The sequence below is a fragment of the Pinus tabuliformis genome, chromosome 6 (genome assembly GCF_031772625.1).
Source record: "Pinus tabuliformis cultivar Carrire ecotype Pingquan chromosome 6, CPIR1, whole genome shotgun sequence".
Taxonomy (NCBI): domain Eukaryota; kingdom Viridiplantae; phylum Streptophyta; class Pinopsida; order Pinales; family Pinaceae; genus Pinus; species Pinus tabuliformis.
This window is the reverse complement of record NC_142292.1, coordinates 807,169,236-807,313,414: the sequence shown is the minus strand read 5'-3', so window position 1 is coordinate 807,313,414 and position 144,179 is coordinate 807,169,236. Positions and strand designations below refer to the sequence as shown.

General features: G+C 38.2%; 1 pseudogene; it reads right to left on the bottom strand.

Moving 5' to 3' along the window:
• Positions 1–43,904: 43,904 nt before the first annotated feature.
• Positions 43,905–118,158, bottom strand: LOC149261262 (uncharacterized; annotated as a pseudogene).
• Positions 118,159–144,179: the final 26,021 nt, after the last annotated feature.

Below are 144,179 nucleotides of genomic sequence, written 5' to 3'. Positions count from 1 at the left end.
TTGTTTAGAATTGGTTGAAACAGCTCCTAGGATGATGAGCTCGACCCTTAGGGGCAAGGGAATGTGTTAGCTTGCCTATATTATGTATTTTCTTAGTCATTTTCAGGGTTGGACTCTTTGGGAAGAGGCTTTGAGACTTTATTGTACATTTTACTTCAGCATTTTGGCAAAGGGAAGACCAGGGATTTGCAGCACTATTTGGAATTCTTGTGGCTTTATGTCTTGATGGTGTGCTTCTTTCAGTACTTGTAAGTTTGTTATGTGTATCATTTTTCCATCTCTCATCTTCCGCAATTGAACAAATGAAGTGTTAAGGTAGAATCCATAAATTTGCTGTGCTCTGCCTTTAAATTTGTTTAATTTTCCATGTTTTCTCCAGTTTAAGGAGAACCCTTGCTCTTGCTTGCTCTCCTTAGCTCCTCACCTGTCTGATCTATTCACCACATCACTTTAAAAGCATCAAAACAATTGCCTACCTTGCTCCAAGCAGACCTCTGCAGAAACTGTGTCTCATCCCCGCACCCAAAATTGCTTTTTCCTTTGATTCAACAAAAATCCCAAAAAATCACCTTTAAACCTCTGCACTTAATATCTAGCCTAAGATCAGTATTCCTTATTGGTCATCTCAGCCCCTTTGAAAACCTTTTGCCGAGATAGACCCGGAGAGAGCCCTCTCCTGTCCTCGTAGGGCTAGCTACGAGGCTGAGCATGGTTTGATGTTGCCTCGAGTTTTGCCTTCGTCAGCCTGAGGCAGATTTGAGCGCTAACAGTTCCGATGTGCAAAGTAGCTTTGTTGAGATTCTTGGTTTGGTAGCATCAGAGATTTAAGATTCTATCCTAGACACCAGGGTCATGGAAATTCAACATGGTATAAGAGCATGTTTGAGCTACTTTGAGAGACAATGAATCAAAAGTGAATAATGAAGTATAACTTAAGAGGGAGTTGGTTACATTGTAGGGCTCACTATAATATCGAAGTTGTAGGTTGGTCTCCGGTATGAGGATAGGTTGGAAGGGTTGTCCAATTACAGTCCTTGGAAGGAAAGGATCAATTTGGTATTATAGGTCAACATGATTTGGGAGTTCGTCAAGAAAGAGATGAAGAAGTGAACCGACCCTAAGGAGATGGAAGTGTACAAGGAATTTGATACGAGGGTAAGATTGATCATCCTAGATGGTGTGAAAGATCCCCTAATACCTCATTTTTTTGGGAAGAACACTACACATGAGATGTGGATGGCTCTTCAGAATGTGTTCCACATGAGAACAATAACTGGGTACTGGTATTAGAGGACAAGTTGAAGTCCACCAAGATGTTGTAGGGTGAAGGAGTGATTCTGTATCTGATGAGGTTGCCTTAGGTCAATGATGAACTTGTTGCTGCTAGTGTAACTATTTCAGATTCTGATATGGTGAGGATTACTTTGAAAGGGTTCACCTAGGAATGGAAGCCCTTCATCAAGGGGATCGTTTCCAGAGAGAACTTTCGAGACTAGAATAGGCTATGGGATGACTTCAGTCAGGAAGATTTGTGAGACAGGGATGTTCTTCCAAATAAGAAGGCTTCAGATGATAACATGACACCTGCAACATGAATGAAGGGTAAGCAAAAGAAGGACTTGAGTAAAGTCAAGTGTTTTAATTGTGGCAATATGGGTCATTTTTCATCGAGATATATGTTTAAGAAGAAGATGAGAGATGATAAAAAGAAGAAAGGAAAGCAGGTCACCCATGTTGCCACTTCTGCTGAGAAAGATGCTCTCACTAGGAGGTTGGAGGAGGAGGACTTTGCTATGATATGTCATTTCTTGCGGGGTACCATCAATGATGATGCTTGGTACATGGACAATGGTGTTTCAAAACATATGACAGGGTCACAGAAGGTATTTGAGACTCTAGCTGAGTGGGACTGAAAATTGCACATGGTGTTGGGTGACAAGAGTCAGAAGGAGATCCAAGGATTGAGAGTTGTGCCATTCAGGATGGATTTAGGATGTGTGATGCGGGTTTAGGATGTACTAATTGTACTAGGACTCAGATAGAGTGTGATATCTATCTCAGTGATCAAGAGGGGGTTTGAGGTCTTATTCCATGATGGGAAGGAACGACTCAGGCCCAGAGGCTCTAGCTTTACGGGTATTGTAATTGGATTTTGAGAGCACAGTCTATACAGGCTAACGGGCAAGCCTATGGATCATGAAAAGAAGAAACATGAGGACCATGTGCAGGTTCCAGAGAAGAAGGTGTAGGTGTAGGCTTCAGAGGGGAAGATACAGGTTCCATAGAAGAAGTTCTAGGTTCCGTTGAAGGCTCCAAAATCTCTGCCTACAACATTACAAGGGAGACCACTTGGTCGGGAACTTAGAGCAGCTCCTTTTCTGTTGAAATGGTGGTTTTGACTGGTTAAACTAGGTCCAGTTACCTTCTTTCTATCTCCATTGGCTTAAGATATAACTTTCACCTATCAATAGAGAAGAGACATCAAATCAGTCCTCTTGCTGCTCAGGCAAGAAAGTGATCCTTAAGTTGATTTGGGGTTCAGCCAAGCCACAACTAAAGTTTGCCTCTTTGATAAGATGACTTATAGGAATGTAGAATTAAATCTAAATGCTAATTAATCCTAGAATGTAAGCAAAAGAAAAGAAATCCTAAGCCTATCTTGATTAGAAAGATGTAGATCTAACCCAACCGAGAGAAAGATAACTAATTGAATTGAAATTTAAATATGTCTCGCTTATAGTAAATATCAAGTTAACGAAGTAGTTCAATTAGTTGATATTATGATTACCAAACACATCCTATTCAAAGATCCTTTAACCAAAATTATTAATAAAAAATATTTAGGAAGTAGTTCACAAAAATGATGATGAGTAGTAATCCAACAACTCAACTGATTAAACAATAATACAAGGAAATAGTTCATATAATATTACTGTTTGTTAAGACAAAATTAAAAGGTTGATCTCTGAGTAAGTAGTTACTCAGAAATCAGAGTTCAACACATAAGAGAAGAGATAAGCAACATATAATTACAATAAATCACCCACGGAGACAATAATGTAAAAATATGATTGAAAATCACAAGTCTCTGCTATTATAAAATGAAACTAGTATTAAAACAATAATATCTTGAATACCAATTCATTAAGTCCAATTCCCTTGTTCCGATCTCCAACAATCCTCTACAACTCATAAACATTGCTAATGAAACATGAACTGCAATAATGCAAGCTCTGCTCATCATACACAATTCAAATATGTAAAAGATAAATCTATCTATTCCTTAGATATGAGATTAAAATCTCCTCTCCTCTACAACCCTAAATCCCTATTATAATAGTGCTTTTATAATATTGAATTGTAGAGTAGAGAAGGCCTTTTTTCGTGATTCCAATCTATATTACAGAGCCCATAGATGGTATTTACACATGCCGGGAATACTAACAGTCTCCCTTGATTTTCTTAATAGACGGAGCAAATACAGGTAAAATAGAGCTGAATTATTCCTTTAGACCAAATTCTGGTTGAATATGAATGGCTACTGCTTGAGGAGATGCCTAATTTAGCTCATGCTCAGAAAAGACCACATTCAATTGTTTCAACATCGATAGCAATTTCCTGCCCATTTTAGATCCGCTTTTCCACTTGGAGGATTTCTTTTAGAGGTTAGTTGTTGGATTTGTTAGTATATTTTATCCTGGAAGCTTCTCTATAGGGCCAAAATTAGTTGAAATCTGGGAGAAAAACAAGCCAAAGTATAAGTAAATTATAAAATAAAAATTATGAGTTGTGAGACCAAATTAAAACAAATTAAATGGATTTTTTTATTTTTTTTATTTATTTTTTTAAACATTACAGCCGTACCAAATAGTGACACGTGGCAACATTTGAGCGAAATCGGAGGTAAGTTCATCATAACTTTTTATAATGTGCGCAAGCAAAAAAATATCGATATTGGGACGCTCCGATATGGAGCGGATGCAATTTCACATTTAATTGTTTGTTAAAAACTCTATTGGGTCAAAATATCAAAGGTGAATGGATTATCGGGGGTCCAAAGTTCTGATATACAGGAATATGCAATATTTCGATTAGACCATCGTTAATATGCATATCGGGTCCAGATATCAGAGCCTGGACGATATCAGAAGTCGAAGGGGGAGGCACATTGGAATATCGACGATGGAGAGATTATCAGAGATCAGAGCATGAGGTTATATCACTATCATAGATTAGAGGGAGTGTTGTATCAGAGATCAAAGACCAAATGGATATGTTGTATCGGCATATCAACGGGATTGGCATATCAGAATATCGCCGATCAGAGTTTTTTTAAAGTGTTCCTTAAGGAAATATCTAATATGCACTACCTCTGATATGCGGGAGAGAAAACAATGACGTGGAATGTGGGTCCTTCGACAACCGCTTTATATAGTTCTGGAAGTTATATGGCCACTTAATATAGTTCATTTGATTATTGAAAAGAGCCACTTTATGGATTGGACTTTGAATATCCGAGATTTCAAATGAATTCCTCCGATATCAAAGCTCCGATATTATATTTGATATATGCATTCTTTTCAATAGGTCATTCTCTGCTTTTATCAATAGGCCAATTCATAATATAAAAGCCACTTTGTAATATAAGACTTGGTCTTGGTCTCGGGGGCTATGAAATGCATGATATAAAATAAATAAAAAATTATTTGCAAATATAAACATTTCCAAAAAGCTAATTATTTACGAAGAGGCAAATTTATAAAATAATAGGTAAAATGCATTATATAAGGCCAAAGTAGTAAAAAAACAACCAATCTTCAATTAGACACTATTTGCAAACCAAATGTCCAAATGAGACCAAACGAGTTATGATAGGGAGATGGGAATAGATTGAACTCATTGAAGCCATCTAAATACTCAAAATCAAATAGTAATATAATAATTAAATCAAATGGTCTCCATAACGAGAATTAAGTGAATAATGGGGGGGAGGGTTGTGTTTTTACCAAAACAATGGCGACACACTAGGAAGGAACAATTATCTCTGGTTAAAGATAATGAACTTTAATTTACCTAAAGGTTAAAAATAATGGATTTCAAAAAACCATATAACAGTAAAGCATTTCCATGGGTCCCACATAAATATATTAAGCAATACGAGTTCGAAAAGACAAGTATTCAAAAACAGACTTGAGTAAAAATCATAGATCCAAATTTTTGGAAAAAAATTGTTTTAAAATTAGCTCTTATGAGAAATAGAAGAAGGTAGAATTATGAATGGTCTCTGACATCGCTTCATTGCCAACAAGCCTAAACAGTACCCCAACGAAGTTGTCTATTATGCCATACAAGCCTAGCCCCACTGCGATCGAGTGTTCATAGCCCCGACGGGTTTACTTGTATTTCCCATGCTTCCTATTTTAATCACCCTTTTGATAAGCACATTTGAAAGATTTAGTTTATGATGTATCTGAGTGAAAGAGGTGGGATGGTAATAGAGACTTATGTTAATGGATACAATACTTTCATAATGTTGACTCCAAATTCTTTTCCCGCAACTATCAATCAGAGGTTTTATAAAGTGGAGGGGTGGGAGGGATCCATTGAGTTAAACTCAAGTCAGTTCTTTCCTTGAAAAGGTAAATCCTATCACTTAGAAAGGATGTGTGTTCCTCAATGAAAAAGATGTAAAGCGAGAGGGATTTATGGTTCCATAAAGATATACTTTTAATGATAAATGAAATTCACTGAGATAGACAGACTAAAGATTTTCCATGTATGCCAAATATTGGTGGGTGAGGAAAATGCCTTCCACATGAATCATGATAGAGTCACCAAAATCAAACGATAAGCAATGACAAAAATAAAAAGAAATCTAGATTGAAATGAAAGAAGAAAACAAAAACTCCAATCATGTCCAAAATGAGGAAAGGAGAAACTGAAAGACAAACCCAAATTAAATTAAAAAAACAAATGCAACAAGACTAATTATAAAAAAGTCTCAACATAAGAGTAAAAGAAGGTTGCATGTGAGCATTCATTCTATATCAAGATCTTAACAAATTTTATCTTGCAGAGTTATAAGAAATGAGGCTCTTAAAATGTAAAGGGTGAATAACAATGTTGAAAGATAATAAGCTAATGACAAGTCTTTGTTTGCTACAAATTTTCTTGTTCCAAATCAAAATCTTGCATAAAACAATCTTAACCATTTTCTAATTAAAGCAATGTTTTAAGAAAATATATTAAAGGTTCTGGAACCCCCCAGTCTAGCTGATTCGATGAGGATCATTATTGCTTCTCCCAAAAACCTCAAGTCTCCAAAATCAAGCTAATGAAGACGTGCAAAAAGAAACAAAACAAAATTATGAAATAAACGTTATGAAAAAGAGAAAATCAAACAACAGATGAAGATAAACTTATTAATGCATACCTGGAAGAATTTTGACTGTATATTTAACTCATGAATCTTCAAGTTCTCCGATGCATTTCTCAAAATTTTCATATGTTCAAAATCATCTACTTATTCAGTAAAAAATGCTAAGTAATGAACCTTCAAATTGCATCCTCTTCAAATTTATGTCGTAGGACAAGAGTGGTGAAAATGAGTCTTTGAGAAATACTAGTGAATCTAAGATTGCGAAGCTGTAGCAATTCCTTGGAATTTCTTCATACACGATTTTATCACATTTTTTTTTAATAATGTGATGAAGTTTTGCAAAAGAAATGCAATCAAGTGCATCACAAGTGTATATAATCTGACTATATAAGAACATTGATATGTGCTACGCCACTTAGCCAAAAAATGAAAGGGGAAGCAAAAAACTCAGATTCGTTACTTGCTTATTAAAAATCTGCAATAATTAAATAAATGGAAACAAAAAAAAGAATTTAATATAAATTAATCTATCCCTAATTGCGAACTCAATGGAAGGAAACACAATGGAAGGAAACATGGCTAGGTATAGCCATAATTCCAATGTGACCATTCTCTCATTCTAACCCTTGCATGTATGTACACGTCAAACATTAGTAACAAGAATATAGTTAAATGAAAAAAAATAAATTTGAATATAGTATGTACACTAATTGCTAATATATTTACAAGAAGCAACTTTTTTATAATCACCTTCTCTTAAAATGTCATTTCTAGTTGAATTTCAATTGGATCATAGGATTCTGGATAGATTTCCATTAATAATTAGAAGAGGTTCAAAAGAGGGGATAACAAGCCAGATTGTGGATATGCATTTTTAGATACAATGGCCTGCATGAAATTGTCAATCTTATGTACATACATTAAATTATTAATAATCTTATGTAAAGGAAAATATTCCAAGTGTCTTTCAAATGGGTCAATGAAAAATGGATGGAAATCTGATAGATTCAAAGGATGATCATTAATTGGATTAGATTGCTGGTTATATTGCGAAGACATACTCTCTTGTTGGCATTGCTTTTAAGGGGAAAAGAACAAGTGACAAGAAATGAACATCAATTAAATTGGAAGAGTAATAGCTATTGATGTTCATGATTATGATTTGAAACTTCATTTTCTCATTCAGGCAATGCATTAATTGAGTGTTCAATATTGAACTGCTCAATATGCCAACATAAGATATCTAAACACTGAAAAATGAAAATAGAAAATAAATTTGCAATTAAACAAAATAATTGAAGGAACAATAATAGAATTAAATCATAATTCACACTATTGTTACAACTAGTGTTACAACACAATTGAGACTGGTTTGAAGCAATTTTCTTGTCACAAGAATTGGCCAAAATAATGGAATTAGAATGATTGTCAACACCAACTTGTGAATTAAAGAGAGGGAAAGGACTATGAATATGAGTGATAATTCGATCATCATAAAAATCATAGATTGGAATGGGTTCTTGAATGCTGAAATCATGAGTATGATTAATTGTTTGAAAATGAGAACTAGTTGAAACAATTTATGAGGTGAGTTTCTCTTCATTTTCAAGTATCATTTGACTTAGATTGTGAGGATTTAATGTATAAGAAGATAAATCAACATCCTCAATGTTAGAGTAATTATCATAAATGACTTCAGAACATTCATTAAACTCTTTTTCACTCCCATTCGATGTATCAAAACAAGAAGGAATATGGAACACATGTTCATTTATGTCAGAAGAATGATGAATAATTGTCTCTCTATCTTGATAAAACTAATGGGAAATTCATTTATATCAGCCTCTCTATTTTTTGGAATAACGTTAAAGCAAAGATGGAATAGATTGCTATTAGCAAAAATATCACAATAGAGGCGAAAATGAGAATCAGAAGCAATGGATTTAAAAATATCTCTATTTGTGAATTATCGTGCATTTTCTTCATTGCAAATTTCAGATTCCATATCATTTACTTGGCTAATTGTGATTTCTTCAAGAATTTTCTTTGGCTGCCCTGAATTTTGTATTTTATCAACATGATCAAATTTATAAATTTGTACAATATGTCACATATTATTGGAAATTTCAATTTCTGCTTGTACTTGCTGATTTATAATCTGATTTTTTGAATTTAATTCATAGTGATTTTCAGATTTTGTGGCAGATGGTCCTTCAAGTTTATTTGTGATTTATTCTTGTAGTTGTTTATCAAATTCTTGCAAGCTTTGTGATAATGGTTCATCAACATGATTATCATTAACATTGTAAGAGGTGTGTACTAAATTTAGGAATTTAACATACATGGCAAAGACGACTTCATCATGATTAATATGCACCTCTATATCAGAGTTTTTGATAATATTACTAGAAGTTGAAGGAGAGTCATCAAAGCTTGCAATTGTTACATATGGATTTGAAATGGGAGGAAGAGAACAAATATACTCAAACCAATCGATTAGTTCAATTTTTGAAGGTTTATCTTTAGCTTTGAATCTCAAGCAAATTAATTGAAATATAACAGTAAAATCTAAGAGAGATTCATTTTCAAATCTTTGTAAATCTTTGAATTCATCACATACATGTTCATAATCATAACCATCAAATTTATAAAGGAACATTGTGATAAATTGATCCCAACTGTGAATAGAGGCAACTAGAAGAGATTGACACCAGTTTCTGGCTTTTCCTGAGAACGTAAGTGTAAAAATCCTGCATAAAATACCTTCCAATACCATGATAAGTAGAATTTGAATTTTTTTGAATGAATTGTAAAGCATGATTAAATGCAGAAGTATTCCTCTTATCGTTAAACTTTACCTTTGACAAGTGTCTTACTATTTCTTATGGAGTATTGGCAAATGCACGTCCAGAGACACAACTCTAAATGGTAAGTTTAAGAGGAGCCATTGTGATTAAATAAAACTTTAAATTACAAAAACTCCAAAACACAACAAGTTGTAAATCCCTCCTAGTGCCAAAAATGTTGAAGGCTTGAAAATCTATGCCTATAACATTATAAGGGAGACCACTTAGTCGAGAACTTAGAGCAACTCCTTTTCTGTTGAAATGGTGGTTCTGACTGGTTAAAATAGGTCCAGTTACCTTCTCTCTATCTCCACTGCCTTAAAATATGACTTTCACCTACTAATAAGGAAGAGACATTAGATTAGTCCTCTTATTGATCAGGCAAGAAAGTGATCCTTACGCTGATCTGGGGATCAACCAAACCACAACTAAAGTTTTCCTCTTTGATAAGAGGACTTCTAGGTATGTAGAATTAAATCTAAATGCTAATTAATCCTAAAATGTAAGCAAAAGAAAAGAAATCCTAAGCCTCTCTCGATTAAGAAGATGTATATCTAACCCAACCGAGAGCAAGATAACTAATTGAATTGAGATTTAAATATGGTTGGCTTATAGTAAATATCAAATTAGCGAAGTAGTTCAATTAGTTGATATTATGAATACCAAACATATCCTGTTCAAAGATCCTTTAACCAAAATTATTAATCAACAACATTTAGGAAGTAGTTCACAAAAATGATGATGATTAGTAATTCAACAACTCGACTGATTAAACAATTATACAAGGAAATGGTTCATATAATATTAATGTTTGTTAAGACATAATTAAAAGGTTGATCTCTAAGTAAGTAGTTACTCAGAAATCATAGTTCAACACATAAGAGGAGAAATAAACAATAAATAATTGCAATAAATCACTCACATAGACAATAGTGCACAAATATGACTGAAAATCACAAGCCTCTGCTATTATAAAATAAAACTAGTATTAAAACAATAGTATATTGAATACCAATTTATTAAGTCCAATTCCCTTGCTTTGATCTCCAATAGTCCTCTACAACTCATAAACTCTGCTAATGAAACATGAGCTGCAATAGTGCAAGCTTTGCTCATCATACACAGTTTAGATATGTAAAAGATAAATCTCTCTATTCCTCAGATATGAGATTAAACTCTCCTCTCCTCTACAACCCTAAATCCATATTACAGTAGTGCTTTTAGAATCCTGAATTGTAGAGTAGAGAAGGCCTTTTTCCATGATTCAAATCTTTATTACAGAGCCCAGAGATGGTATTTATACATGCTGGGAATACTAACAGTCTCCCTTGATTTTCTCAACAGATGGAGCAAATAAAGGTAAAATAGAGCTGAATTATTCCTTTAGATCAAATTATGGTTGAATATGAATGGTTACTGCTTGAGGAGATGCCCAATTTAGCTCATGCTCGGATAAGACCACATTCAATTGCTTCAACAACGATAGCAATTTCTTGCCCATTTTAGATCCACTTTGCCACCTGGAGGAGTTCTTTTAGAGATCAGTTGTTGGATCTATTAGTATATTTCATCCTGGAAGCTTCTCTGCCAATACAGGGCCAAAATTAGTCGAAATCGGGGAGAAAAACAAGCCAAAGTATAAGCAAACTATAAAATAAAAAATATGAGCCATGAGACCGAATTAAAACAAATTATATATATATATATATATATATATATATATATATATATATATATATATATATATATATATATATATATATATATATATATATATATATCTATTTATTTATTTATTTATTTTATTTTTTTTAAAAAGTCGCACCAAATAGTGACACGTGGCAGCATTTGAGTGGAATTAGAGGTAATTCCATCGAAACTTTTTATAATGTGCGTAAACAAAAAAAAACACCGATATTAGGAGGCTCTGATATGGAGCGGATGCGATTTCACATTTAATTGTTTTTTAAAAACTGTAACGGGTCCAAATATCAGAGGTGAATTGATTATCGGGGGTTTTACAAATATTGCCAGTTAAAAGTTCCGATATATAGGCAGATGCAATATTCCGATTAGGCCATCGTTAATATGCATATCATGTTCGAATATCAAAACTTGACAAATATGAGAATTCGGAGGGGGAGGCGCATTGGAATATCGAAGTTGGAGAGATTATCAGAGATTAGAGCGAGAGGTTATATCGCTGTCGGAGATCAGAGCGAGTGTTGTATCAGAGATCAGAGGGATATGTTGTATCAACATATTGGCGAGATTGGCATATCGGAATATCGATGATCAAAGTTTTTTAAATGTGCCTTGAAAGGAAATGTACGATATTCTCTACTTCCGATTTGCAGGAGCGGAAACAATGACGTGGAATGTGGGTCCTCGGACAACAACTTTATTATGTGGTTCCGGAAGTTATATTGCCACTTAATATAGTTCACTTCATTATTAAAAAGAGCCACTTTATGGATTGGACTTTGAATATCGGGGATTTCAAATGAATTTCTCCGATATCAAAGCTCTAATATTATATTTGATATATGCAATCTTTTCAATAGGTCTTTCTATGTGTAACACCCCTAGTGAAAATTACATGTAAAAAAGTTAAAAACAATAACGACCGTCAATGGGAAGCTTATTCCAAGCAAAATGTTGGGAAAATCATCCTTGGGGGTGTTCATTTGGTTGTTTATGGCTAAGGAAATTGGCAAAGGCAATGGCTAAGTGATTAAAAGGCAAAAATGTATTTTTGACATATTTATTTATGAAAATAAAGGAAATTAGGAGAAAACGAATGTAAAAGGTCACAGGTTGCATGTGAGGAGGAAAATGAAGAAAATAGAGGCCTCATCCATAGATATGGTTCTGAAGATTAGTTGGTAACCTTTTGTGAGTTCAACGTTGGGGATGTTGACCCTGCCGCCTACACCTACCTACAAGTCAGTGAGAAAAGCCTTCAACCCCATAAGGTGTGGTTGGTGGCAGGGAACTCAGAGAAGGGGCTGTCACACTAATCCCGACTCTCTCCATTTGAGCTATCTCTTAGGTTAGCTAAGGGGGGTGGTCCCTAATGAAAAGTTAAGTTAAAATATGTGAGTTTCTAAGAGAGTTATAGTGAAAATGGATTACTTTGAAGGATTTATGGGCAAATATCAAGCGAGCAACTTGAAATAACAATGCCAATCATTAATATGATTAGAAACCATAAAATCAATGCCTTATAATGAATTTGTTCAACAATTTAAAGATATATTTGCTCAAAGTAAAATGCATTGCTCTCAAAAGAAAAAACAAAGTAACCTTGAAATGTAAATAAGAATTGTTAGCACAAGATATGTAAGATACAAAATGCTTGTGAGATAATCAACTTTATAAATCAAAACATGTGAAACATATCTTGTCAAAACCCAAAAATTAGTAATTAACTTGGAAATGTAAAAGAAAGGAAATGCTAAACCAAGACATCAATATGCAATCAGACTTGAAACATGAAAAGAAAACGCTTGTTTGAAATGATTACAATACTTGCTTTTGGAATAGACTTTGCATATGAAAACTCAAACCATCAAGAGACAAGTAAAGTAAATGTAATGGAAAGTGCTCTTAGTTAATTTTATTAATTAGCTCTACAACAAGATTACAATTTAATTATTCAATTCTCATACCTCACATTCGCCCAATGATATGGATCTCACAGTAAGGAGCCAATAGAGGAGTAGAGGATCCCTAAGATGTCTACTTCAACCAACTTACGTTGGAGGGAAAATTTTAATGAGGCCCGGGGCATTCCTACACTAAAATGCCTAGATGAAATGCAAATTGTGTTAATTTCCCAAATTAAAATAATGATACATGCAAATGCTTCAAAGAGATTGATTTGCAATGTTTGAAAATGAAATAGCGTTCAACATAAGTTGCAATTATAACTTCAATTGGAGGAATAAAATTAGCTTACAAGTGTTGAAAGTAAAATTTGTTTCAAATAGACAATGACAATAAATTGCTCCAATATTCAAGATAACAATGTAGCATACAATTGAAGCATGTATTCAAGTGCTCATGAAACAATTTACCAAGGTAAATGGAAACGAATCAAAGTTTGTTAAGAATATAAAATGATTGCATGTAAATGATGAATTGGCCAAATTAAAGTGTAAGCTTGTAGTTCCAAGAAACAATGAAAAAGAAAATGCAAAGCTCAAATGAAATTGTAACAAACTTTAACTTAATGAAATGTGATAGTGAGGTTGTGTTAATTCTCAATTAAAGCATGCATGTAAGTGAATGAAGTATGAAATCTTAAACCATGCAAATGTCAATCCACCTAAATGGGGAGATAGGATACCATGGGAGAAATCCTAAGCTCCTACAAGCAAGTTAGATCTTTTATTAATATTACAATGAGAAGAGGGCCCTTCAAAGTTCTCAACTATATTTCAAGGAGATTCTTCACAATAATTGCTTGAAACTTGGACACTAGACCTCTTTTCTTGAGAAAATAGTGACACGATCTCACAAAACTTATGCAAGGGAAACAAGGTGTGAGTTTCCTCTAAATGCCCACGGCTTAGAGAGGAAAATGGGCAGCCCTCTAGTGAACTTGACTTGGCCAAAATAAACCTCAAAAGGGCTCACGACATACTTCGAAATTGAACCCCAACACTTGCCAAAGGTCCCGCAAACACTTGTTAGATGTTACGGGAAGTTGCTCTTCAAAATATACCATACAAGAGTTAGCAAACAATCAAACAATAGCTGCAAAATAAGTTGAGTATTAATGAAAAAATCAGCAAAATAAAATGTATATGTACAATTATAATTTACAAAAGGCTAAGCTAAGGAGTGAGAGTAAACTATCGCCTTTGCTTAGCCATCTTCAAGCTCTTAGATAGCAAATGAAAGAAATGAAGTACAATGTTTTTATTAAAAGAGATCTAAATTTAGAAGTTCTCGGCTTGTGTACAAGCTATGTGCTGAAATCCCTGCGCAACCACTTTGTAAGATAAGACTATGAAGGCTCAAAGAACAAATGAGAGCTCCTTTAAGAATGTATCAAGAGTGGGTTGGTCTCTCCAAATACTTCCCCTCACACTTGATTTTGTAATCCAAACAAGATGTTCTCTCTACAAAACTTCAATCAAGAATTAGTTCCATATATATTTAGCAATAAACAATGATAAGAAACTCTACAGATTTATTTAAAACCAGCTAGAGCATTCTATACCTAGAGCATACTTCTAAATCAAATGTCAATGCAAGATAGCTCTACATTAACAAATCTACAAGAGCATATGGAAGAAAATTAGATCAAAGCATGAGTAAAAGGAATTATAACAATGCTCAACAATTCATCACACTCGAAAAGGAGGAACACCTCATGAATGAAACCCTAAAGTCTTTATTAATATTTCTGAAAGTGTACAAGGCAGCAACGCTTCCGCAAGCACAATAGCTAGTAACAATATTATACAATGTGAGAGCCCATGGCTTTATTATATAGAGAGTTGGGAGCAAATGCCAATGAAGAATGACAATGACAAATGACATTGTGGCCAATCCCAATGTAAAAGTGATTAAACAAGTGGCATGATGCGACAATCCCAAAGAGAAATTCGAATTTGCTGAATGGAACTCCAATGCCAAGTGTAAAAATCGAATTCTGGCAAGTGGACATCATTTTCTTCTTCCCTCATGTGCCAAATTCGAATTTTATGGTGGAATGACAAGTGTATATGTGTGGTAACCCATGTGGGGACAATTTCCCACAAAAATCTCTACCAAATATTCTCCTAAATGTGCATTAACTCCACAAATTCGAATTTACAAGCAGCTTTTTCATTTAATGCCAGAAATTCGATTTTATTTGGGCACATGTCCTTTCCTTGATTTTAGGAGTCCACATCACCTTGAGACTTCACTTTAACTCCCCCATAATTTTCCACCTCATTTCCACAACATTTAGCATGTGTGGATATTTATTTTTCTCCATTTATTTAATTTCTGGCTTAATTAATTGTCAGATTTCCAACTAAACTTAGGAAAAGTGGGGTTTGAGGGTCCAAAACACATTATTAACCCCTCAAAGTGTTTTATAGTAGAAAGTTGAGGGTGAGAGGTGTAATTTTGATTACTCATACCCTATACAACTTCTGTAGACTACACTTATTACAATTTAAATACATTGTATTTGCAATTTTTGACCTGCGGGAAATCTAAAAAAATAAAAAATACCTAGACCTAACCAAATTCCACGAAATTTTTTGTGTGATCTAATATGGTAATATACATCGACTCTAGACACTAAGATGTGTCAGGAACTCAACCTTCAAACCGTCACCCCGGCTTTGGGGTAAAATGTGAGTGAAAAAACCCAGAAAATTATCCGCCTCTGAAAAAAGGGATAATTAACCAGATAAAAAAAACACTCCAAGGTGTACTCATTTGCTGATTGAGTCCCAACATCCTAGGCCTGTTATAGACTCAAAATTAATCATTACTAGTATCACTTATTACAATTCCCCGTAGGGTGTGGAATCTGGGTACAAGAAAGATGATGAGAAGATAGAAGTAGAGTTAAAAAACTCTGTTGACTGATGATATCTGATGGTACAAGTGTCCTCTTGATCATCCTTGGGCATGGAGTCTTCATATAATCATCAAGTGCCACTCCAGTGGTCAACATTTGGCTCCATATGGTGATGCATGCTAGATACAAAGTGATAGTGTGCAAGAACCTGAATTTGCATCAACCGACAAGAGACAAATATCAACAGTATCCATTCAAAATATCATCAAATGAAATAAAGTACAAAAATGAAGAAATGGAAATTTATTCTAAGAGCATAAATGACAATTTATTCATGAAATAAAACTACTTAAACAAAAATGACACGAGATAAGATTATAAATATGATACAAAAAGGTGCCCAATGGCATTAGATGTCTTCGGTGAAATCCATCTTGAGAACCTGTCTACTCACAGGCAAGTCCATAGGTTCTTTCTTTGATGTGCCTTGCCCAATTCTGACTATCTTGGGACTATGACTTGCCCCAATATTAACATGTTTGTGGCCATCAGATATACCAAACCTCTTCTTTTTCCTTTTCTGACTATTGATGAGTTGAGGCTTGATCCTGCTCAAAACTGGTGGTTCATTTTATATATATATATATATATATTTTATTTTTTTTATTTTCTTCTTGGTTAGTTGCGATGGTGATGATGATGCATTTATTTCCAATCCTACTGCTTTGTCTTGAAAATGCTCTGATGGAAGATTTGAAGTACCCAAGCTTTTAGAGCTATGCCTAATCTCTTGTTTTGAATTTGTTCTGTTAAGGGGGGAAGGAAATTTGTCAACACTACATCACTCCTTGTGTGGCATGATATATAGATAATCTCATTGTTGGGTTTCCTTAGATCTTCAACATGATATATTTTCTCTAACTCTCGATCAAGTCTGACAAAGGTATTATCAGGCATGGGGATGGTGGCATATGATAAGTCCATTTAAAGGCTACCACCTAGATCTAATGCCCATTTTCTTGATAGGATCATTCCCCATGAATCTGTAACATCTATCACAACAATATCCATAGTCATTATTCTATATGTGTATGCAGCTAGGAAACCCTGTAAATATTTAATTATCCCACACACTTCAATTCTTTTAGAATCCATTGAACATATGTTGTGATAGGGTCTAGATACCCTAAAATTCAGTTGCTCCATGACTTTCTTGGTCATGAAATTTGATGAAGCCCCTGAATCAAGCGTACAATTGTGTAAAAGACGATCATTCACTATTAAAGAAACATAAAACGATAGATGATCTTCATTCCCCACATAACAATTCATACTTTTCAATACAATTTCCTCATCTTCTGGTTCGTCACTAGGCTTTTCTTCCCTTTAAGTAACTTCAATGGAGCTTAGTAACTTGGCCCTTTGAGATGGTATCTTTAAAATTTCTGTCACTGTAATAGAAAATTTTACATTATTCAACCAATTTCCTAAGTCAAAATTCAATTCTGAAGTGGGAGGAGAAAAATTTATGTGATTATTCCTGTCTTGGATATCTTTTCTCTGATAAGTCATCCCTTTGTGTTTTTCCATAGCAAGAATCTGTCCAAATGTAGGTTTTTCCCCAAAATCTTAGTGACCTCATCAAAATATGCAATCATATTGTAAACCCCAAGATTATTAGGCCTATGGTCTATCTCTTGATTTCTCTCAAAGGTGTATATCTGATCTTCCATGGAAAACATATTGATTTGACCACTTGAACCTTCTAACATGCCACTTTCCATGATTCTCTTCACATATGGGCATGTGGCTTCTTCATGGAACTCATTACATGGCCTACAAAAAGGGGGAATCTGATCTACCATGTTGGTGGATTTTAATGGATTTGGAGGCCTATGCTCTTGTTGAGGGCCTTTATTATTTTGCCATCTATCATTTGGCCTAGTTTGGAATCTTTGCACTTGATTTCTTTCCATGGCCACTAATCGATTTTGGATAGCATTCATTTGACTGGTGTGATTTGCCTCCATACTCTTGATGAGTTGGGTTAACTCCTTAATGGGATCATGTGTAGTCTCTTCTTTGGCCTTGCCTTTGGAATCATTCGGTTTCGATGGCCCTCTATTGAAACTAGAAATTTCAGATTTTCTTGATTGCTTTCTAGCCCTTCCTATTTTCAAGGCTTCATATTGAGCTACACTCAGATTCGTAGGCTCCTTCCTCCTCAAGTCATAGGCAGTGTCAACCCTAAAAGCATTTAGATATGAGCATAAAAGAAGTTCAATAGGAGGTTTAACAGTAGCAGGCATGCCTTTTATTAATTCATTGAATCTTTTGTTAAACTCCATGGTTTCATTCTCATTTTTCTTCATGTTGCTAATGGCGTTGATAAAATGCCTATTTTCCTTCTTCTCTCCAAACTGATCTAAAAAGGCAGTTAGAATGGCTTGTAAAGAGTTATATGAGTTAGCAGGTTGCTTAGTGAGCCAATCAAGAGCATCCTCTTCTAAAGATAAAACAAAAAGTCTCATCTTCACATCCTCATAATTAGCAGTGTTACACCATTTAAAGATACAAACATTAAAGTTTTTCACATGTGATGTAGCACTAATGGCATTTTTACCTTGAAAGGAAGGCAACATTTCAATAGCCTTGTCAGGGATATTGTGAGGATAGCCATTTATGTTAGTGAATTCACAAGGAGCAAAAAGATCATTCATGATGTTGGTTTCTACTTGTTCTTGAAAAAGCAAATGAATATCAGAAATAGCCTCTTGCCCAAGACTAGCAAGAGCTCTACTACGAGAAATTCTATTCAACCTCTCTCTAAAAACCCTTTCAGGATCAAGAGAGGGGCTAACTAGACCACTTTAATTTCTCCTAGTAGAGACTCTTGCAAAATTTGGATTGAGTGGAGTCACCACTTGAGCAAGAATCTAAATAGAAAGTTCAAAAATGCTAAAACCAAAAGGTTAGTCGATTTCCTAGGTACAAGAAAGCTTGTCCCCGACAACGGTGCCAAAGATTTTGACCCTGCCGCCTACACCTACCTACAAGTCAGTGAGAAAAACCTTCAACCCCACAAGGTGTGGTTGGTGGCAAGGAACTTAGAGAAGGGGCTGTCACACTAATCCCGACTCTCTCCGTTTGAGCTATCTCCTAGGTTAGCTAAGGGGGGTGGTCCCTAATGAAAAGTTAAGTTAAAAAATGTGAGTTTCTAGGAGAGTGTTATAGTGAAAATGGATTACTTTTAAGGATTTATGGGCAAATATGAAGTGAACAACTTGAAATAACAATGCCAATCATTAATATGATTAAAAACCATAAAACCAGTGCCTTATAAGGAATTTTCTCAACAATTTAAAGATATATTTGCTCAAAGTAAAATGCAATGCTCTCAAAAGAGAAAACAAAGTAACCCTGAAATGTAAATAATAATTGTTAGCACAAGATATGTAAGATACAAAATGCTTTTGAGATAATCAACTTTATAAATCAAAACATGTGAAACATATCTTGCCAAAACCCAAAAATTAGTAATTAACTTGGAAATGTAAAAGAAAGGAAGTGTTAAACCAAGACATCAATATGCAATTAGACTTGAAACATGAAAAGAAAACACTTGTTTGAAATGATTACAATACTTGCTTTTGGAATAAACTTTGCATATGAAAACTCAAACCATCAAGAGACAAGTAAAGTAAATGTAATGGAAAGTGCTCTTGGTTAATTTTATTAATTAGCTCTACAACAAGATTACAATTTAACTCTTCAATCCTCAGACCTCATCCTCGCCTAATGATATGGATCTCACAGTGAGGAGTCAATAGAGGAGTAGAGGATCCCTAAGATGTCTACTTCAACCAACTTATGTTGAAGGTAAAATTTTAATGAGGTTTGGGGCCTTCCTACGCTAAAATGCCTAGATGAAATACAAATTGTGTTAATTCCCCAAATTAAAATAATGATACATGCAAATGCTTCAAAGAGATTGATTTGCAGTGCTTGAAAATGAAATAGTGTTCAACATAAGTTACAATTATAACTTCAACTGGAGGAATAAAATTAGCTTACAAGTGTTGCATGTGTTTCATCAATGAATTAAAATGATACAAGTAATTTGTTTGAAAGTAAAATTTGTTTCAAATAGACAATGAAAATAAATTGCTCCAATATTCAAGATAACAATGTAGCATACAATTGAAGCATGTATTCAAGTGCTCATAAAAAAATTTACCAAGGTAAATGGAAACGAATCAACATTTGTTAAGAATATAAAATGCTTGCATGTAAAAGATGAATTGCCCAAAGTAAAGTGTAAGCTTGTAGCTCCAAGCAACAATGAAAAAGAAAATGCAAAGCTCAAATGAAATTGTAACAAACTTTAACTTAATGAAATGTGATAGTGAGGTTGTGTTAATTCTCAATTAAAGCATGCATGTAAGTGAATGAAGTATGAAAGCTTAAACCATGCAAATGTCAATGCACCTAAGAGAAGCCTCCCTCTAATGGGAGAAATCCCAAGCTCCCACAAGCAAGTTAGATATTTTATTAATATTACAATGAGAAGAGGGCCCTTCAAAGTTCTCAACTATACTTCAAGGAGAGTCCTCACAATAATTGCTTGAAACTTGGACGCTAGACCTCTTTTCTTAAGAAAGTAGTGACAAGATCTCACAAAAATTATGCAAGGGAAACAAGGTGTGAGTTTCCTCCAAATGCCCATGGCTTAGAGAGGAAAATGGGCAACCCTCTAGTGAACTCGACTTGGCCAAAATAAGCCTCAAAAGGGCTCACGACATCCTTGGAAATCGAAACCCCAACACTTGCCAAAGGTCCTGCAAACACTTGTTAGATGTTGCGGGAAGTTGCTTTTCAAAATATGTCACACAAGAGTTAGCAAACAATCCAAAAAATGACTGCAAAATAAGTTAAGTATTAATGGAAAAATCAACAAGATAAAATGATTATGTACAATTATAATTTACAAAAGGCTAAGCTAAAGAGTGAGAGTAAAATGTCGTCTTGGTTATTTAAATTTAGAAGTTCTCGACTTGTGTACCAGCTATGTGTTGAAATCCCCGCAAAACCACTTTGTAAGATAAGACTACGAAGGTTCAAAGAACAAATAAGAGCTTCTTTAAGAATGTATCAAAAGTGGGTTGGTCTCTCCAAAGACTTCCCCTCACGCTTATTCTATAATCTCAACAAGATGTTCCCTCTACAAAACTTCAATCAAGAATTAGTTCCACATAAATCTAGCAATAACCAATGATAAGAAACTCTAGAGATTTATTTAAAACCAACTAGAGCATTCTATACCTAAAGCATACTTCTAAATCAAATGTCAATGCAAGATATCTCTACATTAACAAATCTACAAGAGCATATGGAAGCAAATTAGATCAAAGCATGAGTAAAATGAATTATACCAATGCTAAAAAATTCATCACACTCGAAAAAGAGAAACACCTCATGAATGAAACCCCAAGTCTTTATTTATATTTCTAAAAGTCTACAAGGCAGCAACGCTTCCGCAAGCACAATAGCTAGTAACAATGTTATACAATGTGAGAGCCCATGGCTCTATTATATAGAGAGTTGGGAGCAAATCCCAATGAAGAATGACAATGACAATGGCGTTGGAGCCAATCCCAATGTAGAAGTGATTAAACTAGTGGCATGGGATGACAATCTCAAAGAGATTCGAATTTGTTGAATGGAACTCCAATGCCAAGTGTAAAAATCTAATTCTGGCAAATGGACATCATTTTCTTCTTCCCTCATGTGCTAAATTCGAATTTTATGGTGGAATGACAAGTGTATATGGGTGGTAACCCATATGGGAACAATTTCCCACAAAAATCTCTACCAAATAGTCTCCCAAATCCTCCCAAATGTGCGTTAACTCCACAAATTCGAATTTACATGCAAATTTTTCATTTAATGCGAGAAATTCAATTTTATTTGAGCACATGTCATTTCCTTGATTTTAGGAGTCCACATCACCTTGGGACTTCACTTTAACTCCCCCATAATTTTCCACCTCATTTCCACAATATTTAGCATGTGTGGATATTTATTTTTCTCCATTTATTTAATTTTTGGCTTAATTTATTGCTAGATTTCCCACTAAACTTAGGAAAAGGGGTTTTGAAGGTCCAAAACACATTATTAACCCCTCAAAGTGTATTATAGTAGAAAGTTTAGGGTGAGAGATGTAATTTTGATTACTCATACCCCATACAACTTATCTAGACTACACTGATTACAATTTAAATACAATTTTATTTGCAATTTTTGACCTGCGGGAAATCTAAAAAATTAAAAAATAACTACCTAGGCCTAACCAAATTCCACGAATTTTTTTGTGAGATCTAGTATGGTAATATACATTGACTCTAGACACTAAGATGTGTCAGGGGCTCAACTTTCAAACCGTCACCCCGGCTTTGGGGTAAAACGTGAATGAAAAAACCTAGAAAATTATCCGCCTCCGAAAAAGAAGGGATAATTAACTAGATAAAAAAACACTCCAAGGTGTGCTCATTTGTTGATTGAGTCCTAACATCCTAGGCCTGTTACAGACTCAAAAATCATCATTACTAGTATCACTTATTACAATTCTTCGTAGGGTGTAGAATCTGGGTACTAGAAAGATGATGAGAAGATAGAAGTAGAGTTAAAAAACTCTGTTGACTGACGATATTTGATGGTACAAGTGTCCACTGGATCATCGTTGGGCATGGAGTCTTCATATAATCATTAGGTTCCACTCCAGTGGTCAACAAGGGCTCTCTTATTATTCTCTCTCTCTCTCTCTCTCTCACACACACACATACTCTTGGATACTTAGAGTTTTCTTGGAGCACTCTTAGAGGGTGTGGCATACTTGGATTCTTGGAGAAAGAAGGAAAAGGAAGCACAGGAAAGTGCAAGAAGGTATCGAAATCAATAACTACATCAAATTTTCTTGCAGTTACCGAGTTGCATGTATGATTTCTTCACTAGGTTTGGCATTCATGGGATATGCATGTGGTTTCTTGGTTGTGATCTATCATTGGCATGAAGGATTTCCTGGATCAAAAATGGATTGCCTAGCCTTGACATTTCCTGGATAGCCATGGTGATTGTGGGTTTACTTTCATTGTTGTTTTTGTTGTTGGTTCTCATGTTTCCCTAGCTTGGGTTGCGTTATTAGTCCTGGAATTCCTGGTTGAATAAACACTCTGGAAGCCCTGTAACAACTTGGGTTGAGTTACTAGTCCTGGAAGCGTTGGTTGGAAAAACGATCTGGAAGTCCTTGGTGGGTTGAGTTACTAGTCCTGGAAGCCTTGGTTGGACAAACGCTCTGGAATCCATGTATAAGTTGTGGGTTGAGTTACTAGTTCTGGAAGCCTTGGTTGGACAAACGCTCTGGAATCCCTGTATAAGTTGTGGGTCAAGTTACTAGTTCTGGAAGCCTTGGTTGGACATGATGGTTTTGTGATGTCTAACCGTGGGGTGGAATCATTGTTTGATGTGTTAAGGTGGATGGCCTTTGGAAGCCCTGGATGAGTTTTGATTGATGTGTTCTATGAGATCCCACATTCATGCTCGGAATATGGCACGGGGGTGAATGGATGAAGAGAGATTTGGCTCAGCCATTCTATGGTCAGGTGGAATGTGGTAGTCCTATATCCAGTCGGTTATTGCATGCAGTAATGAGAAATTCATCCCCTTTATTTTCATGTGAAAATGTACTAATGTATATATGGATTTTGATGGTTGATATGTTTATGGTATTTATGTTCCTATTATGTTGTTTATATGTACATTTTGTGACAACAACTATATATGGCTCTCAACATGTTTTACTTGTACATGAATGGATAATGTATCTATGACCTAATAGATGATAATGCAATAAATGGCATGAGAGAACAATGGTTTACAATGATTCTCATATAAATATGAAATCCCTACACTTAATTATGTTGTTTACATCGGTAGGTTACATGTTTGTGATATGTTTGATGAAATGCTTGTCATGGCTAGTTGGGGTTTGGTTAAGGTCTTGATCAAATTATTACTTTTGCATCATTGTTTCCATGTACATCTCCCGATTGTAAGTTATCATTCCATTATGGGGAGTGGCCTAGCTCTGGACTTGAAAAGTGGCTTAAATCCTAGGGTCGCTGGCACAGAACTGGTAATTCTGGTCCAAATTCGCTGGCAGGCAGGCCTATGAGAGTGACTTTGGGTTTATGGTCATTCCCTTGCCCATAGCATGAGAGCAACTATGGCTTAAGAGGTCAGAACAACAATGGCACCCAGGGACAAACTATTTGAGTGGTTGACTTGTCTCCTGAGGGTTCTGTTGATAATGTTGGATGACTGTGTGTGATGTTCCATCGATTCCACTTCCTTGACGTCACATAGGAGGTCGAATATGATCATAGTAGCCTCTCCTATTGTTTACCCTGGTTGACATGGTTACTTGGGTGGATGTGGGAGGAGGGTGTTACAGAGTGGTTTCAGAGTATGGTTCAACTCTCGGACTGGATGGGTTGAAGGTGTTGGTCATGCATGAAGGTCAGTTGCATGTGTGTCTCTTATACTTACATACCATGTACATGTTGCATTGCTTGATGCTTGATTGTAGTATGTTTATCATGGAGAATTTGATATTGATTTCGTGAAATGCATTGTCATAAGTATGTCACTGACTATGTATGGCTTATATGTCACTTACATGTTGATTTTATGATGCCTACTTACATCCTTGTATGTTAGGTTACATTATTGAATTTTTGGATTACATGTATCAGTATTGTAGGTTGATTACAACATTTGATCACTTATGTTGGACTACATGCAGTTATGCATAGGTGTAGTTGATTTGACATTGCTTATGCATACTGTTGGTTGCATGTAGAAATGTGTACAATGGAGTGATGGTTGTTGTCATGCATGAGGTCATAGCATGCATTGTTGATATAACCTTGCATTGATGGCTGGACCCTAGTTAGAATGATGTTTATGAGTTGATACATTTACTTGCATATGTCGATATGCTATTATGATTATGTTATACATGTATCACACTATTTGGTGATCTTGCAGACAAGGTATCGTCCCCGAGCTATACTAAGGTACGTTGATTTATTGTGATTTGGTTTATCTGACATATTATGCCTTGCTCAAATGGATAGCAAGATGATTGACTTCAAAGACTCTCCCTACGAATCCGAAGAGCAGTATGGTGTTGGGAACTCTTCTGATTTGGCAGTAACACTGAGAAGTTTAATGGAAGAGATAAGGAGTTGTAAGGCAGATAATGACAGAATCATACAGACACAAGAAAAGGTAGCAGAGGTAAATGCAACGATACTCCATAGCTTGTCAAATTTGCAGCGGCAAGGACCACTTCAGATCAGTCATGAGCAGGAGGACAAAACTAATGGGGCATATGGCAGTATATTGCATGGCGATCACCGATCAGATAGAAATGACAAAATCTGAGATGGCAGATTGTTAGGCACTCCAGAGAGGAGAAGGGAAAGACATAGGTGTGATTCTATTTTTGATTCAGATAGGAACTATGATCGTCACCGTTATCATCCTTACATGATGAATGATAGGGGATACTTGCCGGATGAGTTTAAGAAAGCAAATCCACCTACTTTTGATGGAGAGGTAAAGAGATCACAAGATGTAGAGGCTTGATTAATCTGTATGAAAAAGTTCTTCAGGTTGCATGACTACTCAAAGAACATGAAAGCCAGAGTGGCTACATTCAGTCTTAAAGGTAAAGAAAACATCTAGTGGGAAGATGTGAAGAATGTCAAGGAAATAAATGAGGAAGATATGACTTTGAGTGAATTTGAGCGGCTAGTCAAGAAAAAGTATCTGTCGGAGAGATACTTTGATGACAGGGCAAAATAATTCTATGAACTAAAGATGGGATCCATTACATATGATGAGCACACTAGTAAGTTCTTAGAACTCTTGAGATATGTGACTTACCTCAAGGAGGAGAAGGCTAAGATTCAGAGATTCATTAGTGGACTACTAGTTAGATTCAAAGATAGGATTGAATTCGATGAGCCTAGATCATTAGAGGAGGCCATTCGAAAGCTAAAGCATTGCTATGAACAATCAAAGCGCAACATTGAAACTAAGTTAAGCTGGAGAGATAATCTGAAGAACAAAGGAAAATGGGATAAAAAGCAAACAAGGCCATAGGGTACATATAACATGGAGAATGTTGCACCACCTAAGAGGTTCAATGCATTAGATAGAGGACATGGACATCGATCTGAAGAAAATAATAAGGACAGAGGCGGGAAGCCTATAGAATGTTGGACTTGTGGCAAATATCATCACAGGAGAGATTGTCTGCAGAATCAGGGTGGTAGACCTTAGATATACAGTGCACAGGAGGCGCAGAATGTTGGAGATGTAGGCCAGAGTATTCCTCGTATCTATGCAGTCGTGGACAATAGGCAGGTAGAACACCAGGCATCTATCATTGAGATGGATGGCAAGCTTTATGATCAAGTTATTTCTATTTTGATTGACCCTGGATCTAATTATAGCTATGTTAGTCCTGACTTGGTGGATAAGTGTGGTTTGAATAAGGAGTTGCATGCAGAGTCTTGGTTAGTGCAGTTGGCTACAGGTACTAGGAAGCGAGTGCATCACTTGGTTAGAGCTTGTGCATTTGAATTAAATGGTATTCCTACAACAACACATTTAAATGTATTACCGTTGGGTTCATACCATATGTTATTGGGCATGGATTTGATATATCTACATTGAATCAAGGTAGATTGCTATGATAAAGCTATTGAGTGTGTTGATGACATGGAGAACCAAGAGTCTTACAAGGTAAGAAGAAAGCCACAAAAGTTAGGATGGTGATAACTATGCAAGCAAAGCGTAGCCACAGTAAGGGGTGAAAGTTATTTGTAGTACACATTTCTAGTGATAAGGGTGAGGAGGTTAAGGATGCAGATGTGTTGAAGAAGTACCCAATTTTGCAGCAGTTTCAAGATGTATTTCCTGAGTACATTACAGAGTTGCCACCTCATAGGGTGGTAGACTTTTCTATTGAGTTAGTGCCAAGGGCAACTCCAACATCTAAAGCACCTTACAGGATGAGCACACCTAAGTTAGTTGAATTAAAATCGCAGTTAAAGGAAATGTTGGACAAGGGATGCATTAGGCCAAGTGTATCACCATGGGGTGCACCGACATTGTTTGTGAAGAAGTAAGATGGTACTCTTAGATTATGCATCGATTACAAGAAATTGAACAAAGTGACTATCAAGAACAAGTACCCTTTGCTAAGGATTGATGACTTGTTCGATCAGCTGAAGGGAGCACCAGTGTTCTTGAAGATTGACTTGAGATCTAGATATCATCAGGTATGGATCAAAGATGAGGACATTTATAAGACTGCGTTCAAGACCAGGTATGGGCATTATGAGTTTGTTTTTGTTCCACTTGGCTTAACTAATGCTCCAGCTACATTCATGTGTTTGATGAATAGTATGTTGCATCCATATTTAGATAAGTTTGCTGTTGTGTTCATTGATGATATACTGGTATATTCTAAAAATGAGGAAGAGCATGCTGAGCATTTAGCAACAATGTTGAGGTTGTTGAGGGAGCATTAGTTGTATGCTAAGCTCAACAAGTGTAGTTTCTTTCAGACTGAGGTGCACTACTTGGGACATGTTGTCTCCAAGGAAGGCATTGCAGTAGATCCAGAGAAGATAAGGGCCATCATGGAGTGGGTAGCTCCTAAGAGTGTGGACGAGGTGAGATATTTCATGGGTCTGGTAGGATATTACAGGAGGTTCATCAAGAACTTCTCGCAGATTGCTTATCCCATTACATCCTTGCAGAGGAAAGGTAAGAAGTTCGAATGGACTAAGGAGTGTGAGGCTAGCTTTAAGCAACTTAAGCAGTTGTTGAAATATGCACCAGTACTATAGATTGCAGATATGGGCAAGGAGTTTGTGGTATGCACATATTCTTGGAAGAGAGGGCTTGGAGGATTCCTTATGCAGGATGGACAGGTAGTATGCTGTGAGTCCCAAAAACTAAACGAGCACGAGCAGAACTACCCGATACATGACCTTGAGTTAGCAGTGATCATACATGCATTGAATATGTGGAGACACTATCTTGATTCTTCTTGGTGGGAGGTTAATACTTATGAGTGATCATATTGGGTTGAGGTATTTTTTAAATCAACCCAATCTGAATGGCAGACGGGCTTGATGGTTGGCCACGATCAACGAGTTTGATTTTGAGATCAGGTACATCAAAGGTAAAGAGAACAAGGTGGCAAATGCTCTAGGAAGATGGGTACAGGTACATCACTTGGAAATTGTGAGCTCCTATGGGACGGACTTACAGGGTAGGATATTGTAGGCAGGACAACATGATGTCAGGCATATGGAGAATGTGTGCAAGTTGCAGCAGGATGTTGGTACATGTATGGGTACAGATGGCAGTACAAGTGCAGGTGCAGGTGCATAGGTTATGGATTATTGTCTTACAATAGATGGATTGGTCAGGGTTGCTGAGGACAGTGAAGCAACAAGATTCCATAATGGTCATTGTGGACAGGTTAACAAAGGTTTCACACTTCATTCCAGTGAAGTCTACATTCTTAGCTAGTGATGTAGCACAGGTATTCATTTGAGATGTGGTTAGACTGCATGGTGTTCCAAAGAAGATTGTATCAGACAGGGATGTGAAGTTCACTTCCAAGTTTTGGAAGGAGTTGTTTGCAGGTTTGGGCACAAAGTTAGCCTTCAACGCAACTTATCATCCACAGACAGATGGAAAGAAAGACAGAGAGGGTCAACAGGATATTAGAGGACATGTTGAGGATATATGTGATGCATTAACAATAGAAGTGGGAAGAGTATCTCCCTTTGGTAGAGTTCACATACAACAACAGTTATCGGGAGTCACTGAGGATGAGTCCTTTTGAGGTATTGTTTGGGTGGAGTTGTAACACTCTTATCAGTTGGAGTGATCTGGTTAGAAGGGTATTGATTAGACTAGATATGTTGACAGACATGGAACACAAAATGCAGGTGATCAAGAAGAATCTAAGGCAACACAAGATAGGCATAAGAGTTATGTAGATAGGAACAAGTTGTTCAAGGAGTTCCAGGTTGGGGAACAAGTGTACTTGTGCATCAAAACAAAGAAGAGCTCCTTGCAGATTGACTTGTGTGACAAGTTGGCACCACGGTTTTGTGGACCCTTCAACATCATTGAGAGGATTGGGCCAGTAGCCTATCGACTTGCACTGCCTCTGATAGTGAAAGTCCATGATGTTTTCCATGTATCTTTACTTAAGAAGTATGTTAAGGATGCTAATCATATGATTGACTGGTCTATATTGCATGTTGAACTAGATGGAGAATTCCAATCGGAGCCTCATTGTATATTGTAGAAAAAGGTTCTCATGCTTCGGAACTGAGCAATCGAGCAAGTTAAAGTGCAATGGAAGCACTTTGGGCCCGATGAAGCTACATGGGAGATGGCAGATCATATGCGGGCCATGTATCCTTCCTTGTTGCCGATTGAGGCAAAGCAACTTGATATGGTGGTGTGGTATATGCTTTATGGTGGTTTGGTATATGCTTTATGATGGTTTGGTATTTGCTTTATGGTGGTTTGGTATATGCTTTATGATGGTTTGGTATTTGCTTCATGGTGGTTGATATATGCTTTATGATGGTTCGATATATGCTATATGATGTTTTGATGTATGCTTAAACATGTTGTTGAGTACATGTTTTGATATATGTCTTGGTATATGATTTGGCATATGTTTTGGGTATATATATATATATATATATATTTATGATGTTGTTATATGTACACCCGTGTATGGATGTAAATATCGTAACAAGCTATGTTATAAAGCTCCAGTATGCGGTATGGGTGTCATGTTATTATGCTATCATGCAGTTATGTTATCATGATGTTATGATGACATATGAGTTGGCACTCAACAGGATGATCATTGTAAAAACTGTAATGCGCTGTGTTATAAAGCTCCACTATGTGGTATGTTGTCATGTTGTCATGATGTTTTTCTCATGAATAGATCTTTCATTGTAAATATTGCATCGAGCTGTGTTATAAAGATCCATGAGTAGTCTGTCTTCTTTCAACAGGTTGTTAAGGTATATGTGTGATTGAACACCAAGGACGGTGACCTCCTGGGGGGAGGGTTCTCTAACAGCCCTGGTGAAAATTCGATGTAACAAAAGTTAAAAATAATAACCACGGTCGATGGGACACTTATTCCAAGCTGAATGTTGGGCAAGACATCCTAGGGGGTGTTCATTTGGTTGTTTATGGCTAAGGAAATTGGCAAAGGCATTAAAAGGCAAAAAAACATTTTTGGCACATCTATTTATTAAAATAATGGAAATTAGGAGAAAAAGGAGGTGAAAGGTCACAAGTTGCATGTGAGGAGGAAAATGAAGGAAAATAATGGAAAATGAAGAAAATAGAGGCCTCATCCATAAAAAGGCTTCTGAGGATCAATTGGTAACCTTTTGTCAATTCAGTGTTGGGGCTCTCTCATTATTCTATCTCTCTCTCTCTCTCATACTCTTGGGTACTTAGAATTTTCTTGGAGAACTCTTGGAGGTTGTGGCATACTTGGATTCATGGTGCAAGAAGGCAAAGGAAGAGCACGAAAGTGCAAGAAGGCATCGACATCAATAACTACATCACTTTTGATTGCAGGTACTGAGTTGCATGTATGATTTATTCAATAGTTTTGGCATGCATGGCATATGCATGTGGTTTCTTGGTTGTGATCTGTCATTGGCATGGAGGATTGCTTGGATCGAGAGTGGATTTCCTAGCCTTTCCATTTCCTGGATAGCAATGGTGATTGTGGGTTTACTTTCATTGTTTTTTTTGGTTGGTTCTCATGTTCCCTTACTTTAGGTTGAGTTATTAGTCCTGGAATCTCTGTAACAACTTGGGTTGAGTTACTAGTCTTGGAAGCCTTGGTTGGACAAATGCTCTAGAAGCCCTTGGTGGGTTGAGTTACTAGTCCTGGAAGCCTAGGTTGGATAAATGCTCTCGAAGCCCTGTATAAGTTGTGGGTTGAGTTACTAGTTCTTGAAGCCTTGGTTGGACAAATGCTCTGGAAGCCCTAGAAGGCTTGGATGGAGACCAATCTGATGATGGTTTTGTGATGTCTGACCGTGAGGTGGAATCACTGTTTGATGGGTTGAGGTGCATGGCCTTTGGAAGTGAGTTTTAATTGATTTGTTCTATGATATCCCACATTCATGCTTGGAATATGGCACAGGGGTGAATGGATGAAGAGAGATTTGGCTCAACCATTCTATGGTCGGGTGGAACGTGGTAGTCCCATCTCCAGTTGGTTATTGAATTCATTAATGAGAAATTCATTCCCTTGATTTTTAAGTGAAAATCTATTGATGTAACATGGATTTTGATGGATGATATGTTTATGGTATTTCTGTTCCTATTATGCTGGTTATATGTACATTTTGTGACAACAACTATGTATGGCTCTTAGCATATTTTTACTTGTACATGAATGGATAATGTGTTTATGACCTAATAGATGATAATGCAACAAATGTCATGAGCGAACAATGGTTCATAGCGTTTCTCATAAAAGTATGAGATCCCTACACTTAATTTTGTTGTTTACACCTGTAGGTTACATGTTCGCGATATGTTTGATGAAATGTCTGTCATGGCTAGTAGGGGTCTGGTTAAGGTCTTGATCAACTTATTTCTTTTGCATCATTGTTTCCATGTACATTTCTCGATTCTAAGCTATCATTCCATTATGGGCAGTGGCCTGGCCTCTGGGCCTGAAAAAGTGGCTTAAATCCCAGGGTCGTTGGCACAAAACGGGCAATTCTGGTCCACAGTTGCTGGTAGGTAGGCCTATGAGAGCGAATTTGGGTTTCTGGTCGCTCCATTGCCCATAGTATGAGAACGACTATGGCCTAAGAGGTCTAGAACAATATTGGGACCTAGGGACAGGCTATCTGTGTGGATGACTTGTCTCCTTACGATTTTGTTGATGATGTTGGATGACTGTGTGTGATGTTCCGTCGATTCCACTTCCTTGAGGTCACATAGGAGGTTGAATCTGATCATAGTAGCCTCTCGTCTAATGTTTACCCTAGTTGGCATGGTTACTTGGGTGGATGTGGAAAGAGGGTGTTACACTCTTCTTTTATCAATAAGCCAATTCATAATGTAAAGGCCACTTTGTAATTAAGACTTGGTCTTGGTCTCGGGGTCTATGAAATGCATGGTATAATATATATATACTTGAAAATATAAACATTTCCAAAAAGATAATTATTTACAAAAAACAAATTTATAAAATAAAAGGTAAAATACATTATATAAGGCCAAAGCAGTAAAAAAAATAAATCCAATATTCAATTAGGCCTTATTTGCAAACCAAATGTCCAAATGAGATCAAACGAATTATGATAGGGAGATAGGAACAAATTGAACTTATTGAAGCCATCTAAATACTCAAAATCAAATAGTAATATAACCAATCATTCAATCAAAGGGTCCCCATAGTGAGAATTAAGTGAATAATGGGGGGGGGTTGTGTTTTTATCACAACAGGTTCCAGAGGCTCAAAGGGAGTTGAGTTCTAGAGGGAGTTTGCAGGTTCATAGGGAGATTGTGTAGCCCAAGAAGAGTGCCTGGTCAGTGGGAAGCAATGGTGCCCCTACAACTGCCAAGAAGGATTCATGGAGAGAATGGAATATTCTCCAGGAGAAGAAGAAGAAGCAAGATGCTTCTAGTGATAACGAAACTTCCGAGAGAGGCGTAGTTCACGCTACGGGGATAACTGCAATTGTTAGCATTAAGAGTTGAGCGAGTGTTGCGAGTAGTGATTGTGATGATGAGATATTTCCTAGCATTGGAAGTACCTCCCTAGTTATGAGGGGGTGTTGATTTTTGATATCTTGGGAGGTACTCCAAGCCCTAGGGTTTGTGGTTTGGTGGTTGGAGCGCCACAATAGGGTAATGTGGGTTTGGAACCCAAGGTTGTGGTCTTATACCCAAAGGAGTTGGGCCAAAACCATGAGGCATTTTAGACGTGTGATGGATGGAGATGATAAAGGATGTTGAGGAGAATCCAACACAACAAAAATAATCAAATTTTGAGTTTCCTACTATGAGTTATGAATTTTTGAAGTTTAAGGATGGGTTTTTGGCACATAAGTCATGTAGGCTTGAGAGTGAATGTGCCAAAAAACATGTCATTTATGATCCCTTATGTTTGGTATAAATATAAGGTGTTGGAGTTCATTTTTACTAATCCAAATGTGAATCTTCTCATAGAAAATCATCCCTGAGGAAGTTGCAACTCTAGAATAGGAAGTCAAACTTGATTGGAGATTGTTTTGTGGATCCTTTATTGACTTGGCATGTCTGTTGAAGAGTCGGAAGGAAAGGATCAAGTTGGTATTGCAGGTCAACATGATTTGAAAGTTTGTCGAGAAAGAGATCAAGAAGCCAACCGACCCTAAGGAGCTATAAGTGTATGAGGAATTGGATATGAGGGAAGGATTTATCATCCTAGATGGTGCGAAGGATCCCCTAATACCTCATTTTTCTGTGAAGAACACTACACATGAGACGTGGATGGCTCCTCAGAATTGTTCCATAATAAGTATGAGAACCGAGTACTGGTATTAGAGGACAAGTTGAAGTCCACCAAGTTTTCGTAGGGTGAAGGAGTGACTTCACATCTGACGAAGTTGTCTCGGGTCAAAGTTGAGCTTATAGTTGTCGATGTGACTATTTTAGATTCTGATATGGTGAGGATTGCTTTGAAATGGTTCACCGAGGAATGGAAGCTCTTCATCAAGGGGATCATTGCCAGAGAGAAGTTACCAGATTGGAATAGGTTGTGGGACGAATTCATTTAGGAAGAGTTGCGAGGCGAGGATCTTCATCCAAAGAAGAAGGCTTCAGATGATGATGTGGAACTTGCAGCACAAATGAAGGGTAATCAAAGGAAGGACTTGAGTAAAGTCAAGTGTTTCAACTGTGGTGAGATGGGTCATTTTTCGCCGAGATTTCTGATGAAGAAGAAGATGGGAGATGATGAGAAGAATAAAGGAAAGCAGGTCACCGATGTTGCCACTTCTGCTGAGATATATGTTCTCACTAGGAGGTTGGAGGAGGAGGACTTTGCTATGATCTCTCATTTATCATAGGGTACCATCAATGATGATGCATTGTATATGGACAATGGTGCATTGAAATATATGACAGGGTCACCAGAGGTATTCAAGACTCTAGCTCAGTGGGATTGAAAGTTTCACATGCTGTTGGGAGACAAGAGTTAGAAGGATATTTGAGGATCAGGAGTTGTTGGCATTCAAGATGGAGTTAGTACAAATGATGCGGGTCCAGGATGTATTGTTTGTACCAGGACTCATATATAGCGTCATATCTATCTTAGTGATCAAGAAGGGGTTTGAGGTCTTATTCTAGGATGGGAAGGCAAGACTCAGGCCCGGAGGCTCTAGCTCAGCGGGTATTGTAATTGGAGTTAGAGAGCATGATCTATATATGCTGACAAGTAAGCCTATGGATCGTGAAAAGAAGAAACAAGAGCACTAGGTGCATGTTCAAGAGAAGCAAGTGCATGCGTAGGCTTCAGAGGGGGTGGTACATGTTCTAGAGAAGAAGGTCCAGGTTCTAGAGGCTCAGAGGAAGTCGATTTCTAGAGGGAGTTTGCAGGTTCAGAGGGAGACTATTTAGTCCAAGAAGAGCACGTGGTCATTGGGGAGAAAGGGTGCTCTTATAGCTTCCAAGAAGGAATAATGGATATAATGGGAGACATTTTAGAAGAAGAAGAAGCATGATGTTTTTAGTGACAACGACACTTCCGAGAGAGGTGTAGTTCACGCTACATGGATAATTGCAGTTGTGAGAGTCAGGAGTTTGGCGAGTGTTGCGAGTACTGATGATGATGATGAGATACTTCTTAATATTGGAAGTACCTCCCTCACTAAGAGGGAGTGTTTATTTTTGATAGCTTGGGAGGTATTCCAAGCCATAGGGTTCAGTTTTTGGAGGTTGGAGCACCACAATAGGGAATTATGGGCTTGGAACCCAAGGTTGGGGTTTTGTACCCAAAGAAGTTAGGACAAAACCATGAGGCATTTTAGATGTGTGATGGATGGAGATGATAGAGGACGTTGAGGAGAATCCAACACAATAAAAATCATCAAAATATGAGTTTTCTACGATGAGTTATGAATTTTTGAAGTTTAAGGATGGGTTTTTGGCACATAAGTCATGTAGGCTTGAAGGTCTTGGAGTTCATTTTTACTCATCAAAATGTGAATATTCTCATACAAAATCATCCTTGAGGAATCCATAGCTTTGGAAGAGGAAGCTAAGCTTGATTGGAGACTGTTTTATGGATCCTTTGTTGACTTGGCAAGTCTGTTGAAGAGAAGGAAGGGAGTCGCATACCTTAAGGTGACTTGGGTAGATGTTTGGAGGTATTTTTTGTGGGTTTTTTCTCTCTTGATCAGGCTGTAGTGTTTGGAGACACCTATAGCTAGGTCACAGGCCTTATCTTGCTTGTGACAAGGGGCCGAAAGGGTATTGAAGTGCCTAGGTAAGCCACACGTCTGAACAGGGAAGCAAAGAGGCATGTTTGGGGTTGATTTATAACCCAGAATAGCAGGTAAGGTGTGCAGATTTGGTTGGAGAGGAACCACAACTGAGATAGAGGTCTAGACATGAGGTAGAAGAGTTGTAGCAGTGTTATTGTAGCCCTAACCATAGGTACATACCTACAAGAGCAGATATCAGCCCATAAGAGAACATGGTACGTGTGTTGGTGATAGTTTTATGTTGAGATATATTGCTAGTTGGATGGTATACATTGGGAGCTTGTGGAAGCCAAGTGGTTGGGCTTGACTTGGTGGTTAGAATCCCTAACCTAGGAGCAGATTCTACAGTGAACTATTGGGCACCTTTGGACTGAAGGAGGGTAGCATGCAGATGTCAAAAGTAGCCCTTGAACATGTGGACAATAAGGACATTGACAACTGTGTGTTAGGTGAAGAATTGGAGCCTAATGTGCAACACTTTGATGGACAAATGTGATTGCTAAGAAGGAAAATTGGTGGTCAGGGATTGGCTAACCTAGAGGATCAGATTGATGAGCCAAATTTCATTGTAGTAGAAGTGACTTGCAACAGTGATAGTAAGCAACCCCCCTGGAGTCTCTATGTGTTGTTTCTTGATGGACTAAGTGACATCTAGAGAGAAGATCGGAAGTGAAGGACCGACATGATGACATACGACATAGATGTTGTGATTGTAGTGAGATTGTCATTGTATCTTGTATTCTTGTACTTGTGAATATTTGAGGACCATTATCCCTTGTACGAGAGCCCTAAAATTTTGTATTATATATTCATAATATAGCAAAGTTGGGTTACATATATTATTGTTATTGTTCTTGCTGTGCACGTGATTGGTTTACTACATTATATTGTTCTGCTGTGCAAAGTATTTTTGTTGAGATTCTTGGTTTGTTAGTGTCAGAGATTTAATATTTTATCCTGAACACCAGGGTTGTGGAAATTCAACATATATTATAATTCTAGTTAAGAGTTGAAGGAATCAAACTTAATCACTAGTAGGCTATTGATATGTGTTATAATCAAGCCACAAGGAGAAAAATGGATTCCATTCTATTTAAGTGCATTTTGTTCCATAGATGACCGAAGTAGCTGAGAGTGGATAAAGAGAAAGAGTAAACAAAGATGGTTTTTGCATTGTAGCAGCCCGCAGGGCATAGATATCACTTCTTTGTACCTGCATCAATTTCCATTGAGAGAAAGAGGAAACAGATCAACCTCACCTTCTAGCTAGGTTTTCTCTCTAAAAGGTTTGATAAGTCATATCTCATGCTATTATGATTGTGAGTGTTTATATTTTTTTTTGTTCTTTATTTTTTGAATTTTCTATATACATGAATAAAAGAAATAACTTAATAAATCCATGAGTATAAGGGAAATAACCCTCAAAGTACAGATTTCATATTTTCAGTATAAATTTATCATTTTGACGAATTGTCCAGTGGAATATCCACAACAATTTAAGGATCATATTGGTATTAGAGTAGGTTTCTTTGGGTATATTGTGGGGAGTTGTAGGGGATTCAAATCGGCTAAAACGAAAGTCAGAAAGTCCCAACCATGGACAAAGAATATGTTAATAATCCTCAAGATCCCCCAAAGGAGAGGTTTGTGCGGCTAGAAACACAAGTTGGAGATATAAATATTAATGTGAGCCTCGTCAAGGAAGCTCTAGCCAATAATATTAGGCTATTTAGAGGAGGTGGAGGTTCTAACATGGAAATAAAATAGAAGGGAAAATCTATAGATCGAGAAGAACTAGAGAGGAAATCTAAGAAATAACCTAAAAAGGAACAACCCATATCAAGTATCGTGAATCATTCACAATCCTTATTCAAAATGGAAGTAAAGGTTACATCAAGCCATATCAAGGTGAGATTGACACTTCGAAGTTAAATCATTTGTTTCAATAGTTAGAACTTTGTTTTAGTGTTCATCATATAAAGGAAGAACAAAACATTTTTTATGTTTAGCCAAAATTAGAGGGTCATGCCCTGACATGGTGGGAAAGCCACACAAAAACCCTAAACTTGGAGGGAGATCATTTAGTGACCAAGTGGGAGGATTTCAAAATTATCATAAAGTAATGGTTTTACCTTATTGGGTATGTAGAGGTCCAATGTATTTGGTGGCATTACTTCACGCAGAGACAAAGGAAAAGTGTACAAGAGTACACCACATAATTTTGAAGGATGACCATAATGTTGTGTATCACCCCAAAGAACCTATACATACTCCTTAAGTATTTGGGGGGTCTACACAACCATATGTGGAAGCAAGTGATGTTGTAAACCCATAATTGTGGACAAAGCTTGTGTACATGCATAGTACCTGGAGAACATAGGCCCAAAGAAAGGGAAATAAAGTGGGTCAAAGTAGAAGGAGCATTAGGAAGCTTCCAAGGAGGGGAGAAAAAGTTTAAAAGGAGAAATAAAAAAATATTTTAGCCATAACACACCAATGAAAATATCCCAGCAACAACTACAACCACTGTAGCATTGATAGTCATATAGGGGAGAAGCATTGGGAGTTGTGTCCAAAGTTCAACCTAAAAAATAGAAAGTAAGATCCTAAGAAGAAAAATCTCATGACCACTGATTCAAGCAACTAGATGGAAAGCTACTTGAATGTCGATGAGAAGATTATGTGTGCGTCAATTTAGAAGGGGGCGAATCTAAGTAGCTTTCATCATCAGGAAGAGAAGGAAATGACCAAACTTTTCCATAGAAAGATATAGGTCATGAATATGAAAATCGATGCTCTATTTGACTCAAGATCACATGCGAATTTCATAGTAGCAGATATGGTAAAGAAACTAGGACTAGAGATTCATGACCATTCTAGCCCATATCCATTAGGATAGGTCAACAAGGAGGCGAAGATAAATGCAACCAAACAATGCAGAATCAAATTTGCTATCAATGTTGAATTTATTGATGAAGTAGAATTTCTTGTAGTTCAATTACATGTATGCAGTGTTATGTTTGGGAGTCTTGATGTGTACATGTGGGATGTGATATTCATGTAGAGACCCAACTAGTATTGCCTCATCAAGGGCGAGAAATCCTTCATCATTAATGCACACAAGGGTGAGTCAAAGATCTCACTAGTAAAGTACCAACTGTCTAGTCAATTTAACGTCTTAAATTGCTCCACATAAATTATCAATCTGGGTATCGTAAACTGATGAAGTGTGGTGCACCATATGTGCTTAGTTAACCCTTTTTCTTACTTCGTTGTTTTACAGTTTATGTTGTTTTGGGGTTTTGTTTTTGTTGGTCTCCTAAAGTATTCTAATGCAATGGCAATCATAGTTTAAAGTTTTAAGAATACTTTTAAAGATCAAGTGTGGATGTATAGTTGAAGACAAGGTTTATGCTTCTTATGATAATTTCCAAACTTAGCACTTCAAAGATCTCAAAACATGCTATCTATAAAATCAGAACTTGAACAAAAGTGTAAACATGCAGCTACATAAATAAAGCTAAAGATGAAATACTGAAAATGAGGTTACTGTCTCTGCTGTCCATCTAATTACAAAAATAAAATTTAAACTACTGCATTCAAAACTAAAAATAAAGAAGCTGGAAACTAGTCACTGATTTCATCCATAATTCCGATATTTCGTCAATTAACTTCTAAAATGGGGTTAAGCTAAAGACACCAGAAATAACGTCATATGGCATTAAAGAATGACATTTAAACTATCTATTTGCAGACTAATGAAAGCAAAATCAAATTACTTCACTTATAATCCGATAGCTTGCCAATTAACTTTTCGGATTAAGCCATGGCACCGGAGGTAACGTCAAATAACATGAAGAACTGATATCTAAATTATCTACTTGTAGATTAATGAAAGCAAAATCAAATTACTTAACTTATAATCCGATAGCTCGCCAATTAACTTCTCGGGTTAAGCCATGGCACCAGAGATAACGTCAAATAACATGAAGAACTTGATATCTAAATTAGCTAATAGCAGCAAACAAATCTCACTGAAATCAAAGCATAACAACTGAAATTTAAAAGATAAAGTTCAACAGAGAAGCAAATCTCAGATCACTACTTGATGCAAAGATCATATTAAAAATCTCGAGAAAAAACTAATAAGCAAATACAAGAACATGTAAAGAAAAACTAATCTACAATCAACCGGTTGAACACACTTGCATGAATTAAAATTGCATGAATGGAAACTCTAAACTATCAAACTTGAAAGCAATAAAATGACATACATAAATGAAATCAAAACAAAATTACAAAATAAAATCTACTCTACCTTACATTCTAATATGCTCCATGACATCTACTTCACATCTCCTTCCATGTTGAGAACATCAAAGCTTTATTCAAATTCTTCAAAATTACAAAGTACAACAAATCTCTCCAAAGCTTTCCAAAGCCATCAAGTAAGAACTACAAACTCCAAGTTAAAGAACTAAAAAGCCAAGCTAAGCTAACAAATGAAGGAGAGAGATCTCCTATTTATACAAAAAGATGAGAATCCATCTCATTAATGAGAGTCCATGAATCTCTCCCTCTACCTCTAGAGTCCTAATCAAAATAGGAACTGATAAGACACATGTCTTCTTAGAGTTTCAATACAATTAGGAGATGTGACACATATCCTCATGATCTCATGATTCTCTCCACTCAAATTCGAATTTGGCCTTAGGGTACCACCTAAAGGTCTTCCAGAAACCTCCTTTTGACCTACACATGTCAACAATCTCAATCCACTTGTTAGGTATAAGCATATGCACATTATTTTCTAGTTTTTAACCACAAATTCACTTAAAAAGGCTAAGAATTAATAAAGTTTGGAAAAACATAAATGTGGCCCAATGATAATGAAAGTGGGATGAATGTAGTGACATAGTAGTGAAATGGAGGTGATATAATGGACATAATAGTGAAAGTGTAATGGAAATGAATGACATTTTCAAGACCCAACATACCCCCCAACTGAAGAAATTGCATGTCCTCATGCAATATATATTACATTAATTCTTTTGACCCTTGTGCTTTGGCTTAACTTTGCATGATATCATTTGATAACTTCATACTTTTGCAAAGTGTTTTTCTTGTATTACAACATGGTTGGTTCTTGTGTAACAACCATATTTTGTTGTTGCATTCTATTTTGATCTTTGAACTTTGCATAATGATATTTTGATTATTGTTGCAAAGTATATCTTTATTGGATTGCATGATGCTTGGTTCTTGTGTGATAACCATGATTTTGTTTGTATCCAATTTAAGCACTTTTTGAAAAGCCATTGTATGCTCATAATAACAATGTAATAGTTAATATATGTTGAAAGTATGTGGGCTCTTGAATATGATATAGACATGGCAAGATATGAATATGAATGTATTCCCCCCCCCAACTGATGGTATTGGCAATTTTATGAAATGAGGAAGAGAAATGTTTTTCCAACAATTATCATTCTAGCTTTTTATGGAATTCTATGGTCAAAAGTTAGAAAATGACGTACCTTCACTTACCCTTTCGATGGATGAGTTGTATGTGTGGTGGCTGCAAAATTTTGATCATATTCTTCTTAAAGTGGCTGAACAAGAAGAGTCATGGATAAAGAGTTAAGATGATTTTTTATTGCTTCTACTAAAACTTGCTGAATCTACTCCAAAATGCTGAAAATAATAGTCTTCATGTCTTCAAAACTCATTGGCACAATTCCTACTATGTGAAAAGATGTTCTGATGTCGAACATAGTAGGAAATTTTTGACTTAGTGGCCATTAATGGATGCCACTTGTCAACACGAGAACTCTCACCATTGATGACAATGAGAGTCAAGATGCCCAAACACATCTTGCTAGGTACGAATGAATTTGCTGATGTCGAGTCACCTAGAAGATCTGATGAACAAGGGATATTAATGTATTCCCATTATTTGTCAGCATGAGGACTTGTCATTAAGGCATGCAAGCCTCAAGGTGTTTTTACAAAGAACTTAGACTCAAAGGACTATGGACTCAATAATTTGCATTGAAGCAGGGCTTATTTGTGAAATGAAAATGACAGGAAATGAAAGATGAAAATGGAAGATGGCAATGGAGAGAAAAAATAGCAATGGGCAATAAGCATGTGAATAAGCCTCTTTATTTTATTTGTGGGTTATGAATGGAGAAAAAGTAATGGAAAGTGGGTGTGAATGTAAATGCAAAATATGGAGGGAAATGAGGTGAATGGTTTATTATGAAGTATGGATGTGATGGAGACAATGGTATCTGAAATTTTTCCAGTATTTGGATCTGATTTTGCATTAGAATATTTCCTCTTTGTTGCTGGTCATCCTTTTATGAAACAAATTGGTCTCTTAGAGAGACACCATTCACCTGTAGTCATTTGTCCTTCCTCCTGGAACTTGCAAAAAAGCTAATACTTATTCTGCAATGGAATGTAAGATTATCAAAGTAGAGAGATGGCCAATCTCTCTAGTTATGATATTTACACACAAAACTAAGAATTTGTATTAATAAAACAAGTTCTCAAAGGAAAAATCAAAAGAATTTATACCTGCTTTGGAATTAGTGCCTCAAGTTGAATGTTGCTTCTTTTCAGCAATTTATTTCATTATTTACCATTTCAAACTCTAATGATGGATTTCTCATTGTGTAGATATTGTTGAGATCTTTCCAATGATACTTGAATCATCAAAATCTGATTTCATATGAGAAAGTTAGGTTGATTTGAACAATGAGGTTTTTAAGCTGCAGAATGGCTTTAGCTGCGAAACGCGTGCAATTTCTGTAGCTAAAAATCTTGAACAAAAAGTTATCCATTCATTTTCATCATCAATCCAAAATTAATCAATACCTTCAGAAAAGTGAGTAAATAACTTATTCATTTCATTGATTCAAAATTGTTTTTTTTTTCTTGACATGCGGCGACTTAGTGATAACACACACCTTGAATTCCCTTTGATCGGGGTCTTTTTCATCGATTTGGATCAAATGAATAGGACACCATCCATGTATTGACATTTTCCCAGCTACCCATGTGGTTCGTTTCGTCTCTTGACACCTATAACCTATAGAAATATGAAAATGGCTGTGAAATTGCCAGTTAGCTGTGGAATCAGGCTGCATTCCACAGCTAAAAGACAGCCAACCATCAGTTCTCTGATTTAAGTTATTGGAAAAGAGATTTTATGCAGCCAAGTACTAGGGAGAGAGAGCCTAAGATCATAGCTGGTGCATAAGACCAATTATTCATGATCTGATATATATATATAATTTTCTTCATTGTTTGCCTGAAAAATAAAAAAAACTTTGTAATGGTATATGAAGCAAACAATTTTAGTGATGAAAATATATCAGAGTAATGGAAATGTATGATCTTTTCAACAGCTTTGATGACTCCTTCGGGCTTTGTCCTCACAATGAGACCCATTCTGCCTTTTTTACTGCGTAAACACCAATGTAGAAGACAGATATATGAAAACAGAGTGGTTATGTGGAAGCAAAACGGTTGTATGAACAGGAAATGAAGAATACCGTGGAGAAAACTGATGGGTATGGAACTGGAAAAATATTGAGTACGAAATGAAGATGGATTTTTGAAGCAAGAAGACTCGTATGGACAAAATATGTGAAAACAGAGTAACTATATGCATAGACTGTGTGAAAACAGGGTGACTGTTATACGCAGGTAGTATGAAAACGGAGTGACTGTGTATGCAAAGAGGCTGCGAAGATATGAAAAGGGGAAAAAAACTCGGTGTACAGATAGTTTACGCAGAGGCAGAGTATTACTCGTAAACAGAACTTGCAAGACTGAGTAAAACCCGAGAAGTTTGAGTTTATAAGAAAAATGTTGCGGGAGTAGAAGTCGAGAGTTTCGGTGAGGGAAAGCCACGTCTATCAGTTCATTAATAATCTCTGAATTTAATTGTCTAAGAGTCCTTCCTTCCGAATCTGAAACACTCACGTCATTTAAGTAACCGTTCAAACAGTGTCGTATTCAACCATCTTGCTGTTTAAACGGGAAGTGGCAGAGCAGGTGTTAATGAGTTATAGACGGGTGGCAAGAGGCAGAAGATGTATAACCAACAAACGGTTAATTATCAGCACGCCGTTGATTTCAAATCGGAAGCAGCCGAATTAAATTAGATTGCCAGTCAATTAATTCAAATTCCGTTTTTTCTCTCGCGACCTGCAAAAATGGGCTTCAAAGAACCGAAGAGATCTCCCAAACCGCTTCAAATTCCTTAAAACGATTTCTGAGTCATCTAATTGACTCTATTGTTGAAAAAACCCATGTTTTATTTTTTCCAAATTCGTCTCCGTTTGACCAGATTGTGCAGTTAAAGTTTGACATTTTTTCTTGTTTTGTGTTTTTCCTAAATTGTTGTGGTTGAATTTCATTTACAGGTCTGCTGTTTATGCTTATTGATTCCTGATGGCCGTGGTTTTGAAATTGTTTGTAGTAAATGAAATCTACTTTACAGGCAGTGTAGTACTCATGTGCATGATCAGTTGACAAACCAAGGCACCAACTTCCTTTATCTGATCAAAATTGCTTTCCCACTCAATATTCTTCAGGTTAGTATCAGACTCATGGTCTCTTATAGCCAATTTTGCACCAGTTGAATGACATATTTACTTAGAGTTTACACCACCTTTCCAAATGAAAACACCAGCAAGTGCAACATCGATATTTATTATTTTTCTTGCAGTTGCTGAAGCACCAAATGTAGCTACAGCTGCTATACTAGGAGGAGTAACCTTACAATAGCTAGGACGACCTCCAGGCTTTCCATCTAAGCCACCAACTGGGAACCTACTGCCAAAAGGTCCTATTGCCATATCATCTTTGAGATTGTGTGTTACTACATTTACTATCCCAAGCTCCTTTTCACCATGGGCAAAATGACACTTGTACCCAAATCGACATCTAATATCAGTACCAAAATTACTACAAAGAATGCAGATTTTCTATTGAGGCCATAGTGGAAGCTAGGATTGAAGATAGCCATAGGTTGTTTTCCTTTTTTTCTTCTCTGAAATTGTGAAATTTTATAAAAATGATTAATGATTTTCAATTTCAGGCAGCAAAGACTTCAAGGTAAATATGCTGAAAACATGACTTTAACTGAGGCCTTAAGCTGATTTTTTTATCAATCTGAGCTGGGTGACCAAGATAGGATCCATGTCGGGACAATTTCGGAGATGCCCATGTGGTCGGTTTCTTCATTGGATGTATGTAACCTGCTAAACATTGGAATTAGCTGTGGATTTCACAATTAGCTGCAGAATCAGGCTGCATTCCGCAGCTAATTTGCAGAATCTTATTAAAACAGGACACAATGTTTTAAGGACCACTACAAACCATAACCAGTCAATCTTAGACAGTTGAACCTATCAAAGCAGTTGGGTTTCATTTTTTTTTTTATGGAATCAATGAAATGATGAAGTTTATTTTGTCTCCCTTTTTTTTTACATAACAATTCTTTTTCTGATCCTCCAGATCACACAAAGTGCAGGAGGAAAGCATACTCAAGAAATCATTAATTTTTTTTTAGATCCAAGAAATAAGGTCTCCTAATTACACTTCCCCTACAACAGTGCCAAAATGTCTAGTGAATTTAACGTCTTAAATTTCTCTACATAAATTATCAATCCGGGTATCGTAAACTGATGAAGTGTGGTGCACCATATGTGCTCAGTTAACCCTTTTTCTTACTTCGTTGTTTTATAGTTTATGTTGTTTTGGGGTTTTGTTTTTGCTGGTTTCCTAAAGTATTCTAATGCAATGGAAATCCTAGTTTAAGGTTTTAAGAATACTTTTAAAGATCATATGTGGATGTATAGTTGAAGACAAGGTTTATGCTTCTTATGATAATTTCCAAACTTAACACTTCAAAGATCTCAAAACATGCTATCTATTAAATCAGAACTTGAACAAAGTGTAAACATGTAGCTACATAAATCAAGCTAAAGATGAAGTACTGAAAATGAGGTTGCTGTCTCTGTTGTCCATCTAATTACAGAAATAAAATCTAAACTACTGCACTCAAAACCAAAAATAAAGAAGCTGGAAACTAGTCACTGATTTCATCCATAATTCCGATATTTCGTCAATTAACTTCTAAAACAGGATTAAGCTAAAGACACTGGAAATAACATCATATGGCATGAAAGAATGACATTTAAACTATCTATTTGCAGACTAATGAAAGCAAAATCAAATTACTTCACTTATAATTTGATAGCTCGCCAATTAACTTCTCGGGTTAAGCCATGGCACCAGAGATAACGTCAAATAACATGAAGAATTGATATCTAAATTATCTACTTGCAGATTAATGAAAGCAAAATCAAATTACTTCACTTATAATCTGATAGCTCGCCAATTAACTTCTCGGGTTAAGCCATGGCACCGGAGATAACGTCAAATAATATGAAGAACTTGATATCTAAACTAGCTAATAGCAGCAAACAAATCTCACTGAAATCAAAGCATAACAACTGAAATTTAAAAGCTAAAGTTCAGTAGAGAAGCAAATCTCATATCACTACTTGATGCAAAGATCATATTAAAAAGTTCGAGCAAAAACTAATAAGCAAATACAAGAACATGTAAAGAAAAACTAATCTACAATCAACCGGTTGAACACACTTGCATGAATTAAAATTGCATGAATGGAAACTCTAAACTATCAAACTTGAAAGCAATAAAATGACATACATAAATGAAATCAAAGCAAAATTACAAAATAAAATCTACTCTACCTTACATTCTAATATGCTCCATGACATCTACTTCACATCTCTTTCCATGTTGAGAACATCAAAGCTTTATTCAAATTCTTCAAAATTACAAAGTACAACAAAGCTCTCCAAAGCTTTCCAAAGCCATCAAGGAAGAACTACAAACTCCAAGCTAAAGAACTAAAAAGCCAAGCTAAGCTAACAAATGAAGGAGAGAGATCTCCTATTTATACAAAATTATGAGAAGCCATCTCATTAATGAGAGTCCATTAATCTCTCCCTCTACCTCTAGAGTCCTAATCAAAATAGGAACTGATAAGACACATGTCTTCTTAGAGTTTCAATACAATTAGGAGATGTGACACATATCCTCATGATCCCATGATTCTCTCCACTCAAATTCGAATTTGGCCATAGGGTGCCACATAAAGGTCTTCTAGAAGCCTCCTTTTGACCTACACATGTCAACAATCTCAACCCACTTGTTAGGTATAAGCATATGCACATTATTTTCTAATTTTTAATCACAAATTCACTTAAAAAGGCTAAGAATTAATAAAGTTTGGAAAAACATAAATGTGGCCCAATGATAATGAAATTGGGATGAATGTAGTGACATAGTAGCGAAATGGAGGTGATATAATGGACATAATAGTGAAAGTGTAATGGAAATGAATGACATTTTCAAGACCCAACACCAACCAGTTTAAAAATTTAATTAGTTCTATCAAGAAATATGTCTTGTTATTTTTATGAGAAAATTGGTCTATAGAAGATTCCATGAGAACTAAGTCATCTCTAGAGGGGTGTACCAAGGCAAAAAACAACAACTGGAAAAGTTGTTATATGCATAAATGGGTGTGTATAAGGAGCTACCATGCAATAGGGAAGTGGAGCATGAGATCCAATTGTTGTCAAACTCTCTGTTGTGTTGAGAATGCAACAAGATGATGGAGCTTAATGGAAAGAAGTCGTCTTCACTGAGTGGGCCCGCAGGCTATTTTTTGGCGCAAAGTCTATTTTTAGACATATGGATCATGGTCTATGAGTTGCAGGATGCTATTTGTGGATGATTGGTCATGTTGGTAAAAATAGATGGACTTCTATTTTTAGACATATGGGCGGTTTCTATTTTTAGACTGCCAGGCTAAAAATAGAACAGTCGAATATTATTGTCTCATAATAATATTTGGAATATAAAAATTATCTTATCCTCTTGGAGCACTTCAGTTTGAGCTACAGATGTGGCACATGCAGCTATCAGAAGGAAATACGCTTTTCTTGTGGGTCAGTTGAGCTATTGCATGTAGGACTTCAGTTAGAATTCATGTGGTTGAGTTTCGATGGAGTTGATTGTGGAGTTGATGGAGTTGTGTTCAGTTTGACTTGGTTGAACTAGTTGTATTTAGTCTAACTGCAAATAGACTAGTGATGAGTGATGTGAATTAATTGTTAAACTAATTCACTAATTATTAACTCATAAAAGCAACTAAAGAATACATCAGTTAACTCAGTGCATGTACAGTTCAGTGGAGACAGGTGTTAGAGGTTGAGATTGCTATCAGTTGTGACTATAGTTGTGCATGAGATTTGCACATGCATGGATGGAGATTGCCCATGAAGCTTGCATAGTATAACCAAAGGAATTCCACAGAGTGATTGATTCTCTTGCAGGATTGTGCAGTGGAGGCAGGCAAACAATGGAGGAGATTTGAGGCATCAGATCTGAGCTAGTTTGTGTGTAACAGGTGGAGGTAGTACTGAGTACTTGCGAGGAGTATTGTACTATGTATTGTTACATGTTCTCTATCATTATAATATACAGATAGTGTGGAGTTTTCAGCTATATGATTTCCCCGGGTTACATACTGTGTTAATGTGTGCATGCGGTTGATGTTTCATTGTTTTTAATGCTGCTAAATTGATGATCAACGTAGAGGAGATTATGTATTGTGCATGTATTCCGCAATAGTGTATAATCAAGATAATCTCTGTGAATAAGTGTCATATTATTCAAAATTTCTACATGGTATCGGCGATGTTGATCATCAGATCTATTATTCAGAAAGTGTTTACATTTTATTTCTTCAGGCAGAGTCTGTAATCGGGCCAGGTAGCCTTTGGATTCATCCTTCCTTTGGAAGGTGAGATATTCGGTAAAAGCCCATACAGTCAATCTCTATACGAGAAATACTTTGTTCTCACGAATTCTAGATCAGAGGCGGTTGAGTTTTTGAGCTGGTGGAATTCGAATTTGCAGCAGTGTTTTCTTGGTGTCAGCATGGCAATGTCTTTCAACGGATTGCGATTGGAGTATGCTCTTGAGGGCAGCTTGAACTATATTGCATGGAAGGACAGGATGGAGGCAGTGTTGGATGATAATGGGCTGAAGGAGTTCATAGAGGCTAAGGTCCCAAAGCCTACTGATACTGCGCAAGTTGATGCTTGGCAAAAGAAGACAGCAAAGTGTTGAAGGATTCTGTTGGAGGGCGTGAAGGATCACATTGTGTCCAGCCTACATGGAAAGATTTCTCCATACTTGATGTGGAAAGCGTTGACAGATCTATTCCAAAGCAAGAGCGATCAGAGGAAGCTGGTGCTCAAGGATAAACTCAGAAACATTAAATGCGAGAAGGGAGACAGTATGCCCAAGTATCTCACGAAGTTCACTCAGTGCAGGGATGAGCTGGGAAGTGTGGGGGTGACTGTCGATGATGAGGACTTGGTGAGCTTGGCTCTCCTTGGTCTTCTGAAGAGTTGGCATTCCTATCAGGACTCTATCAATGGTCGTGAGAAATTGCTAGGATGGGAGAGACTTTGGTCAGATCTTGTGCAGGAGGAGATCAGGCGGAATACCAGGGACAGATCTTCATCAAAGGGAACTGATGAAGAAAATTGCACTTTGGTTGCCAAAGCAAAGAAGGGGAAGAACAAGAAAGCTTCTCAGTCCGGTGCAAAAGGCAAGAAGCAGGACATGTCCAAGGTGAAGTGCTTTCCACTGTCACCAGCACTGACACTATGCCACTAATTGTCCGCAGAAGAAGAAGAACAAGAAAGCTGCTTGATTTGTAGCTAGAGAGGCCTTAGCCTCGCAGTTTGAGCTTGATTTTTCATTGATCACATGCTTGGTATCAAGTGTGATGGGATCGGTATGGTTCTTGGACAGTGGTGCGTCTTTTCACATGACATGAGATCGAGATTTGTTTTCTGATCTGGAGGAGAAAGATCTTGGAGTGCACATTGAGATGGGCGATGATGGTAGATACAGTGCGACTGGTATCAATACCATTTCCTTTAAGAGGGAGTCTGGTAAACCATTCGTATTGAAGGAAGTGATGCATCTTCCAGGATTGAAGAAGAATCTTATCTCTGTGGGATGTTAGAAGACAAGGGATATGATGTTGTTTTCAGCGAGGGAAAGGCTTTCCTGCGTAGTAAGACAACTGGAGAAATCCGGAAGGTAGGGGTTCGAGTGAGGAACCTTTATCAGTTGCATGTAGATGGCTGCACAACAATGGCATGCAAGGCAGAAGGATTGGTGAGCCGGGATGATGGCGAGCTGTGGCACAGGAGATTGGTTCACCTTCACCATGGAGCCTTGAAGATACTGTAGCAGATCACTACTGGGCTTCCTAAAGGCACTCTTGCGTAGTCAGATTAGTGCAAGGGGTGTACTTTGGGAAAGTTTGTGAAAGCCACCTTTCACGAGAAGGACAATCGCGCCACGACGATCCTTGAGAGAATTCACACAGACGTGTGTGGACCTTTCTCTGTAGCTTCGACAACAAAACACAGGTATTATGTGATCTTTGTTGATGATTTCTCTCAAAAGTGCTGGATCTTCTTCATGCAGAAGAAGAGCGAGACATACTCAAAGTTCTGTGAGTTCAAAGCACTGGTCGAGAAGGAGTCGGGGAAGAAGGTGAAGGCTCTTAGGAGCGATAATGGTGGTGAATACATCTCTAGCGAGTTCAAGGATTTCTGCAGTGCAGAAGGGATTCGAAGAGAGCTCATAGCTCCCCATAACCCACAGCAGAACGGGGTTGCTGAGCGGAAGAACAGAACGATCGTGGGTGCTGCACGGGCGATGTTGCATGATCAGAGCCTACCCTTCACTTGTGGGCGGAAGCATGCAATACTGCAGTATATGTGCAGAACCATTGTCCTCACAGGATACTTAGCATGAGTACACCCGAGGAGGCTTATTCTGGTAAGAAGCCTGATCTTTCTCATTTGAGGATTTTTGGTGCTAACGTTTACATGCATGTGACGAAGGATGCCAGGAAGAAGTTGGAGCTAACCACAGAGGTTGGGATATTTGTGGGGTACACTGATATGCCCCACAACTATTGTGTGTATTTTCCAGACAGTGGCAAGACTGTTGTGCGACGGGATATAAAATTTCATGAGGAGAAAGCCATGAAGTGTTCACTTGAGAGGGAGCCACACTTGCATGCAGATGAGGAGCTATTAGTTCCTAAGGATGAGCTTCAGGATGTGGATCAGCCACAGGACGAAGTTCATGGAGTGGAAGAGACCACTCATGCAGCGCCAACCATCAGAGGGCGAAAGCGCTTGACAGAAGCTGAGCGACTGGCTCAAGATGCAGAGAAAGTTGTAGGACCACCTACAGCCCAATGCAGGCAGAGACAGTCACCTGATCGATACACTGGATACATGGATCTTGTGAGCAAATGTGTCGTGACTGAGCCATCCTCTTTTGAGGAAGCTGTGGAGGATCCTGCATGGGTAGATGCCATGGTGGAAGAGTATGATTTGATTGTCAGAAACAGTGCATGGGAGATTGTCCCAGACCGGAAGGGAAATCAGTGGTGGGTTCGAGATGGATCTACAAAGTTAAGCAGGCAGCTGACGGGAGTGTGGAGAAGTACAAGGCAACATTTGTTGCCCGAGGCTTTTCATAGATAGAAGGGATCGATAATTAGGAGACCTTTGCACCTGTCGCAAGGTATTCTTCCATACGGACGATTCTTGCTCTCTCAGCGCAGATGGGGTGGCACATTCATCAGATGGATGTGAAGACTCGTTCCTCAACGGAGTCATTGAGGAGGAGGTGTACATAGAACATCTTGAAGGTTTCGAGATCTTCAGCAGCGAGTCGCATGTGTGCAGGCTCAAGAGAGCGTTGTATGGGTTGAAACAAGCACCACGTGCTTGGTACACATGGATAGACAACTATTTCACCGGACTTGGATTCTCCAAGAGTGAGGCGGATCCTAACCTATACCAGATTGTGGTGGAGGGTAAGTTGCTTATCATTGTACTTTATGTAGATGATTTGATTCTAACGGGTGATGAGCTATTGATACTTTCATGCAAGGATGATCTTGCTAAGGAGTTTGAGATGAAGGACTTGGGCCTCCATCATTATTTCCTGGGATTGGAAATTTGGCAGTGCAATAATGGACTATTTGTTTCTCAGGGGAAGTATGCTCGGGAGATACTAGAGAAGTTCAACATGCATGGCTGCAAGCCTGTTGATACTCCTCTTCTTAGAGGTTGGAGGAAGGAGGATGCTACTTCAGCGGAAGTAGTGGATGCCACTGTTTATCGACAGTTGGTGGGGTCGCTTATGTATCTGGTCAATACATGACCCGATATATGCTATGCTGTTAACCAGCTTTCAAAAGCTATGGTTAAGCCAACCAAGCTCTTCTGGAAGGCAGGCAAGCATGTATTGCGTTATCTTAGAGGCACATCGGGATATGGATTGTGGTACAGACAGGAGGATGAGGTGAAGCTATGTGGCTTCGCGGATGCAGATTGGGCAGGGAGCCCAACGGACAAAAAGAGCACATCTGGAGGGGTCTTCAGTATCGGGTCAACCACAGTTTCTTGGTACAACAGGAAGCAGAGATCCGTGGCACTCAGTTCAGCAGAGGCCGAGTATATGGCAGTAAGTTTGGCTGCATGTGAGGCTATATGGATGAGGAAGATTCTGGTCGGGTTGTTCGGTTCTTACTTGGAGCCTACTATGATTTCTGTGATAACCAGAGTTGCATTAAACTTTTCGCTAATCCTGTATTTCATGATATATCTAAGCACATTGACATCAGGTACCATCATATCAGAGATTGTGTGTAGCAGAGAATCATGTTACTTTCATACATTCCAACGGAGGATCAGGATGTTGATATCTTGACGAAAGCGCTCACCAGGAGCAAATTCGAATACCACCGAGGCAGGATAGGGGTTGGTGATAATCCATATCTTGTTGAGAGGGAGTGTTGAGAATGCAACAAGATGATGGAGCTTAGTGGAAAGAAGTCACCTTCACTAAGTGGGCCCGCAGGTTATTTTTTGGCGCAAAGTATATTTTTAGAATATATCTATTTTTAGACATATGGATCATGGTCTATGAGTTGCAGGATGCTATTTGTGGATGATTGGTCATGTTGGTAAAAATAGATGGACTTATATTTTTAGACATATGGGCGGTTTCTATTTTTAGACTGCCAGGCTAAAAATAGAACATTCGAATATTATTGTCTCATAATAATATTTGGACTACAAACATTATCTTATCCTCTTGGAGCACTTCAGTTTGAGCTACAGATGTGGCACATGCAGTTGTCAGAAGGAAATACGCTTTTCTTGTGGGTCAGTTGAGCTATTGCATGCAAGACTTCAGTTAGATCTCATGTGGTTGAGTTTCGGTGGAGTTGATTGTGGAGTTGATGGAGTTGTGTTTAGTTTGACTTGGTTGAACTAGTTGTATTTAGTCTAACTGCAAATAGACTAGTGATGAGTGATGTGAATTAATTGTTAAACTAATTCACTAATTATTAACTCATAAAAGCAACTAAAGAATACATCAGTTAACTCAGTGCATGTACAGTTCAGTGGAGACAGGTATTAGAGTTTGAGATTGCTATCAGTTGTGACTATAGTTGTGCATGAGATTTGCACATGCATGGATGGATATTGCCCATGAGGCTTGCGTAGTATAACCAAAGGAATTCGATTTCACAGAGTGATTGATTCTCTTGCAGGATTGCACAGTGGAGGCAGGCAAATAGTGGAGGAGATTTAAGGCATCAGGAGTATTGTACTATGTATTGTTACATGTTCTCTATCATTATAATATCCAGATAGTGTGGGGTTTTCAGCTGTATGCTTTCCCTGGGTTACATACTGTGTTAATGTGTGCATGCGATTGATGTTTCATTTTTTTTAATGCTGCTAAATTAATGATCAACGTAGAGGAGATTATGTATTGTGCATGTATTCCGAAATAGTGTATAATCGGGATAATCTCTGTGAATAAGTGTCATATTATTCAAAATTTCTACATGTTGCCAAATGTTGGGTTTTACAGGTAGGACATTATAGAGGCAAATGAAGTAAAGAAGCAACTACTACAACTATTGGAACATTGTGTCATTCAACCAAGAATCTCACCATGTGGGTCACCCATCATCATTGTGCCAAAGAAGGACAAGACTTGGCAAATGTGTCTTGATTACAAGGCGTTAAAGAAAAATATGTTTAAAAAAATGTACCCCCTACCCAGGAAAAATAATCTACTAGATCAATTACATCAAAAAAAATACTTTACGAAGCTGGATGTAAAGTCTAGATATCACCAGGTTCGAGTAAAAGAAGTAGATACTTAAAATACCCCCTTTAAAATGAGGCAACCTTTGTATGAATGGCCAGTCAAATTATTTAGCCTATGAAATACACCAACTAGGTTTATAAGGTTATGGCATGATATATTACGCCCTTTTATAGATTCATTTATTATTATTTATTTTAATGATATACTAGTATACAATGCTACCTAGGAGGAGAACATCTCACATTTGATGCAGGTTCTAGAGACATTAAAGAAGCACCAATTATTATAAACCTAAATAAGTGTGAGTTTACAAAACAGTCTTTGGTGTACGTAGGATATGTGATTTTTGGGGGAGAGCTGAAGATAGATCTCGCCAGTGCGGAGGACATCATGAAGCAGTTGATGCCTGCTAATGTTTATGAGATCAAGAGTTTAATTGGGGTAACATAGTAGTTGAGGAAATTCATAGCCTCGTTTTTATCAGTAGCAATACAACTCCATAACATAACAACATATGGAAAATTTTTATAGTGGGGAAAGGGTAAATTAAGGACTTTTGAGGAGTTAAAGAAGAAAATTATTCAAGCATTGGTTCTAGTATTACCAAACTTGCAACAAACATTTGAAGTGGAGACAAATGCGAGTGGGTATGATATGGGTGTAGTCTTCATGAAGGGAGGAAGGCTTGTATGCTACCATTCTAAATTATTTTATGGAGTATTTCCCAACTACCCTACCTACAATAAGGTGCTCTATGCCTTGATGAAAACTACGAAGAAGTGGAAAAATCATTTAATAAGAAAGGAGATAGTAATCCACAAATATCATTAGCCACTACACCTCCAAGCCTAGAGTAAGAAATATCATAATAAGCATGATAAGTGAATGGGTCTCTATGACAATTTAATTTAGTGATCAAGTAGAAGAAGGGTAGCACAAACAAATTGGACAACATGCTTTCAAGACTACACACATTAAACATCACAACTTTGGGAACTCTTATGCACATGGAACCTTTCACCCAAGATGCATACAAAGAGGTTACACAAAGGATGAGGAATTCAAGGAGGTGTTTCAACAATTTCAATGCCATATCCATGTGCAAGATGGTGACAAATATCTTACTACCATCTCCAAATCGGATAGTCTATAGGCAAGATAAGTTACACATTCCTAAAGGTTAGCCACTGCAGTTGATCAGAGAGGCTCATACCTCCAAGGTTGCAGGCAATTTTGGTGTAGGGAAGAGAATGACCAACTTATAAAGGTATGTGTATTTGCCTAGGATGAAAGAAGAGGTAGTTAGGTTCATAAGAGGATGCATGCTTTGTTGTTACCAACAAGCTTAGAAACAACGAACAATGTTGATACCATCCCTTACATGTACCCACTTTTTCTTGGGAAAGCATTTCAATGGACTTTGCGAGAGCTTTACCAACAATTGGGATGGGACATGACTACATTTTCATGGTAGTTGGTAGGTTCAACAATATGTGTGTTATGATGCCCTGTAAAAAGTCTATTAGGAGGCAAGAAGCAATGAACTTATTCTTTGTACAAGTCTGGGTGCACTTTGGGATATAAAGGAGCATTATTTTAGATAGGGACACATGGATTTCTCAATGAATTTTAGACTACATTATGAGAGAAGATGGACATGAAGTTGAAGAGGTATACAACATTCCATCCACTAACATATGGGAAAACAGATGTAGTAAATAAGACTTTGGTGTGCCTTTTGAAGGGTTACAATCAAAAGCAACTAAATACTTGGGGTGAAAATTTGGTATATATATAACTCTCTTATAACAGAGCATACCACATTTTTACTAGTAAGTTCCCATTCAAAACTTATTTTGGATATTTTCCACCTTCACCTTTAGATATTTCATATGGATAACACAGAGGAGTGAGGGAGGGTCTTATAGGGGATGCCTTAAATCTTTCTACAAGTATAGGATACATTATAGAAATAACAGGAAAAATAAAAAGCTAGGCTTGATCAACGCATAACATAGAAGTCATTCAAGGTGGGATAAAAAGTATTGTTATAATTAAATAAGGAAATGTTATAAGGTCCCAATAAGAAAATCAAGACTTTACGATGGTCCCTTTGATATCATTGATAAAGTGAGAGATAACATCTATAGACTCTATCTATCTCCATACATGTGAATATACTTAGTGGTGAATGTAGAGAATATGAAACTTTATGAGCCTTCCATGCTAGATAAGTAAGAGGAACATGGCCTGTCTCTTGTATAGGATTTAGCACCAAATGCTTAGGTGAAGTTCACAGAGGATATAATTTTTCAAAAGAGCTCAAAATCTACAAGATAAGGGCAACTTGACCTTTGGTAAATTAGGTTGAAAGGACGACTTCCAAGCAAGGCGAAAAGGTACATCTGAGAGAAGGTGGAGGAAATTTTGTGTAGCTCATTTAGTAGAAGATTTTGGGGACCATAAAATCATCCTTGTAATACTCCCACGCACCACATATAACAACCTAAGGGTAGATGAACGTATTATTATCATTGACTCGACCTCCAATATCTTGTTATTGATATGGGATCTTAAAATTTTTGTCATTTTTCAAACTCCTCAGAGCTATTAACTAAAACAACTATTTCATCCAGCTCAGCGAGACTTTCTAGCGATATCAAATTTATTGAAAGCTAACTCTTGGATCAAAATACATGGTTATTTAAAGTCAAGCCATTAAACTCCCGTCCCATCAACAGTACCCACATCCCTCATTGGAGGTCCACGTCATCAATCCCAAGCCACGTGTCCATAATGTTACCCATGTGGCATTTCCACTTTACCAACTCGTGGTCCCATCAGTTCAAACCCTTACCCTTATAAGTTAGCCATTTCCCTTTGTATGCAAGATCGGCCTCTCTTACGCTTGGCACATGTGTGCAAGCATACAGAGCGTTAAGTCATAGGTGACATAGACAAGTTTACGTTAGTTCCCAAGTGGGAATTCTTGTCTCTTGGCCCTTGCTCCTTTCCCCTCATAACATATGCATAACATGGTACATCTTCAAGGTCCGAGACCTCGATATGGTAAAGGATCCTCCGTATTTTACCAGGATTTTCTTTGTCCCTCGATGATTAATCTTAGCCTTGTCCACATCAGCCATTCTCGAGTCATGCACATTGTTAACCCTGCCGATGGCCCTAGTCGTACACTTTCACCTCCGTAGTTGAAGTATTATTTGTCAATCTCGACCATTAATCCTTGGTTTATTTCCCGTAGTGCACCTCACAACTCCTCTAATGACATCATGCTAATGTCATCCCTCCCAAGTGGTCTCCTTCAGGAGTGCCACGTGTCACTCACTTTTGAGCCCCCTGAACCTCTGATGTGGTTGAATCTAGTTACCACATGCACACAATTGTGGCGCCATGTCAGCGTAGGAACACATCATATTTATCTATATATATGGATCTCTTGGGCCTTGCGACCGTATACAAAGGCCTACCTCTCTTGAGCTTTATATGGAAATTCCACTCATCTCATCCATTTCAACCATCATAGTCATTACAAAAATAAAAGCCTAATTTCCAACAACAATCTCACAATGCAGAGCCTGCTAGTTATTGGTCTCTTTATGTAGAGATTTAACAAATTAATACAAAGACTTACCCTTCTCTCAGGTTTGGATATTAAATTGGATTAAAGCTCATAATTTAACATAAGAATTATTCATTCTTCAACAATAACACTTGAAACCAATATTCCATATTATTGATATAGGTAATAAACATTCCTTAACACAACAAGCATTCATTTAGCATTTATATATCAAATCCACATACACAAGAGTTCAAATAAATACTTATATTATAATAAGAAGTTTGGTAACTGAGATTGAGACTTCAACTTTCCACCCAACCTTATATTGGCTTACACAGTAGCCTTTCTTGCAACCAATCACCCCCAAGCCATATTCAGAGCTTGTGGAGGAGTGATATAAGGAAATAACCAATGCTACCAACTGAAACAGGGAATCTAGAGATCATTCCATCTCCACCCACCAACTAATTAAGGGAATGTAGGAGTTGCTCCACGTCCACCCTTCATTAAATACATGGAATCTATAGGCTACTCCACCTCCACCCTTCCGTGAATACAGGGAATCCATAAGCTACACCACCTCCATTCTTCTATCGATATAGGGTATCTAGAGTCTACTCCACCTCCACCCTTCTGTAAATATAGGGAATCCTGAGGCTACTCCACCTCCACCCTTATTGAAATTCTCTCAATAGCTCCACCCTAAACCGGGAGCCCAAAGCTCACTAAATTAATTTTAAGCCTGCAACCAAGCAAAGTTTGGCATCTTGGGAAATCCATAACCAAGAATCTTCATGTACATATATGTTTGGGATTCCTTATATGTACATGTGGGATGTGGTATTCATGTAGATTCCTAACTAGTATTACCTCATCAAGGGTGAGAAATCCTTCATGATTAACACAAACAAGGGTGATTCAAAGATCTCACTAGTAAGTACCAACCAATCTAAAAATTCGATTAGTTCTAGCAAAAAATATGTTTTGTTATTTTTATGAGAAACTTGGTCTATTGAAGAGTCCATGAGAGATAAGTCATCCCTAGAGGGGTGTACTAAGGAAAAAACAAGAACAATTGGAAGAGTTGTTATATGCATATAGGGGTGTGTTCTAGGAGCCTAAGGGGGCTACCATCCAATAAGGAAGTGGAGCACGAGATCCAATTTTTGTAAAACTCTCTGTTGCCAAAGAAGCAACTGCAACAACTATTGGAACAATGTATCATTCAACCAAGCGTCTCACCATGTGGGTCACCCATCATCATTGTGCCAAAGCAGGACAAGACTTGGCAGATGTGTATTGATTACAAGTCATTAAACAAAATTATGCTTAAGAATGTGTACCCCCTACCCAGGATAGATAATCTACCAGATCATTTACATCAAGCCAAATTCTTTACCAAGTTGGACGTAAAGTTTGGATATCACCAGGTTATAGTTAGAGAATAAAATACCTGAAATACCCTCTTTAAAATGAGGCAAAGTTTTTATGAATGATTAGTCAAATTATTTAGCCTATGAAATACATTGAGTATGTTTATGAGGTTATTGCATGATATATTACACCCTTTTATAGATTCATTTATTATTGTTTATTTGGATGATATACTAGTATATAATGTTACCTAGGAGGATAACATCTCACATTTGATGCAGATTAGAGGCATTAAAGAAGCACCAACTATTATAAACCTCAAAAAGTGTTAGTTTACACAAAAATCTTTGGTGTATGTAGGACATGTGATTGGTGGGGGAGAGTTGAAGATAGATCTCGCCAGCGTGGAGGCCATCACAAAGCGGTCGATGCCTACTATTGTTTTTGAGATCAAGAGTTTCATTGGGGTAGCATAGTAGCTGAGGAAATTCATAGCCTCGTTTTTAGTAGTAGCAACACCACTCCATAACATAACAACATATGGCAAAAATTTATAATGGGGAAAGGGTAAACAAAGGACCTTTGAGGATTTAAAGAAGAAAATTATTCAAGCATTGTTTTTGGTATTTTCGAACTTGTGACAACTCTTTGAAGTGGAGACAAATGCGAGTGGGTATGACATGGGTGCGGTCTTTAAGAAGGGAGGAAGGCTTGTATGCTACCATTCTAAAGTATTTTGTGGGGTATTTCCCAACTACCCTATCTACGGCAAGGAGCTCTATGCCTTGATGCAAACTATGAAGAAGTGGAAACATCATCTAATAATAAAGGGGATAGTAATACACTCAAATCATTAGCCGCTACAGTATGTATTGGCCTAGAGTTAACAATAACCTAATAAAAATTATAAGTGGATGGGTCTCTACAACAATTTCATTCAGCGATCAAGTAGAAAAATCACAACACAAACAAACTGGACAACATGATTTTAAGACCACACACATTAAATATAAAAACTTTGGGAACTCTTATGCACATGGAACCTTTCACCCATGATGCATACAAAGAGGTTACACATAGGATGAAGACTTCAAGGAGGTGTTTCAACAATTGCAAGGCCATAGCCATGTGCAATATGGTGACAAATAGTTGACTACCATCTCCAAATTAGATACTCTATAGGCAATATAAGTTATGTGTTCCTAAAGGTTAGCAATTATAGTTGATCAAAGAGGCTCACACCTCCAAGTTTGCACGGAATTTTGGTGTAGGGAAGACAATGGCCAACTTATAGAGGTATGTGTATTTGCCTAGTATGCAAGAAGAGATAATTAGGTTCATAAGAGGATGCATGCTTCATTGTTACCAACAGCTTAGAAACAAGAAACACTGTCGATACCATCCCTTACATGTGTCCACTTGCTCTTGGGAAATCATTGCCATGGATTTTGTGGGAGTTTACTAAAAATTGGGAAGGGACATGACTACTTGTTCATGGCAGTTTACAGGTTTAGCAAGATGTGTGTTCTAATGCCCTGTAAAAAGTATATTAGGAGGCAAGAAGCAGTGAAGTTGTTCTTTGGACAAGTATGGGTGCACTTTGGCATACATAGGAGCATTATTTTAAATAGGTACATACAATTTCTTAGTGCATTTTAGACTACATTACGAGAGAAAATGGACATGATGTTAAAGAGGTATACAACCTTCTATCCACAAATAGACGGGCAAACAAATGTAGTAACTAAGACTTTGGTGTGCCTTTTGAAGGGTTACAATCAAAAGTAGCTAAGTAGTTGGGGTGAAAATCTGGTATATATACATAACTATCTTATAATAGAGTAGACCACATTTTTAGGAATAAGTTCCCATTCGAAACTTATTTTAGATGTTTGACACCTTCACCTTTAGATATTTCATATGAATAACACATAGGAGTGAGGGAGGATATTACAAGGGATGCCATAAGGGCAAACAAATTTGTTGAGAAGATCAAGCAAATCTATGTACAATTAGGAGACATTATAGAAATCATAGGAAAAATAAAAAGCTAGGCATGATCAACACATAATAGAGAAGTCATTCAAGGTGGGAGACAAAGTATTGTTACAATTAAATAAGGAGAGGTTGTAGGGTCTTAATAAGAAAATAAATACTCTGCGATGGTCCCCTTGATATCATTGATAAGGTGGGAGATAACATCTACAGACTCCTTTCATCCCCATACATGCAAATTTACTCAATGGTGAATGTAGAGAATATGAAACTTTATGAGCCTTCCATGCTAGATAAATAAGAGGAACATGGCCTATATTTTGTAGAGGATTTAGCACTAGATGCTTAGTTAAGTTCACAAAGGATATAATTTTGCAAAAGAGGTCCAAAACTACAAGACAAGGGCAACTTTACCTTTGGAAAATTGGGTTGAAAGGACGGCTCCCAAGCAAGGCGAAATGGTACATCTAAGAGAAGTTGGAGGAAATATTTTGTACCTCATTTAGTAGAAGATTTTGGGGACCACAAAATCCTCCCTGTAACACTCCCATCCACCCCATATAACAACCTAAGGGTAGATGAAGATATTACTATCATTGACTTGACCTCCAATATCTTGTTATGAAAATGGGATCTTAATTTTTTTTGTCATTTTTCAAACTCCTCGAAGCTAAAAATTAACACAACTATTTCGTCTAACTCAACGAGACTTTCTAGAGATATGAAATTTATTGAAATCTGACTCCAGGATCAAAATACATGGTCATTTAAAGTCTAACCATTAAACTCCTGCCACATTAGCAGCACCCCCTTCCCTCATTGGAGGTCCATGTCATCAAGCCTAGGTCACTTGTCTATTGCGTTACCCATGTGGCATTACCACTTACTAACTCATGGTCCCACCAATTGGAACCCTTACCCTTGTAAGTTAACCATTTCCCTTTATATGCAATCTCGGCCTCCCTTACACTTGGCACATGCAGACAAACATACAAATCCTTAAGTCTTAGGTGACATAGACAAGTTTACGTTAATTCCCAAGTGGGAATTCTCGTCTCTTGGCCCTCGCTCCTTGCCCCTCATAACATATGCATAACATGGTATACCTTCGAGGTATGAGATCCTGAGATGGTAAAGGATCCTCTATATTTTACCAGGAATTTCTCCATCCCTCGATGGTTAATCTCAACCTTGTTTGCATCAGCCATTCCCGAGCCGTGCACATTGTCAACCTTGCCGATGGCCTAAGGCATACACTTTCTTGTGAGCGGTCGAAGTCTTCTTTGTCAATCTTGACCATCAGTACTTGTCTTTTTTTTCCCATAGCACACCTTGTGACTCCTTTGTTGTCTTGAGATGATGTCATGCTGATGTCATTCCTCCCAAGTGGCCTCCTTCGGGAGTGCCATGTGTCACTCACTTTTGAGCCCCCTAAACCTCTGATATGGTTGAATTTGGTTGCCACATGGCACACCATTATGGCGCCATGTCAGCCTAGGCACAAATTATATATATATATATATATATTTTACAAGAATTCTACGACAATTAGTCACTTGGGCTATTCCTCTCAATCTTGCAACGACAGGTATACATATATGAATATGTATGTGAGTATAAGCCTTCGTCGAGGACTCTCAGTGCTTGGTGACACCTATTTCTCCTAAGATTGTAATGTATGTTTACAATCATATGGACAAGGATGCCCTTAGCTCTCTGCCATGCAAGCCCTTCTCTCTTGAGCTTGGTATGTGCTCAACTTGACCCATTCATATATATATATATATATATATATATATCATATATATATATATATATATATATATCCGGGCCTTGCGACTATATACAAAGGCCTACCTCTCTTGAGATTTATATGGAATTTCCACTCATCCCATCCAATTCAACCATCACATTCATTACAAAAATAAAAGCCTAATTTCGAACAACCATCTCACAGAACAGAGCCTACTAGTTATTGGTCTCTTTATGCAGAGATTTAACCAATTGTATTGAGAATGTGTATTATTTTGTGAGAGAAAAATGGAGGAGACTGTGTGAGAGTGAATAGGAAATTACATCGAGTGTTCTATAGGTTGTATCCCTTCAAATTGTTGTATAATATAAAAGGAAGGATTGGTTGTTTCTCTATGGACGTAACCCAAATTGGGTGAACCACATATATCTGTGTTCCTCTTGTTTTATGATTTTTTTCATGTTTATGTTTCCACGATATTTTATGTGTTCCATTTCTCTATTGTTTAATTTCTAACAACTTGAATCTGAGTCGAAGGTCTATTTGGCTAATAAACTCGTAAGAAAGAAGAGTCCTTGGTTTGAGTGGGAGAAATGGCAGAAGATGGTAGGTTTAGGGTTGAGAAATTCAATGGCCAAAATTACCAGTTATGGAAGATGCAAATGGAGGATTATTTGTATTGGAAAGATCTTTACCTACCATTGAGTGGAAAAGCAAAGAAGCCAATGAGTATGGTAAATGAAGAATGGGATATTCTCGACAGAAAGGTAGTAGGAACAATACGACTATGTTTGGCAACACCAATGGCCTTCAATATTTCAAAGGAAATGATAACAAAAGGTCTAATGAAGGCATTGGCCAAACTATATGAAAAATCCTAGGCCTGAAACAAGGTATTTCTTATGAAGTGTTTATTTAATGTGAATATGTTAGAAGATGGATCTGTTGATGATCATTTAAATGAATTTAACACGACTACCCATTAGTTAAGTTCTGTAGGGGTTAATTTTGACGATGAAGTTATGGCTAATTTTGACGATGAAGTTATAGCTCTATTGTTTCTGTGCTCATTACCAAAAAGTTGGCATGGGTTAGTAACAATTATCAATAATTCTTTCTCTAGTTCTATTACTTTAAAGTTTGATGTTGTTGTTGATGTTAGACTTAGCGAGGAAACGCAACGGAAAAGCGCAATTGAGACCTTAGGTAAGCTTTGACTGTAGAGACTAGTGGAAGAAAATTAGAGAGAGGAAGAGCCTAGGACATTGCAGCAAGTCAAGGAAAGGCAGATCCAAATCCATATCGGGGATAGTGTGCTAGAAATGTGGGAAGAGAGGACACCTAAAGAAAGATTGTAAGTCTAAGAAGGAAAATGAAGAAGATGGACAACAAGAGAACAATGAGGAAGTGAATGTAACAGGTGATGCATTGAAATCATTAGAAAATTTTATTGATGCCTGGGTGGTAAATTCGGGGGCTTCATTCCATGTCACACCCCATAGAAAACATGTTGAAAATTGCAGCAATAATTATTAATTTGATTTTGCCTTAATTAAATTGAGAAATTTTAAATTTCCACATCAACAAACAACTTGGATGATGTTAACTTGTGTGACATGGCTTGTGTCCCCCCGTGTACTTAGTAAATTTGAGTTGGAGGAGTTAGAGTTTAGTTCTGCATGTATGATTGCTAATTTGTAGCAATCAAGGTTAGTTATCTCAAGTTGTTTTCAGTTAAACTAGTTCCAACTTTTGGAGGAACTAGTGGAAGGCCAGTTAAGTAGTGGGACTTCAGTCAAACCTAGTGATCATCCATTTAACTGATAAATTAGCCCAAAATAGCTAGTACATGCAGAGAATTCGAGTTACCTAGTTGAGGTGGATATTCCAAGGCAGTGTAACATCAATTGTAGACCAGTTTTGAGTGTACAAGTGTTGCATGTAGTCACATGAACAACCTAAAGGAATTGTGCAATTCAATTCAGGGATTTTCCTAAATAATAGGGGCTAATTACTCAAGGAACAATGCAAGGAAATAGGAGCTCAAGCCGAGGGAAAATTTGACTAAGTTTGGGTTAGAGGCCTTCAATGAGCAGAGAGATAGGTTGTGCACTTACAGGGTGAGCTTAGTTGAATAAAACAATTGCAATACATCTCTATTTCATTTGATTAATGCAAGAGGCATTGGGGTTTTTAGCAGATTGCTTTCCCTAGATAAAAATACTTGTTGCGTGTATGTTATTTCTTCTTGCAGGTTTGAAATTTTTGTTCTAAATTGTAAAATAATGTCCGCAAAGCAATAGTGTAGATCTGTATCTTGTGATTTTCATTAAAAATTCATGAGTATTTGCAAATCTAAAACCTAATTTCTATATGGTACTAGAGCATGATTCACATTAGGGCAGGAAATTCGAAGTTGCATCTCATAGGTTCGAATTTGAAGATCAATGTAGCATGATTTCTTCAGAGCTGAGAAGATGGCCTTCAATGGACTAAGGCTATAGTATGCCTTGGAAGACACCTCTAATTTTGTTGCATGGAAGGACTGCATGGAGGCAATATTGGATGACAATGGGTTGCTAGAATACATCAAGACAAATGTTGCAAAACGTCAAGCATCTAATGCCCAGAACCTTGCTTAGTGGAAGAAAGATGTAGCAGAGAGGGATAATCTTGGAGGGAGTATGAGATCATATTTTCTCGAATCCCCAGGGAAAAGAAACTTTGTTGGTCATGTAGAAAGCATTAACATAATTGTTTCGAGAATAATAGTGAGCACAAGAAGCTGACGCTCAAGGATAAACTTCAAAATATAAAGATGTAGAAGAATGACACAATTCCTTAGTATTTGAGAAAGTTTACACAATTTCATGATGAAATTAGCAAAGTCGGTGTTAATATCCCTTAAAATTACTTGGTAACCTTAGCCCTTCTGGGCCTTCGCAAGAGCTGGCATAACTATCAAGATTATGTGAATGGGAGGGAGAAACTACCTAGTTGGGAGCATTTATGGTCTAGTTTTGTGAAGGAGGAAATAATGTAGAATACCAGAGATGGGATTTCATCCAAGGGTGAGGATGAAGAAAATTTTGCATTGGCTAGAAAGGAAAAGAAGGGAAAAGCAAAGAATCCAAATCCAAACCAGAATCCAGACAAGTAGGAAAGAAGAAAGATTTGTCAAAAATTAAATGCTTCCATTGTCATGAATTCGGGAACTATGCCACGAAGTTTCCACACAATAATACAAGAAAGAAGACCTTAGGAGGAGCAACATGTGAAGATTTGGCTTCATAGTTTGAGCTTGAATTTAATCTCATTACATGCATGACCAACACAATGATGGGGAGTGTGTGGTACTTGGACTCAGTGCATCCTTCCACATGATGGACAATAGAGATTTTTTTCAGTGACCTAAAGGAGAAAGATTTGCAGATGCACATCAAGATGGGGGATGGAAAAATGAATAACACAACCGGAATTGGTACAGTCACCTTTCAAAGGGAGTTAGGCTCCCCCCTCAGGCTCAAGGATGTTATGTTTGTTTTGGGCCTAAAGAAAAATCTCGTCTCTATTACAGTTTTGGAAGACCATGGTTATGATGTGATCTTCAACAAAGGAAAAAATTTCTTGAGACACATAGCCACGAGACAATTGAAGTAGATCAGGTTTCGCGTGAAGAACTTGTACAAGCTAGATGTGGAGGATTGTGCTACATTTAGCACAAAGGCGGAGAAGGTGCATAACCGCGATGTTGATGAACTTTGGCATAGAAGACTTAGCTGTTTTCATCATGGCACTTTGAAGATCATGCAATAGATAACCACAAGACTCCCAAAAGAGCACTTGAGAAACAAAATGTATGTAAAGGATGTACTTTTGGGTAGTACTCAAAAGCCACATTCCATGATAGGGACAAAAAAGCACACGCAGTCCTTGAAAGGATCTACTTTGATGTTTGTGGACCTTTCTCGACAGCCTCCACTACCAGGCACAAATATTTTGTCATTTTTATTGATGACTTCTCACTGAAGTGTTGGACCTTCTTCATGCGAAAGAAGGATGAGACATTCTCCAAGTTTGTAGAATTCAAGGCACTAGTTGAGAAAGAAACGAGTAAGAAGGTGAAGGCTATAATGAGTGATAATGGAGGTGAGTATGTGTCAAATGAATTTAAAAAATTCTATGCAAAATAAGGCATTTGACGAGAGTTGACACCCCAAAACCCACAACAGAATGGGGTGGCTGAGAGAAAGAATCATAGCATTGTGTGAGAAGCGAGGGTGATGTCGAATGACCAAGGGCTACCTTTGCATTTGTGGGTTGAAGCATGCAACCCAGTAGTCTATTTGCATAACTGGAGTCCTCATCGGATTCTTGGCATGATTGCACTGGAGGAGGCTTTATTATGGAGAAAGCCGAATGTGTCACACTTCAATATTTTTGGAACCTTTGTTTACTTCCATGTCTTTAAAGAATCAAGGAAGAAGATAGAGTTGACAATAAAATTGGGGGTATTTGTGGGTTACACAGAAACTCCTCACAACTACCGTGTGTACTTATCATCCCTTAGAGTGACAATTGTGCGAAGGGATGTAAAATTTGAAGAGGAGAAGGCGATACGATGCTCTCTTAAGAGGGATCTTCAGATCCCACCAAAGTGGAGGTTTTAGCTCTGTCGTAACATGATTAGTTTTGATAATTTAAATTTGTTCATATAATAGGTTTTAATAGTTTACAAATAATAAATGGGTTTGCAAGAGTAAATGTGCCCTCAAAATGTAAATTTAAGTTTCATTAGCTGGTTGATTTAATTAATCATGCATTTAAACATGATTAAATGATGTAATAAATTAAATTCAAACATGGTTTACAAACAGATGAAAATGGATTTTCAAAAACAGAAAGAGGTTTTTGTTGCCAACGTCCTCATGTACAAAAACCACTCTCAATTTTATAACATATATTATGGTTTTGGAGATGCAAATGCATCTTTGAAGGCATGTTTTCCAGAAATTTTCTGTTTTAGTCACCTTTTTGCAGAAAATATTGTGGCCCAAAAAAGATGAATCTTGAACAAATGGAGGACAATTTTGTTCCTCAGATTCTAATATACAAAAACCTATCTCATTTTTGTAACCAAGATTATGATTTGGGATATTCAGATGAATCTTTGCAGGCATGTTTTCCTGAATTTTCCTATTTTTTAGTCAGTGTTTTCAAATGTGTTTTCAAGCAGGTGGAAACGAATTTTCAAAATATGAAAGATATTTTTGTTTACAAAATCATCATTTACAAAAACACCTCTCAATTTTCGAACATCTATTATGGTTTTGGAGAAACAAAGGTATTATAGGACCCTATTTTTCAGAGTTTCGGGAGGAAAAAGCTCAAAGACAGTTAGTGACTTGGAGACCACCTTATCAAATATGAGTTTCAATCAAATTCGAATTGCTCTCTTTATCAAAAAAAATCCTCAAGGATAGTACCAGGACTCTTCAAATAGTTTTAGTTACCTTTATTTGTGTTCTATTTTTGTAATACAGTTGTCAGATATTTGTAATAGCTCTTGATATTTTTATTAAGATATTTTGTGAGGACATTGTATAAATACTTCATTAATTGAAGTAATATAAGTGGGATTTTGATGCCAAGGCTCTTCACTTTGTAATTGCTTCTATTATAGTATTTCTAATGAAAACCTTTCAGCTCCAGTTTGACAGAATTTTGTGTTTTCTAGTACATCTTTCTAGTGTTTCATATCTTATTTCTACACATGTTCAAAGCATTTATATGAAGTTGTGGGTAAGTATAGATTAAGTATTAATCTCTCTGAAATCCCTTGTAAAATCATAGCCATTAAAAGATATTAGCTTATTAGACTATCTGTTCGAAATAGCTCCTCTTAGAATTGGTTTCAGTTTCGTCTTCTTGAATACTTTGCAATGTGTTTTGTTGGGCTGTAGAAATATTCTACATGCATCCAAATTTCCCTTGTTGTTAAGAAGTCTGTCTGACTGCTTAATTATTAGGAATCTCCTTACATTCTTCTATCATAATCCTTGAAAAGATAAGTCATTCTTTACATTTTTCCTGACGATCATAATCCTAGCTTTGATTCTTCAACTTGTCCTGACGATGAACCACACTGGTTGGTTCGAAACATGCCAAAAAATGTAATATCATGTGATTTACGCTGAAGAATTCCTCATAAACTTGATATGGATCACAAAAGCCTCAATTCAACAATAAGTCATTCTGTCAGGCTGGAAGCTAACACATTTTGAAGGGACCCTGTGAGAGAGGCCTTTAATCATGGATAGAGATTGTCATTGATCGCCAACCACCCCCAATTAAAACCATAAATCTGGCCATTGTGCTTCAAAGGTTGTTGTTGAGTGACAGGTGAACAAAGTTAAACAAAGTCTTGTAATCATTGAGGGAGACCCCTTTGGTTCAAGGGTCAGCTTGAACCTAAAGGTTGGTTGTGTTGGTTTCCTGGCGTAGTTTTTGCAGCCAAGGACTGCTTACGGGAAACATGTACAACATCTGGCGTCATTGCCGGGGAGCAAAGTAACAAAGATATCTTTCTCCAGGGAACGATAAAGATTAGATCTATTCCTTGCTGGTGAAAAAGGAGTAGGCATTTATTATTGGTTGCATTTCTTTCACCTTGACACTCCACTTTGTCATATGGCGATTCCACTGGGGAAGCGATCCCACTGTTTCGAAATTTCAGCTGCCTTTACTGCTATGCAAGGTTCATTGATACTTGCAATCAACAGTGTTTGTCTCTCCCTCTCATCCATGGTCAGAAATCTAAAATGTGTACAGAGGATGCAACTTTTAAAGTACACGTGTGAGTATAAGTTTCCCATGGGATGTCATGTTCATATTGTATATATTCTTCAAATTTTTAGCTGCTGGCAATGTGTTTTGTCAATAAATCCACTCCGCACATGGTTACATTGGAAAGAAGATTACACCTAACAATGTAAATTTTTTTCAGTTCAGTTAGATAGAGGTGTGGGGATCGAATAGATATTCTGAGTTTCAGTATGCAGTAGATCAGTGTGTTTGTTGTTTATGAGTGGTGTGATTTGAAGAGTATATGATAGATCAACTTATATTTTCAGTCTCTAGAAATTTTGTAGTTTTCAGATTTCAGTATGAAAGAGTATCCGAATTAGTGCAGGTATATGGTTGCATTTTACAGTTGCAGGTTGCAGTGTGAAGTAGCAGAGTATTCAAATGAAAACATTTATCCATGGGGATTGGTTATATTTCTATATAAGATGGAAAATCAGTGGTTGATGGTTTTATGGTATGACTCCATGCCCAACACTAAAGGCAACTGGTCTACTAGTTCTCTGCATCCCATAGGGGGAAGCAGTCCCCATTGGAGCCGATGTTGTAACATGATTAGTTTTGATAATTTAAATTTGCTGATATAATAGGTTTTAGTAGTTTAGAAATAATAAATGGGTCTGCAAGAGTAAATGCGCCCTCAAAATGTAAATTTAAGTTTCATTAGCTGGTTGATTTAATTAATCATGCATTTAAACATGATTAAATGATGTAATAAATTAAATTCAAACATGGTTTACAAACAACTGAGAATGAATTTTCAAAAATGGAAAGAGGTTTTTGTTGCCAATATCTTCATGTACAAAAACCACTCTCAGTTTTCTAACATCTATAATGGTTTTGGAGATGAAAATGCATCTTTGAAGGCATGTTTTCCAGAAATTTCCTGTTTTAGTCACCTTTTTGTAGAGAATATTGTGGCTAAAAAATGATGAATATTGGGAAAATGGAGGAGGTTTTTGTTCCTCAGATTCCAATATATAAAAATCTCTCTCAGTTTTGTAACATATATTATGGTTTTGGATATTGGGATGAATCTTTGCAGGCATGTTTTCCCGAATTTTCCTGTTTTTAGCTAGTGTTTTCAAATGCGGTTTTCGAGTAGGTGGAAATGAATTTTCAAAATCTGAAAGAGGTTTTTGTTGCCAACATCCTCATGTACAAAAAAACAGTCTCATTTTTATAACAACCATTGTGGTTTTGGAGATGCAAATGCATCTTTGAAGGATCTTTTCCAGAAATTTCCAGTTTTAGCCAGTGTTTTCAAATGTGGTTTTCGAGCAGGTGGAAATGAATTTTTATATGAAAGAGGTTTTTGTTTCCAACATCATAATTTACGAAAACCTCTCTCAATTTCCTAACAACTATTATGGTTTTGGAGAAACAAAGGTATTATAGGACCATATTTTTCAGAATTTCAGGAGGAAAAAACTCAAAGACAGTTAGTGACTTGGAGGCCACCTCATCAAATATGAGTTTCAATGAAATTCAAATTGCTCTCTTTATCAACAGAAATCCTCAATGATAGTACCGGAACTCTTCAAATAGTTTTAGTTACCTTTATTTGTGTTCTATTTTTGTAATACAATTTTCAGATATTTGTAATAGCTCTTGATATTTTTATCAAGATATTTTGTGAGGAAATTGTATAAATACTTCATCGAAGTAATATGTGTTGGCTTTTGATGCCAAGACTCTTAAACTATGTAATAGATTCTCTTGTAGAATTCTAATGAAAGCCTTCCGGCTCTGGTTGTGATAGAATTTTGTGCTTCTCGTATGCCTTTCTAGTGTTTTCATAAATTGTTTCTACATATGTTCAAAGCAATTGTAGGAAGGTATGGGTAAGGTAGATTAAGTCTTAATCTCTCTGAAATTACCTGCAAAATCATAACCTTTAGAAAGAGATCAGCTTATTGGACTGTTTGTCCACGATAACTCCTCTTTGACTGGTTTTTGCTTTATGTTTTCTGATAACCATTTAAAGAGATTAGCTTATTAGACTATCTGTTTGAAATAGCTCCTCTTGGAATTGATTTCACTTTGGCCTTCTGTTACCTTTGAATAAGTTTTTTTTTGGGCTATAGAAATCTTCTACACACATCTAGATTTCCCTAGTTGTTAAGTAGTCAGTCTGATTGCTTAATTATTAGGAATCTCCTTACATTCTTCTATCATTATTCTTGAAAAAGCTAAGTCATTCTGTCAGACTGGAAGCTGACACTTTCAGAAGGGACCCTGTGAGAGAGGCCTTTAATCATGATTAGGGATTATCATTTATCTCCAACCATCCCCGATTCAAACCATAAATCTGGCCATTGTGTTTCAAAGGCTACTATTCAGTGACATGAACATTGTTAAACAAAGCCTCGTAACACCTAAGGGAGCCCCCTCTGGTTCAAGGGCCAGCTTGAACCTAAAGGTTGGTTGAGTTGGTTTCTAGGTACAGTTTTTGCAGCCAAGGAATGCCTACGTGCAACTACAACAAGCTCCAAAGGAGGAACCTAAGGAAGTTGTGTGTAACAACCCTGGTGAAAATTTCATGTAATAAAAGTTAATAAAGGCAAAATAATACCACGGTTAAGGGACACTGATTCCAAGATGAATGTTGGGCAAAGATATCCTAGTGGGCATCACTGGATGTGTGTTTTGGCTAAGGAAAATTGGCAAAGGCTAAGGCAAAGGCATGAAAAGGAAAAAAGGCATTTTGGCACATTTATTTATGAAAATGAAGGAAATTAGGAGAAAAGTAAGGTGAAAGGTCACAGGTTACATGTGAGGAGGAAAATGAAGGAAAATAATGGAAATGAAGAAAATAGAGGCCTATTTAATAAAAAAGGATTCTGAGGATTAGTTGGTAACCTTTTGTTAGTTCAATTTTGGAGCTCTCTCATTATTCTCTCTCTCTCTCTCACTCTTGGTCACTTAGAGTTTTCATGGAGCACTCTGGCTTTGGATCAAGGAAGGAAAAGCAAGCAAAGGAAAAGGAAGGAAAGCAAGGATCAAGGAAAGGAAAGTAGGATCAAACAACTTCAACATGAATACTTGCAGGTAACCTTTTGCATGTGTGATTTCCTAGTTGGTTTAGACATGCATGGATTTTCATGTTGGTGTATGGTTCTCTTGTTGTTGGTGGCATGGTTTTGCCGCGTTATGACAATGGTTTTCAGCCTAGCCTTGCCTTTTTCCGGATACCATGGTGTTGGGATGGTTATTTTGGTTTTGATCTTTGGTTTTCCGGATGGATTTCAGAATCTGGGGCAAAGGTGGTCTCAAGTTTCATTCCCAAAGGCTTAGGAATCCCTTGACTTGTTTTGGCAGGATACACAGTAAAGCCTAAGGGAGAAGTCTCAGTTTAGGGCCTAGGGATCTGAGTTTGGATTGTGGTAAAGCCTGAGAGGTTGGTCTCGATTTAGGGCATGGTGATCTGAGATTAGATTGTGGTAAATCCTGAGAGATAAGAAGATGGAAAATTCCTCAAGGATAGTGATGGATTCTGGATGGCATTCCAAGTTCGGTTTGGTTTTTATCGGAGCATCAATTTTGGTGTGATCACGGTTTGATGAGGGTGGAGGTGGTTTAACCTTTAGATTCCCTTGGCTGTTCTTGGATTGGTTGTTCTATGATGTCCCACATTCATGCTTGGAATATGGCAAGGGGGTGATTGGATGAAAGAGAGATTTGGTTCAACGATGTTTATGGTCAGGTGGTATGTGGAAGTCCTAAACCTGGTCGAATTTGCCTATGATTAATAAAATCTAAGTTCTCTTACTTTTGCATTGGTTTATATGTGGATTTAATGGTTGTTATGTCTCTGATATTTATATGGTTTTATGCTGGCTATATGCATGGTTAAATGATTGGTTCATGTCATGGTTATTTCATGTATTTACTTGCAATATTTAAATGAATGGATGCAAAACCTTATTGATGATATAATAGTTCAATGGAGAAGGAGGTGATCCTTCTGGTTATATTTCATAAGTTCATTCAATCATTTATGTTTTGTCTTGTATCCTAGACCTGTAGGTTGTTGATGCCAAGTGTTTGACAAAATGTCAGTCCTGGTTGGGGATGCTCATGCCTAGTCCTGAGGTTGATTTTGATTTCTTTATATTGTCATCATGTCTTTGATGGATTCTTAAGGTTATAACAAGTTATGGGCAGAGGTCGGGATTCTGGGCTAAAAAAGTGGCTCAAATCTTAGGGACGCTGGCACAGGTTTGCTGGAAAAGGTCCAGGGACGCCGGCACATAGGCCTCTAAAAGTGACTTTGGTTTCTGGCAGTTGTCTTTCCTATAGCATGAGAGAAACCAAGGGTTAAAAAGATTAAATCATCCCCCGACTCAGGGACAGGATCTCTGAGTGGCTGACATGTCTCCTAAGGGTGTTGTTGCTGATGTGGACGGGTTTGTTTGATATGTTATATCGGTTCCATTTCCTTAAGGTCACCAAGGAAGTTGAATCCCTTATAGTAGCCTCTCTCGTTGCATGTTTACCCTGATTGGCTGGTTGCTTGGGTGGAATTGGGAGGAGGGGGTGTTACATTGTGGACCAACCACAAATTGAGGAGCAAAGAGTGGAGACAACCACTCAACCAGAACCATTTAGAGAAGGTAGAAAATGAACCAGGGAAGCTAAGAGACTTGTGCATGATGCGAGGGTGAATGTGGGTGCTCCTTCAAATCAACGCAAATAGAGAAGGTCACTAGATCGGTACACTCGAAACATGACTCTAATGACTTAGCTTGTAGAGACTGAGCCATCCTATTTTGAGGAAGCAATAGAACATCCTGTATGATTTGATGCAATGGTGGAGGAATACAAATCCATTGTAAAGAAAAGTGTTTGGGAAGTGGTCCCAAGACCAACAAATAAATTAGTTGTGGGTTCAAGATGAAGAAATTTCAACCCCCACTCTAGTTATCAGTTTTCCTTATCACTCCATGCATTTAGTTTTAAATCCAAGCATGATAAAAATTATAAAATCTGGAAATGACAATATTTTCTGAAAACACAAATTTAGAGATTTCACAACTGTTGAAATTGCAGAAATAAAACACAGCAAAATTATGATAGCCACACACAAAAAATAACACAGTGATTTTTGGTCATGTGACCCTGGAAAAACCCCCCTACAACTCTTGGGGAAAACCACTTTGAGAGCTCCTCTTCATTTCTGAAAATGCTTTTACAGAGAAACTGAAATACACAGTAAAAATTCCAGCAACCACAAATTACAACTTATCTCAATTTCTGTGCTTGAACTCCACCTCGAAAGTCATGCCAATTAGCAAACAACCAAAACATAATTTTTTCTAGCAATAAAACATCATTAAATGCTATACGACCTGCCTCGAAAAATGTGTCAAGAACTTACTGTATGGACCGTACGGATTTCAACAGTATGACTGCCTCGAAATTCATCCCCAACTCTACCTCAAAATTTGTGCCCTTGCTGCTGTCCATCTTCCTCGATTTCTGTGCTATCCCTCTTCCTCGATATCTGTGCCTTTTTTCTTGCTGTACGGTTTTGCCTTGGGATGCATGCAAATAAATGTTGCTGCCCAGATTTGCTAAAATGTCTTTTTGTTGCTCTCCTTCACTTCTTCACTGCTCAAAAATTTTCTCCTTGCTCTCTCTTCTCTTTCTCTCAAATGCTGATGAAAGAATGAATGATCTTTTCCTCTTTTCTTCTCCGTTTACTCTCTAAATGACCTCTTGGGTTACCCTAAGATTTAATGGCTGAGATTCATTTAGATCTAGGGATGAGAATAAATGTGCATTTAATTCTCACTTTTTACTTTTTAACTCATCCAATTAAATAAAGACCCACTTAGCCTTTTATTTCCATAGTCACTTTTTCACTTTCTAATTCTTCATTGACTTTAATAAAGTCGCCTTTAAATTAGAATGTAACTTTACCACTTATAAAGTCACTTTTAAATTAGAATGTAACTTTACCACTTATAAAGTCACTTTTAAATTAAATTGACTTTACCACTTATAAAGTCACTTTAGGAGAAAAATACAAATAAATTTGGACACTTTTCCCTAGGCCAAAGATCAAAGCCTTAGGGAACCACTTGTCCTCTCGTACCCAAATTTTAACACTTCTTCTTACCGAGGAAAGTGTTCCTCACCACTCCCATCTTGTCTCTGAAGTAGACATGCTTGCCTTGTGGTAAGGCTTTGGTGAAAATATCTGCTACTTGCTCATTTGTGGAAATGAACTCAATCTTGACAACTCCCTTTTGGACATAGTCTCTAATGAAGTGATACTTGATCTCAATATGCTTTGACCTGTCATGAAAAACTGGATTCTCTATGAGTTTTAAGCAACTCTGATTATCACAGTAAATTACTGAAGGTCTCAATGCCTGACCAAATAGACCAAACAACATCTTGCGAAGCCATTTGGCCTCACAACTAGCCAAACTAGCAACCACATACTCTGCCTTAGCTGAGATCAATGCAACTGACTGTTGTTTGTAGCTGATCCATGACACAACTGTAGAACCCAACCCAAAACAACACTCGGAAGTACTCTTCCTATCTGAAGCACAACCTGCCCAATCTGAATCCGTGTACCCTGCCAGTCTCACGCCATCACCTTGTCTATAATCCAGACCAAAATCCACAGTCCCCTGCAAGTAACGAAGAATGTGTTTTGCGTCCACCCAGTGCACTCTCCTGGGCTCACACATGAACTGACTCATAGTGTTAACTGCAAAACATATATCTGGTCGAGTGTTGACCAAATACATCAAACAACCAATCAGTTGTCTGTATAGAGTAGGATCCACCAACTCAGAATCAGAAGTGTGAAGCTTCTTCCAGTTAGTGATCATAGGTGTAGACATGGGTTTGCAGTCCTCCATGTGAAATATGCTAAGAAAATCCATAATGTACTTCCCTTGTCCCAGGAAGAAATGCCCCTCCTCTTGCCACACCTCCAATCCCAGAAAATAATGCATCAAGCCAATATCCTTCATCTCTAACTCTGAAGCAAGATCTTTCTTGCAACCCTAAATGAGTCTCTCTGCACCAGTGATGATCAAATCATCAACATACAACACCAGAATGAGAGGCTCCTCACCCACCACAATGAAGTATAGGTTTGGATCATCCTCACTCTTTCTGAAACCCAACTGCTGCAAGTATGTATCAATCCTCGAGTACCAAGCTCTAGGAGATTGCTTTCAGGCCATAGAGTGCCTTTTTCAATCTGCATACATGGGACTCCTTCCCATGCACCTCAAAGCCCTACGACTGCTCAGTATAAACCTCCTCCTGAATGAAGCCATTGAGAAATGCGATCTTCACATCCATCTGGTGGATCTTACAACCCATCTCTCCTGCAATCGATATAATGGAGCGAATAGATGTATACCAAGCTATGAGAGTGAAGGTATCCTCATAGTCAACTCCTTCTACCTGTGAGAACCCTCTCACCACAAATCAAGCTTTGAACTTCTCGATGCTGCCATCTGCAACATGCTTTATCTTGTAGAGGCATTTGGAAGTAACAACTGATTTATCTTTAGGCCTCGACACTACCTCCCAAACATCGTTCTTCATAATAGAAGAATACTCCTCCATCATGGCCTCTCTCCAGAACTGCTGGCTCGCTGCATCCTCATAACTAGAAGGCTCGGAGTCAACAATGCTTATTACCAATTCCATGTAACTATAGAACCGCTCAGGTGGTTTACTCTCTCTAACCTGTCTCTTTGGCCCAGCAACTGATGTGGCCTCGCGCAAGGTATCTTGAAGCCACTTGGGCTTCCTCTTCCCTGAGCATACTTCTCCCACCAGAGTGAAAGAATCCTCATCATAATCAGAAGCCTGAACTCCTGAAGGCCTGCCAACTGACCTCATGCCTGAATCTGTGCCTGTAGATGCTGAAGTACCGTGCAAACTATCCATTAGTGGACTACCCTGTGAACTGCTCTGCAGGTTGCCCTACATGATGCCCAAAGAACCACCCACCTAACTCTGAGAGCCATTGCTCACTGATGGACCTGGCATTCTAATTGATGTACCTCCTGATCCTTGACCACTGGATCCCTGTGACTGACTCATCTCTCCTGAGAGTCTGGTGACTCTGGACACTCTAACTCTCGTGACCTCCTGAAAGCTCTCCCCTCTTCGAACTTCACATCCCGCCTGACAACCACTTTACTCTGCGCAGGAATATACATTCGATAATATTTCTAGGTCTCGCTATAACCCACAAAGATTCCCTTGTTTGCAGTGGGCTCTAGCTTGGTCCTGTTCTCCTTGGGGACATAGGAATATGTAAGGCACCCAAAGATACGAAAGTGCCCAACATCAAGCTTCTTCCCAGAAAAAGCCTCCTTTGGAGTCACATTCCCCAAGGCACGATGTGGACTCCTGTATTGCAAGTACACAACAGTGTTGCAGGCCTCTGCCCACAAAAATAAAGGTAACCCCTGATCATGAAGCATGGCTTTGGCAATCCCTGCAATGGATATGTTCTTCCTCTCTGCAACCCCATTCTGCTGGGGGTTGTAAGGAACTGTGAACTCCCTCCTAATGCTCGCCTCAGCACAAAAATTAACAAACTCACCAAGGGTATACTCCCCTCCATTGTCCGACCTGAGGACCTTGATCTTCCTACCTGTCGGGGTCTCCACAAGAGATTTGAACTCTTGAAACCGCTTGAAGACTTCACTCTTGGTCTTTAAGAAATAAATCCAGGTCTTCCTGGAGTGGTCATCAATGAAAAAACATAGTACTCATAGCCATTCAAGGATACATGAGACGCCCGACCACTCACATATATATGAATCAAGTCAAGGATCTCGGTTGCTCTGATGTCACTGCTGGGAAAAGGGTATCTGGAAAAATTCCCCATAGCACATCCTCTGCATACATCGAGGTGATCAGAACTAAAATATGGCACACTAGTGGTGATCTACCACAATGTACTCAAGGCCCCATGATATATGTGCCCCATCCTGCGGTGCCAAATCTCACACAACTCTGAACTGCTAGATCTGCAGTCGGTCCTGTCTCCGGTGTTGCTACTCAATGCCATCAGGGGCTAGAATGAGAACTTGTACATCTTGGCATGGCACACACCAATCTCTCTAGCTAAAGACGCTGGAGTTCCCCTAGGATATATAAGCACCTGTCTTCTCCTAAACAACACATCATACCCTTTATCCTCAAGTGCTGAGATGGATATCAGGTTCTTCTTCATTCCAGGCACATATAGAACATCTGACACTTTCAAGGGAGGTTTGGGTCCCCTATCAAATGTCAATGTCCCCACACCGACTGCTCTAACAATGCTATCACCGCCAAGTACTACCTCCATATCAATATCACCCTCTGAAAGCTCTGAGAAGTACTCTCTGACTCTTGTCATGTGGCGGGAAGCGCCACTGTCAACATACCAAATGCTAGAAGATGCTCTGCTAGTAGTGGGGAATGCACACTCCCTCTGAACCTGTATGGCAGGTGATCCTACACTAGTGGCCTCACAAGCTATGAACCTAAACTCCCGATCAAAGCTATCTAAGAAGCTCTCTATCTCTGCAGAAGCTGCCATGGGTTTGTCTTTCCATTTCTTGTTCTTCTTCTCCGGACACACAACAACATAGTGTCCCAACTTTTGACAATTCCAACATTTGACTTTGGAATAGTCCTTCTCCTTGTTTTGTTGCTTGCCTTTACCTTTGCCTTTGCCTCCATTATTGGAAGATTTCTTCTTTGCTTTGCCCTTCTTGCCTCTTGCTAACAATGCCACATTGTCATCCTCTTCCACCTGTTTGGCTGCCCCAAGATGGTTCTTTCTGATCTCATTCTGAATGCAATCATCCCACAACCTCTCCCAATCGAGAAGGTTTTCCCGTGCAATAATGTCATCCACAAAATTCTCCCAAGTCTTTGGAAGACCATTCAAAGCAATCCTCACCAACTTAGTGGGTGCAATGATCTCACCTACAACTACCAACTCATCTCTCACTGAAGTGATCTTTGTGAGGTATGCTGTAGCACTATCAGTCTTAACCATTTTAATGGCCTTTAGTTTCACCTTTAGGACCATTTTTCTATTTTCATTTGAGCTCTCGTAAAGACTGGTCAAGGCTGCCCACATCTCATGTGCATAAGTCTTTCCTCTCACATGAGGAATGACATGATCTTTGATTCCTTCTAGAATCAATCTTTTTGCCTTAACATTCTTTTTGTTAAACTCTGCCAACTGTACGGGGTCAGCAGGTATTACAAATAGGTTTTGTGCTGTATTTACCATAATGCACCAGACTTCTGCTTCCTCAAAGATGCTCTAGATTCTCTCCTTCCATGCACTGTAGTTGTTCTTCCCATCCAACTCGTCTTCAACTCTCAAACCCAAAGACATGTTTCACTGTCCTACCAAACTGAAATTTTCAAATCTGTGGTAAAGGTTTATGTTTTCTATGTAAAAATCAGCTTGCTGTAATTTTCACTTTGTTGTCCCAAACTGCACTTTTTAGTCAACCAAGCTCTGATACCATGAAGAAATTTCAACCCCCACTCTAGTTATGAGTTGTCCTTATCACTCCATGCATTTAGTTTTAAATCCAAGCATGATCAAAATTCTAAAATATGGAAATGACAATATTTTCTGAAAACACAAATTTAGAGATTCACAACTGATGAAATTACATAAATAAAACACAACAAAATTATGACAGCCACACACATAAAATAACACAATGATTTTTGGTCAATGTGACCCTGGAAAAACCCCCTACAACTCTTGGGGAAAACCAATTTGAGAGCTCTTCTTTATTTATGAAAATGCTTTTACAGAGAAACTGAAATTCACAGTAAAAATTCCAGCGACCACAAATTACAACTTATCTCGATTTCCATGCTTGAACTCCACCTCGAAAATTATGCCAATCAACGAACAACCAAAACATAATTTTTTCTAGCAATAAAACAACATTAAATGTTGTACGACCTGCTTCGAAAAATGTGCCAAGAACTTGTTGTATGGATCGTATGGATTTCAGCAGTACGGCTGCCTCGAAATTCATGCCCAAATCTACCTCAAAATTCGTGCCCTTACTGCTATCCCTCTTTCTCGATATCTGTGCCTATCTCTTGCTATATGGTTTTTCCTTGGGATGCATTCCGATAAATTATGCTGCCCAGATTTGTTGAAATATCTTCTTGCTGCTCTCCTTCACTTCCTCACTGCTAAGAAATTTTCTCCTTGCTCTCTCTTCTCTTTCTCTCAAATGCTCATGAAAGAATGAATGATCTTTTCCTCTTCTCTTCTCCTTTTACTCTCTAAATGACCTCTTGGGTTACCCTAAGATCTAATGGCTGAGATTCATTTAGATCTAGGGATGAGAATAAATATGCATTTAATTATCACTTTCTATTTTTTTAACTCACCCACTTAAGTAAAGACCCACTTAGCCTTTTATTTCCATAGTCACTTTTTCACTTTCTAATTCTTCATTGACTTTAATAAAGTCACTTTAAATTAGAATGTAACTTTACCACTTATAAAGTCACTTTTAAATTAAATTGACTTTACCACTTATAAAGTCACTTTAGGAGAAAAGTACAAATAAATTTGGACACTTTTCCCTAGGCCAAAGATCAAAGCCTTAGGGAACCACTTGTCCTCTGGTACCCAAATTTTAACACGAGATGGATCTTCAAGATGAAGCATGCAATAGACAAAAGCATAGAAAAGTAAAAGGCCAAATTTGTGTCCAAGGGGTACTATCAAGTTGAGGGGATTGACTATGAGGAGACCTTTGCTCTTGTAGCAAGGTACTCATCCATTAGATCAATTCTTACTCTGGCTGCACAGATGGGGCAGAAGATCCACCAAATGGATGGGAAAACAACATTCCTCAATGGAGTTATTGAGGAGGAGGTGTATATCAAGCAACCACAAGGCTTCAAGACTTTTGATCGGGAGTCTCATGTATGTAGACTCAAGCAAGCTTTGTACGGTCTCAAGCAAGCATACCGTGCTTGGTACACTAGGATCAAAAGTTATCTCGCTGGATTGGGCTTCAACAAAAGTGAAATGGATGCAAACCTCTATCATATCTTGGTAGAAGTTAAATTGTTGATTATTGTCTTATATGTTGATGACTTGATTTTAACTGGCAATGAATAGTTGATCATATCTTGTGAGGAGGACCTTGGAAAGAGGATGCCACTTCAGGCGAGGAAGTGGATGCTACTATTTACTGGTAGTTGGTGGGTTCACTAATGTATGTTGTGAACATAGGACTAGATATGTGTTATGCAGTCAACCAGCTGAGCCAAGCTATGGTTAGGCCAACCAAACTATTTTTGAGGGCAGCTAAGCATGTTCTACGGTACCTCAGAGGCACTACCCAGTTTGGACTATGGTATAGATGAATAAAGGGAGTGAAGCTATGTGGCTTCACAGAAATAAATTGGGAGGGGAGTCCATCAAACCAAAAGAGTGCACCAGGTGGAATTTTTAGTGTTCAGTCCGCAACGGTTTCCTAGTACAACAAGAAGTAAATATATGTGGCACTCAACTCAGCAAAAACATAATACATGGATGCTAGTCAAGCAATATGTGAGGCAATCTGGATGAGAAAGATACTCGTTGGATTGTTTGGTCAAATGATGGATCCAACTGTGATCTACTGTGATAATCAAAGTTGCATTAAGCTATCTGGAAATCCTATTTTTAACGATCGATCCAAGCATATAGATATCTGATATCACCATTTACGGGATTGTGCGCAGAGGCAGATAATGTTGTTGTAGTACATTCCGACAGTGGAACAAGATGTTGATATTTTGACAAAGGCCTTGGAAAGAGGGAAGTTTGAGTTCCATAGGTGCAGGATAGGGGTGGTTGATAATCCCTTTCTTGCTCAGAGGGAGTGTTGAAAAATGCAGCAAGAAATCCTCAATTTGATTTTTTCTTGATTAAATTGAGAAAATTCAAATTTCCACATCAACACGCAACTTGGATGATGTTAACTTATGTGACATGGCTTGTGTCACCTACTTTACTCAGTAAATTCGAGTTGGAGGAGTTAGAGTTCAATTATGCATGTACAATTGCTAATTTGTAGCAATCAAGGTGAGTTATCTCAAGTTGTTTTTAGCTAAACTATTTCGAACTTTTGGAGGAACTAGTGGAAGGTTGGTTAAGCAATGGGACTTCAGCCAAACTTAGTGATCATTCAGTTAACTAATCAATCGACCCAAAATAGCTAGTGCATGCAGATAATTCAAGTTACCCAATTGAGGTGGAGATTCCAAGGCAATGTAACATCAGTTGTAGACTAGTTTTGAGTGTACAAGTGTTGCATGTATTCAAATGATCAACCTAAAGGAATTGCTCAATTCAATTGAGGGAATTTCCTAAATAATAGGTCTTAGTTCCTCAAGGAACAATGCAAGGAAATAGGAGCTCAAGCAGAGGGAAAGTTTGACTAAGTCTGGGTCAGAGGCCTTCAGTGCGCAGAAATCTAGGTTGTGCACTTACAAGGTGAGCTCAGTTGAGCAAAGAAATTGTAATACATCTCTATTTCATTTTATTAATGCAATAGGTATTTGGTTTTTTAGTAGATTACTTTCCCTAGATAAAAATACTTGTTGAATGTGTGTTATTTCTTCTTGCATATCTGAATTTTTTGTTCTAAATTGTGAAATAATGTCCACAGAGCAGTAGTGTAGATCTATGTCTTGTGATTTTGATTAACACTTCATGAGAAGTTGCAAATCTACAACCTAATTTCTACATGGTATTATAGCAAGATTCACATTAGAGAAGGAAATTCGAAGTTGCATCTCAAATGTTTGAATTTGAAGTTCAATGTAGCAGGATTTCTTCAAAGTTGAGAAGATGGCCTTCAGTGGACTAAGGTGAGAGTATGCCTTGGAAGGTAACTCTAATTTTATTGCATGGAAGGACTGTATGGAGGCAGTATTGGATGATAATGGGTTGCTAGAATACATCAAGACAAATGTTGCAAAACCTCAAGCATCTGATGCCCAAAACCTTTCTAAGTGTAAAAAATATGTAGTGAAGGCAAGGAGAATAATCTTGGAGGGAGTGTGGGATCATATTACCTCGAATCTCCATGGAAAAGAAACTTCGTTCGTGATGTGGAAAGAACTAGCAAATTTTTTGGAGAATAGTAGTGACCACAGGAAGTCGACGCTCAAGGATAAACTTTGAAGTATCAAGATGCAGAAGAATGACACAATTATGCAATATCTAAGCAACTTTACACAGTGTTATGATGAACTTGGCGGGGTCGGTGTTATTTTCCCTGAAGAAGACTTGATAACCTTATCCCTTCTGGGCCTTCCTAAGAGTTGGCATAACTATTAAGATTTGGTGAATGGGAGGGAAAAACTACCAAGTTGGGAGCGCTTATTGTCTGATTTGGTCTAGGAGGAAATAAGGCAGAATACCAGAGATGGGAGTTCATACAAGGGCGAGGATGAAGAAAACTTTGCATTGGCTGGAAAGGAAAATAATGGAAAAGGGAATAAATCCAAATCCAAACTAGAAACTAGTCAAGGGGGCAAGAAAAAAGATTTGTAAAAAATTAAATGTTTCCATTATCATGAATTCGAGCACTATGCCATGAAGTGTCCACACACGAAGACAAGCAAGAAGACCTTAGGAGGAGAAAAATGTGGATCTTTGGCTTCAAAGTTCAAGCTTGACTTTATTCTCATTGCATGAATGGCTAACACAGTGATGGGGAGCATGTGGTACTTGGACTCAGGTGCATCCTTCTACTAGACCAGAAAGAAGTGGGAGCAAGTCATGAAATGAGGGATGGGGTCCTTGATAGATAACAGGACTTGGGACTTAGTCAAGTTTCCTACAGGCCAAAAAACATTTCAGAATAAATGGGTTTACAGGCTGAAGGAATAAGATGGAGGAAAAAAGAGATATAAGGCTAAACATGTTGTGAAGGGTTTTTCCCAAAAGAAAGGTATAGACTTTGATGAAATATTTTCTCTTGTTGTGAAAATGACTACAATCATAACTATTTTAAGTCTAGTGGTAGCAGAATACTTGCATGTGGAAATAAAACCTTTCTCCATGGGGATTTGGAGGAAGATATCTATATGCAACAACGATAAGGGTATGGTCAAGTTTCATGCAGGTAAAGAAACATTTCAGAATAAATGGGTTTACAGGCTGAAGGAAGAAGATGGAGGAAAAAAGATATATAAGGCTAAACTTGTTGTGAAGGGTTTTGCACAAAATAAAGATATAGACTTTGATGAAATATTTTCTCCTGTTGTGAAAATGACTACAATCAGAACTATTTTAAGTTCTAGTGGTAGCAAAATAATTGCATGTGGAAATACAACCTTTCTCCATGGGGATTTGGAGGAAGAGATCTATCAACAGCGAGAAGGGTATGAAGTCAAAGGGAAAAATATATTAGCGTGCAAGTTGAAGAAGAGCCTGCATGGCTTAAAACAAGCTCCAAGGTAGTGGTATCTAAAATTTGACAGGTTCATGTCTAAACAAGGTTATACTAGATGTCATTCTGACCACTGTGTTTATCTTAAGAAACATAATGATGGAAAATATGATATTTCTATTGTATGTAGAGGACATGCTTGTTATAGGGTCTAACATGTAGGAAATAAACACACTCAAAGGAAAATTAGCTAATTCATTTGTAATGAAGGATTTGGGTGCTGCAGAGCAAATCCTTGGTATGAGAATAACTAGAAACGGGACAAATCACAAATTAACATTGTCTCAAAGTGAGTACATAGACAAGGTGTTGGAAAGAGTTATTATGTAGAATGCAAAACTAGATAGTAAGCCTTTGGATATCAATTTTAAACTAAGCAAGGGGATATGTCCCAAGACTCAAGAAGAGATAGATTATATGTCTAAAGGTCCATACACATAAAAAATTAGAAGCTTAATGTATGCAATGGTGTGCAAAAGGCCTAATATTTCACATGTAATGGGAATAGTGATCAAGTATATGAACAATCTAGGAAAAGAGTATTTGATGGCATTGAATTCGATTCTTAGGTATCTAAGAGGCATCACTAATCAAGCATTATGTTTTGGAGGTTCAAACATTGTTCTACAAGTATTTGTCAATTTAGATATCACATGTGATAGAGATAACAAGAGGAGCATCATAGGGTGTGCCTTTACTGTAGGTGGAACAACAATAAGTTAAGTTTCTTAAATACAAATTATTATTGCACTTTCAACAACAGAAGCAGAGTATGTTGCTGCTACAGAAGTTAGTAAAGAAATGATTTGGTTTCAAAGGTTTATGGATGAATTGGGAAAGAAGCAGGAAACTGGCAAGTTATATAGTGACAACCAGAGTGCCATTCATCCTGCAAAGAACCCAACATTTAATTCTAAGACTAAACACAGACAACTTAGGTACCATTTCATACACTCAGTTTTGAAAGATGGATAATTGAAGCTTGAAAAGACACACACTAGCCATAATCCTACATATATGTTAGCAAACTTGCATGTTTTTTTTGAACATTTGCCTGCATTCTATACGTATGAATTTTCAAGCCTGAATAGTCGCTTACACTATTATATATAGGAAAATGTTTAATCCTTAAAAGGTACCCTATAGTAAGGGTGGTAACCAAGGAGAAATAAAGTTTCTGCTCAATTTCAATTGGTCTTCAATTATGATGGTAAAGATGAGAAACAACCAAGTCCAAGTGAAAATATTTGCTGAAGTAGTGGTGGAGTTTCTATAACCATTCTCTAAGTGTGAGATTGTTGGGTGCATAACTTGATTATCTTCCCGATTCAGAGGTCTTGTTTCAGTCACATTTGGATCCAATTCCCTGACGAGGGTGTACGGGGGGATCCCCCCCCACACTAATACTTCCAGGGAGGTCCAACAACACCCTTTTAGCACCCCCTTGTGGGGGTTTGGGGTAAGCACCCCTGAAAGAAAAATTTTGAGAAAAAATGCCTTGTAAAATATTGTAATTTTGTAGTCAATCTGGGTCGTTTATTTTGCAAAAGATTTGATGGTAAAAGTTGTGTTAATTTAGGTTTTTTTTTCCCGAGAAGGCAAACCTCAATTTATATGAGGGAATTGTATTGCGATTGTGTATTATTTTGTGAGAAAAACAGAGGAGACTATGTGAGAGCAAAGAGGAAGTTACAACAGATGTGTTGTAGGTTGTATCCCTTTAGTTTGATGGATATTATAAAAAGAAGGATTGGATGTGTTTCCGTGGACAACCCAAATTGGGTGAACCACATATATCCGTGTTACTCTTGTTTTATGATTTTATGTGTTTTTGTTTTCGTAATATTTTATGTGTTCCATTGCCCTGTTATTTAATTTTTAACATTTTCCTCCCATTGGCCACCTTTCCCAGCCATGTCGTGGTATGCTCTCATGGAGGAATCTCTCTCCACCATCTTCATGATGATCCTCTAACTATTTTCACCGGTGGTGTACCATCGTGCACTTTCCACCAATAGCAAGTCCCCCCTGTCCCATGGTTCCCATTGGTCCCCTTGACTCAACCAACCTACCATATCCTCTCTTTAATAATTTTGATTAGCATTCATATAAAAAAAATTCCAACTCGATATGCTACTGTTGAGAGCCAATCCTCCTCAATTTTCCTAAACACCTCCTCCCTAAAGCTCTGAAATCTGTGTCCCATATCTCATCCTTTTTAATTACAAAAAAAATAGCTATAAAATTTACAGTGGTGGGTTAACCAAGAGGGGTTGTCTCACTCCCAAAATTGGGTGTATGATCTAAATTAGATTGTTATATAATTTTTCATCCATCTTTATGCTTTTTGTTATGCTCTTGACCTGCGAGAAGATGCCAGAATACCAAATATGCGAAGAAATACAACCCAGAACACAGAACAAAATGAGAAATAACAACATGTATTTTATTATTTAGAGATGAAAGCAATGTTCACTTGCCTCTTCGAGGGGGCAACCTCCAATAGAGCAGTGCTCAATTACAGAATAAGACATGACTCTCCGCAATGGGGAGTCTCTATCCTTTATATAGGATTCATACATGCAATATCATAATTTTATTAATACCATCTATCTAATACCATGGCCCATTTGCAACTAACTGTGGTCCCTTTCTTTAAATGCAGGTCAACCACTTACAATTATTAATATGGGCTTTATTGACTCTTTAACTAACTATAACTATGACTTGACCCTATTACATAAATAAGGGGGTTAGGGTTGGACCCTAACATGCCCTCCCCCATAAAAATAGCCTTTTCCTCAAGGCTGAAGCTGTGGAAACTGCTGAAGAATAGTGGTTAGTTCCCAGGTTGCATATTTTGGAGAGTTGTCTTTCCACTTTATGAGGACTTCTTTGATCGTGCGGCCGCGCAGGTACTATTCTCGCTTGTCAAGAACCTGTTTAGGTTGGAGCCAGATTGAACCTTCTTCATCCAATTTCGGTAGACTGGTTTGAATTCTGCAATTGTTGCCTACGAATTTCTTGAGGCATGAGACATGGAAGATGGGATGGATTTTTGTAGTGGGTGGCAAGGCTAGCTTGCAGGCTAATTCTCCAATGCGCTGAAGTATTTGATATGGTCCATAGAATTTTGGAGATAATTTCTGACGACCCTTGTCTTTGAGTGATGTTTTCTTATATGGTTGCAACCTTAAGAATACCTGATCCGCTTCTTGAAATGTGCGCTCTAAACGATGTTGGTCTGCCTGTTGCTTCATGCGATTCTGAGCTTGATGGAGATTATCTTTGAGGTGGGCAAGCATGGTTGCACAACTTTGTAGGAGTTGATCCACTGCTTGTACCTTAGAGCATCCAGGGATATAAGAAGTAGGTGAAGGGGGAAGTTGACCATAAACTACTTCATATGGACTCATCTTGGTGGCGGCATGATAGTTAGTATTATACCATCATTGGGCTAGAGGTAACCACTATACCAATAGATGTTGCTTTTCTGAAGTGAAACACCTGAGGTAGGTCTCCAGACATTTGTTGACTGCTTCATTTTGTCCATTAGTTTGGGGATGATAGGAAATATTGAGTTGGAGTTGGGTGCCTTGTAGCTTGAAAAGTTCCTACCAAAAGTTACTGGTGATGATTGGATCACGATCAGACACAATGGAAGTGGGCACGCCATGCAATTTGAAGATCTGGTCCATGAAAGATTGAGCCACCAAAGTGGGTGTAAAAGGGAGGGGTAGGGCGCAAAAATGAGCATACTTAGAAAGTCTGTCCACAACCACCATGATGACTAACTTGTTGCCTGACATCAGAAGACCAGTAATGAAATTCATAGAAACATCCATCCAGATTGAGGCAGGTATGGGAAATGGTTGTAAAGTGCCTGGGGACTTGACTGTTTCTCCTTTGTGGCGCTGACACACATCACATTCCACTACAAAAGTAAGAATGTCCTTTTTCATGCCTGTCCAAAAGAAGGAACGACGAGTGCGAGCATAAGTCTTCTGAAAGCCTAAATGGCCTGCAATGGGGGATGAGTGAAACTCTGCCAAAATGTGCCTTTGGAGGGTGGATGTCAGTGATATCACTACTTTGTCCTTGTAGCGAAGAATCTTATCCTTCTAAGAGTAGCCCGCTGTGGAATTTGGATTTGCTTGTAAGTTATGAATGAATTGGGAGAGCGAAGGATGTGAAAACCATTCCTTATGAGCTTCTTCAATCCACTCTGGAATGGGAAGAGAGATTGCGAGCAGGGTGCTGTCCTCCTCAAATTGGCATGATAAAGCATTTGCTATGACATTTTCGTGCCCTTTCTTGTAAATTATCTCATAATCATATCCCAACATTTTGGCTAGCCATTTATTTTGCTGTGGTGAGGATAGGCGTTGCTCCAAAAAATATTTAAGGCTTTGATGGTTTGTGCGGATTTGGAACCACTGACCCAATAAGTATGGTTGCGAGGTATCCATTGCATGTAAGATGGCCATCATCTCCTTCTCATAGGTAGATTGTCCCAGATGTTTCCCACTTAGCTGTTGGCTAGTGAAGGCCAAGGGTAGACCTTCTTGCATTAAGACAACCCCAATACCCGTACTTGAAGCATCACATTCAATCACAAAAGATTTGGTGAAGTCGGGTAGTGCTAATACGAGAGTGGAACACATGGCATGTTTGAGAGCTATAAACGCCTATTTTGCTTCATCATTCCATAGGAATGAATTTTTATTGAGAAGGTGAGTGAGGGGTCTAGCAATGCAACCATAATTGCAGACAAATTTGCGATAGTAGCCGGTGAGACGCAAGAATCCTCTCAAACTCTTCAAGGTCTTTGGTTGGGACCAATCCTGCATTGCCTGGATATTTTTGGGATCCGCCTTGACACCTTCACGCCCCACAATGTGGCCCAAATACTTGACTTCTTTGATTCCAAAGAGCACTTGGACAATTTGACAAATAATTTATGCTTCCTGAGCAGTTGCAAGAGCAGGTCTACATTCTGAAGATGTGTTTCCTAGGTGAGGCTGTAGATGAGAATGTCATCAAAGAAAACAAGGACAAATGTTTTGAGATATGGTTTGAGTAGGTGATTCATGAGGCTTTGAAAAGTGGATGGGGCATTATAGAGACCAAATGGCATGACTAGGAATTCATAATGGCCTTCATGAGTTTGGAAAGCAGTCTTCAGAATGTCTACTTCTTTCATGCGAATTTGGCGATAGCCCGAGCGAAGGTCTAGCTTAGTAAAGAATTGAGCCCCATTCAGTTCATCCAACAAATCATCAACAACTGGGATGGGGAATTTATCTTTGACCATCAGCTTGTTGAGGGCCCTGAAGTCTAGACACATACGCCATTCCCCATCTTTCTTGAGCACCATGACCACAGTTGATGAATAAGGACTAATGCTAGGACAAATGACACCGACTTCCATGAGTTCCTTGATGATTTTTTCAATTTCATTCTTTTGGGCGAAAGGGTATCTATATGGGTGTACATTTGGTGGTTGTGCCCTTAGGACCAAAGTAATGCTATGATCATGTTCCCCTATTGATGGTGGAAGCTCATGAGGTTTGTTAAAGACCTACAGATAGTTGTTTAAGACTTGTTGCATCTCAGGATGAATATGAAGAGTAGGGGGCTCAAAGGCTTGAATGGAATTAAATTGGGCGATAACTTCATGGTGGCCCTTTTTTAACAACTTTTCCATACGATGTGAGCTGATGATAGAAGGAGTACCTACTTGGAGTCTGCGAAGGGTATGCATGTGGTCATTCTGCTTAAAGCTCATATATAACTCCTAGAAATCCATTGTGATTGGGCCGAGTGTGCGGAGCCATTCAACACCCAAGACAATGTCACACCCAACCATGTTGATGGCAAACATGTGGGTCTTTAGGTGGTAATATCCCATATGAAGTTTGATATTTTCACAGCGGCCATCACATTTCATTGTCCCCCCATCAGCAATATGTACCTGGAAATTAGAGACTGCTTTGACAAAACAATGCACAACTTCTACAACTCTCTGATGGATAAAGTTATGCATGCTTTCACTATCAATCAAGACTACTATAGGGTGATGTTTAATAAAACCTCTGATTTTGAGAGTTTGGGGAGAAGAAATGCCTGCCAAAGCATGGAGTGAGATAACTAGTTCTTCTGGTGTAGCTAGGAGCTCATTGTCTTGCTGGTTGTCCTCATCTTCCTCCTCTGGTCCCTCAAAGGATGGGGCTTCCTCAGATGAACTGTGATCAGTAGCATCAATTTGAAAGAATTTGGGTTCCTTGCATTTATGCCCCGGGGAGTATTTGTCATCACAGTAGTAACACAATCCTTGCTTTCTTCTTTCCACCATTTCTGCTGGTGACACCTTTTGAACCTTAAGTGTTTGGGTAGTGCCCGGAGCCTGGGTGGGGTGTCCCTTGGCTATGAAATTTGGACGAGGCAACTGGGTCACTAACGCGCGTTCCACTTCGCGAGCCGTTGTGCAAGCTTCCAGCCATGTGGGTGGGTGGTGCATCCAGATGTGAGCTTGGATGGCGTCTTTGAGACCACTGATAAAACATTCCAAGTAGAATTCATCTGCCAGACCTCCTATGCAGAAGGCTAATTTCTCAAAGGCTGTAATATAGTCGTGTACTGTGCCTGTCTGTCTGAGCTTAGTAAGACGACCCAAAAAATTGGATTCATGTTCAAAGTGTTCACAAAGGGATTTTGAGAACGCCTGCCAAGTAATTGGCCTTGCATAGCATTTTTGATGCCACTGCCACCATTGCCATCTTTCTTGGTCCAAGTAAAGGCCTCCCACACGTAGCTTAGTCTCATCATCTCTGATGTGATTCAGTGTGAAATATTGGTCCATTTGTGATAGCCATATTGCTGGATTAGAGCCATCAAATTTGTACATGTCCAGCTTGGGTGGTTGAGGGTGGGAATGTTGGTGGTTTCCATGGAAGTGAAGAGAATGACTAGATTCTCCTTCATGGTCTTCATTAAAAGCATATGCCTCTGATTGTGCCGCCGACTTGCCCTTTGTGAATGTGTCGTTCAATGTTTGGATCTGCTTTTCTAATTCCTCCAACTTGTTTTCAAGGGATTCCATCTTCTCATTAGCCATAGCTTGAGCTCTGGTTTCTACCATACACAAATCTGGTTGTCCCTATGAAAAAAATTGGGACCGCCCGAAAATTGAAGCTGACAAGTGAATGGTACCACCTTGCTCAACGCATCGTCTTGATTCTTATGGGCTAAGTCTCTTATAAGCGTCACGGGAGGGCCTCAGACTCCCAGAAAAGTTAATCCTGCAGTAACCAATTCCTAGAAAAATTAATCCTGCCCAATGTCCTGCGAGAATCACCCCAAGGTATAGGAACCACAAGCCTTCCTGCACAAATGGTCAGATCTGTCTGCGAAACCCTCAACTGCAGAGTGTGAGTAGGAATGCGGCAACGATCGAACCCCCACTGCTAGGTCTGAATGGTATTCTGGTGTATCTGATTGTTGTGGTGGCGCAAAATCTAATATGCTAGATCTGATTTGGCAAAGAAGATGATGGGTGATCTTTAGAGAGACAAGGGAACTATGGTCTCAAGGAGTGTCATGTGCTACAGATTGCAATATACATAAGAGTCCAACAGTAGTAATCGGCCTAATATTTCAGGGCACTAACTAAGGAGGATCAACTGTACCCTTAGTCGTACTACCCGACTACCCTATCGTACACGCGAGTAATCTCCCCGAGTGTTGTTCTCGGTGTAATGTAGCAGTAAGATGGTCGAAGGTTTATCTACAACGAGGTTTTAGGTGAGCCTAGGGGATTCTGATATACCCAGAGGGTACGTGGAAGACAATCCTTGCGCGGTTCTGTCTAATGCACTACTACTCGAAGGGGTACTCACAGGGTTTACAAGGGAGTCCAACAAGCGTGACCACCTCTTGTATTTCCTGTGTGCATGCCTCCCCAAATCCACAGGTTTATGCGCTCAATGATGAATCCCATGGTTTAAAGATGCCAGAACACGTCTCTAGCCAAAAAAAATAAATTCTGCTACAAATGGAGATACCACCAGCCCTGGAAAGTGCTCTGATACCACTTGCTATGCTCTTGATCTGCGAGAAGATGCTAGGATACCAAATATGCGAATAAATACAACCCAGAACACAGAAAAAATGAGAAATAACATGTATTTTATTATTTAGAGATGAAAGCAATGTTCACTTGCCTCTTCGAGGGGGCAACCTCCAATAGAGTAGTGCTCGATTACAGAATAAGACACCACTCTCCTCAATGGGGAGTCTCTATCCTTTATATAGGATTCATACATGCAATAGCATGGGTCAGTACCATGGATTTATTAATACCATCTATCTAATACCATGGCCCATTTGCAACTAACTGTGGTCCCTTTCTTTAAATGTGGGTCAACCAGTTACAATTATTAATATGGGCTTTATTGACTCTTTAACTAACTATAACTATGACTCGACCCTATTACATAAATAAGGGGGTTAGGGTCGGACCCTAACACTTTTAGAGTGGAAAGGTGGAGGAATTAACTCACATTAACATTTTTACCAGCAGGTCTCAGTTTGGTGAATTGGGGTGTAAAACCTTTTGGAATTAGATTTGAGGTAACAAATGATGCTTTTGGGGGGTTAATACTTTGTTGCTTAAATGCAACACCCCCTAATTCTATTCTACACACAAATATATTTCCAATGGTGTAAGAATCACCTCAATCAAAATTTGTATGAGGAGAAAAACAGAGGAGACTATGTGAGAGCAAAGAGGAAGTTACAACAGATGTGTTGTAGGTTGTATCCCTTTAGTTTGATGGATATTATAAAAAGAAGGATTGTTTCCGTGGACAACCCAAATTGGGTGAACCACATATATCCGTGTTACTCTTGTTTTATGATTTTATGTGTTTTTGTTTTCGTAATATTTTATGTGTTCCATTGCCCTGTTATTTAATTTTTAACATTTTCCTCCCATTGGCCACCTTTCCCAGCCATGTCGTGGTATGCTCTCATGGAGGAATCTCTCTCCACCATCTTCATGATGATCCTCTAACTATTTTCACCGGTGGTGTACCATCGTGCACTTTCCACCAATAGCAAGTCCCCCCTGTCCCATGGTTCCCATTGGTCCCCTTGACTCAACCAACCTACCATATCCTCTCTTTAATAATTTTGATTAGCATTCATATAAAAAAAATTCCAACTCGATATGCTACTGTTGAGAGCCAATCCTCCTCAATTTTCCTAAACACCTCCTCCCTAAAGCTCTGAAATCTGTGTCCCATATCTCATCCTTTTTAATTACAAAAAAAATAGCTATAAAATTTACAGTGGTGGGTTAACCAAGAGGGGTTGTCTCACTCCCAAAATTGGGTGTATGATCTAAATTAGATTGTTATATAATTTTTCATCCATCTTTATGCTTTTTGTTATGCTCTTGACCTGCGAGAAGATGCCAGGATACCAAATATGCGAAGAAATACAACCCAGAACACAGAAAAAATGAGAAATAACATGTATTTTATTATTTAGAGATGAAAGCAATGTTCACTTGCCTCTTCGAGGGGGCAACCTCCAATAGAGTAGTGCTCGATTACAGAATAAGACACCACTCTCCTCAATGGGGAGTCTCTATCCTTTATATAGGATTCATACATGCAATAGCATGGGTCAGTACCATGGATTTATTAATACCATCTATCTAATACCATGGCCCATTTGCAACTAACTGTGGTCCCTTTCTTTAAATGTGGGTCAACCAGTTACAATTATTAATATGGGCTTTATTGACTCTTTAACTAACTATAACTATGACTCGACCCTATTACATAAATAAGGGGGTTAGGGTCGGACCCTAACACTTTTAGAGTGGAAAAGGTGGAGGAATTAACTCACATTAACATTTTTACCAGCAGGTCTCAGTTTGGTGAATTGGGGTGTAAAACCTTTTGGAATTAGATTTGAGGTAACAAATGATGCTTTTGGGGGGTTAATACTTTGTTGCTTAAATGCAACACCCCCTAATTCTATTCTACACACAAATATATTTCCAATGGTGTAAGAATCACCTCAATCAAAATTTGTATGCAATAGTTATACCACCCAAAATTTGACCTTCCTATTTCGACCACTATAATTTGAGAAGATGTGAGGACTCAATGGGAGCTTTAGGGGTCTTTCGCTTAGGGTTAGGCTTCCCCTAGGGTGCTACCTGATTTTATTCAACAACCATTAGATCCTCCGACAAATCTATATTTTCTTATTGGTCAACAATTGCCGAGAATGGGTTCTTCACTAGGATAAGGTTTCTCTTTTTATTTACCACTTGCTGAAACCCATCTCCCTCTCCGCGCAAAGTATTCTCTTGCATTTCGACTTTCATGGTTGGACAATCTCGAATTAGGTGGCCATACTCATGGCAATGCCACCATTTGAAAGGGACATGCTCATAATCCAAGGATTGAGTCCAAACCTCATCATGATAGGAAATTTCAACAGATTCTAGGAGAGGTTGCAAGATATTCATGTACATGCATATTCTTGCATAAGATGTATATCAATGTTTCCACGTAACCTTAAAAATTTTCAAAAAAGTACCAATGGAATTGCCGATACCCTAGAGAATATCAAGCTCCTAAAAATCTTTTAGCATTGAATAAAGGCTCACCTAAACTAGGGTGGCCTGAAATTATTCTTTATATGGATTATAACATTCTTCCCAGAACCTCATGAATAAATAAACATTATTGAAAAATAAGGGTTGTTTTCAAAGTTCGTAGTTTTTCCTTTGGATTTAAAAAGATCAATGCAAAAAAACCCTTAGCTTCTAGTCTGAAATCGGTTTTGCCTTTGGGTTTCCATTTTAATTGAATTCACTTCACAAAATCCCTTTCCTTCAACTAAATATCGATAAATTTGCAAATAAGGGCAAGGTCTTCCATATGTTGATGATATTCTTCCAGCCATTTGTTTCTCACCACAAACTTAGGGTTAATTGTCACTTTAGGTAGACACCTTCCTTTTGAGGCAAGATTGTCATTGTACTCCAAGAACTTGGTTTTCACGATTATTACCATTCTTTGCCGAAGTTCCAGAGTCATCTGCGTTTGGTTATTAAGAGCGAGTTACAACATTTCTATAAGAGGGGCTCACACCTCTCCCTGCAACACCACTCATGCAACCAATCAATATTAGCCCAAAGATAATATCTAAAAGGATTACATTACTTGGTTGTATTCATTACATCACTTGGTTGAATGAATACAAACTAAATCATGTCATTATTTTTTCAGAAAAAAAAAAAAAAAATTGTCATCAAATCTAGTGATTATTAGAACGATTTTTGAAATATAATTTCTTGAAAGATAAACAAAGTTTCTTAGTGATTATTAAAACAATTTTTAAAATATAATTTCTTTAAAGATAAACAAAATTTCTTATCATATCTTAATATTTTTTTAAAATTTATAATATGAAAAATTCCTTGCTACAAGTTTAATAAAAATATATTTTAAAAATTAATAAAAAAATATTTTTTAATAAAAATATTAAAAAAACAAATAAACTAAAACAATATTTTAAAATATAATTCATAGTTTAATATATAATTAAATTAAAATTTGTATTATTATTGATATATTTATATAGTTAAATAGTCCAAACATCTTTTTAAAAACAAATAAAGTAAAGCTCCATAAATACCAAGAAAATGCCATTAGTCTTCTCTAAGAAAGTGTCCAAAAAGATAGTAAAAGAGATGAAAATAGGTAATTACTTGTTATTTTATTATTAAAATTAGCACATGCTAAGAGCCAACCTTATCATAAAGAGCAATCAATTATAAACTTTTCAACCTTTTTTCACGAGTAAAACGTTAAAAATAAAAAATCTGCGGAATATAAGAGTGGACAAAAAGATAGATGATGACTCATCATACAACATATGAGAGCCACGTACCTTTGATTCTAAACCAATATACTTAACAACCAATGAATGAATGTATTAACACTTTCATTATAAATTCCAATCAATTAGAGGCGTGAGTTCAGAACACAATGACCAATTGCTCTTATTAATATGGGAAACCTCGTATGCTTTTAAATAAACATTAACTAATTTGTGATTAAATATTGTTATTAATTTGCAGCCAATGTTGAAATATTATGTAAAAAATGGATGCAAAATATTGCTTTTTGGGGTGGATGGGTTGTGTGACTACCATGTTATAGTACTTAGCGCATATGAATTACAAGTGGGGATAGTCATACAAAATATATAACACATACTCAACATTCTTCTACTTGTTGTTTTTTTTGTATACAAGGGGTCACAAGATTACATTTTCAACAATCAAGGGTAGCAATACCCATAGTTTTTGTACACCAACAGAACTTTTCAATGCTCATAGAATTTGTTAATGAATCTACACCATTTCATAAAGTGTCCACCTTCACCAACAATACCTTCTTCTCTTCAACCATGTCTGTCATAAAGTGATACTGAACATCAATATGCTTTGTATTAGAGTGATAAGTTGAGTTCTTTTCCAAAAATATTGCACTCTTGCTAGCGCAATCTAACCTTATAGCTTTATGTACAAATCCAATACTTGAAAACAATCTTTGTAACCATATAACTTCCTTACTTGCATGAGTGACGCCATGTATTCAACTTCTGTAGTTGATAATGCCATTAAAAATTATCTCTTGCTCATCCAACTAATTGCTCATCCAAATAGGTTAAACTCACAACCACTTGTGGATCTTTTGTGATCCAAATCTCTAGACCAATTCATGTCAACAAATCCATGTATGTCCAACACTCTCTCTTCTCTAGGTCTTCCTTAATACAAAATTTCATAATTTGTAGTGTCATTCAAATACCTAAAAACCCTCCATTTACTTGCTCAAAACTCCCACTACATCTGTAAGGTTTAGCCTGGTGTATACCACTGCATACATCAACATGCCAACATCAGTAGCATATGGAACATGAGACTTATACTCCTCTTCATGTGTCCTGGGACATTAATCTACATACAATTTTACAACTATAAGAATAGAGAACTTGACTAGTCGTTATTCACGCATATTAAATCCCTGTAATATTGTCTCAACATATTTCCTCTAGATCTAAGACTTTTGTGATCCATAATGTAGATAGAAGTCTTTCAAAATAATCACATTATTAGGATTCAGTCGACGTTTCAAATCAACTAATGTGGTCCATCCTCAGGACAAGGTTCAAAACCTTGTCCTGAGGATGGACCACATTAGTTGGTTCGAAACGTCGACTGAATCCTAATAATGTGATTAATCCGAAAGACATATATCTATATTTCCTCTAATTTAACTGGAGTTTTTTGTGTGCCTCAGTTTTCACGTCAAATTTAGAGGACAATTGAGTTTTCACTTCCTTGATGATTTCCATATTGTTTCAAATAGCGAAATATCATCTACATATAAGACCATATAAATAAAATGTTCACCTACTAATTTGAACTATATGTAGTGATCAACTTTTCTTCTTGTGAATCAATTCTCGATCAATAAGTATCAAATTTTTGATACCACATCTTGGAGATTGCTTTAACTTATACAATGAATTTTTCATCTTGCAAACCAACTCTTTCTTACCTTTCACAGTAAAACCTTCCATTTATTTCATGTAGATTTCTTCATCCATCCACTGTTCTATTTCAATATCAAAAGCAACAACAACAAATGAAAGAAAGATAATAGAGGTTGGCTTAGCAACAAGAGAAAAAAATTCACCAAAATGAATTCTCTCTACCAAGGAATAACCTTTTGTCACTAACTATGCTTTGTATTTCCCTACTTTACTTCTATATTAAACTTCTTCTTAAATACCCATTTGCTACCAATGGGATTTCTTCCAGCTAGCAAGTCAACTAGATCCAAAGCCTCATTCTTGTACAAGGATACCAATCCTCAATCATGTCCTTATTCCTTACCATCCTTTGAATTCACTACCTCCCAAATAGTGCTAGGGTCATCATCAATAATAGACAAAACAAAACTAGAATGAAAATTAGGTGGAGTATACCTTTCTAGTTTCCTTCTTTCTTGAACCAATCTCCTCAATACTGGAGTATAAGATTCTGCTTCTTTTGAAATGTTTCTCTTCTTGGTCAAATTCTTCATCTCACAACTTGAACTCCACAACCTTTGGTTCTTTTTCCCTTCGTGGGACTTCTTGTATAAAACAATATTTAACCTCTTTAAAGATAAAATACGAATTTACTAGTTTATAGGTTCCAAAGCTTATAATATTTTAAACCATATTTATAACAAATAAATATGCAATTATGGTCCAACTTACTTCTATTTACCTTTGGAATGTGTACATAAGCATCACAACCAAACACTCTCATATGTTTAAGAGAGGTTTTTGTACAAGTCCATGCCTTGTGCAAAGTCTTGTTAACCAATGCTGATGAGGGTGATTGATTTACCAAGTAATAAGTAGTATCCATTGCTAATTAGGTGCTCAAAATTTAGCTCAAAATTCAAATTTGTTAGATCGGTGTGGAACCTAAATGACCGCATAGTGCTCGTCATCCTGAATCAAGTGCAACTCGTTTCGTGCAAAACAGACACTGTATGCTCCCAGAATCATGTTCTGTTCGCTTTCCCAAACATGTGAATTTTTGCAAAATGTGACAGCTTAGTCAACAGTCCATACTATTGACGTGGCGCAGACTGTGTAGGTCTATGTGGTAGTTTGACTAGTCAATGGCCTTTGGCAAATCACGTTGTGCCAAGTGGCACATTCTCATTGGGTGCAATTTGGCAGTTTTTGAATGGTTGGTTGGTGGCCAACCACGGGCTAACACTTGGCCCAGCTAGAGGTCGCCACGTGGCAGCCTCGGGGCCACCCAAAGTTTGTGTTGAGTTCTGGGCAACAACAGCGGGGGTCGAACCCGCGACCACCATACAACGAGACAAACCACATGCCAACACGCCATCACATAAGTCTTAACATATAACAATTTCGACATATATTTAAATTATAAGGGCGCGCCAATCCGGGGAAAGGGCCAACCCGTGGGGGCCAACCCTTGGGCATGCGCCACCATATAACCACCAGCAAACGGAGAGGGGGCCCGACGAGGGTGGGTTGTTGTCCTTAGCCCTGGGCACGTGGCCCCCATATGGCCACCATTTTCGGATTTAAGGCGTTAGCAGACATTTAAAGTGTCTGACAATTTCCCTTGAAAATTGGAAAAATTGTCGCTCTGTTAGAGCGTTTTGGGACGAATTTGTAGGATGGTGCTGAATTTTGGAGAATTTGCGGTGCGATTAGTAGAATACTTGGGAAAGTCATAACTTCTTCAGTTTTTTATCAAATCAGGAGCAGAAAAAGGCTACACAGGCATTTTTGGGCATTCTGGAGCCATTGGAACATGTTTGAGAGTTTTTTGAGCATTGTAAACTGATGTATTCACAATTTTGAGCATAATAGAGAGGGCCAAGCCATCGGAAGATGGACCAAGGAGATGTAACCTAGGAGGGGTGAACTCCTTCATCATGTGCTACTGTGATATTGTTTATGGTGATGTTTATTTATTTTATATGTTGCTGCTCAGTCATTTGTTTATGTTAATTTGCACATAAAATTTACATAAAAGCACTCAAAAACTCATGTTTAAACTTGCAATTAACCTCATGAATTCTTAAGCACTTTTAACATATTTGAAAATGAATTTATCACAACAAAACTAATTTTCCCAATCAGATCAAGTTTGGTATCAGAGCTCTTGGTTTTCTTTGTGCAAGAAGGATTTAACTGTTTGCAAGTGAATGTCATGCTTACAAGGTTGAAGCTCAAGAGAGGAGAAGGGAAGCTGGTTGGAAGCCCTGAAGTTGGGCCAAGGAGAAGAAGTGCAAGGTTGCCACAATATCCACCACCATTTCTTCCTCAAGTTGTAGTTGAGACTTCAGTGAGCATGTCTCATGAAGGAGGGCCTACAAACATGATAGAGGATGAGAAGGTATTTAGGAAGGATTTCTTTGATATGACCGAGATGGTGAAGGTCCTCTATGTAGAGAGGAATACCAAACTGTAGGGTGAAAGCTCCAAGCCTCCCAAAGGAGAAGGTTCTTCAGGAGGAGGAGGTAAACCTCCAGCCTCTCCACCATCTTCTTTATCTTCTTCTTCACAGGCGTCTTCACCTTCTTCCACTAATACAACCCTTACTCATACTCATCAACATACCTCAAAAGGAACTGGAAAAACATCCCTGTTAAAATTTGATGTTAAATTTGAATTGCCCATGTATAATGGTGAAGTGAATGCAGAGAAGCTTGGTAATTGGGTTTGTCAGTTGGAGGTCTATTGCAGAATTCAAAACCTTAAAGATGACGACATAAAGATTCAGCTAGCTTCCTTGAGGCTGAAGGGTGCAACACTAGTATGGTGGGAATCAAAGACACAAGGAGAGATAAAAAACATGGTAAGATATCAATTTCTTGGTCTGATTACATTGTTGCAATTAAAAGACTATTCTACCCTCTAGCATATATGCAGAAAGCCATCATGAATTGGCAGAAATTTAGACAACTTAAAGGTCAAAATATTACACCCAAGAATTTAGAAGAAGGTCTCTAATGTTAGGTGTAGATTTGCAATCACAAGACACGTTGTTGAAGTACATAGGGGGTTTACACATTTACCTTAGAAATACTATCCTTATGTTTAATCCCAATAATCTAGATGAGCTGTGTGTGCAAGCCACTCATCTTGAGGCAAGAGGGAAAAATACTCCAAAAGAGGGTAGTAAAAAGCCATTTAAGGGTAAAGGAAAAAAAAGGGTTTCAAAGGAAAGGGAAAGAAAAATGCATCCATTAAGAAGGAAGGAGAGAAATTAACAAGCAAGCATTGTTCCAAAGAGGGTCACGATGAAGCTCATTGTTGGAAGCTTCATCCCAGAATGAAATTAAATAAATTCAACAACAAGGGAAAAAAAAAACCACTGCAACCACTCAATAGGATTTGGGATCCGATTCGGGTGATGAAACTAAAATTACAACCATGGGTATGAAAGGAAAAGAATCCATTGCTAGCACTAGTACTTCAAATTTACATAATGAAACTCCAAATGAAAAGAAGAGGATATAACTTTTTCACATAAGGGTAATCTTAAAACATAGCAAAATTGATACTCTTTTTTACAGTGGATCTCAAGCCAATCTCATCTCTAAAAACATTGTCAAAAGTTTAAACTTGGAAACCATTCCACATCATAAGCCATATCCATTAGGATGGGTATGTGACAATGCACAATTGCAAGTAACTAGAAAGTTTAAACTAAAATTCGCCATTATTGCAAATTTCATAGATGAAGTGGAGCTTGATGTTGCCATTAGACATGTGGTATAATTTTGGGTAGCCCGTATCTCTATGACAGAAAAGTTATCTTCCATAGGCACGAAAAACAATACCATTTGTTCAAAGATGGAGTAGAATATATTGTGAGAGCTCATAGCAAGAAACTAAATCTTTCACCTGTTAATGCGGGGTAGATGAAAAGACTAGTGAATTCAAGCAAGAATTTTGTGTTTCTAATGATCAAACCCAAGAATGATGTTGATAATGAAGCTTTTCAATGTTGTGATGCAAGATTGAAATCTGAATTGGTTGATGTTATAACCGATATGATGATATGTTTCAGGAACCAAAAGGGTTGCCTCCGAAGAGAGGAATCCAACATGAGACAGAATTGCAACAAGATAGTCCTCTTCCTGACATTGGCATGTTCAGGATGCTAGTGATGGAAAGTGCAGAAATTAAAAAGAAAATTCAAGAGTTGTTGGATAAATGGATCATCAGGCCAAGTTCTTCGCCATGTGGTTCACCTATTGTTTTGGTACCAAAGAAGGATGGAACGTGGTGCATGTGTGTGGGCTTCCGTGCATTGAACAAGATTACGGTAAAGAACCGTTACCCATTGCCTATAATAGATGATTTACTTGATAAATTGAAAGAGGAAAAGTATTTTACTAAGTTGGACTTAAGGAGTGGTTACCATCAAATTAGGATTGTTGAAGGAGACATTTGGAAGACAACATTCAAAACAAAACAAGGTTTGTTTGAATGTCTAGTTATGCCTTTTGGTTTATGTAAAGCACCTGCTACCTTCTTGCGTGTGATGAATGATGTGTTGAGGCCATTTATTGATGATTTTGTTATAGTCTACTTAGTTGACATCTTAATTTTCAGTAAATCTTGTGATGAACATGTCATGCATGTGAAACAAATACTTGATGTCTTAAAGAAAGAACAATTGTACTTAAAGATGTCAAAGTGTGAGTTGGAAAAACTTCTTTAGTTTACTTGGGTCATATTGTTGGAGGAGGTGAGTTGAAAATAGATCCCTCCAAGTTTGATGTCATTTTGAATTGGCCAAGGCCCAAGAAAGTTATTGAGGTAAGAAGTTTTTTGGGAGTAGCTGAATATTGGAGGAAATTCATTACTAACTTTTCTTCTATAGCAACTCCTTTGCATATTGACTAATGTGAAAAAGGTTTTTCATTGGGGAGGCAAACAACAAAAGGCCTTTGATGCATTGAAGGAAAATATCAGTTCAACTCTAGTACTTGCAACTTATATAGACTTGAGACAATCATTTGAGATCCAGACTGATGCTAGTGACTATGCCATGGGTGCAATCCTCATGCAACATGGTAAGCCTATATGTTTTCATTCGGAAACTTTCAATGGTGCAGTGATTAATTATCCTACATATGACAAGGAATTGTATGCATTGGTGCAAAGTGTGAAAAAGTGGAAACACTACTTGATGGGTAAAGAAACAATCATTCACACTGATCATCAACCATTGCAATACTTGCAATCTCAATCTAAGTTGCAGAAATCAAGGCACTTCCGATGGATGGGTTTTCTTCAACAATTCCACTTGGTAATAAGGTATAACAAAGGTATCTACAATAAAGTTGCTGATATGATTTTTAGGCCTGTTATTAGTGCAACTACTTTACTCAAGCATACTTCTATTTTTCATTAAATTTATATTGAGCAATATGCATTAGACAATGACTTTCACAAAGTTTATGCAAGCTTGAGTCAAGGTAACCAATTAGATGAATTGGATTAGCATTTGCATGATAACTTGTTGTACCATCCTGGCAAGATTTGTATTCCACACAGAGAAAGAGTCAACATCATAAGAGAGGCACATACTTCTCTTATTGCTGGTCATTTCAGTGTAAGTAAGACAGTGGCACATCTACATAGGTATTGCTATTGGCTTTGTATGCTTGAAAGTGTGTCACATTTTATTAAAGGATGTTCATTATGTGCATTCAGTAAGCCTAGCAATAGGAAATTAGGATTGTACACACCACTTCCGGTTCCTTCACAACCGTGGGAGAGTGTTTCTATGGATATTTTAGGAGGTCTTCCATTGTAAAAAAGAGGTCAAGATTATTTGTATGTAGTTGTGGATAGGTTCAAAAAAATGTGTATTTTGATGCCATATAAAAAGAAAATTACAACTGAACAAACTGCTCAATTATTCTTTCATAATGTATGGGTGCATTTTGGATTTCCCACATCCATTATTAGTGATCAAGATTATCAATTTGTTGGGAATTTTTGGTCAAGATTGTGGGGATTCATGGAAACCAAATTGAAAAAGAGCACACCATTTCATCCACAAACACATGGTCAAACAGAGGTGGTGAATAGGACAGTGATACATCTTCTTCACGGGTATTGCAGCAAGCATCCTAAGTTGTGGGAGGAACATTTGCACTACATTCATCATGCTTACAACTGGGCCAAGCACTCTTCAACTCAAACATTTCCATTTGAGACATGTTTGGGATACTTGCCTAAGTCTCCTTTGGATTTCATTTTTGGAAAGGATGTTTCTATTGATGGTCATAGTGACATAGACAAAGCAAGAAGGTTCATTGAACAAATCCAATTGGTACACCAAAGAGTTCAAGAACAGTTGGAAAAGAGCTAAGGCAAGTACAAATCAAGGCATGACAAGCATCGTCTAGATCACAAGCTCCAAATCAATGATGAAGTTTGGCTTCACATTAGCAAAGAGAGTCTCCAAGGAGAAGGTAAAATGATAAAACTAATTAGATATGGTCCATTCATAATTCTGTAAAAGATTGGTAACAATGCCTATAGGCTGGATTTGCCTTCATATATGCAAATTTATGTTGTTGTTAATGTTGAGAACTTAAGGTTGTATGAGCCTCCTTTGATAGAAGATCAAGGAGAAAATGTCCACATTCCTTCCATTGAGGATTTTTCTCCTGAATAGCTTGATGAATGACAACAAGACATCATTCTTGACAAAAGAACAAGGTCTTCAAAACGAGGGAGAATGGACTACCTTCGAGTGGGGCTCAAAGGAACAAATCCTTCAAAATCCAAATGGATCGAGATTGGAAGGATGAGGGAACTATACCCTCACCTGTTGGAAAAATGAAAGTGATCTTTTGGGGTCCAAAAGGCTTCCAGTGGGGAGGAATGATCATGTGCTCAAAATTCAGCTCAAAATTCAAAGTTGTCAGATCAGTGTGAAACCTAAACGACCGCATAGTGCTCATCATCCTGACTCTGGCACAACTCATTTCACACGAAATAGACACCGTATGCTCCCACAATAATGTTCTGTTAATTTTCCCAAATAGGTGAATTTTTGCAAAATGTGTCGCCTAGTCATCAGTTCATATTGCTGACTGTGCAGGTCTATGTGGCAGTTTGACTAGTCAATGATGAATCACATTGTGCCAAGTGGCATATTCTCATTGGGTGCAATTTTGTGGTTTTTGAATGGTTGGTTGGTGGCCAACCACAGGTTGACGCGTGGCCCAGCCAGAGGCCACCATGTGGCAGCTCGGGGTCCACCAAAATTTTGGGTCGAGTTCCGGGTAGCAGTAGTGGGGGTCGAACCTGCGACCATCATACAACTAGACAAGCCAATACCAACACGCCATCACATAATTCTTAACATATAACAATTTCGACATATATTTAAATTATAAGGGTGCGCCAATCTGGGGAAAGGGAAAACCCTTGGGCACACGCCACCATATAACCACCAGCAAACGGAGCAGGAGCCCAGCTATCGGGGGTAGGCCATTGGCCTTAGCCTCGGGCATGTGGTCCCCATATGGCCACAATTTGCGGATTTAAGGCGTTAGCGGACATTTAAAGTGTCCGACAATTTTTCCCGAAAATCAGCAAAATTGTTACTCCATTAGCACGTTTTGGGGCGAATTTGTAGGATGATGCGGGATTTTGGGGAATTTGTAGTGCAATTAGTGGATGACTTGGGAAATCCATAACTTCTTCAATTTTTGACCAAATCAAGAGAAAAAAGAGGCTACATAGGAATTTTTGGGCATTATGGAGCCAATGGAACATGTTTCAAAGCTTTCTGAGCATTGTAAACTGATGTATTCACACTTTTGAGCATAATAGAGAGGGCCAAGCCATTGGAAGCTGGACCAAGGAGATATAGCCCAGGAGAGGTGAACTCCTTCATCATGTGCTACTGTGATAATGTTTATGGTGATTTTTATGTCTGTTATATGCCGTTGTTCAGTTGACATTTGTTTATGTTAATTTGCACATAAAATTTACATAAAAGCACTCAAAAACTCATTTTTAAACTTGCAATTAACCTCATGAATCCTTAAGCACTTTTAACATATTCTGAATAGGAATTTGGCACAACAAAAATAATTTTCCCAATCAGATCAATTGCCTTCACTCAAATTTTTTTGTCGTAATTAAGTGTGCTTCGTTCTTTTCCATTAGTGTCATACTTATCATTTTTTCAACCCCATTTTTTAAGGTGAGTATGGCATACTATTATACCTTTCTATACCGCACAATTTATAGAATTTCTTGAACTCATTGTCATAGGATTCTCCACCATTGTCTATCCTTAGCACCTTCATTTTATTCTCTATCTGCTTCTTGATAAGGGCCTTGAATTCTTTAAATTTTCCAAAGACATCAAATTTATTTTGGATGAAATAAATCCATGTATTCCTCAAGAAATAATCTATGAATGAGATATAACACACATATTTTTCTAGTGATGGAACATGCACAGGTCCAAACACATCACTGTGTATTAACTCTAAAATTCCCTTAGCTATTGTAGCACCTAATTGAGTATAGATATTGTAGCACCTATTGAGTATTTTTCTTGATTATGATTTCCATAAAAGCAATGTTCACAAAAATCAAGATCCATGGTGAAATAAAACATACCTTCCTTTACTATGTAGTTCTCAAAGGCCCTTCTCTCCAATATTCTCCAATCTTTGATTCTATAGAACTACCTTTTATCTAGAGACAAAAAAGTTTTGTCTTCTCCATTTCCAGCCTCACGAACAAAAGAACTGTTACACCCATTAGTGGAAGTGCTTCACAGTATCTTGTACAGAGTGTTAAACACAAATATGGCGAAGACATAAGATATGAATGATCAACCTTGAATGCATTATTATTCACAATAATACATATTTATACAAGTCTAGTGACCCTTGGTTTCATATTCCAAGTGGTCTCTTAAACTCCCTTTGATTGTTCAACTTCCACACTAACCCTTAGAGGATTAGGTGTCCAACATTCCCCCCCAATCCGAAGGGGTATGTATGAGTCCAAGAACCGAGTTGTAATACAAAATGTGCAAAAATATGCATGGTAGCACTAGGCTGAATGTGCTCTTTGAAATGTAAGTATAAAGTGGGAGAGCTTGAGGTCTCAACCAATGATGGCTTAAGGATTACCACCAACACTGGAACACTTAGTGTTGTTCCTGGAACTCTTCCAAGTTTGGCAATAAGCTGAAATATTCTGCTAGAGGAAGTGTCTGTAATTCTTTGAAGAGGGAGACCTTCAACCTAGAAAAGGGAGGTATATAGCCTGCGATGGTTTAAGGAAGGCCACCAACCAAAGGAATTCTTAGTGTAATTCCCGAAACTCTTCCAAATATGGAAATAAGTTGAAGTCTTCTGCTAGAGGAAGTGTCCCCAATTCTTTGAGGGAAAAGCTCAACCTGAAGAGGGAGGTCTCAACCCCATACAGATGGTTTAAGGTTGACCACCAACCAAAGGCATACTCAGGGGCATCGTTGTCTCTAGCTACAACTCTGAATCTGGTATGGTAGGTTGTGGCTCAGGCTTGCTTGATGTGGCTTTGAAGCTTGTATATGACCATCACTTCCCCCCTGTCAGATACAAGGTGAGAAGATGGAGAAAACTAAACTACAAGACTGTTTAATACTCTAGAAAAAGTTCTAACATATGAATGAAATATCTTCTTGGTTTTTGAAGCCCATTTCCAAGAAGTGATCTCTCCAAGACGTATCTTTGTTCTTGCAGGAGGCTTCTTTTTGAAGCATTTGTTTAAAGAACGAGTGGTGTTATGATAGTGCTCAAATAGATGAATATCAAAATAATGATCTTTCATATGGCTAACTCGGTCACAACGTTGGCACTTAACATTTTGTTGTTTCTACCGTGGAAGAGGAGCAGGATCTGGAACATCTGAAGATTAACTATCATAAATAAATCCAACACTTTGAAACTAGATGGGCTTTGATTAATATGATATATGAAAGGACACATCCTTGTCATATCCAAGGCCTGTTTAATTTTTTTTGTTGACAATCTCTTCCCAAGGTCTGATGATGGGCTTGGGAAGTGCAGGCAGAATTTCCACACTTGCATGCAAATATGCTCTTAAAATGGACACATGATGGGAATAAACCTCAATGTTATTGATTTGACCACTTGCTGGCTATTGATGGGTGTCATGATGCTTATGCTATTGTAACTCATTTTGCTGCAGCTTTGACTCAAGATGCAAAAATTCTATCTTCTCTTGTGCATTTTGCAGGCAGGTTTGGATCTCAGTGAGATACTTTGTTGATTTTTATTGTATCATGAGAAGTAGAGAATATTAGAGTTTTTAGGAACTCTAATACTTCACTAATTCTAGCCATTTTCTCCAGCCTTACAATTAATATCTTAGGCTAGAAATTGCACAAAACATGTTGGACTATAACTGCAACTTACAATTTTTAGAATGTTGCTACACAAACTTCTGCAATGAATTGGTTATATGTACATATAAGGAGTAGGAACTATGGCATATAACATCAATCCAATGGCTCTGACCACACCATATACAATCCACAGCTTTGAGCAACACTTATGATCACATTCCAACACATACGCATTAACATAACACCATAGTTCAAGGTCTTCAACGCATAGTTTTAATTGACAACATGAAGCTTTAATTATCAATGCACCATAGTTTTGACCAGCCTATATACTAGACAACACACCAAAATTCAATCAACCACAGAGATATTCACCATCATAACACAAACATACCATGACCTTCATATGCTCTATATAGAAGAATGCAACATATCCAAATACTTTTGCATATTTATACTTGCTCTAGAATTTTGCTTGAACCACAAACATCTATTCCATGGGAATCCAACTTACAGTTTACAGATATTGGAGGATACTTTTTACATCAGAGCATCAAGTTTATCATGGGGAGAGGCATTGAGTAAGCCTATTGTTTTTTATGAAGAGTCCTATAGAGGCCCGCTCTCAGTAGAATATATGTACATTATATTTCATGAGGACAATGTTGAAATGTTTCTCTTGACAACCACACTATATCACTTAGTATTCAAGGGAGGAACATCAACAATGTCATGAAAAACTCATCGCAGACCTTCAATTCAACACTTATATATGGTCTCTAGCATCACACCAATAATTACATAGTACAACTATAATGGCTCATACTATATACATGGTCTTCAAGAAAATGAGTTCATTGCATCCAACCAACGTATATCATAAAAGAAGAATGACACATACCATGATACACCATAAGACTTTCAAAAGAAGTTATAATAATAATACTTGAATGTACATACCACCGCCCTTTTAAAGACTATGCTCCATCACCAACGCAATGCAGTAAATATCCCATACAACTAGCATTTCACAAATTCAAGGCACAATGCATATGATGAATCCAACGTGCATACTATGAGTCCATCCACAACGAATTTCAAACCAACGAGCCAATGTTGATAGTCTTCAATACATAACTGGTTTATCGTTCTTGGTGTTTATCAACACAAACAATGTGACCAACCATTCATGTCGACCATTCTTGGTTTTGAATCTCATTTTTTCACTCATCTCCTTCTCGAATTCACAGGCAGCTTGAGCATAGGGATAACGCTTTTGAGAGATTGGGTCTCATCTTGCATACTCGAGTGAGGCCATGAGTTCGTAGGAAAAGTGTTTGCAGGTAATGTTGATAGCAATGTGGACTACGCCTAGCATTATAATGAGCAGGTGTATATCATTGATATTCTCAGTGAAAACATATTCAATAAATAATTCCACCAGAGTTTGATAAAATTGTCTAACCAATGTCGGATTTCGAAATGATCTACCAAAGGCTTATGAGCTTAGAACCCATAACTTCAACAAACAAATTCATGTATCTATCAAATCTCTATAATATAGACAAAAAGGTTTGAATACCATGATCCCACACAGACAATGACCATTATCATCCCAAAAATCAAAGCCAATCGGAAGCAGAATCATATAATGTCTCGAACTGTCGACCAAGGGAACATATAGTGGGTGCAAAGAGTGGCAACGACTGTGTGAAAATTTTGAGTGTTAGTGGTTAGAGATAAATAGGGTAAAACATGCACTAAGGTAAAATGAGCACTGAACATAATTAGTTAGAGGTGCATAGTTCAACTGTCAAGAAAGAGGGAATCCAAAAGAAAAATGGTCAAAGGTAGCGGAAGAAGAATACGTTATAATCGATGTGCATGAATTCTGATTAGGCACAACATAGATGGTTTTGCCAATCCAAGGAATCGACAAAGGAAAAGCAAGAAATTTTTGACTATCAATGAATTAATTGAGTGTTATGGACAGTGAGCAGAAATGTCATAATTGATCTACACAGAGAGAACTAGTGGCTTAAATATGGGCAAGGCAGGAGTACGCCTACTCTGATACCATGTTAAACACAACTATGGAGAATATAGAAGATATGAATTATCAATCTTGAATGCATTATTGTTCAAAATGAAACATATTTATACAAGTCTAGTGACCCTTGGTTTCATATTCCAAGTGGTCTCTTGGACTCCCTTTGACTGTTCATCTTCCACACCAACCCTTAGAGGATTAGGTGTCCAATACATAGTTATAACTTGGGCTCCCCTTAATAGCACCATTTTTCCTTGAACCATCCAGCAAGTTTATTTTTTAAACACAATAGTTACAATTGCATCCCTCATTATACTTATTGATATTAGGTTTGTAGCCAACCTCTGAATATGTAGAACACCAGGGAGTGTTCTAACCCTTCCATCCTTAAGCATCAATTCGAGTTTTCCTTGTATTGTGGTCTTGGCTATTGATTCATCTCTAAGGAAAACATCATCTCCATCATATCTTTCATATTCTCAAAACCACTCCTTTTGGAGAGTAACATGAAATGAGACACTTGAGTCAATCGACCATACATCATGATCTACATGTGTGCTTAAAGAAGCCAAGCACACATCCCCTCCTTCCTCTGAGGAGGTATTCTCTTCTTTTGACGACTGATCATCAAATCCATTCCCTTTCTCAATGCTTTTTGATCTATAATTCTCTCTTAAATTCCCTTCTTTTTCACATTTCTAGCATTTCTTTTTGAATTTTCCTAGATATTTAGATCTACCTCTAGATTTATATCTCCCACTTGAGGATTTATTTTTATTTCTATCTTGTGAACTACCTTTTATAGATAAGACATTTATGCTCTAATTTTCCATGTTTTTCCACCTCATCTCCTTCAATGACAAGGATGAGACCACATCATTGAAACTTATAGCAGTTGCATTACTATCTATGGCTACAACAAACTATCCATTGAGTCTGGTAAAAAACATAATAAATTGATACACTTATCTTCATTAGAAATATTAATATATCAATAGAAAATAACTGACTTATCATGATAGTGAATATATTCAAATGTTCCTTCACCAAGTCTCTAATGTTCATCCTTAGGTTGGATAACTTCTTCCACAAAAAATGTTTGTTTACTAGGGACTTTGAGTGATACAAATCTCCTAACTTATCCCATAATGGCTTAGTTGTAGCTTCTCTTGAAACATTCAATAATACTGAATCTAAGAGACATAATCATATTGGGCTCTTTTCCTTTCAATCTAAATTTTCCAAGCCTTTTGTTGACTTTCCTGTAGGTGCATGACTTGGATCCACAATGACTCATTGATGTTTGTTTACCAAAAGATCTTCCATCTTGAGCTTCCATAGCTCAAAACTTTTCACACTAAATTTCTCGATCTTTTTTTCTTCGAATTGCTTTTAATTCTTTTCTAGTACAAGAATTACCATTGTAAAGGCCCCACTACAATAAGAGTTATCATACAACAAATATAACCAAACCCTTAGCCAAAAAGGTGTTGCATATAATCCAATTACTATTCTGATAATGATTATAAGCTTTAAACTTTTACAATAATGTCATGCAATTATAGATTCTTAATAATTAGAGAAATAAACAATGGAAATCACACATAATACACACAAATTTACCCTGGAAACCAAACAAGGAAAACCAATAAACTGTTTATATCTATACCACTAATTTTCATCATCAATAAACTTCATTATTTGGAATACAATATATAGGATCTCGTAGCATCGAAAACCCATGATTGATTGACCTAGATTATATTACAACTTTAGTTTATTAACTATAATTAGCAAACCATGGGATGGAATACCATGTGCCACAAAATCATCAAAAGAAAAAACTATGTGCTTAAAACTACAAAAAAACATACGCAAAAAACCACCCAAACATTTTATGGGAGGCTTCACCCCTGAATCCTTAAACAAAGGAGGCTACCACCCTCTTTGTGAGCCTCCTTTTATACCCGATACATATAAATCACACATAGGACTAGTCATGCATAAGGTATTTTTAAATAATTCGAATATTATGCCTATGTGTAGTATTCTAGACAAATATTCTGGTTTGAAAAATCATACATATAAAATAGAAATTTTTTTAACTAAATGAGTAGATGTTTAAAAGAAATAAAAATAAAAATCTTTTTTTATAAGGTATAAAAAATAGCCAATTGGTAAAATTTCACTCGCCAAAAACATAATACTTCTCTTTTTTTTTTTTTTTTTCCTTCGGAAAAAATCGTAATTTTCATTAATAGGAAAATTACATGTTGTAGATGCTGTGAGCATATGCAAAAGTAGTGGCTGTGTGCCAGTTCAAAAATTTTAAGGTCCCAAAATATGTTCTCCATGCAGGGAGACAGTCTTTTAATAGTACTGCATAATTGACATAAAAAAAACTACTCTACGCAGAGAGTATTCCTGAGAACATGTATTGTTATGTGCATATACATAGTTAAAATAAACAAAAATAAAATAGTCAAAATTTTCATATGTTTTCAGGCTCCTGTTGAGCCTGTTCTGCATGGTCCATATATGGCTGGTGGTAGTACTGGAAATGTTCACCTCCCCGCTGCTCCTGGATCATCCAGATGTTGCGTGGTCTGATCACCACTGCTTTGGAAAGTTGGTCAACAATGGTGTTTCATTCCCTGTATATGTGATGACAAACAAAATTGTCAAAATATGGGATGCATCTATGCACTTCATCCAAAATATGTCCCAATGTGAATGTGTGGCAAGTTGTGGTTTTGTTAATCCAGTCACAAACAATTTTTGAATCACCGAAAATTTGTAGATTATGACATTCTTTTTCTATAGCAAATTGGATGAGGTAGTTTGCCGTGGAGAGTTCAACAAAGTTGTTGGTGCCATTTCCAAGTCCCATTTGGATGTGATAATAATGGGTATCCGATATATGTAGAACAACCCCGCCTCCACATCCTGTGTCTTGTGCGGAGCCATCAAAATATGCCCAGGGCTTTGTGTGATCAATGGATTCAGGAATGATATTCCTGGGAGGTGTGGCGGCCAAGTCCTCAGGGAGGGAGCAGTAGTCAGCTATAATTCTGGCTGAGATGGATGTCCAATGAGGGGCGATGTCTCGGAAGATATAGCGATTTCTAGCTATCCAGATTTCCCAACATATGAGTAGGGGAAGATTTATGGCCTTGGGCGATGTAACAGATGACCACCAATTTTCCCAAGCTTCCTTGGTAGTCTATCCCCCTCAGATAATAGGCATGTTGGAGTGGGTAAGGGTGGAGGTCCAAAGATCAATAGTGATAGGACATAAGAGAAATAGATGATCTAGGGATTTATAGTTGTCCTTACAAAAGCAACACCAATAAGGGCCATATAGTCCTCTTCTAGCCAAGTTATCACCTGTCGACACCTTGTTTTTCAGTATAGACCACAAAAGTAGTCTAGTACGGGGAGGTGCTTTAAGCTTCCACATGTCTTTCCACCATGTTTCAATGTGTTGAGGTTTGTGTTTATTAGCCAGTAGTAGGTACCCCTCTTTTGGGGAGTACCGACCATTTTTGGCAATGGCCCATATGATCTCATCATCCCCTTCTCTGAGTTGTATGTGGGATTCTTGTAGAGCAGTAGTGTAAGTGCGCCAAGCTTGGTGCCATTGAAGAGGGAGGAGCAAGCTGCGAGTTGTCTTCCAAGCTTGATGAAGGAAGGTCGATCACTCTGAATCCGCTACATGAATTAAGTGGGTGATTCCTTTCTCGTTGAGGTTCTGGAGTAAGTCCAGAGGAAGCTGATGTGCATTTCTGCATCCTATCCAAGGGTCTCGGCCAATTCAGACGGATGCCCCATCAGATATTCTCCAGGTTAGACCATCCCGTATAAGGGGCATCAAGTTCAGAACCGCTTTCCAGATATTTGAGATCCCCGATTTGTTCCAGCTAGGTAGTCTCAGCCAATCCAACGGCCTGAGGGGAGAAATATATTTAGCGACAACAATTTTGGTCCAGAGACTGGTGGAGGTAATTAGATGCCACCCTAGTTTGGCCGCCAGAGCAGAGGAAAAGTCCTCCAATTTTTTGATGCCCCACCCCCCCATTTCTTGGGGATAGATAGGAGGTCCCATCTAGCCCATGCAAATATTCTTCCAGATTGATTGCCTTTCCAAAGGAATCTGCTGCAAAGGTTCTGAATTCGGTTGAGAATGCCTCTAGGAATCCATGCAAGGGACATCCAATAAACCGGGGTGGCCTCTAGTACCACTTTGATGAGCACCAGTTTGCCAGCTCTAGAGAGATGTTTATGGTACCAAATATTGAGTCTTTTCTCGAGCTTGGTGATCAGCCATATCCAGTCTGCAATCTTATATCCAAGTGGTTTCAATCTGTAACCCAGATATCTAAGGCCTCCATCTATCTGGTTCAGAGAGAAGGGAAACCTTTGAATAGCAAAGTTTATTTCATGGGGGGAACATTCTGAGACTGTTATTGTGGATTTAGAGTTGTTGATGGTCATGCCTGTAGCTGTTTTGAAAAGATTGATGGTGTTCTGAATGGTAGTGAGGTCACCGATTCCTCCATTAAGAAACATAAGTACATCATCCACAAAGAGGAGGTGAGTTATAGTGCAATCCTCCGATAATCTGATTCCAGAGAGTCTACCTCTGTGATGCATGTCCTTAATCAATCTGCTTAGGCCTTCCATAACTAGGAGAAAGAGTAGAGGGGATAGAGGGCACCCCTGTCTGAGGCCCCTTTCAAAGCCAAGGAAGGGTGAGGCAACTCCATTGTTCAGAACATTGAAGGATATGTTGGTGATGCAACACATGATCCATTTAATAAATCCTATTGGAAAGCCTAAATGAGTAAGAAGCATTCTGAGGTATAGCCAGCTTACCTTGTCGAAAGCTTTCGAGAGATCATCTTTGAGGATCATACCTTTGATCTTTTTAGATTGTATGGAGTGCAACACCTCCTGAGCTGAATTGATGGCTTCATGAATCTGTCTATCCTTTAGAAAAGCAAATTGCTCTAGGGATATGTGGGCGGATAGGATGGGGCAGATGCAATTGGCTATGATTTTAGAAATGATTTTATATAGGCAGTTGCAGAGGGAGATGGGGCGAAAGTCATTATAGGATGAAGGATTGTCAGATTTGGGAATGAGTGCTATGAAAGTGGTGTTTATAGCCCCGTGCATGCGCCTAGACTTCCTGCACTCCTCAATGACCTTGAGTAGGTCATTCCCTAGAACATAAAAAAAGCCAGGTAGAATTCTACTGACCATCCATCTGGGCCAGGGCTCTTATCCTTTTTGAACCATTTTAGAGTAGCCTCAAGCTCCCCCATTGTAACTTCTCTATTAAGCTGCTCAGCTTCCTCAATATCAATGAACCGAGGGAACAATTGCGCTACTCTGATGACCTCAACTAGGGTAGCATTAGGGGGGTTTGATAGACCTGCTTAAAGTGTGAGGTAGCCATTGAGGCCAGATGGGGGAAAGTATCGACCTCTTCTCCTTGCTCATTTGTCAATTTCCAAATGGTATTTATAGCCCTCCTTCCATTAGCAAATTTATGATAAAATTTGGTATTATCATCCCCTTCTCTCAGCCATATAGACCGGCTTCTCAGTCTCCAAGTTTCCTCTTTATCCTTGAGAATTTTCCCTCTTAAGGCTGTTAATTCAGTGAGCTTGTCCCTAAGCTCGGGTGTAGGGAAGGTGCCTCCACTATTATCCTCAAGGTTGGCTATCTCCAGTTCAATTTCATTCACCTTATGCTCATCTTCACATCTCTTGTTGTGAGCCCAAATCTTGGATAACTTCTTTAATTCCTTCAGATTGGCCACGAATCCCTCAGTGATGTGCCCATCTCTAGCCGGTGGGTGAGCCTTCCAATAGTCTGTCACAAGGCTGGTGTAGGAGATGTCTTTCAACCATGAGGAGTTGAATTTGAAGGGAGCTCTAGGTTTGTTGATAATGCCATGAATTTCAAGGTGGATAGGCAGGTGGTCTGAGAGTCTGCCAGATCCCACCCATTGGCGATATGTGTACCCCTGCTCCAACAGATGTTCCTTGATGAGGAATCAGTCTAGTCTCCTTGCAAGGCTGGCCTCCCCAGTTCTTTTGTTCCTCCAAGTGGGGGCTAGTTTGGCCACAGGGATATCAATGAGCTGATGAGAGTCGAGGAGCTGCTCAAAAAATCCCGCTAAGGGGTCGGCCTATGCCTGGTGACCCCAGGATTTCGAGTATCCTAGGGAAAAATTTAGGTCTCCACCTATGATTATATTGTCCGGCTGAAAAATGTTGGTTCCCAGAATCCTTTCCCAGAAGTTCTCTCGATGGTGGCAGGGTCCATAAATATTTATCATTCTAATCTCAGCTCCCAGCTCAGACAAGTATATGTCAGCCCCTATGAACCCTATGCCCCCCCAGGATCCCAATAGTTTGATAGAGCAGGGGTTGTATCCTAGGGCTATGCCACTCGATCATCCATTAACATCCATGGCATGGAATTTCCAACATGGGAGCATAGATTCCAATAGAGGAGATATGATAGTTGCTACACCCAGGGTTTCTTGTAGAAGGACCAAGTCTCCTGGCTCCTTCCGAAGAAGTCTCCTCAGCGCTAGTTTTTTATCAGGACTAGCAATCCCTCTACAATTGAAGGAGATAGCCTTCATGGGGGAAACACCATGGGGAGGCTCTGTGCTCTAAGGACCCTATTTAGAGTAAGTTGTTTCCCAGAGACCACCTCCATTCCTACCTTCAGTTTTGCTTTAGACAGTGAGGAAGGTTTGCCTCCGGTGGGCTTCGGGGTAGAGGAGGAAGGTGTAAGGCTAATGCCGATGGCATCCGACATAGATGCACGGGAGTGAGAACGGAGATGGTATCGATGGGGCTCGGGGTCAATCCCAGGGATGGGGATCTCATGTGACATAGGAATGGACGACGGTGCGGCTAGAGGAGGAACATCCAACTGTGCATTGAGGGGGCTAGCCCGGTGGCTTGAACAATGATGAGAAGTGTTAGGATTCGGCCCAGGTTGCAAAGGGCTAGTTGAAGGTGTAGATGAAAAAATAATGGATGCAGAGTGAGAGGTTGGACAAGACATACCCGAAGATAGCGCTCTGCCAGCGGCCGCCTTGGACCTGGTCAGAGGAGGTGAAGGTGGCCGAAGGGGTGCAGTCCCGCACTTCTTCGACGTCATTGAGTCAGGCCTGGGTCCTTCAGGTTCAGTGTCATTCAATTCGGCCCCATCTGATTGTTCCTTCTGCGACTGTGCTCCCCTACAGATGTGGTCTTCCCTCTGATACCCGATTTTATTTTGTGAGGAGAGGGAAATCCTTGAAGAGGTGGCCAACTTTATGGCAGCGTCTGCAACGAAAGGGGACCCCCTCATAGTCCAGTATCTGAGTCCGGTTATAATTCCTCCAGCGGAGCGTAACTTTTTCTTGCAAGCCTCCTCTAATGTCTAGGTGCACCAAAAGTCTCGCATAGGCCATAACTCCCATGGAGAGATAGGATCTGTCATAATCCAGGTAAGTCCCCAGGGTATTACCAATTATTCTGAAAATTTCCTCGGTCTAGAAGTGGAGGGGCAGGCTAGGAAGCCGAACCCAGATTGGCCCTGCCCCAAGTTGCTCTATGTCTGGGTCAAACAGCGGACTCCATCTCCTAAGCATGATCGGGGCTTGTTCGATGTGCCAGAAGGATGATAGAACCCAGTTGGTGTGTTCGGCTCGCGCGAATCTAAGAGAAAACCAGCCATGAACAAAGGTTTGAACAATAGGCAGATCTGCCAAGTGATGGCCCCATATTTCAGCTACCCACTGTTTAAGTCTTGCTGCGGTGTAGTTCCTTCCTCTAACTCTGCCTACCAGGACTGTCACTGCCATATCCATGGTGTCTTGCCACTGGAAATCTTCTTCCCAGTCAATGAATATGTCATGTGTCCTAGGCTTGACACACCTTTGCTTCTTCCCACGGGTCGGCTCCACAGCCTCAGCTTCTTCAGGGTATTCTTCAGTACAAGGGTTTGGAAGGTTAGGGTTAGGGTTAGGGTTTGGGTTAGGAGGCAGCTGTTCAGATCCAGACAAGTAGGTGTCTGGGAGGGGAGGGACGACGGTGTAGCTGCTAGATGGCTGAGCCGGCTCCAAGGTTGGGAAGTATTGAGAAGGGAGGGCTTCACTGAGCGGAGATCGTGGAGGGTAGTGGGAAGCCGCAGATGGGTGGAGGGAGGATAAGCCGGAGGATCTAGCCGCTTGAGCAGAGACGGAAGGGCAGGGGCCGAAAAGATGGGGGATCGGCGTCAGGGAAGGCGCAGAGGAAGCCGGCCAGGTCACAGGTATCTCTGGAAGGTCAATCACAGAGCTGGGTTGTCCCAATAGCGACGGAAGTGGAGCGATAACCTCAGAGAGCTCCCTGCTGAACGGAAAGTATTCTTCGTTGTTGGTCGGTCTGCCGAAGATGGAGATGCCCTCGAGGGGGTCCTTCGAATAGTCTATAAGGTCACCTTCCATGTTGCTCTGGGGGTTACACCAGCTGCCATCGTAAACCGGTGTAACTGACACAGGCTGAGACCAAACCCTATAAACACAAAAATGCAAAACACTAGCTCAAGTCGCCGATCGGGGGGTAAGCAGGTTGAGGAGAATAATGTGGTTCCATGGTAGGTTACGGGCAGACTGCGACGGAAAACAGACCGAGTCTGCGCCTAGGTCCCAGGTGTATAGCAGGATGACCTACCCCGTGTCAGGTTGTGGTCATGCTAGCCCTGTCTGCATCCTCCTCGCCATATTTACTCCAAAACCCTAGTGCTCCCAAAAACATAATACATGCCCAATAGTAACTTACAATTATATATGAACCCTTTTGTGTCTAGAAACATGAACTAAAATCTATACTAAAGAAAAATGATGATGTTATTCACATTGGGATTAGGTGGGACTTCAAAGAGAAGTATGGATATTATAAAACATTTAATTTTTAGTTGTAAGTATACTTGTAATAGAAAATAAGTTTTCATGCTTAGTAAATACATTTTTAATCTCAATTTGTAAGTTTGTAGAGTGAATAAACTATAGAAGTTGATGATAATATGTATCACACATGTTGAATCCATGGTTGAGGAGACAAGATCTATGAGAGATGATCATTAAATAAGCAAAGAGTAGATGACACTTCTTGGAGGTGAAACAAGCTCAACCAATGATAAAAGTAATAATAAGGTGTGTGTGTGTGTGTAATTTTGTACAAGAGGAATTGAAAAAGGGGTCGGGCTTGTACTCGTGTGACATAGGGTCGATTCCAATCACTACCACTATACCTCTAGGGCCCATGACAATCCTCCCCTCCGTAGACTGGGTTACTTTGGGGGATTTGAACCTTGGATCTCTTAGTTTGCACCATACTTCATATCACGACAATCATCAATTGAGCTACCCCCTTAGGACTAGTTTACATATATTTTTATAATAATTAAATCATCAAATTTAAATCATTAAAATTTTGTAATAAGAAATTAATATTTAATTTATTAATTGATATTTACTACAAAATATCCTTAACAACTATATTGTTTTTTAAAGGAAAATCTCATGGGGAAATTGAGGGGTGCTTTCTTGTATAAGTGGATGGAATCCCTAGTAGACCCATTGGTATAGACTAATGCATCTCATGTAGGGGGATTTTTACTAGGCATCCACTACCATGGAACTAGCCAAATGGCCAATAAACATTAACACCAACTGGTTGAGATAACCCGCTAGGATTTTTTAACAACTATATGTTACACTTTCACGTTATGTATTTGTTAAAAAATTCAAATAAAACAATGCTTTGTTTTTAAGACAAGACATCAATGCTCATTTACCATGCTAGTGCACCGAAACATCATGAACAAAATGTGTGACTAATGCTTTTACCTCATATAAACACCAATGTGTTCACCTCGTCTCAAAAATCATAATATTGTGTGATGAATGCATTAGTGCTTCATTATCACATACAAATATTGATGTGGTGAATACACTAAAGCACACATATGCCTCAACAAAGGGTGGTTAGGTTTGATGTCCATCGACTTATTGGTGGACCTATGTTAATGAGCCACATTAATGCACCACATTGTTTAACAATGCACTAGATTGTAGAAACCACTAAACTCATGCCCTAGTTTTGGTGACATGTCAGCATTTTTGAAACATGAGTGCATTAGGATCATTTTGGAAAATGGTGGAAAAAAATGTGCTAAAAATTCTACTTACTGTCCAAAAAAAATCTAGAAAAATTCACAAAATATTCATTAAAACCTTTGCTTCAATTGTTGATGCGTTAGAGGTTTTTTTTTGGGAAATTTGGATAATGTAATAACTCTCAAAACCTTTTCAAAATCCTCAAGAAATATATATTTCCTAGTATTGCAACCTTTTAAACAAGCCATCCCTTAAGTCATCCACTTGTGAGCCTTTTAAAAGAGGCAGAGAGTAAACCCTCCTTCCTATAAGAGCCTCCCCTGCCTTTTTGAGTAGGCTCAAATATTTTTCAAATTAATGTCTTGTCAATTGAAGGAACCTAAGGCCCACTAAGGTGATTTTCCACTATAATTTTTAACTTAAGAAACAACCTGAGTCCTTCCTGCCTCGTTGTCATTATTAACTTAAGAAATAATGTGTGCTTATGAATTTGAGTGGGTGAGGGCATTGAGGGTTCATCTTGGATCATAATACACAATCACAGACGTAGTGGTCAAGATTTTGACCTGAAAAGAAGGTATTAGGTATGTAAATGTATCTATTAGGTTATTTGATCATAAAATCACCTACCCTTACGAGGACAATCTCCTTCAAATCCTTGGACATACGAACTAAGAAAAGCCCCTACACTAGGGCATAAAGTTAAAAAGACATCAAAATCATGACAAATGAAGCCACCGACTGAATGTTGCATGGGGAGACCAAGAAAATTAACCCACAAGGGGTATGATAGTTAACCTACCTAGTGAATACAAAACCATTCACTCCAAGGGGAAAAGTTGAGGCATAATTTTACATTTCCAAATTCCCACTTGATATTCAACATTTAGGCCTTATAGAAACCTTATATAAATGAAAATATCATATAAAATGTCTTTTTCAAGTTAAGTTATGGGTGTGGACACAATGCCACCCCTGTATTTCTAGATCCCGTTGACCTAATTCATAATAAGAGTTTCAAGAAGACCAAATAAAGTTTCTTTCTAAAAGGAATTATAGCTCTTTTCATATTTAACAATAAAAATATTAATGGATTTCATCAAGTTCAAAATTACCTTGTGGTAGAACTTTAAAACAAACTTTCACAACCCCTTTCGTAGTTGTTTATACTTACAAAATCGTGGTACCATAGCTACTATGAAAGCCAATTTCTTCCAAAATCGTGGTACTATAGTTACTACCAAAGACGTTTTTGTTTCCTAAAACCATCGTAGCATTTTTGGGTGGTGAGTGAGTCATAATAATCTTCCGAAAAGGTGTTGTCTACCGAGGTCACAATTTTGGCTGGATAACAAATTTCTTGTTGAAAGTTGGTGAATTTTTTTTTCAATAAATTTTATTGTGGGAGTGTTTAAATCATTTTTTTTTTTTGGTTTTTTATGGTGGAAATGGATTCAACACCATTAAGAACCCTCAAGCACCCAAAATCTTGAAACTTGACATCTATAGCGCGGAATTTAAAAAAAAATTGCCAGATTTTTTCAAAATCATCCCAAAATTTCTACTATTTTCAAAACAAAATTGTAACTGTTTTAAACTACGTGCTCCCAAAAATGCCTTACGATAGCCCCTTTTTATTGTTATAGATTTCTGGAAGGGCACTATGTAAAATATCTGATCTGTCCAACGTTTCAGATCAGATATTTTACACAGTGCCCTTCCGGAAATCTATAACAATATGAATCATTGTGGAAGTCTCCAATCACTTAACCCCTTTTTATGTCGAATTAAAATAAAAAAGATTACAATTAAAAGCAAAAGGATATGGGATCACATGTAATCCTCATATTATTAGCCAAACATTAATAAAGCTTAAGCATAGTCACAATCTAAGGTCAAAGTAAGTTTCACTAAATTATTGGACAAATATGATTTTTTTCTATAGCTTTTACTATTTTGATAGATTTCCTTGATCATTTCCTATTTTATTATGAGTTTTATTTTCAAAGTGTCTACATTTTGTTTTTCCAATCTTTCATGAACTCAAGTGATGTAGAAGCATCCTTGACACTAAAATTATATCAAATGATTTTTTAATTTCCAATTTTTTTATGGAAGTTTTTTTTTAGTTGTTTGCGAGGCTAAGCTTGAATGTATTCTCACATTACAAATTGGTTTATCGATGATTTTATGTTCCTTGGTTGTCATAAATACCCCCATAAGGCCAAGTTTAAATGGCTCCTGGAGTTCTTATATGTCAAATGACTGATGCATGTATATTAAAGAGAGTGGCATGCCTTAGTTCGCCCTTGACATGCATTTATTAAAGACAGGACGAACATTCTTGTGACATGGCATGCATTTGATAGATTCTATGAGTACTTGATCGATAATTTTTTCATTTTTAGAATCATAATGAACTTATCCATTGAAGAAACTCTTCCAGACATATGTTTTACAAATAAATGCTTTTGGAATTGTTTGTAGTTTATTCCCTCAAAATGTTATCACAATTATACAATATTAAGAAATCAATTGATTAACCTATTTTGTCTTATTAATGGTAGATGGTGTATCCATATACATGTTGGGTTCTGAATATTCCATATTATTCAATATATAAAGTATTTATTCATGAGCCATATTCCCGCATTTATGATACATGCTGTAGCCATTATATCATCAATTTTTGCTAAATGAACCTCTTCTACCTTGTGGTTAATTATGATGGATTTCTGATCTCTTTAATGATTTAACGTGTCTTTAATATGGTTTTATCAATGATGGGTTACTAATATGGTTATGTGTTCAAGGAGCATGTTCAACTATGGAAATTTCCATCCATGTATCAGTTCTGGTAGTTTGGTACCAGTTTAGTCTAGTTTACAATTTCAATCTAGTTTGGAAGTTCGATACTTAGTTTGACACTGGTTTAGTAGTTCGGTACCTAATTTTGCACCTAGGCACGAATGGCCACAGAAAATTATGTCCAAGATTCATAATTACATCTAAATGTGGAATAAAGTCAAACCAATGCTAAGTGGCATCCATTCCATCTCCAACCAATAATTTAATACACTCCCAAATCATAACACGATCATTTCAAATATTATTTGTTATTTTAATTAGAGTACGGGAATGATATTTCCATGGAAGTTGATGTGATCTTTATGACCATCACTTCCTTTACACTGTATTATAAACAAATCTGTGCAACAAATGTAAAGGGGGAGAGGACGTAGAGAGAAATTTTTAATCTTGAGTTGGTTTTGTAATAATTTGAACTAGTTTTTGTAAACAGAAGTGAGATTCTTGCAATGGAGAGTTAATTATTATTCAACTCTGCATATTATTCTGGTTTGAATTAATCTTTCCAGGTACGTTTTTCAGGTCAGGAAGGGCCCCTCAATCCAGGTAGTGTCTTGGCATTTCACTCTTAGCGTAGATTTGTAGTTCATTTTATGAATGGTGTGTTATTGGTTTACTAGTTTCATTTTGATCTAAGGAGATTGGTCCTTAGATCTGAACGTCTGTCACTCTCTTCACGCTTACATCTATTTACTTCTGTCAAATGCTGCAGTGATGCATTACTTATCATCGTTTTAGCATTTATACATCATGCATTGTTTTATGGTATTACATTGTGGATACATAGTTTCACTTTATGGTATTATATATTCTGCATACGTAGTTTCATTTTATATGTATTAGCATGTTTTTATTTAGCGTTGAAATTATTATTTTAATTACGTTATTTAGATTACATATTATTATATTGTATAAGGTTATGTAAATATATGTATATATTATTACATATAAGCTGGAATTATATTGTTCACTGTCTCATTCTATATGGTTATGTTAATATATTTCTTTATATTGTTTCAAAATTGTGTTTGTTCTGTGAATATGTCACTGTAGGTGACATATAGTATTCAGTTGAGCCTATTAATCTCGCCCATACAAAAGAAAATTTTCCAATTTACAAAGTGGATCTTTAATTTTGTTATAACTTTTTAGGCTAGCGTCATCCTATCACCACATGCCCAGCCCCAATGGTTGAGGGATGATGCCGACACAATGAAGAATCTCGTATGTGAATCACGTATTTGTTTATTTATCATTAGGATTCATATACGATGTAGAATGATATAAGGGTTAGGAGCTAGAAATATTAATACCTTATTATCGTATATATTGCTATGAGACTAAGTTTTACACACTTTGTTACACACTATGTTAGACACTTGAGTTTATGAACTCTCTTGAAACCAACTGTTCAACCTGAAACATAGGGTACTTGGACTACAGTCCTCACTCCACACGTTTAATTGATCTAACGTTTGAGTTTTGAGGGTTAGAATTAGAGGGTTCTGATAGAAGGAGTTGTTACCCTAGTAAGTACCTCACTCTTCCGTCAGCACCGACTCAAGCCATTTACGAATTTGAATGTTGGAAAACTTGGCGCTGTTATTCGGTTGTTCTTACACATGCTTGCAACCATGTCTCAGTCCTTGATAGGGCATTCCAAACTATTTTTGTCACATATCCTTAACATCCATGCTTCAGTTCTTGATATGATTCCATTTTTGTTCTGTACACCAACCCTTGCCAAAATTGTTCTTACATGGGGAGTTTCCTTCTTGGAAGCACTGGTTCGGATGGTGGACTAGCTAGAGGTTTTATTCTCTAGGACTCGTCCTATGGTAAGGTTGGTAAGGTACTTTTGTGACTTGGTTTATTCCCGATATTCCTTCTTGTTACATGAAGAATTTGAATAATCTTTTTGGCTGAATTGATAATTTTTCCATGAAATTTTATGTAGGACTACAAGAACCTAGGACTGTTAAAGTCATTTACAGGTATTATGTTTGTAAACATGATCTCTTCCTTTATTTAATTTGTTTTGTCTTGTCACTGTAATTCCACCTAATCCTTTTTATATTTCGTTATAAGTTTTCTTCTGCCCTTAGCTAATTATGGTGTGAGACCTGAAAGTTCTAATGGTTGGTTTGTCCTCACTTATTCATCTCGGGTCGTGGAGTTATAGGTCGACGCCTACCCGACCAAACCTAACTAGGTTCTGAGAGTTTATTATTCCTTCACTTGGTGTAATATCCCGAAAATGGATTTCTCAGCAAATCACGCCTGAAAAACGAATTTTTCAGGAAAGTGGGCTTAAGATATCATAAAAAGTGTTTAAAAATACTCACCAACCCACTCCAAATACTGCAGCAACCTTTACTCAGCTTTTATGGGCAAAAAGGTGGGGAAAAGTGAGGATTTTTGCCCTAAAATGAGTGTATAAGAAACTGTGCGTAAAATTAAGGGACAAGGTTCTGGAATATGTTATATTAGGTCAAGAGGGATATTCATTTCGAATTTCAGAAAAAACAAAGGCGTTTTACTAAGTTAAACAGTTCCTCCTTCCTGACTAGTCAAGAAAAACCCTGATTTCCCATGACTTTGAGTATGCAGAAATTTACTGAAGCAAGGGCAGCGTATTTTCTAAAGGTATAAGATGTAAAATAGTATTAAAAATCATAGAATGAGTTTAGGAACATGGAATAGGCATTAAGCAAGGTTAAACAACAGTTTTACATAAAAAAATCCCTCAAGATTGAGGTGCTGCAAGGCAAGAGAATGACCCAGAAGCCCTTCAGTGTTATTTCCAGGAGGCTGAAGCTTATTTTTATTATATTACAGATCTGCAACTGATAAATACATGAAAACAGAGATCTATAATGAAACCAAATGCCCAAGGGCTCTTTATTACATTCCCCTTGGGGATTTTAGCAATACATGAAAATGCCGGAGCAGATCTGAGTTTTACTACAACAGATCTGTAGAATGATTCAAAATTTTTGAAGAAAAAACTTCAGTAAAAGTATCAGATTAGAAATATACTTCGATTGGTTGGCCAATCCAAGGATCACCCTTGATGCAAGGAGGCTTCCTTCCTTCACATCAGAGATCTAGCTCCAAAATGATGCCAAAAACCCTGGAATGCTGCTCCTTCAGTAATAACGCAGATCTGGGGAAAGAACTGCGCAGTATACCATGAAGAAAACATTGGCCTGATGCCAAGATCTACAAATTAGATCCAATGTCTTCCACTCTGATCCTCCAAAGGAAAGAAAGACTCTCCCTCTGAAAAAAAAGCAATGGAAGTGGTGTTGTGGAGTCTCCATGGCAACACCCTACAACACAGTATTATGCTGCTGCAGCAATAACGCTGTCCTGGAGGATCATGCTTCTGTCTCAAGCCAAAATAATGATGGGACAACCTCACCCGAGCAGGCACTCGAAGTCCCCCAGGGCTGAGGGTGAGATCTCCGAACAGAGACACTTGGTGCACTAAACAGTGCTACAGACTAGTTAAACAACCAGCGTGCTCAAGAAGCCGAAATGACCAACTCAATATCATAAACATATGCATGGATGGCAATAACTCCCCTCCCCTCCATTTATATAGCAATTGGAGACTCCTCATGGGCCCTTCCTCTAGAAGCTTCCCTCCTATGTTGCCATGTAGTGCTTTCCAACTCATACCCTACGGTGGTTGACTTGGTCAAACCTCTTTGTAAATATCTCCTTTCACACACGAGGGTGTGAAATCTGGTTCCATGGCTGATCCATTTTCATACTAGAGGGATTTTATTTATGTTTTTATTATCTTTGGGCCTCCTTACCCAATTATTCATCTCCTAAATGAGTTTAGACAAAATTTAATGTTCCAATTTATTGAAGCAAAATTTGGAACATTACAATCCTCCCCTCCCAAATGTTGCTTGTCCCCAAGAAACTGCAAGGATAGAACTGAAGAATCGCCACTCAAGGCATGGAGTCTGGAATATAATGAGGAACATCTCCCTTATGTGGATCCTCCATCCCCAAGCAATCATCCAAACAAAATTAGCCACCTCCCAACAAGGCAACTCCTAAAATCTCCTTCCACCTCAAGCTCCGGTAATGGTGGGATGAAAATATGAACTTGGCAAGCATCATAGCTTACCCCATGCTATCCTTCTCTCCACTCACAACAAGTGTAGAGTGTATGCTGATCTTGGGCTACAAAATTATTGCCCTCCAATGGCAAAGTGAAGAACAATCCTCCAAAGAAGGCTCCTCCAACAATTAAGAACAAGCTGGCCCAAAACAATCCATCCATGAAGAATAGGACATGGTCATCATGGGAAATCCTAATGAGAGGTTTGCTGAAGGTTTTACATGATGATACATGATGCAAACAATTTCTCACAAGGATACAACGCAGTCTCATCCATTGCAACTTCAGAAAATTACATGGCAAGCAATGTCCATGATTCATCACATCTACTAAAGGATAGTAAATGGCTGAGTGTAACAACAATAATACATGATCAAACACTTGCCCATGGCTGTACAATGGATGAATATCAATCTTATGGCCCACCTCAAAAGAGAACAAACATTTGGCTGTGCTGGCCATATCTCCTCTCATGCTCCCATTAGAACATGTAGTGCAGAAATTGTGAGAATTTTTCCCACTCACGGACACATCCAACTCATGTGTCTCCCTCATAATCAAGCCTCCCATACAAATCTGATCTATATCAGCAAATGAAGACATGATCAGCAACAAAATAAAGAAAATGCTGAAGGTTACAAGTGATGCAAGAAGGTACCAACAACTTTCCTCGTAGTGACAGTGTAGTTTTGCAAGTTGCTGCTTGATAAAAGTACATGGCAAAATGTTTCTTTTTACATGGTTAATCATGCATGTCAGCAAATGAACATACATGTGGTGATAAAACATTTTCCCAAGGCCGCAAAAGAGATGGCTGCCTCCATCATGTAGATTGGCCCAATACAATTCATGGAGCAATTTGACGAGCTTGCCCTCTTGTGAAGCAATGCACTGCATAAGAATGGTAAGAGTGTGCAAATCAATGAACGTATAAACAAGCTTCTCACCATATGCTGGAAGTAAGATGGTACATGGGTCCATACATGAGTCCTTCATAGTGTTTTGGCATGCTATGAAGAAGAATGAACCATGTGCTGCAAAAAGATAATCCTCCTTATGCTTGAAAACCCAAGTCAAGAAGAATATGCCATAGATGTCTCTATCATCATTACCTCCTCTTTGTTCATCAAGTGCAACAAATATGAAGTGATCCTGGGGCCTATGGGTTATGGACCCACCATATTTCTGCTGGGCACACTTCATCCATAAGTCTTTACTCCAAGGTGACAACGCTGTGAGCTTATGCAAATAAGCTCCTGTCAATATACAACTATGTTCTTTGACATGCTCCTTGTCAAAGATTCTTCCAATAATGCTGCAAAAAATGTGGAATACTTCCTAAGATGGAAGTGCTTCCCAATCATCATCAAAGATCAAGGAGATAGTGCCATCCCCTCCTCCTGCAACATCATACAAAGTGTGAGAGCAAATCTGCCCTTGCTCTCCCAAGCAAAGCAACAAAGTATTTTGCTGCCTCCTCATACTTCCATCATACATCTCATGTGATGAAGACACATCAACATCATGCATCCATTCTCTATGCTGCTCAATGATGCAAGTATCCTGCCATCTTTTCTCCATCCTCCCATTCTTAGGAAGAGTGTTTTCCAAGTGATGGCCAAACTCTTTCAAGAGTAACCAGTGCAGCCAAGCCTCCTGTTGCCCTGTATCATAGATCTGTAAGTAGCCTCCTAGTTCCTTGCTCATTAACCACATCCACTCAATAACCTGTGGATGCCTCCTTCTTCTCCTTATTCTGGTACTCCTCCCATGAGGGCTACCATCCTCCCAAATCAAATTCCTGTCTTTGCACTTTATGGGACTTTGAAATGTAAGCTTCTCAAGGATTAATGAGACCCTATCAAAAATCAAATAGGTGGTAGGCAAAAACCTCCCATCATGATATGTATGGCTCAAGGGATGTCCAACACAAGCATGAGAGATGTTATCCATCCTAAGATGTCCTCCATCTTCTATCTGCTCTTGTGAGAAGGGAAGAAAAGCATTGCATTCCATGGTGTGTCGAAGTGCATCTCCAATGAGATATCTCCTTGAGACCTCCCTTTCATCCATAGTCTTCCAAAACTAATGAGGTCTTGGATCTGAAAGTAGAATTTCCTCTTTGAGCTGAGAAGAGTTCATTGAGAAAGTGTCATCTTGAAGGGAGAAAAGGTTTCTTACTCCAAGATGTCTACCATCAATCTTCAAGGCTTCAAACCCCAACCTCCAATGTGATGTACAATCCAACAATGGCTCATGAGAATGATGGCTTGATTCCTTCTTGAGTGTTTCCATGTTGCACAACGCAGTGCAAACAAGCTGCTCTATAGTAGCAATGAGATTTGACTCTTGGTCATGCAAAAGTAAATCTCCAAAAGAATTTGCTGCAACAATGGAATGTGGAAATATTTTCATACCTTGATGTGCATTTGGAACTTCTTGTAGGGCTACAAGAGTCCCTTCCTCAAAAGTGTTGGCTTCCCCAACTATTGATCCATGTGGCTGCTCTTCCCTAAGTGTGACAACGTTATCACAAGCCTCCTCAAGAGGTGATGTGATATCTTCTTTCTTTGTTCTTTCTCCATCAAAGGTTTGGATCAAACTTTGAGTGAACTCTGCAAAATTCTTCACCCTTGCATGGCTCAAGTGGCTGCACCACCAATCATAGACTTCACCCTCCAAGTGCAACGCTGAGATTTCAACAGCTTCTTTCCCTGCTACAGGATGTAGTAGGAAAAATGCCTCCAACTTTCTCACCCAAGTTCTTGCATTAGATGACCCATCAAAGGTAGACAACAAAATTCTATTGCCTTTGATTTCTTTTCTGCTGCATGGCCTCTTCTCTTCCTTCAACTGGATGAAATGAGGAAAATCTAGAGTCTCCTTGAAGGCTCTAGGTTTAGATCTATACTCAACAAGGTAATCACTGAGAACATCATGATCCAAATATCTTCCATGCTTAATATCTTCTTCTTGATGAGAATAGGAAGTGCATGGTACTTCCTCTTCTTTTTCTTCAATCTTCTTGACCTCCTCAAAGGTGGATGCATCTTCTCTGGATCTAAAAATAGATGAGAATAAACTCATCTTTTTCAATGTTCTGATCTTCTTGGGCTTAGACTCACAGGGATCAGTGGATCCCTCATACATGGGAAAAGGTGACCTCCCAGTGGTATGCTGCAACTTTGAACTCTGCATGCTAGATCCCCCATTGTTCCATTCACTTTCATCCTGCCTGAGCTGACAGTAATCTTTGAAAGGAAAAGCTGCTCTGAAGTCTTCCCCCATGGACTGCCATTTACGGAAATAGTCTCCAAAGGGTATATGATCATGCTGCCTCCCTTTCTCATTCAGTACTGGCGGTAAGAATGTAGGAATTGTGATCCTGGTTGGCCTACTGAAGGCTGGTGAATTCTTGTCACACTGTTGTGAGATCCCCATATTTTTCGTAGATAACTAGCTCCACAAGTTGAGCCAGAACTATGCTCTGATACCACTGTAATATCCCGAAAATGGATTTCTCAACAAATCACACCTGAAAAACTCATTTTTCAGGAAAGTGGACTTCAAATATCATAAAAACTGTTTAAAAATACTTAGAAAACCACTCCAAATACTGCAGCAACCTTTACTCAGCTTTTATGGGCAAAAAGTTGGGGAAAAGTGAGGATTTTGGCCCTAAAATGAGTGTATAAGAAAATATGCGTAAAATTAAGGGTAAAGGTTATGGAATATGTTATATTAGGTCAAGAGGGATATTCATGTCGAATTTTAGAAAAAACAAAGGCGTTTTACTAAGTTAAACAGTTCCTCCTTCCCGACTAGTCAAGAAAAACCCTGATTTCCCATGACTTTGAGTATGCAGAAATTTACTGAAGCAAGGGAAGCGTATTTTCTAAAGGTATAAGATGTAAAACAGTATGAAAAATCAGAGAATGAGTTTAGGAACATGGAATAGGCATTAAGCAAGGTTAAACAACAGTTTTACATAGAAAATCCCTCAAGATTGAGGTGCTGCAAGACAAGAGAATGACCCAAAAACCCTTTAGCATTATTTCCAGGAGGCTGAAGCTTATTTTTATTATATTACAGATATGCAATTGATAAATACATGAAAACAGAGATCTATAATGAAACCAAATGCCCAAAGGGCTCTTTATTACATTCCCCTTGGGGATTTTAGCAATACATGAAAATGCCGGAGCAGATCTGAGTTTTACTACAGCAGATCTGTAGAATGATTCAGAATTTCTGAAGAAAAAAATTCAGTAAATGTATCAGATCAGAAATATACTTGGATTGGTTGGCCAATCCAAGGATCACCCTTGATGCAAGGAGGCTTCCTTCACATCAGAGATCTAGCTCCAAAATGATGCCAAAAACCCTGGAACACTGCTCCTTCAGTAATAACACAGATATGGGGAAAGAACTGCGCAGTATACCGTGAAGGACACATTGGCCTGATGCCAAGATCTACAAATCAGATCCATTGTCTTCCACTCTGATCCTCCAAAGGAAAGAAAGACTCTCCCTCTGAAGAACAAGCAATGGAAGTGGTGTTGTGGAGTCTCCACGGCAACACCCTACAACACAGTATTATGCTTCTGCAACAATAACGTTGTCCTAGAGGATGATGCTTCCGTCTCGAGCCAAAATAACGATAGGACAACCTCACCCGAGCAGGTACTCGAAGTCCCCCGGGGCTGAGGGTGAGATCTCTGAATGGAGACACTCGGTGCACTAAACAGTGCTGCAGACTAGTTAAACAACCAGTGTGCTCAAGAAGTCGAAATGACCAACTCAATATCATAAACATATGCATGGATGGCAATAGCTCTCCTCCCCTCCATTTATATAGCAATTGGAGACTCCTCATGGGCCCTTCCTCTAGAAGCTTCCCTTCCTCTAAAAGCTTCCCTCCTATGTTGTCGTGTAGTGCTTTCCAACTCATACCCTGCACTGGTTGACTTGGTCAAACCTCTTTGTAAATATCTCCTTTCGCACATGAGGGTGTGAAATCTGGTTCCATGGTTGATCCCTTTTCATTCTAGAGGGATTTTATTTATGTTTCTATTATCTTTGGGCCTCCTTACCCAATTATTCATCTCCTAAATGAGTTTTGACAAAATTTAATGTTCCAATTTATTGAAGAAAAATTTGGAACATTACACTTGGGTTATAGTTCTATGATTAAGTCCAAAATGGTTCTCTTAGGGTTTTATGGCCCTAGGCCTTACAATCCAGTAAATAGACTTTAATATCGGTTCAAGAGACCGCTTGTGTATTTTAAAGAACCCCAATGTTCTATTGAGAATAGGTCAAAAATAATAGTAATAATCTATCTATGATCATTGTTTATGACGTTTAAGCCATGACAACAAGAACCCCCTCTTTTAATTGCATATATGGTCCTACTTGAAGCGGGATAAGACCCTTGATAAACTTTCTACCTAGAGCTCTGCTACTCTAGGTTTTGGCTTATTGCTCTACTTTGGAAATTTTAAAGAAAGTCGGGTCTTTATGTTATTAAACTGAACTGGATGCGAAGACCCTTGTGGTTAATATAAGGGTTTGTCTGTTAAGACTAGTTTTCAATTATTAGAGGTTGTGGCCTCTAGCCTGGAACAATTTCATGTTATACATATTTTATATAATATACTTTTTTCTCTTCTTTATGTGTAAAATAAATAAATTGTAGTTAACCTATAATGATATGGTTATAATTTCTGCAAAAGTTCCATTTAATATTTCGATACTGTTAACTGTTTAAGCTCTGAAATGCTTCTCTTCTCAACAAATAGTATAAAAGGTTATGTTTAGATGTATGTATAGTTTCTTCTTTCGACTATTGAATATTCCCCCAATTTTGTTACGAAATCCATCTAAATACTCCTTTTGTTTTAATGATACTTCTGTAATGTTAATTCTGCCTTTATTTTCTTTTAGATTGAGAGTTTCGCTCCTCATGGGTTTTTATGAGACTTAGCTCTCCTAACTCTGCCATAATTGACATTGGTTGTTAATAATTACTCCCTTTCAGTTATATGGTTATCATTCTTTCGATTTTCACTTTATTTTACTCGAGCAATTGTATACCCTATTGTTTTCAGTAATTAGTTACATTCGTGGGTCACACCTATTCTTATTTTATAATTATCTGTGTATTTACATCTTGCAATTAGTAATTTTGTTAATTTTATTTCATAATGGGTTTGGAATTTCCTCAAATGGGACTTGTTTCCGCGGAACTTGGAAATGGAGGCATCACACTACAAGTGAGTGAAAAACAAAATTCAATAAATATGGGAATATATATATATATATTTTCCACTGGGAAAATCCGTAATTTTTCATTATATGGAAAAATTACATATTTGTAGATGCTTAACGCATATGCTGTGTTTCACTATACACAGTTGATCCTTTTAGTAACATAAGAGAAGCTGTACATGAGCAGCTGAAACAGATATACCTCACAGGGCAATCTGTTTTTTCTATTGAGGATACAAAATAATAAAACAAAGATGTCGTATAAAAATATCATCCAGATAAAGTTATTGTCCCGGTGCACTCTGATAGTTCATATCAATGTATGGTCGATGGAAGTACTTGAACTCATGTTGTCCATGTACCTCTGTAATCTCCCATACACCTCTGTCCATCAACGTGGCCTCCTTAGATAATTTATCAGCGCTTTCGTTATGTTCTCTGTAAATATGAGAACATGTGATGTTGTTGAATGCTGCTTTGAATTCTAAAACTTCATTTAATAAGATGCTGAGTGTGTGAGTGTGACAATCTGATATGCCATTGAACCAATTGATGATGATATTTGAGTCCCCGAAGATATTGATGCAAGTGCATTGATGACTCAAAGCAAAATGTAGAAGATGTCGCAAAGTAATGAGTTCAGCATAATTGTTCGTTCCAACTCCCAGGCCCGCTTTTACTTTATAGATATGGTGCTCATTTTTGTGGATGATAAAACCGCCCCCACAGCCCTGCTGGTTTGCTGCCCCATCGAAAAAAGCCCATGGAGTATAAGGATCAATGCGGGGAGGTGGGCGAGGATGGCGGATTTTAGGGGGCGGGGGGTCTGGTAACTCTCTAAATGCTGCAATAATCCCTGCCTCTACCATGGGCCAGTGTACCGGCTTGTCATCGAATATAATGCGGTTTCGAGCTTTCCAAGTGTGCCAGGTTACTAGAATTGGAAGGTTGATACTCTTTGTTCCTTTGTGTCGCATCTCCCAAGCTTCCCAAGCCTCAATCGGGTCCGCACCCTCCCAAGTTCCCACAAAAGAAATGGAGTTTTTGAGCGCTAGCCACAGTTCTTTTATTGTTCTGCATTGCATAAAAAGGTGCTCTGTGGATTCAGTAGCTCCTTTGCACAGAACACACCAAGTTGGTCCATATTGTGCTCTGTGCATCAGATGCTCTCCTGTGGGTACTCTATTCCTCAAAATACACCAGAAGAAAAGTTTTGCCCGAGGTGATGCTGAGTGTTTCCATATGCTATTCCACCAGGTCGAGATGACCTCTGGTTTTTTATGTCTGATGAGGTATATATAGCCGTCCTTAGGAGTGTAAATACCGCTTTCGGCCTGGCTCCAAATGAGTTCGTCCGGGCCTTCTGTTATTCTGATGTGAGATTCGATCAGGGCCTCTCTGAAGCTCTGCCATTCCAGATGCCATCTATGTGGCAGATTTAGTTGTTGTGCCGTCCTCCAGGCCTGGTGAAAAATATCTGAATTGTCATGGTCAGCGATATGAGCAATCACTTTGATGTCACGAGAGAGTAGATATCCAACCAGATCTTGAGGGAGAATATGCCTTCCTCCGCTGCCAATCCACGGGTCAATTCCTATCCGAGCCAGGGTTCCGTCTCTAATTCTCCAAACCAAATTATCTCTGATCATGGGTAATGAAAAAAGTAATGCTTTCCATACTGATGATATACTAGCTCTGTTCCATATTGGGAGTCTTACCCAATCCAATAAATCAAGGGGCCAAATATATTTGTAATATGAAAGACGGGACCATAAATTTTGGCTAGTTAACAGCGCCCAGCTCATTTTCGCTGCCAATGCTTGTGCGAAAAAAGGGAGATCTTTTAATCCCCACCCACCCCACTTTTTTGGTAGAGCTATCTTCTGCCATCCTATCCAGGCAAATATACGCTTATCTTGACTTCCGGCCCAAAGATATCGGTTGCATAACTGCTGAAGGCGGGCAAGTATGTGTCTTGGTATCCAGGCAAGGGCCATCCAGAATACCGGGGCTGCTTCCAGAACTGTTTTGATGAGTACTAATCGTCCTGCCCTGGAGAGGTATCTGTGACTCCAACAGGTGAGTCTTTTTTCCAGTTTTGTTACTAGCCAGACCCAGTCGGCTATCCTTTGGCACGAGGGCTTTAGCCAAAAACCCAGATACTTAAGACCTCTGTCCATAGGATGGATATTATAAGGGAAGGCCTGTTGTGCAGTTTGTGATTCATTTACCGATGTACGAGCCAATGTAATGGTAGATTTTGCTTGGTTAACAATCATGCCCGTGGCCCTCGAGAAGAGTTGTATGATGCTGGAAAATGTCAATGAGTCTCTGATGCTACCATCCAACAGTATGAGTACGTCATCCACGAACAGCAGGTGTGTGAGGTAACACTCATCCGTGATCTTGAGCCCGCAGAGAGATCCTTCCCTTTTTGCAGAAATGATTAAGCGACTCAGGCCTTCCATAACCAAAAGGAATAATAGAGGAGATAGGGGGCAGCCTTGTTGGAGACCCCTTTCGGAATGAAAGAAATGGGAGGCGGATCCATTAATAAGAATACTGTACGAGGGAGTGGAGATACATGCCATGATCCAGTTGATGAGAGGGAGAGGGAAACCCAGGTGAATGAGAAGCATTTTAATATATAGCCAACTGACCCGATCGAAAGCTTTAGAGAGATCAATCTTTAGGAGGATACATTTGAGGTGCTTGGACCAGATGGAATGAAGGGCTTCCTGGGCAGATCCAATGGCTTCATGGATCTGTCTATTCTCAAGGAAGGCAAATTGCTGGGGTGCAATGTGTTTTGACAGGATGGGTTTGAGCCGGTTAGCAATGATTTTGGATATAATTTTGTAAAGGACATTACACAAGGATATGGGGCGAAAGTCATCAAACGAGGATGGGGAATCAGTTTTAGGGATAAGGGCAATGAACGTAGAGTTTATAGCATGATATAGACACCCAGATGATCTGCTTTCCTCTACCACCCTGAGGAGGTCCTGTCCCAGCAAGTCAAAAAAGGCTAAATAGAATTCAATAGACCAACCATCCGGCCCAGGGCTCTTGTCTTTTTTGAACCATTTTAAAGTGCTCTCCAGTTCCTCCATAGTGACAGGAGCCGTAAGATCAGCCGAGTCCTCCTCGTTTACAAATCTAGGGAAGTGATTTGCCACATTAATGATCTCTGCCAAATTTGTGCCTGGTGTGCTTCTGTAAATGCTTCTGAAATGAGATGTTCCAAGCTGGGAGAGTTTGTTGAAGGAGTCTGCGAGGCCCCCTTCTGGTAGAGGAAGATTCCAAATAGTATTTTCCACTTTCCTTCCCTTTGCATAATTATGAAAGAACCTTGAGTTTTCATCCCCTGCTTTCAGCCAGATTGCTCTGCTTCTCAATCTAAGAGATTCCTCCCTTAGTCTGAGAATATTTGTCTTCTGGTTTTCTAGCTCAATCAATCGGGACTTATCTGCTCCTGAGTTAAATCCCAAATTCCGGTCATCTAAGAGAGAGCTTAACTCTGCTTCAATATGAGAGAGCTGGGCAGTATCTTTGATGTTTTTCTCCTTGGCCCAGTTAATGACAAGATGCTTCAGCTCAGTAAGGTTTTTACAGAATCCCTTTGCCAGTGATGCTTCTCTGTCGATAGAGTGTGCCTTCCAGAAATCTGTGACCAATTTCATGAAGTCTTGGTCCTGTAGCCACATATGGTTGAATTTGAATGGGGCCTTAGGCTTTCGATGAGGGCCAAGAATTTCCAGCAGAATTGGGGAGTGGTCAGATATACCCCCCGATCCAACCCATTGTTTATAGTGATGTAAATGTTGAAGCAGGGGGCCTTTCAGTAGAAATCTGTCCAGTCTGCGAGCCAAAGCTGCTGCACCCACCCTTCTGTTCCTCCAAGTGGGCATGGGTTTCTGCATAGGGACATCAATAAAGTCTGTCTGTTCCAAGGTATTTTTCATGAACTCGGTGATGGCATCCACCTGTGCCAGAGAACCCCAGGATTCGCTGAAGCCCAAGGAAAAATTTAGATCTCCCCCCAGGATGGTGTGGTCAGATGCCATTAAAGTAAGATTTAGGAGGTGCCTCCAAAACGACTCTCTCTGGTGACAAGGGCCATAAATATTCACAATTCGGAGGGCTTGACCGAGTTCCATAGAGAAGATATCCATTCCCAAGAATCCATTTCCACCCCAGGAGGCATCAACCCTGATGTTCCTAGGGTTATATCCGAGCGCCAGTCCCCCAGATCGCCCGATAGCATCAATTGCCAAAAACTTCCATCTTGGTGCCAGAGAATGTAAGGTTTGAGAGATAGCCTCAGCCGAACCAAGAGTCTCTTGGAGGAGAATAATATCAGGCTGTTCAACCTCGAAGAGTCTCTGAAGGGCTAGTTTTTTGGGGGCACTAGCCAGACCCCGACAGTTGAATGATAAGCTTTTCATGGGGGAACCCGCCGAGGGGTTAAGGATGCTCTAAGGACCCCTTCAAGTGTGGATTGTCGACCAGATGCGACCTCCGCCCCAGCTCGCCTGATAGCTTTTGAAAGATCAGATTTCCTACCTCTGGAGGACAGAGATCCCATTCCCAGGGAAACGATACCCAAGCCGACCTGAGGTCCCGCGGCGATCGCATTGTGAGTGCGGGGACGCAGAGAATAAGGGTGGGAGGTTGACATTTTGGGGGAGGACAGCGAGGAGGATGAGGATGAGGTTGGCAGAGATGGTGGGGCAGTGGAGGCTATCATGGGGGGGGTCGATATAGTGCAGTGAGCCATAGTGCAAGGTGCATTTGGTATAACCAAAGAAGAGGAGATACCAAATGAAGAGGAGGAAGGGTTAAGAGCGGAATCCGAGACCTGAGCGGCTGCTGCTGCGGCCCGAGCCCTAGTCAATGGAGGAGAAGATGAACCGAGCCCCTTCGTCCCTGCTTTCATTGGAGTAGCATGTGCTGTTGCGTTCCCCTGTGATGGGCGAGGAATGACAGGGGAAGCTCCTCTAGATGGAATGAGAGTAACCTTTGGAGAATCCTCTGAGTTTTTATTGAGCGGGCAGTCTTTGAACAGGTGGCCCACCTGGTGGCATCGATTGCAGCGGAATGGGACGCCTTCATAATCGAGAATCTGTGTCCTGCTGTATTTTCCCCATTGTAACGTGATCTTCTCCTCCAATCCTTCACGAGTATCCAAGTGAACCAGCACACGAGCTAGGGTTCGCTTCTTTGATTCCACATACGTGCGATCATGATCCAGATATGTGCCCAATGCATTTCCAATCCTGATGAGAGCTTCCTCACTCCAGTATTGTAGGGGCAATCCCGGCAATCTCACCCACAGGGGCCCTGCTCCGATCTGTTCGCGCTCTGGGTCAAAGAGAGGACTCCATCTCTTGAGCAGAACTGGTGCCATATCGATGTGCCAGTACTTTGCCAGTGCTAGATCCGTGTAATCTTCCTTTGCGAAGTGGAGAGAGAACCACCCCCGAGGGAGAACATGTACCTCCGGCAATTCCTTGAGCAGGGCTCCCCAAATTTCCTTAACCCATTGTGTCAGTCGATTTGCAGAGTATACACGTCCTCGCACATGTCCAACCAAAATCATTCGTGCCATGACCGCCGCTTCCCCAATATCTGATGATTCGCCGAAGGAGATTGTGATATCCTTTGCCGTCGCCCTGATACATCTTGACTTTCTCTTTTTTGTGCGTGGTGCCGAAGGATAATCGACGAAAGGGTTTGTTACCCCCTCAGATTGGATGGGCTTCGAGGGTTTTACATTTACCGCCGGGGTACCAAAGCATCCAGAGGGTCGAATCCCAGGTTCCGGTAGGGTTTGAGATCCAATCGCCGGGATGTCCACCGATGGAGCCGGATGATCAGATGAGAGGGGCTGATGCTGATCAAATGGTAGTATGTGGGGGGAAAAAGTAGAGAGAAGGTGTGCCGTGCCAAGAGAAAGGGGAGGTGCTTCTAAGCCTAGCGGCGTCGCGGGAGGAGGCTCAGAGGCGAGGTGACCATTGTTAAGACCGGGCAGCGAGACCACTGGCGTAATGTCCTGTGAATAAGGATCCGAATCCGTCAGTGGTTCAGAAACCAGCGCATCAAAACTAGGGTTTTCAAATATAATATGATCCTCCCAAGGATCCTCGGTATAATCCACAAGATCCGGTACCATGTGACCCTCCATAACGGCCAGCCGATAATGCAGACAGTGATGGGTGGATACGGCGCGCAATTTTCACCGTCGAAACCGTAACAGGGAACGGCAAAACGATAACAGAGTCGGCCTGCGGCTCACTGAAAAAACCTTAGCTAGCTCATCCTAAACCGGCGCGCTCCCGTGTCTCCATCTCCCCCCCGAGTAACTCACATTTTTCATATCCATTATGTGGCCTATATATATATAGTGTATATATATATATATATATATATATATATATATATATATATATATATATATATATATATCTATATCTATATATATATATATATATATATATATATATATATATATATATATATATATATAGTGCATATGATGTTGGCCAGTTGCAGGAATTAAACCGATGAATTTGGAATTTCTACCAAGTACCCATAACAGAGGGCATACTAACATAGTAACTTGCTATTTATGAGATTGAATGAGATAGTTACCACCCTTAAATAATAAAGTTTAATAATAATGTCTTCTTTTCTATCCTTATTTAGCATTGCAAGGTTTAATTAAATTAGTGGCCATTTATCATATTTTAAAAATTTATGGATACTATACAATCAATATATTTGAATCTAAGAATTTCTAATTGATCCTTGTTTTTGGATCAGACACTGATGAAACTCAAGTGAGCTTGATGAAGCAAAGTTCAAAGTATTTAAAAACTAAATAAAATCAACAAAGTTCGAAGCATTTAAAAAGTAAATAAAACTAGATGCACACAATTCATTTGTACAAAAATGCAATGACATGCCACCACATGACTCTTGTATTATTATATAGTTTGGTTACATGTGCAATTTCTGTTGCATTATTGTCAAGTATTGTAATGCAACATTAAGAGGAGTAGGCTTGTAAAGTGATTTCATAAGACAAAACTAATCCCATATGAATATTGATTTTGTCTTTTGTTTCTAGGTGTATCTTTTCCGGAGGACAGATCTTTGAAGTGTGTTTTCTTTGCAATCTTTACATCGCATTATTTTAATTTGTTTTCTTCTTGCGTATGTGTGGATTCACTATAAGGAAGAATCACTGAAGGTTAAATAAGCTAATAAGCTACTTTCATAAAGTTGCATGAACACCTTTGTGCATGAAAGATTGCAACTTAGAGCCTTTATAGCATTAGTTGTTCCACAACCCAGTGTTGATTCCCTTAGTGTTAATTTATAGTCATTTGATTATATTGTCACTACAATAATTCATTGAAGGACACCGAAATCTTAGCAAGCTCTTCATGATAGATCACATGGACATCTAAGTATGAAAGATTGAGTAGAATTTACATAAAAATTTTAGACATCAAGAGACACGCCATTACACTGGTGGTAAGAAGAGAGCATTGCATCACTTCATGAGCCAATATGGGTGTCTATTGGATATTAATATTCTAATTAACAAGAGGTTTTCAGTACAATAGTGAATTAAGTTGTAGTAAGAAAGGAGATGGTGGCCATGATGATAGCCAAAAGAGATGTTGAGCACTAATATAAAAGGTTCTTATAAATTTTCATTAAGGAGGTGGAGCTCACAGGGAAGGCCTTGAGACAAAAAAAGTACACACAATAATTTATAATTCTTGTATTGTATTGGTTTGTTGCAGTTATTGAGGGAGATTGTAGTTTAAAAAAATTCTTGAAGAAATGACACATAGTGAGTTGGTGATGGTGCATGAACCCAAGGAGGTAGTAAGCACCATTTATGTGCAATGGTGTATATATATATATATATATATATATATATATATATATATATACACACACACACACACACACACACACATTTCATAAAATAATTATTCATTTATCCCTAATTACAAAGTCTAAGTGAGTGGTGGAACTTACCTTCCACTTGATGAATCCTCTTAAAAACTTAATGCATTAGATTGTTGCTTCCCTATGATCTTTCTCATTACAACTAACATGTGGAAGATGAATCTCCACCCAACCATAGGGCTGGATTGAATTGAGCCCTCAATCTATTATTATGTTAGATTTCTTAACTTATTGCCCCAAGCCCAAAAATATGCCTTTCATCTTCTTCACCTTTCGTATATAGATTCCATCCATCATAAAGAACTTGATTCCTAGGATCAATTTGTAATTTTTAATTCTTTCTTTATCTTGAATTTTCCTTTCCCATGTCTTATTTTTAGTGCTTTTCCCTTTTTATTAGATAAGTAGTTTTTCATTTGCCATCATCATCATCTGATAATAATAATAATTTGGGCCATTACATCATGGGGAACAAATTGAGGGTGTAAGCCCCTTTGGGTAAAAGTTTATGCAACTAATAGAAGTGGAAGGATGACAATAGGTAGTGGAAGACTCATGGTAATGATGATGAAGGTAGACCATGCAAGGAAGGTGGTAGAGATGAATGTAGCAACAATAGGTAGTAAAAAGAGGAAGAAGGAAGTTGGATGCAGAGTGTGTAATGGTGAGTGAGTCAAAGCATGGAACAAGTGAAAGAAGAAGATAACTAAAAGACAAAGACACCTAGTGATTGTTGATTTATCAATAATCTGGGGTGCAAGATGCTCACATTTTTCCAACCAAGGATACTAATGAAAGAAAATCCTTAACGTAGAAGCTATTATACAAGTTTGTGTAATTCTTATATTCTTTTGTGTTGGGTTATTTAGTGATTAGTCACAAAGTTGAAACTTGCATATACTCTAAAATAAAAAAATAATGTTCTTGATGATTTTATGTTTCCTGGGAGGTCATAGATACCATATTGTGACTAATTTTGAGAAGGTCATGTAGTTCTTATATGCCAAATGACTCATGCATGTATATTGGAAGGTTTTGCATGCCTTTGTTGACTTCTTGTGTGCATAGTATTGAAGACATTGCCAACATTCCTATGATATGGTGTGCATTTGATGGATTTTTTTTATCATTAGATTGGGGTTTGCTTCAAGGTAGGCATCATAAGGAATTCAATTTTCAATTCCTTTCAAGAAACTATTCCAAAACACATGTTCTGTAAACAATTATTTGCAAAAGGGTAATAGTGAGTAGTAGGTTGACATACAGTACAATTCCCCATATAATTATCACAATTATATAATATTATTAAATAAACATATCATCCCATTAATGGTAGATGGTGTACTTCAACTCTAAAATTCAACATTCATCTTCAGCCGTGAAATAGAAAATTCATGGCGTTTCAACATTTTTATTTCTCTTCAATTTACATTCACGTTACACTCACAAAATTGAAAGAGTATTTGAGATAATGCATGAGATGCATATTATTAAAAGGATATGCATATAAATACACATTTTTCTGACCTTTGGATTCATATTCCAAGAGGTCTCTTGGACTTCTTATGAATGTTAGTGTTCAATTGAGGACTTTCACCTTCCTCTCAAGTGAATAAGCCAAATTTACATAGCCCGAAAGGATCATGTTTCCAACGTTTCCCCCTTTAATCCAAAGGGTTGTATATGAGTCCAAGAAGAGATCAGAAATACAAATTTGTATAGAAACCAATGGTTGGATGTGCTCTTTGAATATGGTGGTTTAAGGAA